Source organism: Meriones unguiculatus, chromosome 12, assembly GCF_030254825.1.
Source record: "Meriones unguiculatus strain TT.TT164.6M chromosome 12, Bangor_MerUng_6.1, whole genome shotgun sequence".
NCBI classification, from domain to species: Eukaryota; Metazoa; Chordata; class Mammalia; order Rodentia; family Muridae; genus Meriones; species Meriones unguiculatus.
In genome coordinates, this window is record NC_083360.1 from 30,900,985 (window position 1) to 31,022,070 (window position 121,086).

Consider the following 121,086-nt stretch of genomic DNA (forward strand, 5'->3'; position numbering starts at 1 on the left):
AATATTGATTCCGGGTAATTTTAGCCGTCATCTGCCATCCTGACGGGATTGTCAGGCCTCAGCCAGGCCGGCCTCATTTGAAATCGTTAAACCGCCGCGCGGCTCACAGCGGATCTTAATGTTTCCTTTTTCTCCCCTTCAATATGTTTCAGCAACAGAGAAGGAAATAAATAGAGAAGTGGAGGGCGGGGAGGGGGGGAGGACGGCGGGGAGAGCGGCGGCCTGCGCCCCCGGGGAGCGCGCTGCGAACGCGCTGGCCCCTGCCCTCCTGCCGGCCTTTCCCGGGGTTCTCCCGGCTTAGCCCCCCTGCGCCCCGGGGCGAAGGCCGGGGGTCCCCAGAGACAGACACCCCATCCAGCCCAGGCGCGCTCGCGCCCGGGGACGCAGCGCAAAGCCAGGTCGGGCTGCGTGGGCACGCGGCGCCGGGGCACTGGCATGCTCTCTGCACGGTCCGGTGTACGGACAGGCGCCCGGCTCTGCACCTCCAGCCTCCGGCCGCTTCCTCCTGCTCCCCCCACCCCATTCCCGGGCCTTTGGAGCGCTGACCCGGGACGTTGCAGTTCCGCGCCGTGTCGGCAGGGGGCGGGCGGGGGCCGCGGGCGAAGCGGCGGCTGGCGGCGAGTCACCGGGGCAGGGACCCTCCGCCGGGCAGCCCTCCCTAGGGAGGCGCACCGCCGGGGTCTGCACCTCACGTCACGCCCTCCCCCTGGTGTCTGGCGGCAACCCTGAAACACACGTCCCCATCGGAGGACACTCCCCGCCACACTCCGCACTCCTTCCCCAGAACACGTTCACCCTGAGACACTCCCCGCCCCCCATCCTCTCACCCCTGTGGGTACAGTCTCCTGACACCCGGACCTTCCCTTACTCTGACAACACAGCCCCTTCCCAAGACGCCCTCTTACCCAGAAAACTTGCCCCTTATCTGCAGCCCCTCCCACCCTAAGGATGCCTCTCTCCCCAGGACACCCCCATCGGGAGGATACCCCCTACCCTGACAATACAGCCCCCCCCCCAATCTCGAGGACATGCCCTTTCTCTTCCCCTTGAATCTCAAAAACCCCTCTTCCTGGCTTTCTGTACTGTCCAATAGTTTCTCAACTTTCTAATTATGATTCATGTGCATAGTAATAATTTAATGATCAGGGGCTGCGCTAGAGGCATTAACCTCAATTAAGCTCGTTGTTTAGTGACCAGCTCCTCTCCACAAGCTCTCTTGACCTGCAGGGGCCCTGCAGGCACTTAGGCATGTGTGTGTATATGCCAGCTGGAACACTGTTGAGCACCTTCTGTGTACTTAACCTGGGCTCCCTCCCTTCACCCTCTGGCCCCTCTTTAATGTTGGGGTACAGTCTCTAGATGTCCTCCTCTGTGTTCTTCCTCCCTACCTCCAGAGGGCCTCTCTGTTTTCTCCGCTGTCCCAGCTTTCCAGACTCCCCAGTCCAACTCAGGCCAGCCCCCCTTTACGATGGAGCAGAGAACGTCCTGCCTCCATCCCAGCCTTCTCTAAAGCCAGCGGAAATGACATGACATATTCTCCCTGATAATGGGGGCACCGGAGGCTCCCTCACGACAAAGGTTGTGCCAGTCTTACTTATCCCTGACCCCAGACCTACCCTATCACAGGAAAGCTGGGGGGGGGGGGTGTCTGAACAAATGATAGACGGAAGAAAGCCCTCCTGTGGGCACCACCTGAGCCCCACGGACTGTAAGGGTGTTCTGTGGCCCATGACCACTGGATAGGACAGAAGTGGACAAATCAGTTGATGAACACATGGAATGGAGACGGAAAAGCCAGGATCTACGCTGGGTTGGATGCTGACAGGCCACATGCCACCGACTCCAGGTGGCTGGGCCTCCAGCAGCTAAGTTTCTGCTGTGGGGCTGCTGTGTGAGAAACGGAGAGCTCCGAGGCTCTCTGGAAGCATTCACTTCCTGCTGAAGACAGTGATGGCTGCCATACTGCTAGATTCTTGGGACTGAGGCCTTGAGAAGGGTTTAACTCTATACCCTCATCCAACACCCAAGCTGGAGGGCTAGCCAATCTCAGGAGCATGCCTTCACCTGAGCAGAAGCTCCAAGCCCAGAGACTCCTGTGGCTGGAGTCCCCACAGGTCTTATGGCTAAGCTCAGCTTCAAGAGCACAGGACAGACGGTCTCCAGGAGGCCATGGTGCAGTGTGGAGGTAAAGGGGGGGGAATTATGGGCAAATTAGCCAACCTCCCGCATTTGAGCATACTTCAAAGCTTTCCTGGTTACACAGAGCTAGGGATAAGGGACAAGAACCATTATCATAATTGCACAACACAGCCTGTTAGAACTGTGGCATTGGAAGGACGACCATTCCACGCCTGTGCAGGCTGATTTCCAGGTGTCTGTCTCCCCCATCCTTCCGGTTGCCTCTGGGAAGGCTGAAGCAAGACTTCAGATGACCGTCATTCCCAAGATAGGAAAAATCCAAAAACAAGTATAGGAAACCCTGAAAGGATGTTTCTCTGTAAAGTTCTGTGTATTCTGATTGGACTCTGAAGTGACTCACGCCAGCTTCCCTGCCTCTGGAGGAAGAGGGTTCCCCAGTTCTCTCTGGAAGCAGCATCCCTGCCAACCAATGGCACTGACAACAGCCAAGATGGGCATGCACTGCCATGCATGGATCTAGGCAGGCACCACCTACAGCCAGAGATCAGGGAGTAGGGTTACCAGTGCCAGACTACTCCGAGGATACGGCAAAGGGCAGAGCCAAGAGTCATGCAGGGGGCATTTTCTTCCCACAAGAGCCAGGCAGGTTATTATGGGGGCAGAGCAGTGTGCCCTTGCCTAGCTCTGACCTACCTTTCCTTGTTTGTGCAAACATGTGTTTGCACTTTGCATCCCACCTCGATCTTGATGAGAGACACTGGACCAAGTCATGCACAGTGTTTCAAGAGCCCAGCCTGACCAGAGCCGCATGTGAACAGATAAAGGCCCCTGGATGTGTCAGGGCAAGACGGGGAAAGACAAAAGGGCAGATGATGGTGCCAGTCTCACTGGGAAGAAACTGGTGAGGTCCCAGGTATGATGCTTTTGGACAGCTAGCTAAGGGTGCTTCCAGTAGTTGGTATCAGATACAGAAAGTACCTTGGGGTATGGGGCTCCGATGTATGGCCATGTACGATGACCAAGAGAGTCCCATAGGCAGGCTTCTTAGTTCAGGATTAATTCTCAGACACGTCAATCTCAGTGAGCTTTTAAAAGGGGAAAGCTGTGACAGTTCACACTTCTTAAGAAGGGTGGAAAATAAATGGAGGGGGCCAGGTTTGGGCCATACTGTAAGAAGTGAGCAAGGGGGCATGAAGCTGAACACCTTTAATCCCAGGCAGAGGCAGATGGATCTCTGAGTTCAAGGCCAACCTAGCCTTCAAAGCAAGTTCCAGGACGTCCAGGGCTGCGAAGCAAGATCCTCTCTCAAATAAACAAAACAAACCGCCTGAAGCACAGTACCAAGGCATTCCCAGTTCCCCCACTCAAGAAGGGTCTTCTGAGCTCATGTTATATATAACGTGGCTTGACCATCCCTCAAAGGACAGTTGGTGTGCATCAGACAGGACTCACACTTACAACATCGAGAAGTCTGCAGCTTGTGTTCTCTCAGGAGCCGTCTGGGTGAGCTCTGTCCTGGACATCCTGCTAAAACCGTTTAAGGAAGTCAGTGGCTCTACTGGACAGAAAGTCTAGATAGAGTAGAAGATGGTGATAACCCCCAGGGACAGCTCCTGTAAGAACCTAAGGGAGGCCCATCTGAGAGAAAATGAGTGGACAGATTGGTCCCCACTCTGGTCATTTCCAGACTGGTAATCAGCAGGTTGCACCACATGGTGAGAAGTGATGGTTAAGAAAGGCACACGGAATCCTCTGACCCCTTGTCATCATCATTTTCTGCTTTGCCAAGGCCATCTTCCCTCTGGCATTGAGAAACTGATAACCTGTGACTTTTCCCTTTAAACACTGGACAGGAGTACCAGTGGATGGCTTTGAGCACATCACTGAATCTCTTTGGCCTCAGTTTACCCCACCTTGTCTTGCGGCTATTAAATCCTTCTAGGTCAGAAGTCCAACTAGCAACGTTCAAGAGAGGGAGCCAGCTGGCCACTGCCTGAGCAGCCTGCTCTCCATGAACAGTACTCATCATTCCTGAAACCCCTGAGACACTCCTGGTGTTATATTTGTTGATTTGGGTTTCAAATTTAAAAGAACTTTACTTTCTCACCTCCAAGCTATCTCTTGCTAGGAGCCAGGCGCTACTACACACATATATATAATATTATATAATATTATACATATATATTATATATAATATATATTATATATATATATCATGCCTTTTTTGACCTGCCTTTCTTGATCTCCACTACACACACACACACACACACACACACACACACACACACACACACGAATCTCATACCTTTCGAACAGGAGGATGTAAAGCCAGCAGCCACCCTTCTTGCAAAGCTCCCTAGCCCTTTGGTGTGAGGTGAATGGGTGGGATCTCATCTGGGTGTGTGAAGTACTGGGGTCCAGATACCACATTGCACCCACAAGGACTGCGGGCAAGCTCTGAGATGAGCAGACTTGTAATGGGCAGTGAAGGCAGTGCATGAATGGCCAGCAAAAAGTGATGGCCGGATCCAGTTACTGAACCTGACTCTGAGGAGGTCTCTAGGAAGCTGAGGTCAGCTAGGCGCGGACGACATGGGGCTGGGGGAGCGGGAGGAGGAGAGGGTCGCTGTCCGCGGTGCTGACTCGGCGACGGCGGAACGGGCGCTGTCCGCGGTGCTGACCTGGCGGCGGATCTCCCCGCCGCGCTGGCTGCTGTCCGCGGTCCTGACCTCCAGCCTATTGGCTGGGCTGTGCGTGCAGCGGGGACAGAGGTTCCTCCTCTCTGGTCTCTGGGGGTGGAGAAGGCAGCAGCCTGAGCGCCTTCTCTATTCTGGGTTTCTGAATATTCTGTGTCTATTCTTGAGGGGACGGAAGACCCAAAGGGAGAGACGTTTTAAGGAAAACGAATGAGCAGGCTTGCTCGTTCATTTCGCAGACTGGTGAGCAGCAGGGTGTAGCACGTACTGGTATGGGTGCAGGTCAAGAAAGGCACATGGGAGCCCCGTCCCCTTGTCCGCCTAATTTACTGCGACGCATCCTTCCATGGGCAGGCAGGCCAGTCAGAGGCTGCAGGACGCCAGCAGCCCCAGTCCCCACAGGGTGAACCAGACGACCGACTGAAGTTCCTGAGGGCTGCCAGAAAGGTTTTGGGAGTCCTGGCCACTGGGCAGCGTGGGGGCCGGAGGTTTCACGGTGCACGAGGCAAACAGTAGCCAAAGTAGAAGCTGTCTGCGCAAGTGCCCAGCCGTAGAGACCCTGAACGCTAGCACCCTTACACCCTGCACCCTTAGGGCCCCCCGAAGCAGAAAGAAGGCTGCCCCACCACCCACAGTTCCTTTATACCGAGTAAGCGGCTGTTACTAGACCTTGATCTTGGATCTATGAGGGGACGCAAACGGGATCTTGGAAATCACCACACACTGGAGAGGTGTCATTAGCCCAAGGTGAGTTAATGATAGAGATTGATGGTTCCTCCTCTTGTCTCCCAGAATTTTAAAATTCGGGGGGGGGGTTGCAGACGTCAGGCCACCCCTCCTTTTCCTGGCCCACCTCTCAGACCCCTTGTCACCAGTCCCCCTTTGCTGCATTTGTCCCTGCCTTGATGCCCCAGTCCAACATGACGCGTCGCCCTGACTGACCTCCCATGGTTGAGCCCGGCAGGAAAGGGGATGTTTCCTATCCACGGAGCAGGCAGGGCCGTCTCCACTCTAGGCTTTCACCTGTCAGTGCCCACCTGGGGCCCCACAAGTGAAGCTGGTGAGTTGGAGATAACCTGAGCTGGCAGATGGGCAGAGATTGCACAAATGAGGGTCTAATTGACAATCAATTGTGATTAGGAGCTAAAGGACGTCCTTACCGCCCGAGACAGTTTGAGTTGAGGCTGGAAGAGGGCTGTTGTTTGGAGATCTGGGGGTGGGGGCATCAGGCATCCCTGTTTTGGTTGTTCCTTGGAGACAGGATGGGAACAGTGGAAAAAGCTGCCTCCATCTCCTCTTTGAGCTAGGTCCCCCCAGCACTGCCCCAGACCGAAGGAAGAGGAGAGGAGGTGCCCCACTCATCTCCGGAGCACCCTCGGGCCCACCCTCCTCCTCCGAGTTGGCTTGGGTGCTCACTACTCTGCCTGCTACGGACCCCGTCAGGCTACTGAGGGGCAAGAAGAGACGGGCAGTAAGGGAAGGGAACTCAGGCACCTGCACACTTTTGGACAGCCAATGCGCCTTCTCTGCATTACACTCCGCTCTGACCGACCCCACCCATCGGCAGGGAGGGCATTTGGCAGTGCCGAGTGGGTGAATTTGGGGGGAAAAAAACAGGAAAAAGCCCCCAATCAACACACAGTTGTACATTCTCCATGTATGTGTTATACCATCTTATTTTATATCCTATTAACACATATAATATAATGTTCGCTGTGTCTTAGCCGCCATCTATGCCTACATGTGAAGGAGTGCCACTAGGCTTGCATTTGCTTCTTCTGGAGGAAAGCCGTGCAGAGAAGGCTGACCTGGTCGTTGTATTTCCTCACAGGCAGGTGTCTAGAGTGTGGCACGACGCCAGCGCTCACCCACCCAGTCAGGTGGCCGCTGTTTCACCTCTCTGGTGGCCTGTGCTGGTGGCACACGCTGGTGGGAGAGCGCGTGTGCTTTCGGGGACGGCACACAACCTCCACTGTCCGAGCCGGCCCTGCCCTCCCCTCTCCTAACGAGGCTCCCCTCTGCACCCGGAGGATGGGGACCTGGCATCGGGCCTGGGGGCGTCTTCACCAAAGGACTTAAAAGAGACAGGAGGGGGAAGGGGGGCGGCCAGGGGAGGGGTGTCCCGCCCTCCCCGCGAACCACCTTCTGACTGTCTGGGCGCTCATGAATGAATTCCTGCTTGTGTGCTGGACGCTTCTGAATGAGTGTGAGTGTGAACGAGAACGGGGCGTGTGCATCTCTATTCAAACTCAGCTGAGAAGAGGGAGGGAGCAGAAAGACCAAGGTGGGGGCGGGAAGAAGATAATTACCTCGCTGCGATGAGAGATTACCCACCCTCCTTCCCCAGAGGTGATTTATAATTTAAAGATAAAGAATAATCAAGTCCTGGCAAGGAAGGACACAGTGTTGTGGGTCTGATTAGAATCTCCGGATGGACCAGCACGCGGGGGGGGGGGGGAGGTTGGGGGAGGCGGCGGGGAGGAAAGTGAGTGGAGGGGAGCCCTGCCCCCCCCTCCGGCCTTCCGTCCCAGCCTCCCAGGGGCTCAGCATGTCCGAGCTCGGCCCAAATTACAGGCGATCCGCCCCACATTATTTCCCCTAACTTTTAATTTCTGCTTCCGAAGGATCATTGCCCGCGGTAATTGCCAAGGACCGTCCTTGTGCAGAGCAGGCTCCCGGGACCGCAGTGGGAGGAGGAGGGCAGGCCCGCGGGAGCACCAGTCTGCGCGCACACACGCGCGCGCGCACACACACACACATGCACACACACACGCACACACGCTGGGCGCCAGCTCCGCGGCCGGGTCCCACCTGGGTCCATCGGAGGCCGCTCAGCTCCCCGGCCTGAGCGAGGGCAGGAGGCCCATTGGCGACCGCCCCGGCCCTCACCCTCCGGAGCGGGGCTCGACCTTCCGAGGTCGCGGAGGGCGTCCTGCAAACGGCCGGCGTGCGGGCGGACCCCCGGGGCCTCGGCCGGCCGCTCCGCTCGGCCAGGGCTGGGGAAGGGGCGGCCTCCGGGCTGTGGACACACGCATCCCCCCTCTCCGCGGAAGGGCCTCGCTCTCCGCGCAGGCCGCCGCTCCCCGGGCGCTTTGCCGGCCGCCCCTGGGGGGGGGGGGAGGCGGGGGCCCGGGCAGCCCCTGCCGAGCGTCCCCGCCGCCGCCGGCCCCGCCCCTCGCGGGGACTTCGCGGCGAGGTCCCTCCATTTGCTCGAGCCGAGGGGGCGGGAGGCAGGGCCGGCGCGGCTGGAGGGGCCGAGCGCCCGAGCGGGGAGATCGGGACGCCGAGAGCCCGGGCAGCGCCCCGCTCTCTCCCCCCCATCCCGGCGGCGGGGGGCGCGGAGCCCCGGGGGCCACTGCGGCACCCCGCGGCCGCCACCGGCCCGGCCCGCGAGCCCGCAACTATTTCAAAGCCCCGCTGTCTCCTCCCCCTCGGCGGAGGAGGCGGGCGCGCAGAGCCCAAGCCCTGCCGAGGCGCGGCGGCCGGGGGCTGACCGCGACCGCCTCCAGCGGGCAGGACCGTGCGCCCCGGGGTCTCCCCGCCGCCCCCACCCCATCACCACCACCACCACCACCCCCGTCCCGGCGGCCGGGACGTCCGTCTGTCCGTCCGTCCTCGGAGGCTCGGCCCGGGAGTCCCCCCCCGCCCCGCCCGGGCCCCGTCCGCAGCCAATTAGGCGTGCGCGCTAACGAGGGGCGCCGAGCCCCGCGGCCGCCCCGGGCGCACGTGGGGGCGCCTCGGAGGGGCCATAAATGCGGGCGGAGCGGCGGGGCTGAGGCTGCCTCGGCGGGCCGCGGCCATGGGCGCCCAGTAGGCGGCGGGGCCCGAGGCCGGCATGAGCTGCGGCGGCCCCGCGGCTCCCGGGGACGTCCCCGCGCCGCCCGGGCCCGCCGCGGCCCGGGACGCCATGGACGGCCGCGCCGAGCCGCCCGCCTTCCCCCGGGCCGGGGTCCCCCCGCTGGCGGCCGGAGACACGGCGCCCGCCGTGCCCGAGGGGGCCGGGCCGGCCCGGGCCGCCGCGCCCCCGCGCCCCACCTCCTTCTCCGTGCTGGACATCCTGGACCCCAACAAGTTCAACAGCAGAAGACGCCGCTGCGTGCTGCTCGGCCCCGCGGGGCCCGCCCCGTGCGCCCCGGCCCCGTGCGCCCCGCCGCCTGCCGCCCCCGGACGCTCGCCGCGCCCCGAGCCCGAGCGCCGAGCCCTCGCCGCGGCCCCGGGAGCCGCGGACGCCGAGTCCACGGGTGAGTGGGGGGCTGGGGGGAGAGGTGGGCTCTGGGGGTGGGGGGCGAGGGCACCGGCCGCCCCGGGGTCCCGCGGCCCGCGCGGCCCGGCCCGGCGCGCGGAGAGTTCGCAGGGCGCGGGCGCCTCCTCCCGAGCCGGGTCCGGGGCCCACGCCGCCCAGGCCTCGTCCGCCCGCCCGCCCGCCCGGGCCCGGCCCTGCGGGGTGGCTGGGGCCCGAGGCCGGAACGCGCCAGGCGGCCCCGGGGCCTCCCCCGCCCCTGCGGCGGCCTCCCTGGCCCTCCCCCCCACCCCCGGACAAATCGGACTAATTGTGACAAAACGCTGGTTATCTCTGGAAAAACAATTAAATCCCTTCGATTCCAGTTCCGGGGAAATGTGCTTAGCGGCGGCGGCGGCCGGTAATGGGGCGGCCCGCGCCCCCCCGCCGGTCGATATCCCATTACGCCGCGTGCATATCTCTTTCAAGCACCTTGCAAACTCCCCCCGAACATCTAAATTATAGGGTCAAAATTCGGATAATTACTCGATTAAAACCTATTACACTTATTAGGGGCCGCCATTGATCGCGAATTGCCTTCGACCGGCTCCTGATTGCTTTTTCGTGTCCCTCCCCCGTCCCCCACCCCACCCCACCCCGCTAACTTCCCGGCCCCGAGGAGGCCGGCTCGCTCGGGGAGGCCGGGCCCGGGGCTCCTGCGCGGACCTTCCGTTCCTGGAGGACGGAGAGCGGCCCGCGGGCTGCGCTCGGTCCCCGCCGAGGAGATGCTCGCTGGAGCCGGGCGGGGAGCGAGCGGGCACTGGGCAGCGATGGAGCGGGCACTGGGCAGCGATGGAGCGGGCACTGGGCACTGGCCAGGGCAGCCGGGCAGGGAGGGAGCGGGCATGGGCACTGGCCAGGGCAGCCGGGCAGGGGCTCCGGAGGGAATAGCCGGCCAGCCGAGGCCGAGAGTTAAGGATGGGACACCCTCACCCGCGGCCCCCGTGCGGTCCGGGTCACCCTCACCCACGGCCTCCGTGCGGTCCGGGTCACCCTCACCCACGGCCTCCGTGCGGTCCGGGTCTCTGGACCCGAGAGAGCGAATTCATGCCCCGAGGGCCGAGCCCCGGGCCGGGGAGCCCCGAGGCGGCCTCTGGCATTTGGAGGCCACCTGTGGGCGAGGGGCACAGCGGCCCCGGGTTCCCGCGGAGGGGGCAGCCAGCCTCCCGCGGGCCGGGACCAACGCGGCGGCCTCCCCCGGAGACTGCGGGGCTGTGTCACTGCGGACGGGTTCGCGATGCCCTTTCCAGCCCCCAAACCCCGCCAGCTCGGCACGGGCCCCCGAGAGAGGCAGGGAAGCCAGCCTTTCGGGGCCCGAGGCCTGAGGGAGGGACGGCCCCAGGGCGACGGCTTTGGGTCCCCAAAAAAAGTGCTCCCCTCGCGGCCGGCCCACCCACCCGGCCTCGGGCCCCTCCGGCTGGGCAGCCCCGCGGCCGCCGTCTCTGATCTGCGCCGGGGCAGATTAAATGGACTTTTAACTAGTTTGTACATTAGGCAAAATGAGTTTAATTAAGTTTGTATCTGGCCCGTGGATCGATCGGGGCTCCTGCTCCGCTGTCCGCCTAGAGGGCCGGCCTGGAGGAGGAGGATGGTGGGGAGGAGGAGGAGGAGGAGGGGAGGCCGGGCCGAGCGGGGCGCCCCCGGGAGCGGGGCCGGCCGTGACCCCGCTGTCTTCTCCGCCGCCCGCAGGTGCCGGGGACCCCTGCCGGGCCGAGGCCGAGGCCGACGGCTCCAGCGGCGGCGGCGCTCGCAGCCCGGCCGCGGAGAGCGACGACGAGGCGGCGGGGGACGACGACGAGGACGACGAGGCCGAGGCCGAGGCGCGGGCCGCTCCGGGCGCCGAGGAGGCCCGGGGAGGCGGCGGCGGCCCCGGGGCCCGCGGGTCGGGCTGCCCCGGAGCGGCCGAGGCGGCGGCGCCGGGGCCCCGCGGGAGCTCGCCGGGCCCGGCCGCCGGGGGAGCCGGGGGAGCCCCGCAGGCCGGCGCCGCGGCCCCCAAGCCCAAGCGCAAGCGCACGGGCTCCGACTCCAAGTCCGGGAAGCCGCGGCGGGCGCGGACCGCCTTCACCTACGAGCAGCTCGTGGCGCTGGAGAACAAGTTCAAGGCCACCCGCTACCTGTCGGTGTGCGAGCGCCTGAACCTGGCGCTGTCGCTCAGCCTCACCGAGACGCAGGTCAAGATCTGGTTCCAGAACCGCCGGACCAAGTGGAAGAAGCAGAACCCGGGCGCCGACACGAGCGCGCCGAGCGGCGGCGGCGGGGGCCCCGGGCCGGGAGCGGGGCCCGGCGCGGGGCTGCCCGGCGGCCTCAGCCCGCTCAGCCCGTCGCCGCCCATGGGCGCCCCGCTCGCCCTGCACGGCCCGGCGGGGTACCCGGCGCACAGCCCCGGGGGCCTGGTGTGCGCCGCGCAGCTGCCCTTCCTGTCCAGCCCCGCCGTCCTGTCGCCCTTCGTGCTGGGCTCGCAGACGTACGGCGCACCCGCCTTCTACGCGCCGCACCTCTGAGCCCCGGGCCGGGGACCCGCGGCGGGGCCGGCGACCCCCTCCTGAGGCCGCAGGCGCCGGTCCTGGCCAGCGGCGGCCCCCACCAGGAGAGACGTTACTAAACGCGCGGGGGGTCCCCGGGGCCCCGAGCACTTTGCAGAACTCTCAATAAACCGCAGGAAGCCACGCGGCCCGACTCCAGGCTCTGGCGCCGCGGGAGGCCCAGCCCGCCTCCCCGTCCGCGCGGCCGCACCCCCCCCCCCCCCCGAGCGGGCACGGCGGGGCCGCCTCCCCGTCGGTCCTCCCTCTGGTGACCGGCACGCAGGCACCCTTCTCGCTTGGTCCGGCCCGGCTCCGCGTCCCCTTCCCGCTCTCTCCGAAGCGAGGCCCTCCCCCCTCTCCTGGCAGCCCGGCGCCGCTGCGCTCCAAACGGGGCGGTTGCTCGGCGCCTTGCACACCCCATCCAGACTCCCCTCGCCCCCGCGCCGCCCCAGGCAGGCGACTTGTGCAGAGGAAGAACATCCTGCCGGCGTCCCGGAGGAGGAAGCTGGGCTCGGGGCTTGAGGTTGACCACCTGCCAGACAGGCTAACAGCCGGACTGGAAGGCCAGTGGCCTCTCCCGGTGTCACCCTTCTGGGACGGCTGTGTCCGGTCCCTACGCACAAGGAGCCCCAAGGATGGGCTGTGTGGCCGCACACACGCCAAAGCAAAGCAAGCAGACACCGAACCACCCACGGCTCCACGGCAGTACGTCCTAGCTCTGGAAGGTTTTGCAGACCCAGGAAGGGTGGCGACCGGGGACAGGAAAGGGATCGGCGCGGAGGGGTTGGGGTGGGGTTCCTCCAGTCTTTTCCAGGGCCCCTGACTGTGCTCCGCTTTGGGGCTTGGCTTCCCTGTCAGGCATCCTCAGTTTTCCTCAACACAGTGAGCGCTTCGCCGCCGGGTCTCGACTGCGGTCAGCTAAGCTACCTTTGGGAGTCAGGTTGAGAATGAGCTGCCGTGGCTGGCGCTGGTGGAGAGTGCTCAGAATTGGCTTCGTGGTCACCACAGGTCAAAAAACAGGTGCGAGCAGCCCGCAGCGCATCTGGCAGTTGGCAGAGGCAGAGGTCTTCCCCTTAAAAGCTATCCCCTGAGGCCCGGTGCCCCCAGTTTCCCTCACTCAGCAGCAGGGACCTGGTGCCGACCCCAGCCAGCCCTCCCCTCTTTCTGCTTCCCCATCTCCTGGGCCTAGAATTTCCTGTCCTGACCAGACGTTCGTCTGCCCCTAGGTGGGCAACAGGTCCAGCCGTCTAGCTCAGCTGGACTTCACACACACAGTCCTGGTGGTCAGGGAGGGAGAGCCCTGCGTGACTTGGGGATAAATGGAACTGTGAGAGGTGGTGGATTGGGGACATTCCTGGCCGTGCTGCTGGGCTGCTAAGAGGCAGGTAGCTGACAGGGAGGTCCTAAAAGGCGCCTGGAAGATTCCAGAAGACTCTTGGAGTCAAGTCAAATCACTGCAGCCTTGGCTTGTCCAGGGGCTGGCCAGCTGGAAGCCACAGCCTCCCTAAGTAGGAGCGACCCTGCCAGGGGCCTGCCCCATCCAGCCCACCTCCAGGACGCGTGGGGATCTTTCCCTCAAATGCCAACACATGCAAGTGTAGCCCACACAGCAAGACGCCATGGAGCAGCAGTGGCGGTGGCTTGGTGTAGTGGCCTCTCTGTAAGCTTCCCTGTGCACAAGAGGGGAAGCAGCTGCCAGCTGACCCTGGAAAAAGACCCAAGGCTGCCTTCCTGCCCTGTTTTCTTATGCCACCTTGCTGGGCTGAGCTGGGAATGCTGAGGCAGCCCAGAACTCTAGAGTTCTCACGGGGAGATGACAAGGTAAAGCAGGTAGCAGTACTCCCCAGGAGCCTAGCTTCTCTGCTACATGATCATGGGTTTTCGCTGGACAGTACTCTTCAGCATCCAAGGTGGGGGGCGGGAGTGAGATCAGCTCATCTGCCGCGGCTCAGTCCCAGATAGGGCTCTGACGTGAACCCCAAGCTTTGGGACTGGGTAGAGAATGCAGGTCAGGGACTACGAGCAGCGAGCCCATCACACACACCTCCCTTCCATCTCCGGGTCTACAGGGTTCACTGCCAGCTCCTCACTGGCCTATGGCCACAGCAGAGGCTACTTCCCAGCATTCCCTGGGCTCCTGTAATCTTTCTTGCTGGACTATTAACTGTGTATACAGCCTGTGATAGAATGTTGTGTGACAAGACATTTCTTAGGATGCAACACACATGTCTGCTCACCCGGCATAGAGATTTCATGACAGAGCAAAGTCCAGCTTGGTGATCCAGGGAGGTTGTGTGTGCATGTGTGTTTTAAGACAAGGTTTCTCTGTGTAGCCCTGGCTGTCCTGGAACTCACTCTGTAGACCAGGCTCGCCTCAAACTCAGAGACCTGAGTGTTCTGCCTCCCGAGTGCTGGGACTAAAGAAGTGTGCCACCATCGCCCAGCAAGCCAGAAACTTTTATTGGGGTTACTTACAGGAGTATGGGTGAAGGGTTGTTTACAGGAGCAGCACAGAGGCCTACCCCAGAATGGATGGCAGCCCTCCAAAAACTGGGGACCAGGAGCCTGCAGACAGCTCAACAGCCTGAAGAGTGTCCTTCCCAGGGGTCTTCAGGTGGTCCTAAACCTCTTCCAGGAAGCTTGGCTGCTTTAGGCTTCTTCCAAGCAGCTGGGCTGGTCTCAATTTGCAGCTCCAGCTTTTCTGAGGAGCTGGTCTCACCTTTTATTCTTTACTCTGGTAGGGAGGGGCTTAGTGAATCTGGTCCATTTCAGGAACTTCCTGAAGCTATTTTGAGTTGTTTACCTTCCTGTTTAAATAGCTTCCCGAAGAATGGGAATGTTTCAATCTCCGAGGAAACTTTTACACAGCGTAAAATGACGTTTTGACGTTTTGTCTACGGCAGAAGACTAGGTCTAGGGGGTAGGAGGCTGCTGAGTGCAGGGTTTAGGAGGAGCCAGCTAGGCTTGCCCGGTTCTGGCCTCGAAGGTTGCTTTCTCAACATACACTTTGCATCTGGTGAGTTTTGGGGTGCATATTCTACTGTTTCTGGGGAGCTGTCCACTTAGGTCTACAACTCTGCTTTGGGCAGGTTTGTGGAACACATCAGTGTCTTGTTATTAGCCTGGGCCTTGGGTGACCCATTAGACAGGAGGCCCCTAATCTCTGGTCTCGCTGACCCCGAACACACCCCTTTGGTGTCGGTGGTTGAGACGCTGTCTGCACCCCACGGCAGGGAGTCCCCTGCCTCCTACCGCAGATCTTGCACCCAGAATGTGTCCATGTAGTTTCTTCTTGCGTTAGACCGGGCCGAACCATATAGCCCAAGGTATTCTCAAACCCAAAGCGACATTCCGCTTCAGCCATGAAAGTGCTAGGATTACAGGTGAGTCCTGTGCCGCCCAGCTGCCTGTCTTCTGCGTGTGGTAGTTTCTGATGACAGAGGCTGGTCAGTAAGAGGGTGAGCATGAAGGCAAAGCCAAACAGGACAGGCACCCTAGAACAGGAAGGGGCCTTCACCTACGCCCAGGCTCCCTTCCCCTAACCTCTTCTGCAGGGACCACTGAGCCCACACACCGAGGAAGATCCCAGCGAGGACACATGGACACACATGCACACACACACAACCTCACACCACCAGTCCTGCCTTGTGCTCTGCGGCCCTGTGGGCATGGGTTAAGACTGGATGTGTGAGCCTGTGATAGAAAACTACAGTAAAGAGTTTGAAAGGAGACTTTATTTCTCCTGAGAGAATTCTGGCCGGTGGCAGCCTTGGGCAGATGACGTCCTCAAAGAGCCCTGTGAAGCTCAGCCCTACCTGGCTCTGGCCCTGTGCAGCTCACAAACCCGGGTGAGGCCCAGCCACCACATACTTATTTGGGCAACAAACAGCAAGGAAGGAATAATAAAACTTCATTATAAAAATCTGGCAGTGGTGGAGTAGGCCTTTAGCAGAGACAGGAGGATCCCTGTGAGTTCAAGGCCAGCCTGGTCTACAGAGAGAGTTTGAGAGAAAGTTCTGGGACAGCAAAACCCTGGGAAGGTGGCACAGGACATGACATTTTCCCAGAAACCCAGGCAACACAACTGCTTTTGTCTCATTGGCTAGCGCTTAGCCATGTGTTCACTGAGGGAGGCTGGGAAATGGGGTCTTTCCCAGGGAGCCAGGTCTGATAGTGAAAGAGGTGGGTTTTGTGGGGCCACAGACCTGCACCTCAAGCCTGGCTGCTTTGGCCTTCCTCTTCCTGCTTGCATGGCTCCTCTGTCTTGTTTACTGTCTGTACTCGCTGTCCATACCAGTTACTTGTCCTTTGTCCCCTCTCTCCTTATGTGCTGTCCCTGTTTGTGTTCTTCAAAGCCCCAAGGATCTTTGCCTTCTCTCTAAGAGAAGCTGCGGCCTCATCCAGACCCCACTCAAGGTGTCCCCTAGGGCCAGTGGCCTTCACTGTCCTTCTCAGGGGTCTACCTTGTGCCAAACCCCTAAACCCAGAAATGTCTAGGACCCAGCACCTCCTCCAACCTGGAGCCCAGCTCTGCCTGTCACCAAGCTGACCCTGACAACGGCTTCCTGTGGCCTGGTGGCACCCCTTCATGTCTTCCTTGGTGTCTGAGTGCCTCCTGTCCCTGGTGGGTCATTTCCTGCTGGCTGTGACCAGGGCCTATGGAAAGCTCCTCAGGACTCCATTCTGGGTCACCTTGGGTCAAGTGGATCAGAGGGACCCTCCCTAGCGCCAAGAGCAAGGATAACATTTGAGGATAGGGGATCTGGACTCTGCACACAGCATGGGGCAGAGGAAGTGACAGCAGAGAGGTGGGGCACAGAGAGGGCAGCCAGGGAGACATACCCATGAGAGAGAGGAACAGCCAGGGAGGGAAGGGATCAAGAATGAGGCCTGCCCTGCCAACACAAGCCTCACAGAGTCTCACAGAGGCCCCTACCCTACAGGATCCTGTCACCTTCCCACAGGTGCAAACCTGGCACGTTTGTACCCTGCAGACACAGGAAAGTCCTTCACAGCAGCTGCCTTCAGCACAGCACTGGTTGCACTGATCGGTTTGTTCCCGTCCAGGGAAACGGATCACATCCTGGAATAAAGACTAGTTCTGGTGCTGAGGCTCAGGCTCAGGCCCTGGGTTCAAGCTCCAACACTGCTTAAACAGAATATAGTAGTAGGATATAGTGTCTGTAACCCCAGGGCTCATGAGGTGAAGGCAGGAGGATTAAAATTCAAGGTCATCCTTGACTGTGTGGTAGGTTGAGGCCAGCCTGGGATACATGAGATTCGGCCTCAAAAACAAACCAAAACTGACTGAGTGTTGCTTCTCAGAATGGGCTGCTGGACACTGTCTAAACTCTGGGCCCACAGCGAGGAGCGAGCTGGGTAGGGCACCAGGAGGTGACTCATGGCAAGTCTCGCAAGTCGGTACTCCTTTTTCCTTTTATAGACAGTACAGTGGCTGGATCCCAGCTCCCCCAGGCTGTGAGGTAGCATGGGAAGATGAAGTCTGCGTGCTTGCCTGCCATTCCACAACCCGGAAAGAGATAAGATCCTAATGGTGTCATGTGGCCTCCTCAGGGCCCAGTATGACTTCTGACAGAAACATGCCAAACTCTGTTTACAACTTACTACTTAGTTTTCAAATTATTTCTGATAGTTTTGTATCAGAAATTATTTTTGTAACAGTGTCTATCTTGCTGACCCTGTGGCCTCACTAGTTGGGTTTGGACCAGCCTCAGCACCTTCAGGCCTACACTCTATTAGTGGCCCTGGGACTGATCCTAGAACAAGGCCCAGAGCTCAGTCTGGCCTTTGAGGCCTGGATCCCATCAACCCTACTCACAACTCTAATGGACTTTGTCTATGAAGCCAGCATCTGGCTCCCTTAACCCTTCCCAAAAGCCTGCTAGTCCTGCCTCTTCCCCTCTCTGCATTCCATCGCCAGGACCCACAGGCTAGAGTTGAATCCCAAGGGCCAGCAGCTGCCTGTCTTCCAGCTCTGAGCCTTGCCTTCCCCTCCTGACTGAGGGGCCTGAACCGCAGCAATTATAGTGAGAGTGGGTGTTGGGTATTGGGGAAGCCTGTGGACAGGGCCCAGGTGGGCGGAACTGCATAGACCCTTTCTCCCCCTTCCCATTGCAGTCCCATCCCGCCAGTCACATTGGCAGACCTTTCTCAGTCAGTGAGATGCACTGAAAAACAGAATGCAAAAGTTACCAGGCTAGCCACACCTTACAGACGCTCTGTCCTTTGACCCCATCCCTGATGGTGCAGCTCCACCGCAAGACGGAAATGTATGAGAGGTCTTTGACCCGCAGTTGCATCACAAAGCTGCACATATCTCACCATGTAGACAGCTCAAGTGTCAGACCAGAACCACTACAACTGGGAGATTAACACACAGTGTGGGTGCTCTTTCAGAGCTGAGAAAATGGGTGTAGGGAACACTAGCCAGCTACCTGAATTGTAAAAATGCTATTTCCTAGTTCATCGTTTTTTAGGTCAGTGATTTAAAGGTGAATATGGGTGCACAAAAGTCATAGAAGAATAAAGGTATAACCACGCAAACCCTCAGGCTCAGTAATAGAAGAACAAAGGTCTAACCACGCAAACCCTCGGGCTCGGCAGCTCCAATGCGGATCGGGGTGCACCTACATGGAGAAATGCGCAAGGACCAAGTGCAGGACAGAGATGGGAACAGCCTTACCGTCCTGTGAAGGGCAGCACATCCATCATCACAGCAGTGTCCCGCAGGGAGATCCTTCTAGAAGGGAGAGTGAGGACCACTGTGCGCAGCAGTGACCAACAGAAGCACTCTTCAAAGCCTGGGAAGTTAACAGAAGGTGTCTGATTTCCCCCCACCAGATGTTTACAGAGGCATGGCTGAATGCAGTTCAGCGGCAGAACACACACTCCGTATGTGCAAACCTTGAGCTCAATCCCCAGCATTGCGCACACAAATACAACCAACTGTGTCTAGTAGCACATAGCTGTGATCCTAGAATTCAAGAGGCTGTGACAGGATGCCCTGAAGCCCCAGGTCAGCCTGGGGTAGGTGTACCAAGACCCCGTCTCAAAAACCAAAACCCAGAAAACAAAAGTAAGCCTCCAGCCCAATTCTGCCTGACTTCCGTGAATGCTTGGTCCTCTTTGGCTTTGATGCGCCTACCACCTTCTTCATTAGGTCCCTAAACTTAAGCAGAGTGGCGGGAAAGGTAGTCCCGCTTCTGCTTAGTAGCTGAAAATCTCCAGCATGTTACTCAGCACACAGCTGCCTAAACAAGACACACTTTCCGAGGAGCTAGTTGTCAATCACAGTGCTGTTCTAAGGGAGAAACACTAGAAATTAAGTGTTACATGCCAGCATCAAGGGAAGCCTCCACGCTAAGTTGTGACTCTAGAAACTATGGTGCCAAGCGCTTGGCTGGGGTTCTGAACTCCAGGATCCTGTGGAGGCAGAAGCTATTTTGTTTACAACCAAAAGAGAGGTTGTAAGGAATTAAATACTTACCAAAAACAGAAAGGCAGAAAACAGTAGGTAAAGCCCACACTTAGCAGCAGCACCGGTGAATGTAAACAGATTAAAAACTCCACTTGGGCTGCAAAAATGAGGGGAAATATTAAAACACTGTCAAAGCCTACACTGCAGACGGGAAACAGTTACGCAGACACAATGAAGTTCCTTGGGAAAAGGTGGGGAAAGGTGAAAAAGGATACACCACATAAGCAGTCATCCAGGGAGACCTCAGTGGCTCCATTGTGGCCAGAGAAGGGAGACTTGGGACCAAAGACAAGGGGCCATCCCTTAGGAAGAAATGGCAAATATGCAAGAAAAGAGCTTAACACGGGCCCCAAAAACATGAAACTAAGACTAACAGAATGACAGATACAACAGAGGGACGGCTTCATCCCACTCCAGCGGGCAGAGAGGAAGGGCTGGCAAGCACACCAGATAGAAGTTTACACATCACAGAGCCTCCCCAGCAGCAACAGGACAAACTGAAGAGTGGCTGGTTCCCTGGCACAGGTCAATGTGCTTAGGATGACTTGAAGTCATATAAAGTACATTCTTCATTAAGAAGTCACCAACATAGGGAATGCCACGTGTTTATAGATATTAAACAACCCTAATCAGCTGAAAAAATAATAACTGAAAAACTAGAAAGTTCTTTGAAATTCAAAAGTTCTGGGTTTGGTGACAGATGCCTGGAATCCCAGTACTTGAGCGTTGGAGGCAGGAGGCGCAGGGGTTTGAGGCCAGCCTGGGTGATAGAAGACCCTGTCTCAAAACAAAACACTTGAAAGACAGAAATATAACATGAAAAAACTTCGAAGATAGATGTAAACAATGTTTAAATCGAAAGTTGGGACTATAAATACCTCTACTAAAAAAATTTCAAATCAGTAAGCTAAGTGTTTTTAACTTAGGAAGTAGGAAGAGATGATCAAATCCAAAGCCACCCAAAAGAAAGTCAGAGCGGAAATCTGTAAAATAAAGAAATGAAAAGGTAACATGGAATAGTTAACCCAGCTAAAGCACCGTAGTTTAAAACGCTAGCCAGGCAGTGGTGGCACATGCCTTTATTCCCAGCACCTGGGGGAGAAGCAGGCAGCTCTATGAGGCCAGCCTGCTCTACAGATCAAGTTCCAGGACAGCTAGAGTTACAAAGAGAAACCTTGTCTTGAAAAACCAAAAGAACACAAAACAAAACTACAAGTGACCGAGACAAAATGGACAAAGTCCTAGAAAGAGACACTATGAAATTAGACTAATCAGAAATGGAAGAATTAGAGATTGGAATTAATAAAGACACAGCCAGGAGAGATACTGAATAAGCAATAAAAATGTTCTGCAAAGAAAAGTCTAAAACCAGGTGGCTTTACTGATGTTTAAACACCCAGTGGTTAAATAATACCAATTCTCCACTAATGGTCCTAAGATATGAGAGAGAAAGGAACACATTTCAACTTAATCTATAAGGCCAGAGGCATCCTGATCCCAAAGCCGGAACAGGACAACCCAGGAAAACTGGAGAGCAGATATAAAATATTGGCAAAGGGATGAGCATATAAAAAGGATTGACATCATGAACAAAGGCAGTTTATGCCACGAATGCAAGGTTAGTTCAACATGTGGCCAACATATAGTCATCTGAAGAATCACATGATCATCTCAATAAGTGACACAGGAAAGGCACTCAGCAGTGGAGGAAAAGCATTTTTACAAAACTGAACCTTTTAAGACAAAACAACAACAATACGAACAAAATGGACACATAAGGACTAAAATTGTACAGCTCTCACAAAGCCCAGAGGGGTCGTCCATGTCTGTAATCTCAGCACTTGGGACACGAAGCGAAGTAGAGCTCTGTTTCAGACCCCTCAAAACTATACGGTGAGAACAACAAAAAGAAAACATGACAAAAAAACACAACAAAACAACTTTCAATAGCAACAACTAAAGTGTACCTGTGGCTGGAAATTAAGCAATGGTTTATTTGAAATGACACCAAAACGACACAACAAAAGAAAAAAAAAATGACTTCATTAAAATTAAAAAGAAAAAACCATGATAAAGGGCATCTACAAAAATCTACAGCTGGTATCACACTCAGTGTGTATGTGGGAATAAGGCGGAGATTTCAGCTTTCCTCATGTCTATTCAGCATTCAACCCTGGAATGGCGGTGCTAACCACGGTAATTACGCATGAAGGCAGGGGACTGAGAGAAACAAACTCTGTATCTGGGAAGCAGAAAGGGAACACCTCTGCTTGAGGATTCCAGGATTGTGCCCAGAAAATTCTAATCCAGAAACGCAGCCAGCTATTAACTAACAGACAAGTTTCACAAAGTGGCAGGATACAAGATCAAAATAAAAAAATTAACTGTATTTCTATATGTTAGCAATAAATAATGTAAACATGGAGCTCTGAGAACAGTCACATTTATAAAAGCATTAAAGCACTTTGGGGTTTATTTTTTTAAGTAAGTGACCTATAAAAAACTGTAAAACAGTTGGGAACAGGTGATGCACACCTGTAATCCCTGGCAGAGGCAGACGGACCTCTGTGAGTTCAAGGCCAGCCTGGACAGCCAAGGCTAAACACAGAAACCCTGTCTCGAAAAGCCAAACCAAACCAAACAAAAACAAAAACAAAAAATAAAACAAAACAAAAAAACAAAAAGAAGAAATCCCAAAGCCTGTAAAACACTAAAGATAAATGATAGCTCAATTAAATGGAATGTTATCAGAAGTTCATGAATCCTAAACTGCTGTCAGGTTCCTCCTACCTTGCTGGAGTTCCTGTCTTCCCTTTGATGATGAACTATGATATGGACTTGTAAGCCAAACAAACCCTTTCCTTCCCAAGTTCCTTTGGTCATGCTTGTTTTATCACTGTTACGGTAACCCTACTAAGACCAAGTATTACAATGCTTAGCAACCAAAAGATGACTCAAAGGGAAAGGATAATCTTTTCACGAAGGTGCAAGGAGCCCAAATGCGAACAGTGAAGCTGGCCCTACCTCACAGCACACACAAAACCTGATTCAAAAGGGATCAAAACTTTACATGTAAGAGCAAAAGCTATGCAACTCTCGGAAGAAAGCTGGGTGTAGGGGTGCACGCCCTTAATCACAGCACTTGGGAGGCAAGAGGCAGGCAGATCTCTGTTGGTTGGAGGTCAGACTGCTCTGTATGGTGAGTTCCAGGACAGTCAGGGATATGTAGCGACACACAACAAAAACAAAATTCTCAGAAGAAAACCTATTAGTAAATCTTTGTGACTTGAAATTGAGCTATATGTGTTTATGTATATAATTAATATATTAGAAATTATAACAACAGTACAAGCAACAAAAATAATATATAAATAAACTTTATTAAATAAATTAAACTCTTTGGGGTTAGTGCAATGGTTCAGCGGCTAAAGGCACTTGCTGTTAAGTGTTCTGTAGCTTAATGTTTGCTTGAGTATCAATCCTCTACCAGATGTACATCTGGCAAAGGTTCTATCCCATTCTGTGGGCTTACTTTTCTATTCCTTTGCTGTACAGAAGCTTTGTGGTTTTATAAAGTTGTATTTGTAGATTGTTGGCCTAATTCCTGAGCAAACAGAGTCCTATCCAGAAAGTCTTCCTACACCTCTGTGCTGTAGGACAGTGCCTCTGTTTTCTCCTGGCAGTTCCAGCATTTCAGGTTTCATATAGAAGTCTTTGATCCATTTAGAGTTATTTCTTGTGCAAGGTGATAGGTATGGGTCTAATTTCATTCTGGTACATGTAGACATCCAGTTTTCCCAGCCCCATTTGTTGAATATGCTGTTTTTTTTTCCCCCTCTGGTGTGTATTTTTGGTATCTTTGTCAAATATTAGATGACTTTAGCTATGTGCACTCATATTTTAGTCTATTTTGTTCCATGGATCCACATGTCTCCTTCTGTGCTAGTAACAAGACTATTTTCATTGCTGTATCTCTGTAAAATACCTTGAAATTTGGGATTTCTTCTCCTGCCCCCCCTCCCCTTTTTATCTATCATGATGACAGCTGTGGGCTTATCATATATAGCTTTTCTTATGACCACGATTTATTATTATTGTATTATAACTCTATTACAGAGCTGGTTGGTGGTGGTGCACACCTTTAATTCTAGCACTTGGAAGACAGAAGTGAGTTCAAGGTCAGCCTGGTCTACAGAGTGAGTTCCAGGACGGCCAGGGCTACACAGAGAAACCCAGTCTCAAAAACCAAAACAACAACAAAAACAAAATACCAAAAAGCCTTTATTACAAAAAACTTACAAAAACATCACACAGTGAAAGGAACCAGACCCAAAGTTTATCCATCTCAGTGAACAGCTTCACACTGGATTTTACACTTTTACACTTTGACTATCAGACATTTTTAAGCGCTAAACAAAAAGTGCTAAAACTACAAAACCTTTATATCCTCTTTCATGACTCAAGTGTTGATTATCTACATTCAGTCCTTACTTGGGTGAACTTCTTGATATTTGCTTGCATTCAGTTTGCAGTATTTTATTAAGGATTTTTACATCCACGCTCATTAGGGATATTGGCCTATAGTTTTGTTGTTGTTGGGCAAATGTTCCGCTGTTTTTCTTTCTTTCTTTTTCTAATTCAGTAGACTAGGAGAAGGGAATGGGGGGGGGGAGGGACGGTGGGACTGGGAGGGGGCTACAACCAGGATATGCAATGAATAAATTGTTAAAAAAAAGATTGGCTGTAGGTCTTTGAAAGTCTGCTGGAATTTTCCTGTGAATCCATCTGGGCTTTTGCTTAATCTTGGTGGTTTGGATGAGTACAAAATATCCATCCATTTTTTTTTAATTAAAAAAATTATGCGTGAGTGTTTTACTTTCACTTATGTGCACCACGTGCGTGCTTTCTCTTCTTTCAGTGTTTCTAACTTGATGGAGAACAGGTTGTTTAAAGTATTCCTTTACAGTACTCTGAGTTTCACTGGTGTCTGTTGTGATGTTTCCCTGTTCAACACTAATTCTATTAATTTGAATCATGTCTTTGGGTTTTTTGTTTTTGGTTAGCTGGGCCAAGGGTCTGCTGACAGCTTGTCAAAGAACAAGCTCTTAAGATTCATTGATTCTTTTTATCATTTTCTTTTGATTTCATTAATTTATGATGTTTTTACTATTTGTTCCTACTAGGTTTGGGTTTGGTTTGCTGTTTTTTGAAATCATTGAATCACATCACTATCATTTATTTCTGCCTCTTCTGATTTTTTAAATAGGTACTAGGAGCTATGTTAGTTAGTACCTCTTAGGTCCATTTAATGTACCCAGAGGTTTTGTTGTATTATGTTTTCAATTTTATTTAACTTCAGGATTAAAACTTTTTCTTGATTATTTTTGATCTTTTCATTATTTAGTAATGTGTTATTTAATCTGCATCAATGTATATATTAGGGATTTGTTTGCCATTGACTTGAAGCTTTACTGTATTGTGGTTAGATAAGATACACTGAATTATTTCAATTTTCCTGAACTTGGTATGTTTTGTGTCAAATTATGTGATCCACTTTATTATTTCTATTTTCTGAGACAGGTTTCTGGCTATCCTTGACTATCCTTGAACTCACTCTGCAGACCAGGCTGGCCTCAAACTCAGAGATCTGCTTGCCTGTCTCCTGGGTTGGAGCTAAAGCTGTGTGCCACCTTGGCCTGGTCAATGTGATCTATTTCATAGACACATCCATGGCCTGCTGAGTAGAATGTATGTTCTTTGGTGTTTGAGTCAAACATTCTGTACATATTTCTTAGGTTCATTTTATGTATGGTATCACTTAATTCTGATTCTTCTATTTTATTTTTTTGTCCACATGACCTGTCTACTGAAGAAAGTGGGATACTGAAATCAGCCCCTAATACTGATTTGGAGTAATCTGTGTTTTTAATTCAATGGTATGTTTCTTATGAAATTTGGTGTGCCAGAATTTGGTGCATACAGAACTGTAATGTATTTTTGTTCAATTGTTCTCTTGATTAGAATGAAGTGTCCTTCTTTATCTCTTCTGATTAATTTTAGTCTGAAATCTATTTTGTCAGATTTTAAAACAGCAATACTGACTAGGCAAAGTGGCAAATGTCTTTAATTCCACCACTTAAAAGGCAGAAGCAGGAAGATCTCTGTGAGTTCAAGGCCCATCTGGTTTACAGCAGCCAGGACTACATAGTGAGACACTGTCTTAAAAAATAAAAAGGTAGTGACACTTCTTGCTTCCTGATTCCATTTGCCATAGATAAAGGAGAAAGAAAAAATTTCCATGATATAAACAAACAAAAAAAATTCATATCCATCAAACCAGCCCTAAAGAGAATATTGAAAGCAGTATTTTGTTTTTGGACTGGAAAGTAAAAAGCATAGTCAAAAGATTACAGAAATAAAACGAATGAAGCTGTAATTATGGAAACACAGAATAAGATAAAAAATACAAAAAGCAAAACAGCAACCAACATACACCTTTAGATATAATTTTAAATTTTAATGGCCTCAGCTCCCTAATTAAGAGGCATTGGTTAATTGAATGGATTAAGAACTCAGCTTTGGGAGCTGGAGAGTTGGCTCAGAGGTTAAAAGCACTGGCTGCTCTTCCAGAGGTCCTGAGTTCAATTCCCAGCAACTACATGGTGACTCAAAGTCATCTATAGAGAGATCTGGTGCCCTCTTCTGGTGTGCAGGTGTACATGCAGACAGAACATTGTAGACATAATAAATAAATCTTTTTTTAAAAAGCTTAAAAAAAAAAAAAAAGAACTCAGCTTTGGGCTGAAGAGATGACTCAGAGAGATTAAGAGCACTGTCTACTCTTTCAGAGGTCTGAATTCAATTCCCAGCAACCACATGGTGGCTCACAACCATCTATAATGAGATCTGGTGCCCTCTTCTGGCCTGTAGGCATATATGTAGGCAGAATAAATAAGTATATCTTAAAAATCAAAACAAAACAAAAAGCTCAGCTTCAAGCTGGTCATGGTGGCACACATCTTTAATCCCAGCATTCAGGGAAGTGAGTCTAGGACAGCGAAGGCTACACAGAGAAAGCCTGACTAGAAAACAGAGAACTCATCTTCAAAGATCAGGGCCACCTTAAAGGGAAAGGATAGAAAAAATGTCTTCTCAGCACCCACCATTCAACAGTTTGCAGTTCATCACAAAGTAGGGTTACTGTATGAATCAGGGATTAACAGAAACACTTATCTACACGAAAACTCAAGCACAGGTATTCATGGCGGCTCCATGGTGGGAACAGCCCAAATGTCAATAACGAAACAAGGAAGCAGGCCATGCAGAGCACGCCTGTAATCTCAGCCCTGGGAGGCAGAGGCAGGCAGATCTCTGTGAGTTTGAGGTCAGCCTGGTCTACAGAGTGAGTTACAGGACAGCCAGGGCTACACAGAGAGACCCTGATTCACAAAAGAAGACAAAAAGGGCAATAGACAAAATATGACTCCATCCACTCTGATTTTTTTTGTGTGTATTTATGTGTGGTGTGCATGTGTGTCTACTGTGGGCACATGCCTATTGGTGTGTGTGCGCGCAGGCGCCAGCAGAGGCCGGAGGTTGTAGCTGGGTGTCTCCCTTGATCGCTCTCCACTTTATTGACTGAGCCTCCTGCTGAATCCACAACACGCTGATGTCGGCTAGTCTCCTTACCCAGCCTGCTCCAGGGATCCTGGCTCCCCTCACACAGGCCAGGATTACAGGCAGGCTGCCACAGGCACCTGGTTTCTATATGGACGCTGGGGATCCCGACTCAGTCCTCGTGACTGTACGGAAAGTGCTTTCTCCACTGAGCTATCTCCCCAGTCCTCTATTGTGATTTTTATGTGCAATGAATAGGAGTGAAGTATTGGTATGTATCACAACATGGAAGAACTTGAAAACAAAGGCCACACACTCAGCCAGGAGTGGTGGATCATGCCTTTATGCCTTTCATCTCAGTACTCAAGAGGCAGAGGCAGGAGGATCTCTGCGAGCCTGATACCAACCTGGTCTACATAGTGAGCTTCAGGACAGCCAGAGCTACATAAAGACATCACGTCTCAACAAAACAAAAAGCCACAGACCCAATTATTCTAGAAAACACAAATCCAGAATCGAACTGGGCTTAGGGGTGGGTGGGCAGGCATTTGTCTTAGGGTATAAAGTTCTGGGAACAGATAGTGACATTGGTTATACATCTGTGCATGTGCTAGGAAGGCTAGTCAGGGCTCAACAGAGCCATTCCAGAATTCTATGCCAGGACTTATACATCTGTATTAAACAGCATTTGCATGAAAAGGTGGGTTTCTCAAGGTATCATAAAGTACATAGGCCTACTGGGGACAGACTCACTGCCCAAGACCTTACCTGCAACCAGATGGGATGCCTGACCTACCCCTGACGCCAATGCAGGTAGGTTATCCTGACAGACTTCCCCCAGAAACACATTACACTTACGCAAGTCTGGCTGGCCTGGAACTTACTACATGGACTAGGTTAGCTTTAACTTGTTGATCCTCCTGCCTGGGCTGCCTGGGCTGCAGGTGGGCATCACCTCATCTAGCTTTTGTTGTTTTTTCAAGCAGTCTTGCCTGTAATCCATGCTGGCCTAGAACTCAATCCTGTAATGTCTTCCAACTGCTGGCTTGTAGGTGTGGTGCCATAAGCACGGTTACACTTGTTGGGAATCAACGCCTGGCCTTACCACTAAGCTATATTCTTTAGCAGTGCTTTAATGAATCACTTTCCATTGTTACATACATACATAAAAACAAGTTGATTTTACCCAGCCCAAAGCCTGTTCTCCTATCCTAGTTAGCTGGTGAAAGGAAAAGAGCTGATGGCCAAGGGAACCACAGCCCATTTAGCCCACACCCTTTTAATTCAGCGCATAGTTAAATTGGTTTGCAAACTTCTCGTGTTTCTTCTGGTCCATCTGATTCATGGCAGCCACTACTCTCTGCACCGCTGCCCTATGGAGAAAGCAAAGTAAGATATGACTGAGGACTGACAGGACTCTGGGATCCTGGGTTGGTTGCCGCCCCTGGACCTCACAGAGGCTTCCAGTGCATAACTTTTGTAAGGTGCAGCTTAGACAAAGTAAGGCTCACCAGCTTGAGCTGTAAGCCACTGTGGTCCCTGGCTGTGTCCCCCAGCCCTGAAGGGAGGTGCAGGAGCCCACACTAGCTAATCCCAGGTCACACTCCAGTGTGAAGGCACAACTGAACAGGGCTGCAGGTCCAGACATGGGGCGTCATCAGGCAGGGTTGTGGGAGAAAGCAGAAGGCCTGTGTGGCCCAGCATCCACCCATCCAAGGCTGACCAGGGAGCTTACTGACCAGCACTGGTGTGAAGCATCTAGACCCAGCAGTGCCTGACCCCACGCCTATCTTCTGTGGAGTTACTCCTGTAGACAGCATGGCCCTAACCCAGGGCACAGCAAAGCCAGCACCTGACCTTTTAGGACCATTTTGCTGCAACCAGCTTGACTTACAGAGAGGTGGCTCTGGGCTTCTAGGAAGAATGCTCAGAGTACAGAGCTGCAGCTCTGATCCTAACCAACTTTTGGAGGGCACTGTGATGGTTAATCTTGGTGACCACCCTGGCTATTACAGTCGCCAACAGCTCCTGGCAACTGTGGCTCTCCCCCAACATATCCTAGAGCAAAGCCTGAGGCCTTGGGCCAGTGAATAGCTCTTACTTGGCAAAGACTTTCTTCTCCAGGCGGGCCCGAGAGGTGTTGGCACGTTCTCGAAGGTCGGTGAGGTTGGGGTGTTTCTTCTTTCTTCCTTTGCCCTTCTTGCTATACTTGGATGAACCGAGGTCTACCCCTGTGGCTGCCTCCACGTCCTTCATAAACTCAGGGTCCTGCCAATCTGAACAAAACTTGAAGGTTTCAAAAGGTGCCTGGCATCAGCTAGGGGTGACCCTTGTGGGTTTCTTCCTGATGGAGGGCCGAAGCCTGCCTGCCACATGCCCTGATAACATAGTCTGAGAGGGTCTGTGCAGACTCACATGGCTGCATTGGGGATGAGATTCATACTAGAGACCTCTTTCCTTATTCCCACTTATCCCTCCTCCAGTCACTTAGTGCCCTAGGATCCCAAGGGTCCTCACAACTTGAACAGGCTGGAAGGATGCAGGTAGGCCCAGCTCCACCAGCCACTACTCCCGGCATTCCTGACCACTCAGATGAACAGTCCATGCACTCATAGTGTCTACAAGCTACTTCCCAGCCTGCAGGCTGGACTATGGCCAACCAGGCCAACTGTGGTGCTTTCAGACACATATCTACTACCTAATGGGCATGTGAGGCAAGGGTATCCAGAGTTGAGGTACATGGCAGGCTAGAGAGGGGTTCTCTGGTTTACAGGAAATGTGGTCATAGGCTTCTAAGTGCAAAGCACTGGGAGTCAGAGGCTGGGATGCTGAGTTACCTCCGCAGTCTCTGTTGGCTCACATTCACAGGCTGTCCTAAGCTCTGTTAGACGTGACACTGGTCCAGCCTGCCTTGGGAAAGTCAGCCTAGTGAAGCAGGTAAAGCAGTAAAGCTAACACTTGTAGGCCTGGGTGAGCTTTGCAGGCAGAAGGACACTCCTTACTACAAGGACACCCAAATGCCAGAGGTCCCATGAGCTTGGCCAGAGTGGATATGGAACAGTGTCTGGAAACAGGGTGGCAGCAAAGCCAGACTGTGAGAGTGGCACGTCCGCTGAGGGAGAAGCAAGCACGCCAGACAGACAGATGGCGTGGCCTCTCCAAGCTGATTTTTTGAAGTGAAGGAACTCAGGACTGCACGATTCAGATACAGGGACGATTAATCCAAGATTAAGGAAAACTGTCTAAACAGTTTATCTCCCAGTAATAAGAAGGCGTCACAGTTTAGGAACCTGGTGAATAGAGCAATTGTTTAAACACAACGAAAAAATGCCGGCATCCAGTGGAGATGGAATGAGCACCTCAGGAAAATGAAGGAGCAATTTAAAAGCCTTTGAAGAAAATCAATAGACGCTGGGGCTGTGCGGCCTTCCTGGGCGCTGAAGGGCCCTGGAGCACCGTGTGCATTGTCACTGAGGTTAGCACCAGGGAAAAGAAAATTGCCCCGTGTGCGAGGGAGGCGGGATCAATACTGCAGTTAGTAAAGAGATGCTATTTCACATCTGACTGGCCAGCACCGGGCTTGGCCCGTGGCCTGATACCTGTTTGTTAACAAGCCACCGAGGGCTGGAAAACTAGATACTCTTCAGGGTTGACACAAAAATAGGCACTTAATTTGCTCCTGAGTGTGAGCCACCAGGGAAGGTTTCTCCTGCAGATGAACAGGCCTGGCTCTCCCCTCCGCTTATACAACCCAGACATGTCTCTGTGCACAGGATGAAACAGGCATTTGTGTCTTAGACCATAGGGCAAGAAGCCATGATGCGGCCTGTAGACATGTCCCCTGTACAGAAGGGCCCTCCATGGGCGGACCACAGCCTCTTAGCTTGGTTTAAACTAGTCTGGGTCTGACCACCCATGTAGATAGAGAGATGAGCTGGAGCAGATCAAGGTGGTCAGAGCCAGCAGAGCAGACCACCTAGACTCTAGTTGCAAGAACTAGAGTGGATGATATCAGGAGAGACAGACGGCTGCGAGTCCTTCATCTGCTCAGAAAACAGCAATAAGAAGCAGAACCGGGGACTGTAGCACAGCGGCTGAGTGCTTATCTAGCACATGAAAGACTCTGGGTTCAATCCCGCTGTGCTGTATGGAGTCAGGAGTACCCACTTTCCTGATGTGAGCCTTGACGATAAATACCTCACGAGCTCTGTGTATCCAACCTTACCCATGGAGCCCCCAGCCTGCTTCTCAGTTGCAAGTGGGACCACAAGTTTCAGGGCTGTGCCTGCAGCCCCTCTCCTGCTCCCACACACCTACCTGGATGTGCCTGCTGCTGCTGCAGCTGCCGCCTTTGTTCTCGGGCTCTGTCTTCTGGGTTGAGAGGCTGCCCCTTGTCATCTCTGGGGATGATCTTCCCATGGAACGGGCACTAAACAGCAAGCACAAAGCATCTGATGGCCAGGAATAGCACAGACAGCTCTAGAGGAGGGTGCGCAGCCAAACCCTGTACACATGTGCCCTCCGCAAGGAGGGGGAGATCTGGGGAAAGACAGCAGCAGGCGTTTGTCTGTCCAAAGCAACTTCTTTCTTCTGTTCTGCTACTTTCTGCATGCATGTACTCCCCACCTTTAAGACTCGGCCCACACGGGCTCTGGCTGCAGAGCCGTGGTCAGAAGTCAATGTCAGGGCCCAGGGCAGACAACCCTAAACATGACTGTCTGATGGCCAGTGGCTAAACAATTATGACACTGCTTATAAGCCCTCTTCCATAGGGCTCCTCAGGGCTCACAAGTATCCCTGGTCTAGAATGGAGGCAAAGAGGGCCAACACTTCCCCAGGCCACTACTTGTGGCCCGCCTCTCCTGGGTAGGCACAGCTTCATGCCCATGGCCTTGCCTACTGGTCTTACCTTTAGCCGATCCTGGCGCTCGCAGAGGCTGCCATTAGGCCTCAGGGCCCGGCACTTGTGCTGCACAGGCTCAAACTTCCCTGAAAAGGTAATGTGTCGGCTACGGAGCATCTCAGAAACATGGGCACTATCCACCTCCTCCTCCATCTCGCTGGGTTTCCAGAAGCGGTGTTGAGAGTCAGATCTGCAAGGTGCACCAGAGACCCTCAAAGTGGCTACTCTGGACCAGAAGAGGGGGCTGGCCCAATCCCAACACTCCGGAGTTACCCCTCAGCCCCGGGGAAGCACTGGCCCCTGACAGCCTTCCTGAACTAGAGAACATGATCACTCCAGTTGGGTTCAAATCCTGATATTCACGAACCAGCCAAAGATGGCAGGTATAACCACTAGCCTGAGGTTTAAATTCCCCTTGCAAAGCAGGGCAGCAGCTCCAGGACCCTAAGCTCCAAGGCCCTCTGACCATGGCTTTGAGAGTAACATGAGTCCATGTCAAAGGTCTCTTTGCCATTGAGAGGGTGAATATAGGCTCTGACATTGCCTCTGACCAATGCCTCCAAGGAAGAAGCATGGATAAATTCATACCCAGTCTTCATGCAGTGCTAAGGGGGCCAAAGGATGGAGCTTTTGCTCTCTGGCTATCATTAAACCTTATATTCTCTTCTTTTTATTTTTTTCTTGGCAGTGCTAGGGATTGAACTTAGGGCCTCACGCACACTAGGCAAGCATCAGGCCACTGAACTACAGGCTCAGTCCATCACCATGTCTTATTAAAGCCACTTTTCTCTTCACACCACAGAATGGGGGCAGGCTCTGCCACTCCGCACTCCCTCCATCGACATTCAGCAGTGTTTCTCAGGCCCTGCACATGGATGCCAGCTGCCCCAAGAGCTGGCATTCTATGGCTTGTTCAGAGATTGTGGGGCAAATGGCAGGCAGAAGAAGACTGATCTGGCCTGTAGCTGGGGCAACAGCTCCAACTGACCAGGAAACTGATGGCACCAGAAACACAGGTGGGTCATGACTTGAACTCGGGGAGTTCCTCACAGCAAACCTAACTATGCCGACATTTAACACCATGAGGCCGCACAGCAGTCAGGATCCTCACAGCAGCCAGGGTTCTCACAGCAGCCAGGGTTCTCACAGCAGCCAGGATTCTCACAGCAGCCAGGAAACAGGATTCTCACCTGAAGACCTGGCTCCTTTTCTTAGGCTTCCAGAGGTCTCAACTTCTGCCATGTAAGCTTAGCACCCAGGCAGCCAGCCTGAGGCCACACATCATTGGCTTTACTGATCTTAGACTCACAGCTCTAGCTTTTCAGCACAGTGCCAGCCGAAGTAGCCTGGGCCTTCCAGCCACCCCTGATTCCCTCCCCCTTCTAGGTGAGTTTTCACATGGACTCCTAGATATGTCTTGCTCCCCTGACCTTCCCCTAGCTATCTGCAGCCTGGGTTCTGCTGGGGTGGTCCCACTCCGAAGGTTCTTGGAAAACAAGAGTCCAGCTTCTGACTCAGTTAACACTGTGCCCATCAGCCTATAGCACCTTGAGGAGCCACAACTGTGAGGAGGCTCTCACAACTGAACTTACCCCTTTAGCTATTCCTTCACACTGAGTAATGGATGACCTTCATAGGTACCTCCTGGAGAAGTAATAGTCAGACTCCAGTCCCAGTGTTCTACAGCCAGAAAACAGATACCTAAGGCCAGGCCACACTGAGCCCTGGGAACCAGATACCTTAGACTCACTTAAGGATCTTTCCAGCTGTTAGGTGCTCCTCGCCCCAGTAACACAGGTCCACTCCGAAGGGTACAATGGGTGCTCGGGCCCGCTCTGCTTGCTTCTGGGCTTCCTCTGGCCCTAAAAGTACCCTGAAAACAGACCAGCACATGTGGGCTATCCATTCCTTGGGTGGCCACTTGCCTTTCCCTCCCATACTCTAGGCAGCCCAGAGGCCTGGGGTTAGCATGGGCCTGAGCTTTCAGAGTGGCTCCTGACCCTGGTGAGCACTGGCTCTGATCTGTGATGTAACCTGTTCGGAGTCACCTGACATTTTCTTCAAGAATGTGGCCTGGATGCAGGCCCTCCAGAGGCTGCTACAGGCCCAGCTGCACACCATGCCCACACCAGCAGGTGCTACTTGGCTAGGGCTACACCCCAGGCCATCTCTCAAGGTAGGGTTCTTGGGTTCAACCTGGTCAGGCCAGCAGTGATCCAGACAGGGGGTAGCAGTACTAGGCATTGGGACATCTGAAGTCACCTGGAAGATGATGAGGTGGATGGCAAGGAGTCCTGGAACCGCAACAGCTGGGCAGCTGCTGAGGTGGGGTCTGATGCCTCCTCTTCCCTTCTCATCCTTGTCCTCTCCTGTAGGCTACACACAGCTGTACCCTTCATCAGAGTCTTTGGTGGGGCCTTTGGCTCCAGCCCTGAAATGAAACATGTCCATTTCAAAGATCACTCTATAACCCAGGGAAAATTAGGGGAGCACCATCTGGTCAGGCCTCAGATGCACCCACACATGACAACACTCACTTCTCCAAGAGCAGAGGGATGCCTGTCAACTTCTACTATAGGGGCCACACTCTTATATAGGGGACACAGGGCAAGGACCCAGGAAGCCCTAGCCTACAGGGACTGTCACCAGGAGCCTATTTAGAGCTGTCCAAGGCGCAGACTGACAACATTGCCCCCTTTGCCCACAGTGTCCCACAGTGAGAGGATGGACATCCACGTGCAAAACCTGCTATGCCAAAGAGAGGCTACCTACAGTGTGAACACAAGTTCCCTTCCCCCTGACAGGGACCTCCCTTTACTGAGCAGCCTTTGTATAAGGGTGACATATGATTCAAGCTGAGACTCAGTGGTATGTCTACCCTGTGCTATCCTAAAAAACAAACAAAAAAACACCCACCACGGCTGGGCTGTTCCCAACTTCTGCCCAAAACTTTAAAAGCACAGGGGTGGCTAGGCCTGAGTCCTGTGGCTGCAGCACCTTTTCTGTGGCTGGAGGGCAGATGTGAAGCCTCTGACTACAGGATGCCACACTAGTACACCCGTCCTACCTACTCCAGCTAGAGGAGGTTATGATGTTGACACTTGACACCAAGATTTCTATAGGATTTGGCAGATGACACCATCCTCAGCCCAGAATTCAGTCTCATATCTCCAATGGCAGAATCCTGCACTCTGTTCCCTTCCTGCTCACTCTTGGCTCTGGCTCTTAGCAGGCTGCATGTAGGGCCAATTCTGACCCTTGCTGGCCCCAGAGCATAATCTAATCTGGGACTCCAAAGGCAGTTGCTACCCCATTTCTCACATTTACTAGGAGCAACCTCAGCTGGACACCAGCCCTGACAGTGACACCTGCGCTCACAGCAAAGCTCCGACTTCTGAGTACCAGGCCACCAAAGACAGAGAACAGATGGGCACCATTTCTTGTTCTAGGCAGACTCCACAGCTGAGACACCACAAGAAGGAAACGTTACCCAGGAGGACTGCGGACAGCAGAGCGCCATTCCGGCAGTCAGAAGAGAGACAGCTACTAAAGGCACCTTCTACCACAGATGAGGAACAGGGGGCTGGAGAGATGGCTTAGCACGTAAGAGCACTGGCTATTCTTTCAAGGACCCAGGTTCAGTTCCCAGCATCTCATGGTAGCTTACGACTGCCTGATTCCAATCCCAGGGGATATGATATCTTCTTCTGGCCTCCTTGGGCACTAGGCACACACGTGGTGCACAAACATACAAGCTGGCAAAACACCCATACACATCAAATCAAAGTTAAAGAAGAAAAGATGAGGATCAGGAAACTCTGCAGAGGAATAATTACGTGCTGGGAGCCTGCAGGGCGGAGGGACCAATGGTAGTACACACGAGCAGACTTGCACAGCTTAGTGATGTTAAGGGCAGATGGACAGGTACTGGGGTCCTTGTTTCTGGAATTCCAGAGGAAAGAATATATCTGGAATGTCGAAGTGTTGGAGAAATGAGACAGTGTCCCTGAAATTAAGGGACTTGCTGCCTTCCAGAGAGGTGAAGGAGCAACCATGGTTGAAAGAGGACATTAGAGAACATTAACAATAGTAAAGAAGGGTGGAGGACTGACAATCCCACTGGAAGTTGTACTGTCAGCCACAGCAGCAAGTTCGGGGCCTTGAAATGTCATCTTGAAGGGTATAGGGAAGGGCTGGGGCGGTAGTGATGTGGCAGAGCAGTTACCTAGCGTGAGGAAGGCTCTGTGTCCTGTCCTCAGTACCACAAAAGAAAAAAGGGAAAGGAGGTGTGTAGGAAGAAACAAGTTTACAGTTGAACACCCAGCTGAGCTGTAGTGCCCAGCACAGGTACAGGAGGGGAGTGCTGTGGACACAAGACCTTCTACCCCTTGCAGACTCTTTAAGAAAATCCTTAGCATAAGCGATCCATCAGAAAAAGGAAAAACTAAATCCTAAGCACAGGACAAGATAATGAATAAATGACTTTTGACATCAGAACTTTTGACTCAGTGGGTACCAAGGTGGCCCAATGCCATGCAGGTGGGATAAGAAGGTCCTTAATCGGGGCTGGAGAGATGGCTCAGTGGTTAAGAGCACTGTCTGCTCTTCCAAAGGTCATGAGTTCAATTCCCAGCAACCACATGGTGGCTCACAACCATCTATAATGTGAACTGATTCCCTCTTCTGGCAGGTGTAAATGCAGATAGAACACTCATATACATAAAATCAATAAATCTTTAAAAAATTTATTAAAAAAAAACCTATTAGGGGCTGGAGAGATGACTCAGTGGTTAAGAGTACTGCCTGCTCATCCAAAGGACCCAGGTTCAATTCCCAACACCACATGGCAGCTCACAACTGTCTGTAACTGCAGTTCTGATACCTTCACACCAATGCACAAAGAATAAAATGAAGAAGGTCCTTAATCATCTGTCTTCTACAGAGGACAGTAGAGAAACCATAAAAAAAAAAATAGTGAATGAGGGTTGGCTAAAGGCTGGGCTGGTGGCAGGAAGCATACTTATCATGTGTGAGACCCTGAGTTCTGTCCGTAGAACCACAAAATGGAAGCAGTGAATGATAAAATTGGATAAAATTGGAGACAGCTATCAGAAGGTTATATAAAGATACGTTTTTTTTTTTTTTGTTTTTTTGTTTTTTTGTTTTTTTTTTTTTTAGCAGGAGAAAAAGCCAAAAAGTAACAGTAGCAGCAAAGCAAGAAAAAGTATGGTACTCAGTTCTGAACAGACTGAGGACCATTTGCCAAATGAACTAACTAATAAATCTATGAGCAGACAGACTGGGCAAGTCAAATATGTTTAGCTAATAAATAATTATTGAGAGGGTAAAATAAAAAAGTTAATAAACAATCAAAGGACGGCTGAGAAATGCCAGGAAAGTAGGTTTTAAGTTTAAAAATATTATAAAGCAAAGAGTACGTGAAGGTGTGATAAATGACTATGGACCCGTACCTTACAGTCTAAATGCAAACTGGACCTCACTTGTCACCAGAACTTGGGGCACTCAGTAGGAGCATCTTAAGGTCAAGGCCAGTCTGGGTTAAATAGCAAGGCCCAAAATCAAGAAAAAAAAAATCATTCAGAAATGCTAAACTATGTGCTGGGGTGGGTTTGTTGGAGGGACGACTCCCCTTTTCTGAGGGGTCAAGGAAGGGGGGATAGGGAATGAGGGAGGGGCAAAGGGAGGAACTGAGAGAAAAGGAGGGAGAGGGAGGGCTAAGATTGTGATGTAAAGAAAATAACTAAATAAAAAAAATATATAAAAAAGAAATGCTAAGTTTGTGCATTATTTTCTAGACTCAAGGTCAGTGAGTGTTTTAAGCATGTGATATAGTTATGTGATTCTAGTACCCAGAAGGCCTGGAGTAGGAGGATTTCAAGTTGAAGGCAGGTTGAACTCAGTGCAAGATTACTGTTTCCAAAAGAAAACAAAACAAAGTCTATGCAACAAAAAGAGACAACCACTGAGGAAGGCCAACACACTCTACCTAAGGCCTCTGGGAAGGTAAAGTGTACAAGCTCTGAAAGGCCACAGCACTAAGCCACCAGGGGTTCGGATTCATCATGGGATTGAGGTAGCAGAGTTAAGTCTGACATGGCACAGAAATGACCAGCTTCCTGGGGCCCTGAAGGAAACATCAGTTGTCTCTGCTCTGGGTCACCCTATGCACAGGGAAGGACTCCTATCTCTTGGATTCTGGCTGGGCAGCAGAGGGCTTGGGTAGGGCCACTCTGAGAGGGTAGTGGAGTCACAGACAGCCATCTCCAGGCTCTGGAGCTCTGTGATCCTAAGATTTGGGCACACTGGGTATTAGAAGATACCAGGCAGCCCCCTCTTTGCTCCAGCTGTAGAAACAGTGTCCCATGCCAGGCAGTGATGGCACATACCTTTAGTCCCAGCATTCAGGAAGCAGAGCAAGGTGGATCTCTGTGAGTGCAAGGCCAGCCTGGTGTACAAAATGAGTTCCAGGACAGCCAGAGCTACACAGTAAAACATTGTCTTGAAACAAACAAACAAACAAACAAACCTGAAAAACAGTGTCCCAGGTTTGGGTGGCAAACACGTGACACCAGTGTTTCCCACCACAATGTCACTGGCAGTATGGAAGCCAGCAGTTAGCCCAGCCCTGCACACATGCACACACAGCAGAGAGGCAAGGTTGGTAAGTGAACAATGTGACATTTAGATAGATACAATCGCAGCCAAAAGATCAATATGAGAATTCCTAAGAGTTACAAGAATGAAATATATTTTTCATTGATTTGTTGTTTTAAACCATTAAGAAGATGGGTAAGCGTGTTAGAGCAGGGTAAACACTCAGGGCACTCAACACACCACTGTTTTCACACTGTCGTAGAAAATCAATCTCACTGACATATTTTCAAAGTTAAAACCCAAAAAGCAGAGCATACTCCTCAGGCCAGAGGGTGTGTGGCCCTGAGGAGTGAGACATCACCCTGCTGACCACCACGGCCCGCTGCAGTGCAGGGTCTGGCTCCAGGAGTCCATTGGCCAAAATTTACTCCCATAGTTGCTTTTAGAAAGAATCATAAAAATGTCCAAAGCTCCTTTTTTTGTTTAAATTGGCCAAGTGGCACCTATTTGCCTGAAGCACTAAAGCAGACAGTGCGGGAGAGATGGATCGATAGGAGGAAATGGAGAGGCTGGGGCTCCGCACAAAGTTAGGCTGCCGTGCGCTGACATTATTGATTTTACCTAGTTCAGCTGGCCTTGTAATTAAAATGTAAATTTGAGAAAGAGATTATGTCCTGACAGAAATGGTAGGATTAAGGGGAAGATAAAAGCCCCTCAGTGAAAATTCAGAGAAAGAAATGAGAAAGAAAAAAGCGCCTGATTTCCTCAGCCATGTGGATTTAGACTGAATCTAACACTTCAGATTCGCCTGTGTTTAATTGGAAAAACAGTGATGGACTATAAACTAGTATTATGAACTGAGCTTATTGCACACGTCTGTCTGTCCAGACACTCCAGCTTAGGCTGGAGTTAGTTCCTGGGACTCCCAAGGGACTCTCCATTTGGTATAATGATGAAGGCTTCCTACCTCCCATCCATGCCACAGGTCCTGCTGCCATGGGCCAGTGCCCTTCTTGCCCTACCCCTCTTGTGAATGCTCCAGGAATTCTAGCTGTGTGATGTGTCCCTGGCCTCAAGGGCCCACAACCCCTCCTTGGTTCCTGTGGCCCTGAATGGTGGCACTGAATGTCAGATCGTATGTACTTAGTGTGGCTGCTGTAGGTCTACCTGTACAGCCTGCCCAGTTCTGCCTTGTTTTCCACTTGATGCCATTTTGAAGACACAAAACAACAACTGGCTCAGAACACATCAGCCATCACTGCCTTCCAGGTTTAAAACAGGTCTAGAGCCTTTCCAAGTAAGGTATAAAATTACAGACAATAAAGCAAGCCACCAGGGTCTCTGCTCTGTTAGGCTGAGATGAAGCCCCGTACCAGCTTTGTGTACATGGAAGGCTCTGAAGAAAAGATAGTTACACACAGGCTGCTGGGCACTGGATGCGGGAGCTTTGGACAGTGTAGTTATTGCTGCTGTGTAACAAATAGCCCAACACTCAGTAGTGGAACCAGGAGTATTCTGTTGAGAATCACGGATATGTCTACATTAGGAACACCTAGCAGGCAGCAGAGCTCTGTTGTGGGGCCTGAGCCAGGCCTGGATGACCATGAGACGATGTGGGGCTGTAACTGCCAAACCAGAGCCACTTGTGACTCCCTAGGTGGCCTCACAGCAGGTTGCTCATAGCTGTATCCAAGCAAGTGTCCCAGCAAGTGGTGATGGGAGATACTTCAAAGTGTTTCTGACTTGGCCTCCTTTGCTGGACTCAAATGGCCAACAGTCACAGGCCATCCAGGCATAGGCAGAACATAGGACCATTTCCCATCAGGACTAAAGGATTTGCTCTATCCCTGTCTAAGGTCCACTGGTGACTAGAAAGGGCTTCACTGTGTGTGCCTATCTTCCAGAGCTGACACTGAGTAAGCTTCTGTGAACATGGGCTGCTGTTCTCATTGGCACTGTCACTAGCCATTCCCAAGCCACAGGCCAAAGCTATCCTTGCCTATGATGTTTTGTTCTTTGAGGACAATCCTCAGTGTTGGCTTGTCACTGCTGGCCCTGCTACAAATGACATGGAGCCACTCAAAACCTATGTGAAGTCAGACTGACCATATCTGCTGGAAGGATATAGAACATCAGAACAGCATACAGAGGCCCAAGCTAAAATATTCTGGTGCAACCATGAGCCCTGAATCAGTGCTGGCTCCCAGGCTCTCCTAAAGACTCCAAAAGCCAGAGTCCGATAAAGGAAAATGTGGCTTCCAAGGAGGGCAGAAGGACATCAAGGCAGATAAGACATAGGTAAGACAAGGTACATAGATAGGTAGGTTCTACTGACACCGCCTGGACCATGATAAATGTCCCTGCCTCACCTGACCTCACTACCCACTGTTCGAGACTGGTGGCCTCAGATATAGCCACTGCCATACCAGCATCTTGATAGATGAGGGGCTCATCCAGCTGAAGATGAAAGACACAGGGGCAAAGACCATCCTGGGCACAGGAGGATGGCCATGTCAGCCCATGGTATGCCTAAAACACTTCCTGTTGCCTCAGGTGTTAGATGTGGCACTCAGCTATGACCACTTTGGGTGAGGGTTTAGCCATGAGGTATCTCCCACCAGGTAGAAAGGTAAGCTGGGAGATGGTAAGAATCCATCTCAGGTACAGATGGATGCGTGAAGAACATGTCGGTGGAGGTTTGGGAGGTCATGGAGTGTGTATGCTGAAGAGCCCATGACAGCATTGTGAGGCAGAGGCCTGGAGAAGCGGTATACACAACTCAGCAACAGGCGGCCCCAAACCAGCATTTGAGGCTAGCAGATAAGAGGACATCTCTCCGAGGCAGGGAGCTCTTCATGGAGCATTGCAGCACTGGGACTTGTGCAGAGTGGGCCAGACCAGGCCACTGTGCTCAGGCAAGGGTCACCAATAAGCCCTGAGTGTAGGAGGTTCTTCCTGACAGTCACACTCACTGGCCCCAAGCACCCAGCCTGCTCAAGAGATATTGCTAGGCAAAGGGTTAGGGAGTAGAGAGGGACGATTCTGCCTGGGCCAACTTGGCATGGCATCCCTAGTGGGTCGTGTCATCTGAATTCTCTTAACAAATTCAAATTCCACCCCACGGATGCCAGTTCAAACCCACTTGTGTACTTCCCACAGAAGCCAGAAGACTTGTTTTTATTTGCATCACTTGGAATAAGTGATGCCACACCTGAGGCTGTGACCTGGATCCTGGGTCCCCTTTAAGTCTACACTTGCTTTCTCTGGAGGGCACAAGCCAAGGGTACAGTGTGTGCCTCTGAGAGTTTTCTTGGAAGAGAGGAAAATCCTAGACGGGACATGTCTGTCTGTCACAGTGGTGCTCTGTGACCTCAAAGCAGGGTGCTTTTATTATGGTATCTGCCTCCCCTCCACCCTGATGCCAGCCCTATGTGGGCAAAGGCATCCCCATAAGACTGCATCCCTGCCCCACAACAAGACCATTATATGACCCAGAAGACCCTGTGTGGTAGATGCTTGGCATGTGCTGGCCACAGGGGGGCTCAGGGCACAAAAGAAACACCCCACAATTTAAACAAAACATTACTGATGCACCAGTTGTAGGAGGGAAGCTGACCACTGAGCTCCCTGGGGTGATGCCACAACCCTGAGGCATTCTCCATAGTGGAGACCTGTCTCCCAGTTCCTTGATGCCCAATCCTACCCCTCGTGGGCCCAAAGCTCACCATATTCAGCCCGTAAGTGGTCAGGGATTCGAGGCTCATAACCCTCTTTCTCTGGGACCTCCACAAAGTCCTGATCTTCATCCTCGCTGTCCTCCGGTGCTTCCATCTGTGGAAACATTCCCAAACACAAAGTCACCAGATCTACCCAACAGCAGCTGCCCATGGGCTGCGTGTGGGTGCTGCTTCTTATAGGCCATCTCTCCACTTCAGGACTTCAGCTACAGACGTGGATAGTCTTTAATTACAATGCCTCTAAGACTGTTCTTGCTCTTAAATCACAGTGCCCTTGCTTAGCTCAAACCTGGAGCCATTCCCTAAGCACCCCCTCTTGTGCCTGCTGCAGTGGGCATCACCAAGCACCTGCACAGCTGGCTCATCCTCGTTAAGCAGGCAGCAGAGTCTGAACTAATGCTGCTGCCATCCCACCTACAGATCTGCCATGCCCAAGTAAGGGTCACAGGTCATAACATTTGCTGTGCCTCAGACCCACGTTCCTCCAGTCTCACTGCAGAAACATCCTCTGATTAGGTTCCTCCCACTCTACTTCCCACTGATCTCTTCCAAAGCCTTCCATGCCCAGCCTAAGAAGCCAGCAACCCAGCCTTCCTGAGATCTGTTTCACATCAGGGAACCAGGCTCAGCTCACCAAGGCAAGGAGGTCCATGCCCCTAGAGCAGTGGTACCCCTTAGATTGCGGTGGCTCCTTGAGTTGTGATGCCCCTGGAATTTTGCCGATACCCCGATCAGCAAAATCCTGCTGTCGCCCTGCCAGCTTTCAACGCCCTTATAGCTTCCAAAGCTCCAGGGCAACTGGCTAAGCACGGTGCTGCATACCTTTAATCTCAGCGCTTGTCTGTGCATGAAATGAAGGGGTAGGTGTAAGGGCTGAGATAAAGAGAAGATTGAATTACGGTAACATTCCATAGAGCCCTAGCTGACCAGCAGGAGCTCTGTACTGTGTATCCATCAATGTCGGAGAGTGGACTGGATTCTTGTGAGGTAGAGGCAGGTGCATCTCTGTGAGTTCAAGGAGGCCAGATTGGTGTACACAGCAAGTTCCTGGACAGCTTCATATTAGAGATAATATTCAAAAAGCCGAAAAAGAAATAAAAGCTCCAGGGCAGAGCTGAGACAAGGAAGGTCCCTGTCAAGTGAATGCTAACTAGTGGGAGCCTTATAGGGTTATAAGAAAAACTCTGAAAAACCTAAACGTTAATTTTTAAAACCATCCCCAACATCAACACTTTGAATTCGCAGATGCCCCTGGTGGTTCTGACTACGTCCCAAAGGGAGAAAGGGCACCTAAGGAGTAGCTTCTATTTTCAGGACAGGGGCCACTGTGCCTCTGAAGCTAAGCCAGGCGAATGCTAGTCACCATGGAGGAGGGATCTACAGTGCATCCCTACTTATGCCCTAGCTCAGCGTCCTGCCCACCCAGGTAGAGCTGGCTCCACCATCGGGCTGCTGGAGCCATCAGCAGCCACATCTGGCCATGCCTGCTGGCCCCATGCCCCAGCCTGGGAGACTCCTGCCCGAGAGAGCATAATCAGATGCAAATGCACTTTGTTTTGGTGCAGTCCACAGTCGTGCATCTGGGAAGCACAGGAGACATTAATCATCGGAAACTGTAATTTTTGTTATCAGTCTAACACTGATCAAAAGGGAAGCCTGTCTCCACCGCTGACCTGTGAAACGTCCCAATTATACTCTTTGGAAATGACAGGGGCACTTAACTCCCGAGCTGAGCAAATGACGACGATCAATCACGTTTGAATAACAATGAGCCACGGACCTGAAAATTATTTTTGTATAGAATCTACCCAGGAATTTATGAAAGGTGGAAAGCAGCCCAAGGTTTTAGGGCATTACGGGCTCAGCTAGTGCAGTGCGTATCAAACACTAAACAGAATTTATGTGTTTTAATTTTCTAAAAGGTAGATGTGGGCTGGGTGCTACAATGCATAACATATAGTGCCAGGTTTTAAATATGGGGGTCATTTTCATAAAATATTATGCTTATTGCTCACACCCTTGAATTTTGCTGGGGACTTTTTATCAAAATTTCATTTCCTAAAAAATATTCAACTGCTTAGGTAACTATTAGAATTTTATCTTCTTCCTCCCCAGCTAAAACCGTTTATATTTTAGATTAAATGTGAAGCACTGGGTTCTTCCTTGTTCTTAAATTAGCACTGATAAGGCCTCTTCTGGCTGGCTGTGCATGCCTCCAAAATGACCCAGCCTCTCTCTGGGGCCACAGAGAGATCCACCAGCCATTCCTATACTTTACTGTGCAGCTATCTGGAATTTAGAGAGGTCACTGTTAATACCCGAGCAAAGCTAAAGTGAACTTTTGATTCACATTTGGTAAATATCAATATTGCAAATCCTTGGTGCTGAGTTCCCAAGGACAGCTGACAGATGAGCCATACCGGAGGGACAGGAAATTACTCTCGTGTGGAAAAGCTCTGAGCCCTAGTTGTGGGGACACTCCTGTGACCTGTTCAGGAGTCTGACCACAAATAGTATGGTCACAAGGGGCATTTCCCTGAAAAGGTAACACAGCCCAGAAGGGAGAAGGCCTTCATGGGTCTTGAACCTCTCAGTTGGCCAGCCTCCACTCACCTATCTTAGAATCTAATCAAGAGGTCATGAGCATCGTGGTGGTAATCTGCCTTTAAGGTCACAGGAGAGGTTAGGAGGAGGCCAGCATCCAAAGGGGCTCACATAAAGTAGCTGGGAAGGAGATTGCACCTGGGAAAAAGGCATCAGGACTGGTAATGTCTTCAAAGTCAGGCCAGGCTTCTGAAATGTTCTCAAGAACAGTTTACATTTGTCCCACATGAGGGCCAAGTTTTCTACTATGGTGAAACAACACAGAACAAATCGTGTGAAACCTAGGGGGAGGAACAACCCTTAATGAGATCTGCACATGGGGCCACACACCAGCAAAGGCTGAATATCTCCCTCAGACCTTTTCTGACAGCTGAAATCCTGGGGTGCCTTTGAAAGCTAGGGTAGGTGGTCTGGAAACCTCTGAACCAATCAGAAGAGGTCTCCTAAGATGGCTCCAAGTGTGAGCTCCACATCCCTACAGAGAGCCCACCCACCCGCCCACAGGACAGACAAGCTTTTACCCACCACTGTTGCTGTGGTAGGGGTACTGCTGGTTTTATACAAATTGATTCTCATCCACAGTTAAAAGGATTTAGAAAAATGAGTCGTCATGATCATAATTAAACAAGCAATAAAACGGCTAAAATATACAACGCAATCAGTTTACAGAAGTGGGGTAGTGAGTGCTAATTATTTGCAAAGGAATGGGAAGAGCATCTCGACATACAGAAAACCCATGGCCGCCAAGCCCACAGCCTAGAGATACAGCTGGGACCATTAAATAAATTTTGTACGATCTAATTAACTTGGTGCGCAATCTCAATTACTTTTCACCCAAGAAATCACTTTTGTTCAGTTTTATGTGTGTCTATTTCCCTTTTAAAAAAAAAATGATGTAAGGCCTCGTCAGACAAGTGAGTTCCAAACTGCATTTGTCTTTCAGCGGCTTGATGGCTATGCATTTAAAAACCCATTCTATCTTATAAACTAAAAATTAAACGTGCTCAGCTGTGATGGCCGTCATTGCATCTGCTATTTATATGCTAATGCCCTCCCTGGAAGGCCGTGCAAATTGCCCGGCCAGGCCAATATCTCATGTGCATCTTGGCTGCCAGGGACGCACCTTCAGAGGACAGAGGGCGTTGTGGTGCTGACCACGTGATAACACATAAGAGGCACCTGGTGGACAGAAGGGCCAGCACTGAGTCAAACCTGCCCAGATTCCAGCAGGGCGCCACAGCATACACTCAAGACTCAAAATTACGCCAGAGCAAAACTTCATTTTCTGGAATGGCTGTCTCTATAAAGACCAGATTCACAAAAAAAGATCTCACAACGGCACTGCAGGACACAAAGGGGCAGGCATTCTCCTCCTCCTCTTTCCCTTGATCCAAATCAGTGCAGAACAGTCCACAAAAACCTGCCCTTGAGAATCCAGCATGACCAATAACCCCAGTGCCAGGGAGCTTCCTAGAACTGGGACCCAAGAGCTGAGTCTAGCCTGCTCTACAAAGTATGAGGCAAGAAACCTTGGTCACATGTGCCTAGAAGTCCATTTCCAGAGCAAGGCTAAGGCTAGAAAGCTTGGCTGTATCCAAACAAGCAGCTAAGCCAGGTCAGTAAGGGAGTCACATGCTGTAAATCAAACTGAGGGCTGGTAGCCTTGGTAGACACAGGCCAGGTGCTCTGGCTTTCTAGTGCTCTTAATGGGTATCCTCAAAGCAGCCAGTTTGGGGAACCCATATATACATGCTCCCAATGACAAGGCTGTGTGAGTGGTGCAGAGGCAGGGAGAGTTATCATGAATGAGGTTATGTGAACTCCACACATTAACATCCAATGAAGTGTGAAATCACTAATCATTCTTCCTAGGAGTGTGCAGAGAAAGCCAACCATGCAGGGGAGAAGTGCGTTCTCACCTGCCTGGGCCCACAAATAACAGTCTCTTTCCAGGATTGAAACAGTCCCTTGGCTGCCATCTCGGGTGAGAGCAGGTGGCCAGCCTCTGGGAACATGAGGCCATCCTATGCTGTGTGGCCTGTCCCAAAGATGCCATATGAGGCAGCCTTTCCACTGGACACCAAGGACTTTAGAAGGGGCTGTGACTCAAACAGGTTCCTCAGGACTGCTTTCTCGTCTGTAAAATGGAGGAAATAATCTGATAGGGATCCTCTTGGCACTAAAGAGATAACATATGAGAATGTGTTGAGAGCCAGCTCATTCTGGAAAGAAAAATGACTGGGCCAGACACTGGAGCCAGGGAAAACTGAGACCAGATTCATGCAGCAGGCCTGAGAGAGTACAGGCTGGGGCAGGGGCTGCTGAGTGGTTCTCTCCCTCCTTGTGAGCTGACCTCCTGAGACTTATGCTCAAACCCCTCCCCACTCTGTTGGGTGCGTGCCTGGCCTTCAGCGTGATGGAGGGAGCACGGCACTGAGAAGGCTGTTTACGGGCCCTGCTGCTGCACAAGGTCCCACAGGCTGATTTAGTTTCCCTGCTTTCCCCGGTGTGCCTGACGGTTCAACATTTCATTCCCTGAGTTTTCTGCCTTTGTCCTTTTCACCTACAAGAAGCAAATCCTGCACAGCCTAGGAAGCTTTCTTACCATTCAGCAGGAAAGGAGCTGGGACTGGGTGAGCTCCCAATATAGCACCCATAGGCCTAGTAATGAGACTGATCTGAAAGGCAGGCTGGCTAGCACCCAACACAGAAAACAAGCAAAGCTGTACAGCATGTACCAAACAGATTGATTTCCATTGCTGTGAGAGGGCAAGGATGAGCCCATGGATCCAACAGGATGGCTGCCACACGGCCCATGAGAATAGCTTGCGCAAAGATGGATTTATAACTCACATGAACAAGTAGACCAACAGTCCAGGAAGAAAAGAACAGCTGCTGACAAGTTAGACATACTGATGTCTGAAATCACCGCTCTGAACACTACTTGGTGGGAATTCGTATTTTGTTAATTACACAATACAAACTAACCATGATCAGCGCTACATAATGAAAAGGCAGGCAATTTAAAAGTTTTCAAAGGATTTTTATCAGTTTAAATAATGAGGTTGCCATGGATTATTACAGCTCTTCTGTAACAGAGCAGGTGGAAACTAACTCTACGAAATGGCCCTCCACATTGATTGGGTCAAGATTTATCCCCAGCCTGCCTCCAAACTGAGCTGAAGTGCGCACACTCTGTAAAGCGAATGCTTAGACATGTTTAAACTGGTTTAGGGATTTTCTAAGACAGACCATCTATGCCGAAAGGAAAGCAATATTGCACAGAAACCAATGGCAATGTTTCAATGGAACTAGGGCTGGATTCCACAGATGCCTGAGGGAAAGGGGTCAACCAACACCGCCCGATTCTATGCAGCCTTCCAAAGACAGCCTGCACCTGCCCAAGGTCTGAGCTGCTGTTTATGACTGGAGCACTGTATTTGTTTCAATCTCACACATTTGTTAGAAGTTCTAAAATGTTTAAATCATGCATTATTGAATTAGTGTTCCTTGCTCAGCCTGTTCTACATGAGGAGTTAACGATGCCAATCCCGTGCTAAATGGGGAAACACTAGGAAATGATTTAAACCGTCCGTAAATTTTATTTGGAAATTAGTGAACACCTCATCATGATTTCTAATTAAAACAGCTCTAATTAACATAGACATTCATTAGCCCTCTTCCTGCCCCTCCCCCGCAAGACACTGTGGCGCAGCAGCCTTGCAAGGAGCTGCCCACCAGCTGCAGGAAGGGCGGGCGATGTGCAGATAGGCAGTCGCTGTATCTATTCTGGGAAGCTCTGCTCACCTGAGCCTGGGCGCTGCCACTCACAGTCCGGGAGCCGCCAATCACTTCATCTACCGGCAGCGACTCACTCGCTCTCCAGCTGCGGCAAGCAAAATCTCCAAGGACTTCAGAGCAGTGCCTTTCGTTAAAATCAGTTTGAAGAGACAGGTCCAGGAAGTGTCCATTCAACTGACAGCAGAACGGAGCAAGAACTGCCTTCCCACTGAAGGTAGGGCATTGTGGGGCCTGGGCAGCCCTGCATACCTACAGGATAGCCTGGGCTAGTGTGCTGACTTGTGTAACCAGAGGAGCCAGAGGACACCCCACCCCCATAACACCCTAAAGGGCCTGCCCACAGCAGGTCTTGCAGGCACACGTGAAAATAGCCACGCTTCAGCTGTAAGGGCTACTATGTACCTGCTGAGATGCACAAAGACACATGCACTAATCTGGGGAAGACCATCCTAGTAGCCACTGGGTGCAACAACAGAGAGTGGAAACAGTGCAGGCCCTGGGCATCACATCAACCCGAGACTGCCCACCGTGTACCACAGAAAGATTGTACTCACAGTGTTACAGTACTGGGTCTCAGACCCCTGTGTCCGTGTCCCATCAGAGTTAGAAAACGGGCTATGAAACTGCCCTCAGTCCTGGCAGGCAAAGTACTGACATAGCCATGCTATGACCAATCCTACTATGGGCCCAATGCTGCCTTATGGTTAAGGCAGATCCACAACAGGAAGCCAGGACTGCAGCTGGTGTAGAACAGCTATCAGGAGTCAGGGCAAGCCATTTAAGTCTTTTTTGGTGTAATACTAGGGACTGAACTTCCTGCCTCAAAGCTGCTAGTCTGCATTGGTGGTGGTGGCGCAAGCCTTTGATCTCAACACTCAGGAGACAGAGGCAGGCAGACCTCGGTGACTTTGGGCCAGCCTGGTCTACAGAGTGAGTTCCAGGACAGCCAAGGCTACACAGAGAAATCCTGTCTCAAAAAATGGTCTGGAGAGATGGCTCAGAGGTTAAGAGCACTGTCTGCTCTTCCAGAGGTCCTGAGTTCAATTCCCAGCACCCATATGGTGGTTCCCAACCATCTATAATGGGATCTGGTGCCCTCTTTTGCATCCAGGCACACACGCAAGGGAACACTGTGTACATAATAAATGAATCTTAAAAAACAAAACAAAACATGCTAGGCTCTACCACTAAGCTACGTCCCCAAGCCTCTTTGTATTTTGAAACAAGGACTCACTAAGTTACCTAGGCAGCCACTGAAATCACTCTAACCCAGGCCAGTCTTGAAGTAATGAGCCTCTTGCCTTAGCCTTTCAAGTTAATTCTTTACCATCAGGCCCAGCTTCCACTCAGCTGCCTTGAGTGCATGGTTATTACCATACAGGCAATAGAGCCATGGGTACATAGCTAAACTAAATGCAGAGCTCTGACCCAGGGGGTTGCATGCCCTCACCACCACCCAAAGGCCTCACGAGTGGCCTGTAGGCCAGAAGAAGACTCCCAGTCTCTGTCAGCAGCTAGCCATTCAGCAGTCAGAACACAGAGGTAAGACATGAGGTTATGGGAACAGCATCCAACAACACCCAGCTTTACGCACCTTACAAAGCTGCAGAACAAGAACAGCCAGGCACTAAGACACTCGGGGTTTGGAGTCCTGCCAATCCCACTGCTGTCATTCCCAGTTAGGAAGGGCAGGCTGGTAATACCTAGGCCTGGAAAAGCCCGTCTCTGCTGCCAACGAGCATTCAAAGCCCTGTGGCCACTCCCTGGGACACTAGCTTTCCAAGGATGTCCTCACACTTCCAAAGCCCACCAGCAAGGTGATATCCACAGAATGTAGGAACTGGATTGGCAGAGTTTTCCAGAGATGGATTGGGGTACACCTTTCTAGCCAGGCACAGTGGCATGTGCCTTTAATTCCAGAACTCGGTACAAGGATAGCCTAGTCTACAAAGTAAGTCCAACCAGGGCTACACTGAGAAATCCTGTCTCAAAAACAAGAACAAAATTACAACTCTTTCTGACTACTGCAGTGTGGGCCAGAGCTGTCACTTTCCTCTGGGCTAGAGAAGTGTTCTCCACTATAAACATACTTTGCTCAAAATTCAGAGCTAACTTAGATGAGTGACACAACAAGATGCAACTCTCATAACATGTTAATGACACATACCAAACACTGCTAGACAGTGTCAATGGTAGCACCTTAGTCCTGCGAGGGCCATGAACTCAAGGGTTTGCTGACTGAAGAAGCAAGGCTGCCCTCTGCTGGCCCACATCACACATAGCCTCTGCAAAGCTGGGGCCATCAAGGAGCTGCCAAGAGTCAGGAGCTCCCTCCTGTGTCCTCCAGCTCCAGCACTTCCTGTACTGCACCTTCACTGTACCTGCCAGCTGCCACAGAGTGCTCACCAGCAGGGTCTCTAAGTGCTAGATGGGGGATGCTCTTGGTTTTAGGCTGGAGCAGTGGATGGCTTCAAATTTGACTTTTTTCTCAGTAAAGACCTTTGTTTCCACCTCAAAGCTACTTTCCAAAACATAAAATTTACAAGTCAGACTGCCCAGGTCAGCTGTCCCACTAACCTTTACGAAAATGCTTCTCAACCTTCCTAATTCCTCATGTTGTGGTGACCCCCAATCATAACATTATTTCATTGTTACTTCATGACTGTAATTTTGCAACTGTTATGAATCATCATGTAAATATCTGGTATGCAGGATATCTGACATGTGGCCTCTGTGAAGGGGTCGTTTGACTCCCAGAATGGTCATGACCCACAAGTTGAAAACTACTACTCTAAGGCTAGGTTCAGGGATGAGGCTCAGGGTCCAGGTTTGGGATTTGGGTTCAAGACAGGATTCCATGGGAAAATGGCAGCTCTGGTGCCTGCTGTCTCTGTTTGGAAACCAGCAGAGAGAAGCCAATGAGATAGATATCTCAGCAAGAAATGGCACTTGCCAACGGCTTAAGTCTTGTCTCTGGACCTACATGGCGCAAGGAAAGAACTGACTCCCGCAAGTTCTGACACTGACACACACACACACACACACACACACACACACACACAAACAAATGCAAAAACCTGAATTAAAACCAGCTGAGAGAAACAAAGGATGACCTCAGTTGGGAACTGTGAAGAGAAATGGATGACAGAGAATGGACTGTGACAGTAGTGTGTCTTTCTATCAAACTCTCAAGGCCCATATCCCCTAAGTACAGTCATCTCCCTCAGCTCTGTGGTCACCAATGCAGAAACCCAGGTCCATGCAGCCCCAGGCACAGGAGCTCCATTCTTACTCCAAGGGCATTGCCTCCTCCAGCCATAGCAATATGCTCTGCCTCCTGCCAGCTCCAGTGTACCTGGCATAGATGACCTCTGTGGCTCCTAGGGCACTACAGGACTGCATCCTTGCCCACTACCAGACACCCAGAACACACGCCCCCCCCCCCCCTCTGTCCTGCCTGGGACTCCCATCTCTCCAGTCCCATCCAAGGGACCCAGGCATCCCTGCTCTATCTCAAAACCAGATCCTCACTCAGGGAGATCAGTAACTTGTTCAGCTTTCTGAATCCCAGAAATACCTTGTTTTTGCTCACCAACAAGCTTTTAACAGACAGGTGGTCTTCAGGTCTTCATCCCAAGGGCACAGTGCCCATGCTCACCTCTGACTGCACCAGACCATTCTGTAGGTTTCATTCTGTCTGACCTGCCCAGAAAGCATTCCCTCTTTGCTAGCACTCCACGAAAGTCCCCACCTACTTAATACTAAGTTAGGGCAGGGCCTGATTCTTTGGATTCTCTGAAGTGCTCTTGACACATGTAAGTATCCTTGGCTATAACAGAGGATGAACAAACCCCAAGAGCAGGAATGTAGCCACCATGGCATGAGTGACCTCACAGGAAGGTTTGCTGAGGGACAGGTCAGAACCAAAAGCCAAGAAGAGCAGATGGGTCCTCTCTTACGGGAGGCTGATCTGCAACTTCCACCACAACAGCTTAGTAAGTAAAAGCCAGAATTTCCTGACTCTGGAAAGGGGTCTATTCAAATGGCTTAGTGCAGATTCCTGGGACCTTTCAGCCTCAGCTCTGTGAACTCACCCTGCTCCTTTGTCCTCTGTCAGACTCAACGTTCAGTTCCTCATACTTCTTTAGAGCAAGTTCCAATTCCGTTTTCAGGTCAATGGCCTTTTTTAAGTCTCCAGTGTAGGTGCCTGCACGGGTAAACCGCTGTAAAACAAAGGATGACTCACAAAGGTCTCAGACAGTCCCCAGAGAGCCCCATGCCCAGCCCTTTCTTGTAGGAAGGGACAAAGTGCTAGGGGGAGAGAGAATGCTCATTCCCACCCAGGTCAGTGTTCTTGCTTTCCACATCCTTGCTTTGCCTGGGCTTTCAGTCGAAGTTCACTGCTGAAGGCCAGATACCCTGCCTCACCTGGACCCAGGAGCACACAGTTGGTAGAAACTTGTTCTGGATGAGTTTGAGCGAGTCTCGGGCAGCTTGGAAGACAGCAAGGTTGTCTTCATTCTCCTGAACCTTCAGACCATCTAAAACCAGGCAAAATAAGTCTCAGAGGAATGCTGAGGCTGGCTATGTAGCGGAGACCATTAAACCCACTGCAAATATGACTCAGCTGGTCCCAGACACGGGCCAACCCTGGGAGAAAAACAGTCTAGAAAAAATCTGGGAGTGTCAACCATTCTGGATCCATGAAAACATGGCTTCCCACCCAGAGGGCTAGACTGCTCAGAGTCATCTTCTCCTGGTTCTTCTCTCAGGACTGTCCCCACCTCTTGGTCCCAGGGTCTCAGTGACCCCCGCCATTCTGCTTTTCCTTGACAGCCCCTTTGTTTCCTTCACAGCCCCAGCTAGGCAGGACCTCCAGAAAGGCCCTCAACTAGCACCTGCATGCTTACAAGGCAAGGTGCAGCCCTCATAGATATTAACTTGAAGCTGTAGATCCTGAAGAGCCCCAATCCCTTCCAACCATATCCTACATACCACACAGGCACCTGTGAGGCTACCTGGTCCAACAAAGGTAGATGGATGAACAAGAAAGTTCATCAGGACCCCAAGACTGGAATACCAGGGCCAAGCACAACACTATCACATCCCTGTCATTGTAAACACAGCAAAAAAATCAAGTATTTATCACATTTTCCTTCTAGGAAGGTGCTGCTGGTAGACCTTCAGGTGAATGCCCATACAGCCTGCAGGGACTCTGTACCCTGTTCATTGCCTCATTAGGAGAGGACTATAATGGCAGAGAATCCCATGTAGCTGGTTCACATTGATGGACGTTTGGCATGATGGCAGAAGCCCAGAACAGAGTTACACAGGAAAGACTAACCACTAACCCTCTACCCCTCATAGCCCCAAGGAGCTGCTGTTCTCAAGTCTAGATTCTACCATGTGATAAGCTGGTGCCAGTAAAGGAGCTATAGACATGGCTAGTTCAGCACACGGAGGCACTGCGCAGCACCAGCAGCCAGTTACCTGATTGGAATTCCACGTCCAGTGTGTACTTGTGGGAACCCAGCCCATGGCTCCGCAGGAACTCCTCTGGGTCGCTGTGTTCATCCTCATCCCTGGAGGGGTCTTGCATGGCTGTTTGGGCTAGCGCCTTCAGACCAACAGCAGGTCCAACATGGTATGCAGAGGTATCCAAGTCCTTGCTGCAGCATGGCTGCTCTTCATCTTGGGGTCCAGGGAGACCAGACTCATGAGGAGTTGCCAGGTCCAGGCTCAAGGTGCAAGGAGCTTGACCCTCTATTGTGCCAGCTACCTCACCAAAGAATTTATCCTCTGGGTTTGGGCCAAAATCCAAGGGCACCAGCAACCTAAAGCAGTTCTCCACTTCTGTCAGGCAGCATCCAATCTCATCAGACATTTCTGCAGACATTGAGATAGCTGCTTACTCTGTCATCTTGAGCCAAAGAGCCAACACTGCTCCCCAGGCTCATGATGCCTCATGCCCTGGCACATGAATTACAACACTTTCAACTATTTAATAAACTATTTAGTGCAACAGCTCAGTCTTTGAAGTGTATCTCTGAAGATGGTTGTGTGGCAGCTCATAGGAGCCTACGTGACCACTACCAAAGGCCATCCTTCCATTCCGGATGTTGGTCCCAAAGAGGCCACCCTCCCTGCCAGGGCAGGACATGCCATCATCACCACACTCTTTACAGGGTGGACCTTCCTGGAGCTCTTTAAGCCATCCACAGCACAGCTGCCTGCTTGACGCCTTCCCAAAGGGCTGGGCTTTCAAGGCTGACAACCAGGGCAGGTGTATAAGGAGGCTCTGGACACAGAAGCAAAACAAGGCCTGTATCTGAAAACAGAGCAGCTGACCCATCTCCCAAGGACTGGCTCCCAGGAAGGGAACTAGCAAGAACAGATGTTGGACACAAGAAGAATGGCAAGATGGCCTCCAGCTAGAGCCCAAGTACAGACCTTCCTGAATTCACACCGACCTCTAGCCTCTCTGCTCAGGGAGTCTTAAGCCAAATCACTAAGTCACCAGGAGACACAAGAGCTACAAGAAACTTGTCAAGGTTCAACCCCACCCTCAACCATTCTTGCCCTGCAAGCCTGCCTGTGTGGGTCTCAGACTAGACTGAAGAACAGCACAAGGCCACAGGGGCCGACTTCAAGGGCTCAGCCTAGAAACTTACCTTCCATTTCCCTCTTAGCCCGCTCAGCACTTTCCCTGTGGATTCTGTCCAAGTGTTTTTGCTTCTCTTCTTCTCGCTTCCTTTCTGCCACAGTCCTAACATTTATATCCCGAAAATCCACCTGAGAAATTAAGAAGGAAGTTTAGCATTGCCTACAGCAAACACAAACTCAAAGTAAAAAAAGACACATTGCCATCAGTACAAGGCCAGGATCTCAGGGATCACTAGTCTACAGCACTTCAAACAAGGCTGCCTCATCTTGCCACATCTTCCACTAGATAGAAGAGAGAAGACATCAGTGCCCAGTACAACACCGTTCAGAAGCGGCATGCTCCTCTCACTGCAGGCTGGGATCGCCAGCTAGACCCAGAGACTAAACAGCACACAAACTCCAGAGAGTAGGAGACCACACAGGGACCACAGCCATGCAGGAAGGCCCAGCCATTTGCTTGTGCTGCTGACAGGGACATGGCAGAATCTAGGCAGCGGCAGAGGGCTGGAAGACAGAACAGCCCCTGGTGTCTCACTCAGCACAGCACTAGTCAGAGCCCACGGCAAGAACTAAGCAGGGCTTACTGGCAAGAACAGGGCATGACCCAGGAAGGGGAGGCCATCGCAAAGCAGAGGGCATCTAGGACTATGATCCACAGGCTCAGCTACACCCCCAGGCAGGTGCCAGGTGCAGCTTTCTTCCTCAAGGCTGTTCTGACCTGTAGAGAGCAACGTCCATTCTACTGCATGCTGAGCCAGCTGCTCTGCCTACCCAGCCTGTGCAATCTGCCAAACACTCAATGAAGAGAGCCCTCTCAGTCCTTGGCTAGCCTGCCTCACTCATCCCAGGGAAGCAGACTGCAGTGTCCAAGACCCACTTACCTTTTTGGTGTGTTTTAGGAAGTGGTAGCCCAAGGCTAGCTTCTTATAAGCCTCCCCAAACTTCTCATTCCAGCCTTCCACAGCCTGCATGGCTGCCTGCTTCAGCCTCTGGGCTGCCTCCCGTGGGGGTGGCAGGGGACAGTCATTATCTGTGCCCAGTGTGAGCTCTAGGAACTCCTGGAAGTCAGAAACAAGCAGCACTCTGAACTGATGAGACCTGGTGAACAGCTCATCCACGATCTGGAAGGCCGAGAGGCGGATCTCAGCATGGTCCTGGGTCAGCTGTGTCATCAGCAGGCGGTGGGCGTGGCTCAGCTGCTCCTCTGAAGACCTGGGAACACAAGCCAGTCTAACCAAATGCTCGCTCGATTTGTGTGTGAGGACACTACATTACAAGCGGCAGGGACTGTGCTTAGCATCCAGCCTTCATTCTTCCCTCCTACAGCTAAGGGGACATACCACCTAGTAAGCATCAAATGTGACCCACTCCTGGCCTTTTTCTGTACTGCCCATGAGCCAAGCACATTTTCTACATTTTCAAACAGCTAAAGCAGCTGTTGCTGTGGCACAGTGGTAATGTGTCCGACTAGCATGTGTGAGGTCATCAGCTGGATCTCCAGCGCTGCAGAGATGAGTTCATGGTTGACACACACAAAAGAATGCTTTCTGACATATACACATTACACTAAGAATCGAGTGTGAGGAGCTGGAGAGAGGCTCTGTGGTCAAAAGCCCTCGCTGCTCTTCTAGAGGACTAGGTTTGATTACTAGCACCCACATGGCAGCTCCTAACCATCCCTACCTCTGATTCCAGAAGATCCGACACACTTGTTAGGCCTCTCTGAGCAGTAGGATAAACGTGGTGCACAAACATACATCCATGCACATAAAATAATTTTTAAAAAGCAAATGCCAATGAGTTTCGTTGAAACACAGCTACCCCTGGATGGTCGCCAGCTATTTTGACAGTTGGCATCCAGTGTGCACAGACCTTTCATAGGATAGCAATAAGACAGAACAGGGCAGAGTGAGGGTCAGAAGGCCTCATACAGAACTTTACAAGATTAGCATATAAAAAGACGAGTCAAGAAGACTGTAACCCCAGCTAAGATCAACGGAATCATGCTAGTGCTACTGTCCCAGGAATAGAGGCACTCCAGAATGTTGGAGAGTAACCAACGATTCATTCTAATACTAAACTATACAACCCTGGGTGGAAAGTTAATATATTAATGAGTCATGTGGTACATGAAATTATATCTAGAAGTATATATAAGAGAGCACACACAGAAAGCTCGTGCTACGTAAATAAGCTCCCTTAGAAGTATATCCTTCCTTCCCTTTCTCTTTAAAAAAGATGTACTACTAGTGTATGTGTGGGTGAGTGCAGGCACACACATGCCAGGGCATGCATGTGGAAGTCAGAAGGCAGCTTTCAGGAGTGAGCTCTCTCATTTAACTCTGGCTGTCAAGCTTGGAAGGTAAGGGCCTTTACCCACTGAGCCACTCCCATGGCAGCTGCTTGAAGACCCCAGTCACAGGGTAATCTGGCAGAGGTCAGAAGTTAGCCCTTCAGGAATCAAGGCATGCTGTAAAAGTCACACATTAGGGGCTTGGTGTGGTGGCACATACCTTTACTCTCTACACTCAGTGAGTCTGGGGCCAGCCTGGCGTACACAATGAGTTTCAACCTAGCCAAGGCTACATTCATCAAGGCTGAATAATAAAAAAATAAAAGTCACACACCATCACATCCTGCGGCAACTCCCTAGTAAGGACATACAACTTTAAAGGAGCCCATTAAGCCATGCCCACACATAACTTAGCAATCACTTTTCTGTCTCGTCTTCTTACTTGACCTGAGGCTTAGGTGATGGCAGACATAGGGTAGAGAGGGTGCTGGCTGGATGCTCAGAGACTCAGTTATGCAAGCATCTGTCTAGTTGGCTCTGGGCAGTGGCAATGGTGCAGTGGCTCCAGCTTGGAACATATCTGTCCCTAGCTCTGGTGAATGCTGCTCCTCCTGGCGCTTTCCTGCACCGTGAAAGCTCGCTCCTCTCTCTCCAGTCTTATCCTTCACAGAACTACTCACTAGCTGCTCTGGACTTCTATATTGCTTCCCTGTGCTCCCCACATTCTAACCCCCCCCTTTGCCTTTGTCCTCCTTGTTCACTTACAGTAGACAATCTATCTCTACAGCCACTCATTTAGCTTCCCAGATATTTTATACTCCCTTATACATGAGGTCCAAAGTCAAAGAGAAAAACTGCCTTTCCACTTTTATCCCGGATAACAACCTGGAAAAACCCAGAGCTACCCATGCAGGCAAGCCTCTGATTAACCTAGCTGCCTGGGACTTTTTAGAAGCTCTCAAGAGAAGCTTTTTCCCACTGAGGTAGAAAGAAATGTGCTTGTAGGAGGGACCTGAATTCCATTCCAAGGCAAGTTAATGCAGGACAAGGTCCCCAAGGAGACAACCCTGGCTGGTTCCAACTCTAGCTGAGAGTAAGAAACATAGGAAAGATGGGGATTCAATCTCATAATTGGGGTCCTGACACCTCAGCAGGGACCTACAGATGTAGACTGGTGATAGAAAGCCTCCTTGCAGAGATGAAAATTTAAGAAACCTGTTAATTATGACAAGACCAGAGAAGTTGTTCCATGTTTTATTTACTTTTCTGTTGATGTGGTGAGCCACCATGACAACTTCCAGAACAAAGAGTTTATTTTGGGCTTAGAGTGTCAGAGTTAGAGTTAGGGTTTAGAGTCCACAATGGTGGAGTGTTAGCTGGGAGCTCACATCTTAAAGCTCAGACAAGAGGCGGAGAGAGCACTGCAGATGGCAGGAGGCTTTTGGAGCCTCACAGCCTGCCTGGGCAACACACCTCCTCTCACAAGAAACACCTATTAAGGTGCCTCAGAAAACTAACATGGTTGGGAAATGGTAATTTTATTTCCAATACTGGTTTGTTCTCTTCCTGTCCTGATTGTTAGGTTTGTTTGTTTGTTTGTTTTCTGGTCACTTGACACAACCTAGAGTTATCTGGAAAAAAAAAAAACAAACACAAACTTGGATAAGACAATATCTCCATCCAACTGCTTGTAGGCAAGTCTTGGAGGCCCTTCCTTCCTTCCTTCCTTCCTTCCTTCCTTCCTTCCTTCCTTCCTTCCTTCCTCCTTCCTTCCTACCTCCTTCCTTTCTTCCTTTTTTTAAGACAGGGTTTCTCTGTGTAGTCTTGGCTGTCCTGGACTCACTTTATAGACCAGGACCAGGCTGGCCTAGAACTCACATCGATATGCCTGGCTCTGCTTCCCTGAGTGCTGGGATTACGGGTGTGACCATGGCACCCGCTTCACTTATGTTCTTGATAGATATTGATGTGGGAGGGCCCAGCCCACTGAGGGTTCCCATCACTGGGCAGGTAGTCCTGAGCTGTTTAAGAAAGCAGGCTTAGGAAGCCATGGGGAGTAAGCAAGTAAGCACCATTCCTAAATGGCTTTTCTTTCTAGTTCCTCCCCTGATTTCCCTCAGTGGGGAATGTGACCTGAGAATTTGAAGATAAAATAAAGCCTTTCCCCTGCAAATTGCTTCTGGTCATGGTGTTTTTATGACAGCAACAGAAAAAGAACTAAAGCACAACGTAAGCAATAATAATTAAAAGATCCCAGATCCCTTACTAAATAAACTTATGAATAGCCAGGGTTGATGGGAATGCTCAAAAGCCAAATGAGCTATTGTTTTCAGTCCCAACCTTTGCAATTGTTAAAAATATAATCCAATAACAAGCATATCACTGGAGGTCCTCAACTTAAAGTTAGAAGCCTTGTTACATCCATAGATTACTTCTGCAATGTAGATATCCAGGGTATTTGCAAGCTGTACCAGCCACAGCAATACTCAGATATGAGCCTGTTAAAGATATAAATCTCAGGTGGAATATGAGGTCCAAAGGCCTTGTACAAAGCTTACCTAATTAGAATAAAAAAAAAAAAGTGGGCAAACAGGAAGACGGGAGTCCTCTCAGCTAGGACCAAACAAAAGTGACTGGCACCACTAGTACTGGTACTCCAGAGTGTCTTGGGAGTAATGTATGGTTCAATAAAATACTAAAAATGTACACCCCAGAGGGGATTTAAGATGCTAACGAGGCATTGTCTTAGTTACTCTTCTAGTGCTGTGATAAGACACCACAATGCAAGCAACATATAGAAGAGAGTTTATTGGGGCTTGTGGTTTCAGAGGGTGAGCCCATGAACATCATGGCGGGAAGCACAGCAGCAGACAGGCAGACATAGTGCTGGAACAGTAGCTGAGAGCTCACATCTTGAAACAACACGAAGCAGAAAGCTAACTAGGAATGGAGTGGGCTTTTAAAACTTCAAAGCCTAACCAGAGTGACATACCTCCTCAAGGCCACACCCCCTAATCCTTCCCAAACTATTTCACTACCTGGGGCCAAGTACTCAAAACTGTGAGCCAGTCTCATTCAAACCACCCTGGACATTGAATGCACGAGGTAGTAATGTAGAAATACAATATACAGAGCAAGAAAAGCTCACAGTAAGATACTGAAGAGCCCAACTCTTTATGTAGCAGAGACATTTAAGATGTTAAATCTTTTCCCTGCTCTAGCCAGCTTCCTTCCTTGGAAGGGTATTCAATCTTAATGTATTTTCTTGCTTTATTTGCTACCACACACACATCTCTGTTCTGAAACACAAAAACCTTCCAGGGGTGTCCTCTGAACCCCAGTGACAACAGGACAGGCCCAGGTGTACAGCCCCACCCTCCTCTACAGGAAATGGAGTGAATGCTCTCAAAGTCCTCTAGGCAGCTTCTCTTCCCCTCCACAGCACCCTTTGTAAATCAAAGTTACAGGTTTTTCTGGGGTGTGCAGCTAAACCAGGTCTGGACCAGAGTTTTTATGGAAATGCAGACATTCTGCCACTTCATAAAGAACCACTTAAATTCTCTCCTTTTGTAAACAAAGGATCACTAATGACCAAGGCAATGAAGGAATTTTGCTTCCTAACTAAATATGACCTGCCTCAAGCAGCAAGGCAGGGACCATCACGGTGCTGTCTTTGGAGGGATTAATAAGGGTGAGAATAAGTATCTTAGAGGCAGGGAGCACACTGATGGGGCATGCCTATGATCCTAAACTCGGTAAGTGGAAGCAGGAAGATCAGAAATGCACAGCCAGCCTTAGCTACACAGTAAGAGGTCAACCTGGGCTACACGAGTCTCATACAGAACAAAAATGAAAGAGAGAGTGGAGGTTGAGGTAGCTAAAAGGCAGTTTGCCTAGCACGGTTGAGGCTCCTGAACTCATCCCTAGAGCCGGAGGGTGTGGGGGGGAACCAGGACCACTCACTCACCCACTCACGAACTCCTTACTCCAACAGTGAAGATGATACACTTTTATTGACATAGCGATTGCTTTCTACCATACACGAATGGTCAGAGGCAGCAAGCTCAGCGTCTGCACTGCATTCTGGACCCATGTGCCCTGGGATTACAGCGCCAGAACTCTTTCGGGGGTTCTTTGGAGTTTCTGAAACAAATTCTCACTATGTTGCCCACCTTGGCCTGGTCCTCATGATCCCCCTGCCTCCACCTCCCAACAGGCAAGCGCCGCCATGCCCAGGTAATCAGGTAATTCCTTTCCAGGTGGTGAGGGCAGGAGGTGGCAGAGGTGTACAAGCGGACGGAGGGCTCGACTTCAAAGGGACCCCACCATCTCCACGGTGTGGGTGCTCAGTTATTATGGTACCTAAATACATACTTGCAAATTTTCTTCAGTTCCTTCATTTTCTGAGCATTCAGTTGGGATTCTCCTGAAGTTGTGAGCTCTTCTATCAACTGTGAAAGTTTCTGATCCATATCTAGAAACAAGGGCCGCGGAGACGCCGGGTTAACCTCAAGTACTTCACAGTCTCGGTTTTATCAACAAAGTTTCCTGGGGGACCTCCAAGGACTGGGGACTATGGCAAGGGCCTTAAGACCCATCAAGACCTTCGATGGTAATTAGCTTAGATTTTGAAGAGGGAGAGTAACCCCGGCGATCTACAGTCAGCTGTGTGGGAGACGCCGTCGCCGGTTCGGAGGAAGTGTCACTAAATTACACTCAAGCCGGCCGCACAGGAAACTCGCTCTCTGCAAGCGACAGCCCCTCGACCACCGCAGCGGCGACCGATCCGACCCCGCGGGCCGAGAACCTGACCGACCGCGACCGTCGGTGCACCGCACTTGCAGCTACAGCCGCCTCGGGAGACTCGGCACCGGGGTCCCGCCGCCGATGTCATACGGAGCGCCGGATGCGGCAGCCTGTCCCGCCCACCCTTTCCGGTGTAGGCAGAGCTCTGTCACGGGTCCCGAAGAGCAGCAAGCGCCCGCTCACCAGGCCCCGCGGCGCAGGAGCGGAAGTCACGGCGAGGCACCCGCCCTCGCCCAGTTCCTGTCAGACTAGCGCCCCCCCCCACGCCCGTCATTTGCCCGGGTGGTTCCACGGCGCAGGCGCGAAGACGCGGCTACGCGGTGACGCAGTGCGCCTCCAGGGGGCGGGGTAGCGCTAAGAGAGCGACCCGCGAGAAAAAGGAGGCGGGAGGGCTCGGCAAGTTCTTAAAGGGGAGGTGCCTTTGGGTCAGGCGTCTGAAGCCGGGGTGCAGGAAGAGGTTTGGATCTGGGCATCAGTTCCTTGGCCACCAGGAGGCTCGCGGCCCGTGTACAGCCCCTGTACATCGGAGAAAGCTCCGAAGAGAGTCTGGGAGCAAGTCTGGTTGGGAGGGGCCGGGCCGCCTCCCTAGCCGTGTCAGCTGTCCACCCGGAGGCCGGCCACCGTGGGAGGCTGCCCTAGGTAGTGGTGGTCACTCTAACTGGATATTTTAAAGTGTCAGCTCCGTCTCAGCGTAGAATGATTTTAAAGGATATGGCGGCTCACGGCTAGAGCCGCTTGCTTCCTTCTCGGCGAGTTCACCGTGTCCAGGTCTCGGGCCCTGGCCCACCGCAGACTGCTTCAGCCTACCCGGGTCTAGATTACACAGATCCCGGCCTCTGTCACCTTAGCTCTCTCACAACTCGCTCTGCTGGCTGGAGTCAGCCTTTCCTCGGTCAGCTCCTGCTTCACCCAGCAAGAGAGGCATACACCGGTCTTCCCTGTGTACCTTATGTTGGGCCTCGGTTTTCCACATTCAGCAAGTTTGAGTGTCCTGCAGTTCGGTTTTGCTTTTCTGGACTAGACTGCCTAGCACCGCCCCCCCTCCCCCACCTACCCACCCTTCTCCTAATCTAGGCCAGTGACCAGAGACAACTGGACTTTTTTTCTCACTCGGATTCACATGTGAAGATCGTGCAGCCCAACTTCTGAATTTGTACAGGATGCGAGCTCTACCCACAACTTCATGGCCACTGCCAGGTCCCAGGCCCTGCACTCTTTGAGGTCACGATTGTGGCCTGCTGTTTCTCATTTCATATGCACACACAAAGATAAGCCACGGAATTGCCCCTTCCTCCCTCAAAAAAAAAAAAAAAAAGTGAAAGCGAACGAAATGTGTTTGTGATATTTTTATTACATTTATTTATTGGGGAGCTAGAAGGTGGGCCCTCATGCGATCAGGGCATCTCGAGAGCTAGTGTGGATTCTGCCACTCAGACTGAAGTTACCAGGCTTAGCAGCAAGTGCCTTGACCAGCTGAGTCATCTCAGTAGCTCTAGAATGTCCTTTAAAGAATTGGAAAAAAAAAAACAAAACAAAACGGCTCTGTGAAGACAGACTTGTATATATGTGCAGCAAGGCATCCTTCAAAAGCTGAGCTTGCTACAAACAGGAGCAAGCAGTCACATGCCAGCAAGTCTCAGGGACTCCCTTCTGTGAAGAAATGGTATCAGATGCAGATTCTGGGCAACTAAAGAATGTAAATGATAAAGCTGATGAAATTATTTTAATTTTCTTTCTTCAGGAAAAATTATGACAAGTTATCCAAGTGATATAGAGGGGAAAGATGGTAGTATGTGTGCCAAGAGTTGTACTCTTACATAAATTGGTATACTACTTGAAGGTACATTTTTATGGTAATCACATAGTATATAATGGCATTTTAGTTGATGACAGACCAAATACAATACCTAATGGCATAGCAGACTTTGGTTTAAGTATATTCTATGAACATGTAACACTGTAACTGCCTAATGATCCGTTTCTCAGAGCATACCACTACCATCTAGAGAACCCCTAAAGTAACAAAATGAATTAGACGCAGCAGGGCTGGGAGCGTGGCTTACTGATAGAGCATTTACCTAGCGTGTATGAGGCTCTAGATTTGAGCCTATGTAAAAATGTAGACATCGGGTATGGAAAGAAAGGAAGGAGGAGGATTCCACGATGGGTTAGCCTGAAGAAACCACATGGGGACGGGAGGAAGGACTCCAATATGGCATGAAGAGGACCAGATGAAGAATAAAAGCAAGTATTTATTTTATAAGATTATGGATGGAAGATAGGATGGTTAAGGAGGATGGAGTTGGATGGGGGCTGGGAGATGGATGGTGAGGATATTCAGACAGCATAGATAGGAATATCTGACCGGCCCAAGGTAAATAAGGCAATTATAAAATCTTTAAAAAGAAAAGTGAACATCACTCTTAAGACTAGAAAGATAAAATGGGCTTAATTTAAAATAAATAAAATGGATACAGATGAAATGGAAAAGATAACAAAGATCAAAAGATACAAATAGGAAAAAAGTAGCAGGTAACAGACATAAATCTAATAGTAAAAGTTACATGTCAAAGGCAGGCCTGGAGGCACATGCCTTTAATTCTCCAGGAGGAAGGGGCAGGTGGCTCTTTTTAATTTCAAGGCCAGCCTGGTCTACATAGTGAGTTCCAGGACAGCTAGAGCTATTGAAGGAGACCCTGTCTCAACAACAGAACAATGAAATCTGTATGATGGGGCTTCCCTAGCACTGAGATTTTCTTTCAATAAGCTCTTTGTTCTCAGGACTATCTGACACAACCTTCATCTGAAGTTTTAAATGCTTCTTTTGCTGTTCTTTCAGATGCTTTGTCAAACTTGAAAGACACTGCAGGCTACCTAATGAGGCCTTTATACAAAGGGTGGACAGGATCTTTGAAGTTTCACTGCCTTCCACTCAAAGCAAGTGAGATTGGTCTTGGGACTATGCAGACACTAAACAAGCCAGCAAATCATTATCATCATCATAGACAGATTGAAGGCACCATTCCATCTATCGCTCCATGATCCATCTAGCCTCTTCAACCACACTTTCATGTTCAAAAGGCCTGGGGGAGAGGGATGGCTGGAGAGGGGACTCAGCAGTTAAGCACACTTGCTTCTCTTGCAGAGAACCTGGGTTCAATCTGAACCCAACACCTGGGCAGATATTCCTATCTACACTGTCTGAATATCCTCACCATCCGCCTCCCAGCCCCCATCCAACGCCATCCTCCTTAACCATCCTATCTTCCATCCATAATCTTAGAAACACTTGCTTTTATTCTTCACCTGGGCCTCTTCATGCACTATTGGAGTCCTTCCTCCCGTCCCCATGTGGTTTCTTCTTCAGCCTAACCCAGCGTGGCATCCTCCTTCTTCCTTTCTTTCCATCCCTGATGTCCACATTTTTGTAGATGAATTGTGGCTCTCACCTGTAACTCCAGTTCCAAGGGATCTGATTCTCTTTTCTGGCCTCTGTGGCCACTGTATGCCTGTGCTACACATACAGCTGTATATACATTTATAGGCAAACACTCATATACATAATTTAAAAAAAGTCTTGAGATGACACAGCTTTATAGGCTCCAATTTACCCAAACATCCCTCAAGTAAAATTCTCCAATGGTTGTGTGCATGGTGTATTCCAGCAGTACATCCCTGTTTGTTTGTTTTTTTTAATTAATATCTATTCATGCATTTTGTTACATGCAAGTGCGTTCACCATGCATGTGCCTGGTACCCTAGGTTAAAAGGCATTGAATTTGCTGGGACTGGCATCACAGATGGTTATATATGGGTGCTGGGAACCAAACCTGGGCTTGGCAAAAACAGGTGCTTTCAAACACTGAGCCATCTCTTCAGCCCCCAATCCCAAATATTTCTATAGGGTAGAAATACACACAGTATTTCTACTGTGTGTATTTCTACTGTGAGTAATGGGGTGGAGGGATTACTCACCCATAGAGTAAGCTTAGCCTCTTTTGTTAGCACTGCTCTTCTTCCTCCATGTCCATCTGCTGCTGACCCTTGTTCCTATTGCTTTTGGGAGTTATCATAAACTGAAAGTACAATTGGCCCCAGTCTTCACTAAAGCCCAATGTTGTGCTCATTTCTAAACCTTATTTGCAGTATTTGTGCCTCTACCTTCCTTCCACTAACCCTTTAACCCTAGGTAAGGGAGAGGTTTGTGGGGAGAGAGGACACAGACCCCTTTACTTCTCCTAGCTGTTTAGGGTCAATGGGTTCTTCCGGGGCTGTAAAAATCTCTCAACAGCAAATGCAGCAAGCAGTCTCCTCCAAACTCCTGCGTTGAAATGTTTCTCTCCATCTGTCCAGGCCACCACACTCTCTGTCTTTGGACTCTCCAAACTGCCACCATTTCTTTCTGGGTTTTCCTATTTATCTCCCTCAGAGTCCTAGATCACTCCTTTCTATGTGCTGCAAGAGGCAGGCTGTTACTAGCTGGCAAAGACCACGCCTGGCAGGAGGCAATTATCAGCTGTAGACAAACTACAGCCCAACTAAAATTCTACACTTGGGATTAAAACAAAAACATATTTACATAATATAAGTTTTTAAAGGAACCAAAACTTCCATTACAGCCCAAGTTTTGCTTATTAGAAGGGACCAACAAACATGAATTCAATGCGGGGCCTCTGACCACTCTGCAAAATCCTCAGCTGCAGGAAACATTGACCACCATGCTAAGGGTGCATCTGAGATTTCAATCTCAGGAGAGCTCCTTCCTCCACAGTAGTGGGAATACACCTCAAGAGTGGATGCCCCAAGTTATCCTTTAACCTCCATGAGTGCACACACACCTACATACATCTGAAACCGACGGTCTGAATGAGAACAGCCCCACATGCTCAAGTTTGAATGCTTGGTTCCCACTTGGTGGAACTGTTCAGCAAGGATTAAGAGGCATGGCTTTCAGGGAAGGTGTCACTGGTTCTCTCTCTGCCTGATGGTTGTTACCTCAAAATGTGACCTCTCAGGTACTGCTACAGCACACCTGTCTGCTGCCATGATGCTCACGGACTCTACCGCCCTAGATCAGTGAGCCCTCAAATGAAATGCTTTCTTCTAAACATTGCCCCAGCCAGCATTTTATCGTGGCAATGAAAAAGTAACCAAGACTAAAACCTTCCAAGTCAGTATCTTAACTTTGTCTTACCTCTCTCCTGCCATATCAGAAGCTTGCATAGAAAATGTCACCTGCATGTCTCCTTTCCCATGTGTCATTCCTCCCTCATGCAGGCAGTTTTCCTCAAGGCAAACAGCTCAACTTCAACTGGATGCCTTTGTCACCCAAAACAGAAATCCTGCAACTGCCACTAAAGAACAGGGGCATGCCAACTTACACCACGGACAGTCAAGGCACCAGCAGACCAGAGAAAGCGTTCCCTTTAAGTCTAGCTTGATAAGGCAATGAGTTCATCTGGATTGCTTACAGGAACATAGACTTGATGGCAGATACAGTACCAAGAAGTTCCCCCATGTACTTTTTGTCGTTGTTCTGTTTTACAAGACAGGTTTCTCTGTGTAGCCCTGGCTATCTTGGAACTCTGTAGATCTGTGTGCCTGTCTCCGGAGCACTGAGATTAAAGGTGCGCACCACCCGAGCCTGGCCCCGGGAGCGGGAAGCTACAGCACTCTCACTCCCTTACTTGTTCACCCTGTATAATCTTGGTGGTGGGAGAAGCCTCCTGAACCTTCCCTAGCCCCAAGAAAGCATTAATATGCTTAGTCACCTGACGGTCACGTGCAGGTGATTGCAGCTACTGTGCCTTGAGATGGTAAGTCATACTCAACCCGAAGGACAGCTATGCTGCAAGGTGGCACAGCAAAGTTCTGAGATCATTCAGGTGTCACGGGTACAAGAGGAAGGCCCCACACAGGCTCCAGAAAGTATAGTGCTGTCAAGTGGTGCTAGGTCAGAGTCCCCGAAATAGACCATGAGGTGGCTCCAGAGAGCTGGAAGGCAGAGGGTACCACAGGCAAAGTCCTCCCTGACCAGCTGAAACTGGGGAACGTGTACCTGGCTCCACTGGAAGAACTGGGTGATGGGGCCAGTGCAGCTGTCAGAGGAAGAGTCCGACCGCAGAGTCAGAGAAGGGCGGAGAATGACCCAAGTGGGCGTGGTACAGAGATCACTAAGAAACCTGCTTCTGGAGTCTACATCCTGAACCCTTGCCCCAGCAGCGGCTCCTAAGATCCCAAGAACAGCTATCAAGATCCTCCAGCAAACCCGCAACGTTCCAGCTCCAGATGGGAGCTGGCTAGCCCAGCAGGAGCCAACTGTTACCTAGGACTGTTGTAGTTCTTTATGTCCTCATTCCTCAGAAAAGCCCCTTGGAGGTTATCAGGCTGCTGTATACACTAGACCAAGTCAGGTATGCTGAGTCCCCTTCATTGTAGCGACAGGACAAACCCAGGTCCCATCCAGGGGCTGCATGGCCTACTGGTCGGCAGGGTGAGCAGGAGAGACCTGAGGCCTTAGAAACACCTCACACGAAAAGTGAGAAATAGAAAGCTATTTTATTAACACGCTTTACATTTACAGTTCATTAGCTAATCAACATCAACATGCAAAAATAAGCGCTAGATACAAACCTCTACAATATGGTTTTGTGTCAATTACAATGGTTCATTTGTTTTGAAAACCCGTCAGTACTTATTTTAGCTGAACTATCAGTTTCTGTAATGAAAAGCATTTACACTCTAGACTACGGAACCACCTGGCAAGGCCTCTGCAGAAACTCAGTCCAGTGGCTTTCCCGTGAATACATTCTCAAAGCAGGAGATAAGGCGGTGCTGGAAGGTGAGCTACTGAGCCTGTGCACAGGCCACAGCCCCAGACACCCTGGCCACGTGGGCAGAGCCTCCTCAAGCAGCAGGCCCAGGCGTGTGCGGTGCATGGTGCTTTGGCAGCAGCTAGACGGTGAAGTCAGGAAAGGCCTCGGCACCACGTTACAAGTCACTGCAGCCAACCTGGTTTGGCCAGCACCTTGCCCAGGCTGTGGCCAACAGGAGTTGGCAAGGACCAGCCTGCTCCTCAAGCTCCCCTGAGTCCCATCACTAGCAAAAGAAAGGAAACAGAGAAACACTGGGAAATAACCGACGAACCGATTCCTACTTCTGAGATGCTCTGGATTTCCTTGTTCAGTCACACCGTAGAGAAAGTTTCCTCTGAGAGGTTCAAGAACTTGCAGAGGCATCAGTCGACTTATGTTACAAAATCCTACCAATCAAACGCTGTTCTTAAGCACAGACTTATTAAACCTCACTTCCTCTTTTTCTAAGAGTGTTTGTCGTTGCTCACTGATCTTTGGTCGCAAGAAACAAATGCCGAGGCAGGCTGGGGTCTGGGGCAGGGGTCAGGGCAGGGGGGATGGTTCCCACCCACCACAGCCTCTGGCCGAGGGCGTGCACGTGGCAACGCGGGGCCTACATGATGTATACTTTCTCAGCTTGGGAGAAGTGGAAGACTTCTTTGGTTCTTGGGCAAACAACTTTATCATCTTGACGAATAGAAAGCAGAGACTGGAAAACAAGACCAGAGATAAGCATTAAAATGAGAAAATCCCACACAAAGTAAAGATCTGAATTAAGGGCATTCCACAAAATAAGCTATCATAAAATAAATCATCTAATATTATTTCAAAAAATTTCGACTTAAGTGTATGAGTGTTTTGCCTGCATGTTATGTACATATATGTGCCTGATGCCTGTGAAAGTCAGAAGAGGATGTCAGTTCCCAAAGAACTGGAGTTACTCAGGGCTGGTGCTCTGCAAGAGTGACAAATGCTCTTAACTGAGCCACCATTTCTTTAGTCCCAAGCCATCTCATCTTACAAGTCACTTCTAGAAGGCATGCCTGTCAAAGAAGCCTGAGGTTGTTCAAATGTAGCATGACCCCGTGCCCCTTTACTCTTAGACAGCTCCCCTGCCCTGCCCAGCCCTGCCTATAGCCCTGATCATCCAGGCCCCTCACATTGTAGCCGTAGACATAGCCATTAGGCAGCATCATGGGTGGGTTGTTCTCATTCATCACGTCACCAGAGATCTTGCAGACCAGGCGGGAGTTGGCACAGTGAGCCATGGGCAGCGGCTGTGCCAGTTTGTTCAGAGAGCGGCTGCATACAGGGCAGTCGGGGCTCTTGGAGCTGCCATCCTCCTTGTAGCACTGTCTGTATACAGGATTAAGGAAAGGCTATACCAACATGATCAGCAATAAGGCAGGTACGCTGTGACTATTAGTATCTAGACACAGGGCATCCTGATGGCCATAGGGACACCATGCAGAAAACAAACAGGGCTAAGAGCAAGGTAAAGAGTGCTATGCCGTTTAATAATACTGGCACAGAGACCTGAGATAAGCCACCCAGTGGGACAACAGCACCCTTGCTGGCACCCTTCCCTACTCAAATTTCTAGGTAGAGCAGGCAAAAGTGTGAAACAGGGATGTTCTGCTGTACGGTCAGAAGACAGCAGGTAAGGACATGCTTATTCTGCAGTGTCCACTAGATGGTGACAAAGATGGACCTTGAGCCTCAGCTTGGATCGCAGACCAAACAAGTCCCAGCTGTGATACCAGAACAGTCACTACCGGTAGGGCAGCCAGGGGCTGGCTACATGTAGCAATCAGGCCAGACACAAGGGGCAGGTTCAGCCAGAGAGGTAAGGTTTAGCCACACAATGGATACAGGTCAACCCGACAAGGGAGAGTCACCCAGTGAGACAGAGGGGTCAGGCCCACAGGAGATGAGGTCAGTCTGAGGTCCAACTGCCAGAAGCACACAGGGATGGGAATGAAACATATGAGGGGGATCAACCACACAAGGGACACGAGCAGCCACACCAAAGATACAATACTACCGTAAGGAGGAGTGTCATCACAAGAAGGAAAAGGTCAGCCATGCAGGGCAAGTCGTACAAGGGATGGGTCAGTCATCTTCAGGGTAGAGCATGCCAAATAAAAACAAGGAGGGATCAGCCTTTCTTGTCTTTCCTGAGGAGGGAGGCTGCCTCCTTGTCAGAGCCATGGCTATTACGAGTTAAGCTGAGAAGACAAACGAGCTAGACAGTTAGAGCTCAAGTCTCAAGGACTATAGAAGCCAGCATCAGGTGCATGGCAACACTTGAAATGGAAAAGCCATGGAGGGCCTTGGGAGGACTCACAGACCAAGGAAAGACTAAGTTGCTGGGTCCCAGGCCCTCCCAACCTTCACCCCAGAGGGTAAGCTAGAGCAAGGAGGATACGGTGTCTTTATTGCCGAGAGCCCCGCCTGCAGGGTGAGGGTAAAGACGGAGCTGTTTCCCAGCTGGTGCAGTCGGTAGTTGTCATATCGGAACTGCTGGATCAGCATTCGCCACCGGGCTGGGTCCAGGAGGTCCTGAAAGACAATGCAGAGGTGTCGGGACCCTCCCCTGGGAGTTCTTGGCAGGCCCAGCCAGTAGGGATGCCCCAGCAGCCATTACAAGACACCTGCTGGCCAAATGCTCCAGAATGATTCCTGCTGTGTACCCTGTGGTCTTGCAACAATGAAACAGAGCTGCCGAGAATTACAGCTGAAAGAGAGGTCACTCCAGAGAAGAAATGCTAGACAGATGGTAACATATGACCTCAGCTCAGAGCTATCCCTGGTTAATGTGGCCTTAGACAGAGATAAAGAATGCACATGTACAAGAGCAAAAGAGGCAGGGCCTTAGCATCACTAGGGAAACAACACACTTCACCTCCACCTCTTTACTTTAAAAATAAATAAATACATATTTTCTTTTTTTTAACCTTATGTGCACTGGTGTTTCACCTGCATGTGTGTCTGTGTGAGGGTGTGAGATCCCCAGAACTGGAGTTACAGACAGTTATGAGCTGTCATGTGGGTGCTGGGAATTGAACCCGGGTCCTTTGAAAGAGCAGACAGTGCTCTTACCCACTGAACCATCTCTCCAGCCCACCTCCATCTCTTTATAAACACACTCTTCAGTATGATTTCCATAGAAGCAGTCTATAGAGGACTCTGCCCAGTCTGGAGGGCACATCAGCCTTCAGGACCCTTCTTCTCCTGAGGTCAGACCACCGCCACCTTCCTCTGAAGGCAGTCTCTTCTCTGCCTTCATCACCAGTGCCCTGGTTCTTCCCTCCTTACTTTACAAAAGCCATCCTTTCAGTTCTCCTTTTGAGCGCTTTGTGCCCTCAACTGCCTGTCTGCCCCTAAGACAAGGATTTCTGCTGTGATCCTGGTCTCTTTCAGGTCACCAATTATCTGTCACTGTCACAGCTATGTTACCCTGTTACCCTGCTGACCTAGACCCCAGAGCAGGCTTCTTCCTGTGCTCACTGATGGGACAGCAGGGTGTGTCTTACCCTTGCCTGTACTACAGGCCTTGCATCTGAGAGATGGTTATCTTCTAACTCGACTCCTTAGGCCCAAACCAAACCTCCTCCAATGTAGTAAAGAGAAATTTAAGACACTAGTTTAAACTATAAATTTAGACATTCCTGACACTCTCTGGCCTGATGGCATTTCAATACAAGATGTCCTACACTTCAAAGTTGTACAGGTTTACTAGGGTTCGGAGCAAATCTAGCAGCTTTAATAAAGGTACTAAGTGGCTCTACTCTGGCATGTTGGAACTGTGGATGAGGCTGCAGGGCATACACAAAAGCCTTTCACAGACCAGTCTCAGGGCTCAGGCAACAATGTGTGTAATGCTATGAGCAAAGCCTGTACCTAATGCCTTCTGAGGTCCTGGCTTGGTGAGGCTTTACTAAGCAAGGGTAAAAGCATCGGCTGCTCACTCAGGAACAGATACCCCAAAGTGGGGCTAAGGTTTGTACAAAGCAATGGGGCATGCCCACATCCTCTCCCAGAACCTCTCCTACCACAGGCCAGAGAATGGGGGTGGGGTGGGGTGGGGCTGAAAGCAATAGACCTGCAGCAGGGAAAGAGACCAGCAGCAACCAAAGCAGGGCAAGATCACCACCATGACCTCTAGTGCCAAAACTCTGGCCTTACACAAAAAGGAAGTAGACCAGGGCAGGTAAAGCAGAAGACACGCTGCTAACGTGACAGAAAGACTACAGGAAGAGACCACCCAGGAGGGATGGCAGGGCATGGAGACCCAGAGCCTTCCAGGCTGAAGCATGCTGACCTCTGCCCAAACTGCTCACCAGGTAGACGGGAATAAAGCCAGAGAAGCACAGCTGGGTGGAACAAGCTACGAGGTTTGAAGTGACAGCAGATGGGCACTCAGAAGCTGGCCAGCACCCTGTCTAGCCCAATCCACAAGACCCCTGACTCCAGGGACCAGCAGGAACCAAGATAACAGGTACATAAACATTACCTTGTATGGGGAGATGTGAGTGTCTGGTGGGAAGGCCAGCATGCCCATGACCTGGCGGACCTCATCCAGCTGGCTCCCTTCAGCCTGACTGAAGTGCTTTCTTGCATGTCTGAAAAACAACATTTTGGCACACTTAGGTCTGTATTCCCAACTTCTCATTAATAATTACTTACACAATTCAGAGGGCAGAAGACAACTTGTCAGAGTTAGATCCTTTTCTTCCACCATGCAGGTCCCAGAGGTTAAACTCAGGTTGCCAGGCTTGGAGGCAAGTGCCTTTACCTGCTGAGCCAACTCTTTATAAGGCCTGAATCTCCAATTTTAAGAATCTGGACTTCAGAATCTGGCACAAAGGAATCCCATCCCAGAAGATGTGCTGGGTGGGGCTTGAGGGGTCAAGGTATCAGGAAATGGGTTCAGCCAGGGCTAGAAGAGTTACTGCCTGAGTCCTCGAGTGGTTTCAATTGCCATGAGTGCTTACCTTACCCTCCAGGCCAGAGGCTTCTACTCCTGCATATTCAACTGAAAGCTGTTCAGAGCAACTCAAGGCCAGAGATGGACTGCAAAGGTTGTCTAGCTCATCGTGTACAAGCAAACACACTGTGTTCTTTCACACATGATACACACGACTAGCTCCTGACCAGGGCCTGTCTTTCCCGGAAGGGCTGGGCATCCAGGAGGAGGAACATAGAACTCTCTGCTGGCCACTAGCCATGAAGACCTTAGGTTTTATATCTTCCCACAGGCCTCATCCCCTGTCACAACCTCTATTCCCCCAGTCCCTCTTATGGAACCAGCCTACCTAAGCAGCGGCCACTGACACAGCAGAACCCGCAGAACCAAGTCTCCATGTAGTTCAGCCCTGTGTTGGCTAAGTCAGGAAAAAAGAGCTACAAGGTCCTGGGAAGCTGAGGCAGCCTTGAGGTGAGTAATGGGTATGTATGCTGAATAAAGCTGGTAGACGATGTCACCAAGCAGATGAGTAGCAAGATGACCACAAAGCTAGTAAAGTGGGAGGCTGCAGTGAGAATCCTGGAATTTTGGTTTCTTTAAAAACACAGAATTATTATAAGAATATGTTTTCATTTAATACCAGATGTGGGGATATGGGGCTCTGCTTTGCAGCAGCTGTGATTTGCCTCATGCTCTAGCAGAGGCATGGTTTTCCAGCTGCTAATAGTTTCTGCGATTATGTGCTGTTTGGAATTCTGGGAATTTTTCAGAGGATATATAAACTAAAAGAGCCCCAAATACGTAGGTTGGTTGTGGTTTGTTAGTAGAAAGAAGAAACAAGTAGAAAGAAATTAGGTTCAGAGATCTCTCTCTCTCTCCCCTCTATCCCTCTAGTAATAGGAATGAAATACTAAAGGGTGGGAAAAGAACCTACAAAGTAGCAAAGACAAGCTAGGTAAGGTATGTTCAGGTTAGGACACAACCAGCTGATTTACATAGCTTCCCAACTCAACAGAAACAGAAGAGACTAGTATCAGGCCTAGGACTCTGACATCCTAAGCCAAGGGTAAAAGAGGTCCACAACCAGCTCTAGCATGCCCTATCCTCACCCTCCCATGTTCCTAGGAAATAGCAGTCTTGGGTTCACAAAAAGCTAAGCCATGGCTGGGCCTCACCTAGGCTTCTCTGGTGGGACATGTCACTACTGAGTCTCAGCACCACAGACAGGCACCATCTGGACAGACTCCTTCAGTGCCTACGCTGGAAGATGCCACCAGCTCAGCACGTGTCCAGGGAGCAGTAGGTTTTCACTGGCCTGCCACATGACCCTGACCACAATGCTCTTTTCTGCTCACACTCTAGGACTAACTTGGGCAGGGGCCTTGGCAAAGCTGGAATTGGAGAACCCCAACTACAGAAGTCACTGCCCCAGCTTTGGCATATACTGACCAGACACCAGATGACACTAGGAAGGCTTCACAAGCTGACTAAAGGCAAGTGGTTGAGGGGAAGGAGTGGAAACTGGTGCATGGTACTCTGTGACGCTCCAGCCAAACAAGGGTGAGCAGGTATGCTGGCTGCCCTTTCCACTTAGGTTTGACTGCTAGAGACCCACTAGGGACCTTCCAGCAAGTGGGCACATGGGCAGCCAGCCACTGCTTCCTGTATCCTTAGGGCAAAAACAGACCTCTGAAGCTCAGATATGCCTGCAGAAAGCCTCAGGCGTTCTTTCTAAAGTAAGCATGCTCTCAGATGGCCATGAAGAAAACATCAGACCAAGAAACCTTGAACTGACCAGTTCAGTTTCCCTTGGAGCATACTTGTTACTTAAAGCTGATAACTATTTCCCAAGTGGAAAAGAAGGGACCCAGAGCCCTGCTGGGATCCCACCTAGCTCACTTGACAGCTATGAGAGCCTGGACTGCCACTGCCTGAGGAGCAGGGGCCTCAGTCTCTGGCTTGGGAACACAGAAATGTAGTGTGCATGTAGGATCGAGGCCATCTGACTGGAAGCACACCAACATGTGTGTTTCCCTCTCCAGAACTCCAAATATGAGGATGGGGAAAGGGCAGTGGCAGCTGAATGTCCTGCTACATGTGGCGCATCCTACCTCACGGCATCCAAGCGCTTGTTCTGCCGGACAAGTTCAATGAACTCCTGAATCCTGAGGCTGAACTCCAAGCAACTCTGAGGACAAAGACAGACAGAGTTAGAAGGTGCCACCTGTCCGCAGTGCCAGGCCTAGGAGCCTGGCACAGGTCCCACAAATTCGGCCAGAAAGCTCAGGGCCTCTCCATGGCGCTGGGAAGCAGTGCTGTGTTCAGAGCCTCTACTCTGACAGAGAAGCAGCAGCCCTCTTCCAGCAGGGCCAAAGCACTATGCAGGTGCACTATGCAGATGAGCCCAGGCCCCTGCGACAGCCATGTGGCACCTGTATGAGCAGCAGACTGGGACGGTCATCAGCTCCCAGAGAACATGGCGTAAGGTAAGTGAATGTATGAGGAAACCCTGCCAACTCCCAGAGGCAGAGGGTCTTTCAGGTCCCCTACAGTCAAGGTGCTATAGTCTGTGAATGCTATAAAGTGCTTTTCCTCTAAACATGCTTCCTCTAGCTGGGCATGGTGGTGCGCCCGTTTAACCACAGCTCCCAGGAGGCAGGGGCAGGCAAATCCTGTGAGTTCAGGGCCAGCCTGATCTACACAGTAGTTCCAGGACAGTCAGGGCTATGTAAAAAGGTCTTGCCTCAATCTCCCTACCACCTCCACCATAGGGCTTCAACTCAGCACATTTCTGGTCTGTCCTGTAACTGGCCAAGCTGGTGACGGCTCTGGAAACTTTCCACAAGCTGTTTACCAATACTCTGATATCTGGTGGAAGAAGTCAGTGCCCCACGTGGGTGTGAGGTAGGCTAGAAAGTGGTACCTCAAAGACAGGGAACACTCAGGCAACGACATAAATATGGAAGGCTGACATCAAAGAGAACTCTTAAAAATTGTGATAAAGATGAAGTGTAGCAGGTCTGCAGAGATGGCTCAGTGGTTAAGAGCACTGTCTGCTCTACCAAAGGCCCCGGGTTCAACTCTCAGCACCCACATGGAAGCTCACAACTGTCTGTAACTCCAGTTCAAGGTGGTCAGACACCGTTACACCAATGTTTGTAAAATAAAAAAATTAAAAAAAAATGAAGTGTAGCTCTCCGCAATTGATGGCTTCTGGTAGGGGTGCAGGTGGGAAAGGACTCAGCTTTCTTTAAGGGGCTGGCCAGCAGGAGTTGGTCAATGCTCTGTGACTACATAGGCAACACAAAATGGACTTCTTTTTTGGGAGGGGGGAGGTCACAACAGTGGGGATGTGGACTCAGGAGAACTGGAAAGTGAGTGTAATAGGGTTCATGATGTGAAACTCCAAAAATTAATAAAGGCATTATGTTAAGGCTGAAAAGATGACCAGGAATGTTCCAGGCAGAAACAGAGACAGAAGAAAGGCCCTGGGAAGGAAGGAAGGAACAACTCTAGGCTACCTAGAGTAGTGAGCCCACAATCTAAGGTCCAGGCCGGTGAGATCAGAGAAGATCCCACCATTCATGGGCGGGTCCACGAATGGCAGACACTCCAAGATTTGCAGTTGTGAGGGAGATCTGAGCTCAGCACTGCAGTGACTCTTGGGGACAGTGCCAGGCATGCTGGTAAATGCAGTCTACACGGAAGCACCAAGCTAACCCTGAAATCAGTGCTACACTCCATTGTAGACAGAGGTTCCTGTGCCTAGAAGACTGTAACAATTCACACATAAAGCTCCTTTCTGGGCAAGTAATAACCTAAAGATCCCAGGTATGAGGCAGTGGATATAAACAAATACCTAGGAGCCTGAGGCAAGACCTCAGTAAATCTGAGGTTAGCCTAGGCAATGTCCACCCAAAACATAAAATATTTTCTGCTGGAAAGAGGAATGAGAACATGAAAAACTAGTCTAAGACTACTTATCAGGTCACTGATTGCAGACTCCCTATTACAACGGCAAAAACAGACTTTACATAGCAAGTAAATCATTTGCAAACATGTAAGGCTTAAATTCACAGGGGCTGGAGAGATGGTTCAGAGGTTAATAACATCTACCAAACCATGTAGCAGGATGGCTGGCCACCCTGATCACTCTGCAGTAGCTGGAGCTTCCAAGTTAACTACTCTGTGTGATTCTAGACTCAAGGCCTTCAGGATGCTTTTTCAGGGTCCTGGCAAGTTTAGGGTCCAAAGCTAAATTACAGATCTTAACTTGATGCCCTGTTATACAGTATTTCCAATTTAGTGAAGCTGGGTCTGAGATGCTTCTCTTCCCATTCAACTAGTGTCTGATCTGTGGGGCCCTCAGTGCAGTGTGGCTCCTCCACTACTCTCCTCATTGGAGAGGAGAGCATGCGTGCAATGTCCACACTCCAATGTGATGGGCAAGCCTGTCACTAGGCACCTTCACAAAGTGAAGTTCTCATCACTGGAGAACTAACAGTCGCTTCTGCCTTACTTTGTAGACACTGAAGCAATGTTCACGCTATCAGCATTCATTCAGCACCTCAACTCCTCAAGCTTTGCCTACCCAGAGTGTCTATCCTGGGCACACATGGAACACCTACAGTAAATTCAGGAAGCTTGTAGACAGGCTGCCTGGAGAGGTCAAAGCTTGGGAGATGGCCTCATGGAAGAGATAAAAATGTCCAGTGTTCCTTCTCTGGGAGGGAGTGAGGGTGGAACTCATTGGCCAGACTGATAAACAACAATTCCAGCTTTCCCGTTAGGAGTTCCATACCAAGATCCTTTCTTTAAGGGGGCACTGGAGGCTCTACTCTGTTGTCCTATCTTGTCTCGCACTCACTTGGCAGCCCTGAGTGGCAGAGTGTGATTCTTGGCCGGTGACTACAACAAGCTCAACCAGATTGGCTAAAGCAGCCTCAGTTTGGAAACAGAAACATGGCCCCTGTGCTGGCGGCAGGGCTGTTAATGAAGGCTAACACATTTCTGCTACAAAGCAGAAAGCAAGTTTAAGCCCCGTGGTCCAGGCTTTACTTTCAGGGAACACTTCAAAAGCACAAAGGGTATACTCAGTGGACATCAGAGCCCAGAATTCTGACTGCCTGGGGAGCCCCCAGGCTGCTTCTCCTCTAAGTGCAGTGGGTGTGAATGCTGAACCTGTAATGGGACCAAACCAACAACACACTTCAGGGGGAAGCACCATCACCCAAATACCCCGAACCCCACCCACCCCAAACCCAACAACTCTACCTCACAAGCCAAAACCAACCCAAAGTCTGCAAGCAGGTGAGGCCATGGTGGTCCTGGGCAGGGAGCACAGGGTCCACCCCACCCTGGCCCCTCCTCCAAAAGAGACTCACCGTCCCCAGCAGCAGCCCGGCCCAGGAAGCCCACACACCTTCATCTTCCGAAGTCGAGACTTGTTATCATGGCACCAGGCAAGGCAGGTGGCTGTCTCACGCCTCTCCAAGGACTCCTCCACTTCTTTGGCTGTCAGGAACATCTCGATATTCACAAGGTCCTTAGAGGAAGGGGCAGCTCAGGTCACAACATGCCTGTGGCCTACAAGCAGGGGCAACTGGTTTCTACCCTCTCCACTCCAGCCTCCCACTCAGAGTTTAGGCTTTCCCCTAGTGCACCCCCGCCTCTAGTCCAGCCTGTTGAGGGCACTGCACATAGGGAACAAAAATGGTCCACGAGGACTGGGACACTTACATGTGTCAAATGCCTACTGGTTAGGGGATGCAGACCCATCCTGCTGCAATCAAGAAGGGCCAACAAGAACCATAAGCACCACACACACTTGGACTGGCTCCCAGCATGGGGTACAGGCCCACTCTGGTTAATCTTGTCACTTGGTGAGATTTTAGAATCACCATGGAAATTAATGTCTGGGCATATCTGTAAGGGATTACCTAGATTAGGTAAACTGAGGTGGGAAAATTCATTTTAAAATGTGGGTTATACCATTCCAAGAGCTGGGGATCTCGAGATCAAAAATAGAGAAAGCAAGCTGCACACAAGTAACTGTCTCTATTATTTCCTGACCATGAATACACATCAACAGCGGCCTCCTGCTTCTGCAGCCATGTCCTCTCTGGAACTCTGTGACAAATTTAACCTTCCTTCACTAAGCTAATTTTGTCAGGCATTTTGTTGCAGCAACAACAAAAGTAAATAACACCCCCGCCAATTCCCCAACACAATATACAACTACTGTCAAGCCCTCAGCATAGGGTACAATGGCCCCACACCTCCATCTTCAAGTTTTGATTGTCTATTCTGAACACATTTGGAAGTGAGTGTGTGAACGTGTGTGAGACAGAGAGTGTGTGTGAGATACAACACTCTTCCCAGTGCCTGTGCTCTTTGAAAGGGTGAACGATAGATCGTCTGCTGAGCTCTGGAGGGTTCACACAGGTTAGGGCCTCTCTACATCTATGGGTCCAGCAAGATTAGCAAGAATGAGTGGCTAGGGCTATGAGATGTACACACATTACAAGAAAAGCAAGAAAGCTACCTAAAGTAAATGTCTGTAATTTTTTTTTTTAATCGCACTGATTTCAATATTAACGGTAGAAGCACGGCGATCAGGGAACAACTTGCAGGAGTCACTTCCTTCTTTCCATCATGTGGTTCACAGGGTCAAAAATCAGTTAGGTTTTGGCAATAAGTGTCTTTACCTGCTGAACCATCTCACCAGCCAGAAAACATAATTTCAAAAGCCAAGTTTCATTCCTATCTGAGATGTGCTCCAATAAAAACACATTAATAAAAAAAAGCTTTTCAACTAAGAAAGAGAATACCAGCACAAAACAACTGCTAATTCCTAGCTGAGCTATGTGCACAGTATGCTCTGGCCAGGACCCACAGGGACCTGCTGTTCCTCCTGCCAAGCCCCTTGACAAGGTCCTCATTAGCATCACATCTCAAGCACCGGGTACTACACCTGCAAGACAATGGCCAGGGGAGGGAAGGGAGCTGACATTATGGGAAGCTCCTTTCCAGAGCACGGATGGCGGAGCATGCAGAGCCTGCTGCTGAACATGGTCTAGACATAGCCTCTAAATAAAAGAAATCTTGATAAAAGACTCCTATTTCTCCTATTTTAAGATAAACAATTTTAATAAGCAGACGAGAGCTAAGACCAATGCAGTTAAAACCAATGGCTGGCATGATGTGCCTAGCTCAGCTGGATAAAGATGCTACCAAGCCTGACAACCTGGGTTCAAGCTCCATGACTCACATGACAAGAGAAAACTGACATGGCACATGACCCCCATGATAAATTTAATAAAAATGAAAAAACAATGGCTTACAAGAAAACTATCAAGAAAAAAGTGGGGTAAGCCTGGGTTCAGTGATGCACTCTGTGGTGGCCAGGTACAGGCTGGGTATTTAGTGTCTGGTGGCAGACCATAACTAGTGGTCCCTGGCCAGGGGCAGAAAGGCAGCAATACCTCTCCCTGGCTATGTGGTCATGTCAGTAACTCACTCCAGGGAGCTCCTGTCATGAACACTGACCTTCTGACCTCCTCAGGCACGAGGCTAACAAGTTCAAGTGCAAATATAAGTTCAAGCCGGCCAAAAGCAAGCTGCTCTTCGCTGTGCTCTTCGCTGACTGCAGAGGCACCACAGTGGGTGGGATCAGAGGGAATGCCAAGCATTCAGGGGACCAAGAGTTCGAGGAGCCCACCTCAATGCCACTCTGGCGAGCCAGCTTCACGGCCGTGTTGTAGTAGCCGCAGCGCAGCAGGTGCTCCACCATCATGCGGTCCATGCGCTTCCGCTTCCACATGCTGGCTGCCGCGGGCTGGTCACTGCTATGCTCCTTGAGGTGCTCGATCCTGCGTTTGCAGAGCTTGGCACTCTCGTCCTCAGCCTGGATGGACTCCACTGCCTAAGTCACAGCAGACACACTTGAGATGCTTGTCCCACGACCCTACCACCAGCCACGAAAACATACATACGTGCTTTCCTCTGAACGCTCTCAAAAGACAAGCAACAAAAAGCAAAAGCTGGGGATGTTGTTGGACTGTACGAAGAAATAAAAAAGAAATCTGGTTCTACATTTGTTTGGGGTGAATTTGAATGAGACAGTGATTACTGAGAAATGCACGGACCCACCACTTCGCGCGTGACGTCCTATCTCCCTCAAAAAGGTCTACCATGCATGTATATCTTATTTTGGTTTAAGCTATACTGTCAGTTGCTTAAAGTCTGAAATTTGCTGTACTTTCTTTGTCTTATTATTTACTACAAAGTGACCATTCATTCATTTTGAGATAAGGTCCAACTATGTAACCCTAGCTGGCCTGGAACTTGCTATCTAAACCAAGCTGTCCTTAAACTCACCAAAATCCTCTGGCTCTGCCTCCTGAATGCTAGGATTAAAAGCACGTGTCACCATACTTAGACTGGCTTTTAAATCACACATGCGCACACACACACACACGCTCACACACACACGAGGAGCCAGGTTTGATGTCCCTGGAGTAACCTTTCATAGCCACGGAGCTAACAGTTACATCAGGGTACCACAGGCAGGCCCCTGCTGGCTCTTCCCTCAAGCCTCACCATCACTTTCAGTCACTGCTACCAGGACGGCTGCTAGGCTACAGTTGGTAGTGGGCTTTTTCCTTGGCTACTGTTAGGGTTGATCTCGGTGTGAGGCCTTCAGTCTCACTGTGTAACACACTAGGTAAGTTTATCTTTACCTGTGCTGTATAGGTCTATGAGCCAATGACTTCAGTAGCCACGTCATTCACCCTGTCCTGTGTCTCCCTCTTCTTGTCAGAAGTCCATCATCTCTAATGTACTTGCCTTCTAGACAATCTCTTTGGAGCCACTTTCCGGAAAGTCCTGGTAGTCAACCATTGAGCAACATCACCAGCCTGGCTATTACTTGTTTGTGACAGATTCTCACTATGTGGCCCCCGCTAGCCTGGCGCTTGGTATGTAACCAGGCCAGCCTCAAACTCAGATGGACTGTCTGTTACTTCTTCCCAAGTGCTGGATTAATGGTGTGTGACACCAGTGTTCAGCCTGGTTACTGTTTTTTTTTTTGTTGTTGTTGTTTGTTTTTGTTTTTTTTTGGGGGGGTGGGGGTGGGGTTGAGACAGGGTTTCTCTGCGTAACCTTGGCTGTCCTGGACTCACTTTGTAGATCAGGCTGGCCTTGAACTCACAGCTATCTGCTGCCTCTGCCTCCCTGAGTTCTGGGATTACAGGCATGCAACAGCATGCCCTGCTCTTCCCTACAGGTTTGCAATTTGTTTTCTGGCCACTTTCCAGTTGGTAGTGGGCTTTGTGTACCCCAGTTTTGTGTTCTGGGGTAATTTCCTGGGCGCCAGAGTCATCTGTCATATGACCTCGATGCTCAGACAATGCTCCAGGATGCTGCAGCCCTCCGGCCTCTTCCTCTATCTGACCCCATCTGTGCTGGGACTGGTGAGTCCCTTCTGCTGCCTGAGCTCTCTAGCCCTCTGGGAAGATGTTTTAAAGGACAGTCAAGTCTTTAAAGGGTCATCCTCAGTGGCTAGGTCATTCCGACAGTCCCAGCAAGTTCTGGGGTGGACAACAGTCTCTGCAAGCCCTAGCTTCCCGACAGGTCAGCTTCTGACACTTTTAGTTCTCTTTCTGGCAGCATGAGGCCTGAACATCCTGCCCACAGGATGCTGCCTATGTCTCAATCTCCAGTCGGGGTCCACTCCCAGGAGGACAAACCTTCCTCTTGAGGACACTCAGCTTCTCCACCACACCATCCAGTAGGCTGACCACAGAGTCCACAGCTGGGCAACCACTCAGTGTCTTCTCAAGCTCAGCTACCACCATGGTGACGTGGCTGGTCTCCCGATCAATGTTTTTCTGAGCAGCTCGGAAGCGTTTATTCAGTGTCTCATAGGGCACCTAGACAAGAAAAGGCAGAGAGAACCTCAACCCTGACCTTCAATGCACAGTGCAGCCCACATGGGCCTCTTTCACATCTGGCACAGGCAGCCTAAGACTCTCAGCTCTCAAAGAACACCTCACAGCACCCTGGGCCCACAAAGTATGATGATGAGAAGTGGCCCAGAGCTTGGGAGCGAGACCAATGCTAAGACACATGCTGCCCTAACAGTGCCAAGCCACAATCTTTTCACCAAAACAAACAAACAAGTGCATATGAAAAAAATAACGCGTCTAGAAAAAAACATGGTTAACAAGTGACCCGAAAGGAGATAAGGAAAAGGGACTTTAGCCAGTAGGGAACTGGAGGTGAGGACCACACTGGGCCAGGCAGTCAGGATGAGTTCATGAAGGGTTAATGTGAAGCCATCATTTTTCATGTGCAATTACAAACACACATTAACGTTTCTCTTCCATGAAAAAATATTTTATCCCACTTGTAAAAAACAAAGAAAAACCTATTTCCCATGGAAAAATTAGAAAGTAAGGAATACATAAAGAATTGTCAAGATGGGCATGGTGGCACACTCCTGTAATCCCAGCATTCGTGGAGGCAGAGGTAGGCGGATCTCTGTGAGTTAGAGGATAGCCTGCTCTACAAATGAGTCCAGGACAGGCAAGGCTACACAGAGAAACTCTGTCTCAAAAAATACAAACCAAACAAACAAAAAAACCTGTCAAGTCACTGCGATTTTACCCTTCCAGAAAATCGCTGTCACTCTTCTCTCTCATTCCTGGCCCCTGAACATGAGCACAATGTGAAGCTGTGCCTGAGCACTGTACCCCGCCTCTGTGGCAGGCTAAGCTACAGCCACCCTCACATTGCTACTGTTAAGCACTGCCAGCATCAACTGCTGTTATAGCAAACTCCTCTGCAATGTTTTTTAAGACAAGGTTTCTTCATACTGCCCTGACAGTCCCGAAGCTCTATAGTCCAAGCTGTCTGGAAAACTCAGAGATCCATCAGCTTCTGCCTCCACAGTGCTGGGATTAAAGTGCTGGGATCAATACCCAGCTCAAGCTCACCTGTAACCACCACTCAGCAACATGGGCAGACTCAAGAGGGCGGCTCTGTAGCCCTCAACATGAAGCAGGCACAGACTGTACCAGCCAGCCTCTGAGTTCATGGTGAGGCCTGATGAAGGTAGGAATGTAGACAGAGACCTAGACCTGGTTCACCTTGAATCCTAGGTTTCTCCAGACGTAAAAAGTAACAATAACAGAAAACAAAATCCAAGGTCGAGCATGTTGAAGGGCTGTGTGAACAAAGCCACCACAGAGCGTTACCAGTGACTATGACGACCATTTGGAATCTAAGGTAAGGCTGTAAAACACAGGCCTTCAGTGCACGTAGGTCACACAACCCACAGCACAGATGTCACTGAGCTAATGGGATGGATGGTATAGACCTGAAAGGCAGTGTGACAGCACCTAACACTATCAGGTAGGTGTCCTCACGGGGTTCTGCACTGACTGAATGTGTGAGTCTACCTCAGAATAGCCCCAGCTGTCAACTTCTTTTGGCCAGGCTTGTCAGACACCCCACCCCCACCCCCACCTCTACTTCCTTCTCTAGCCTACCTTCCCCTTCCGAAGGTCCCAGCATGATGGATTGACCTGTGCCTCCTAGGTCTTAGGGCAGATGCCGGAGCTCATCTAAAACTAGGGAATGGGTAAAGCAGGTCTGTATATCCTTAGGGACTCTCATAACATGTCATGGTATAGCCAACAAATCAGGAAAGAGTTTCCCAAACCAACTTCTTCCCTGTACCCACCCAGGGCAGATGCTCTCCCTCTGGGCTGTGATTCCAAATCGAAAGTGCCAACAGCTCCTTCCAAAAGCCTCTGGAGAATGAACAAGCAGAATTTCAAAACACTAAAGATGTTGACCCAAGCTAAATCGCCACTCACAAATGAGGGCAGGATGAGGACATTTCCAGATATGCATGGTTGAAAAGTTCAGCAAGCACAAGCCTCCTCTGGAAGTAAAACTGCTCAGACAGTGCTCAGCGAGGTGAAACAGAAAGTCTCTGAGGGAAGCAGACACCGGACATGGTACTAAGGAAGAAACCAAGGAAAGACCCCTAACAAAGATGGTAACTAACATGCCTACATGGTTAATGGACCTTAAGGAAAACTGGGAAATGAGGCAAAATACTAAATACATACTCTTCACAAAAAAGAAACAAATGCGACAACAGCAAGGATGTATCCAGAGTAGCAGAAAACAACCAACAGCATAAAAGGCAACATAAGTCATGTGACTGACACAGAGGTACACACACCTGTGTTCCTCAAACTTGGAAGTAGAAGCAGAATTCCAGGGCCAACCTAGTTGATACAGAGCAAATTCCAGGCACACTTCAGATACATAGAAAGTTCTCATCTCAAAAACAAAACATCCCCCAAACTCAGAAAAAAAAAAAAAAAAAAAAAAAAAAGCAAATGTCTCTAATAATGCTATGCAGGATATAAAGGATGGGATGTATATGGAGAGATGGCTCATTCTATTCCAGAACCCAAACCAAGCAGCTCAGAACAGCTTGTACTCCAGCTCTAGGAGGCCTAACGCCCTCTTCTGGTCTCAAAGGATACTACATTCACAAAGCGCACACAAAGAATTAAAAAGAAAAGCTGGGCAGGATGGCGCAGGCCTATAATTCCAGTACCCAGAAAAGCAGAGGCCCTCAGATTCTGCGAGTTTGAGGCCAGCCTAGTCTACAAAGCAAGCCCAGGACAGCCAAGGCTACACAGAGAAATGCTGCCTCAAAACACAGCCCCCCAAAAACGGCGTGGGTGGGTTTTTAGCTTAGTGGTAGTGCTTGTAGCGTAAAGCCCTGGGGATGGTCCTCAGCTCTGAAGGAAAACAAAACAACTGACAAAAAGATTAAAAAAAAAAAGAAGGAATTAAAAAGAAAACAAATTAAAAACAAACTGTAAAAGATGCTCATTATCATAGTTAGTGAAGAAATGTAAATAAAAGCCACATGAAGCATCACCTTATAACTGTTACAACGGCTTTTATCAAGTCAAAATACAGCCAGGCACATGCTTTTAATCCCAGCAGGCAGAAGGGCAGAAGCTGAGTTCAGTTCAAGGCCAGTGTGTGTGGTCTACACGGGAAGTTCCAGACACAGATTTTGTTGTTGTCTTAAAGCAACAACAACAAAATCACACCAAAATCACAAAATGTATCAGCAAAGTGTCTAGCTGGTGAGGATGGACTGGTGCTGCTATTGGGGATTACCATGAACAGACAACCACATCTGCTAGCAGGCCCACATCTAGGTGTGCATCTAAAGAGCAGGATCTCTAAGATGTTTACTGCAACATCCCCATCTGGGCGCTCATCGGCAAACGAATGAAGAAAATGCAGCATATACACACTAATTCAGCTTTACAATGCAAAATCCTGCCATACGCCATAATAGGAATGAATCCTGAGGGCATGCTCTATAAAATGAGCTGACCACACAATGACCAACTGTTTCAGTCTACTGAAGAGGAGTCTTAAAAAAAAAACCAAGCTATGGCACACCCCTGTAATCCCAGCACTCAGGAATCCAAGCTTTGACTGCATAAAGACATCCCATCTCAATACCACCATCACCCCAAACCAAACTGCAACAACAACAACAAAAAAAACCTATTGATCTTTGTGATTCCCCTTAGCAAGGTGCTGGTCTGAGATTAGATATAGATCAAATAGCCCCCCCACCCCTAAGAGAAATGGTAGTCATTACAACAGTATCAGGACTAGAAACTTGTCTGAAAGCAGAGAAAACCAAACCATGCCTCATACACCTACAAGACCACCCTAAAACAGATCACATATCCAAACATAAATGCAGACACTTCTGAGGAAACAAGACACTGTCGTGACCTTAGGAGGACACAAGCTTTGTAAGTGACACTAACCACACAAACTACGAAAGAAAACTCATCAACTCTCTTTACCAAACCCAAACTTCTGCCCTGCAGACAACCACCTAAGGAATGAGAACAGATGCCAGACTGGAAGGAAGCCACTAGAAATGCACACATCTAGCATGACCGCATCCAGAGAGAACATGGAATGCCTACAAAAAATTTAAAGTGAGGACAGCAACCACCCAGTGTCAACACAGGTCAGAGCTCGGCAGACATGCCATCCAAAATGACACATGGAAGACCTACAATGCGGCTTGTCACCAGGAAAATAGTTATTCTTAGACAGCACCTTGATCTGGCCATGTCCCAGACTTCTGGCCAAAAACTCTTGAGTGTCTGTGAGCATCTGTCTGGATGAGACAGTGACCCAGTCCTCAGGAAAGCCTCTTCGGCACTGTCCAAACAGCTGAAGAACTGAACAGAACACACATCCGCATCCAGGTGGGATGCTGCCGCTGTCAGTGTTCTGCCTTTGGATCCAGATGGCAGCAATGGCTTCTCTTAGGTCTCAGATGCTTTGGATTAGAACCCTACTGTGGATTTTCTTTGCGCTGAGAATGAACCACTTGGTATCTTGGGATTTCCCTTCCACAAGGCAATTCCCTATTTTTAATATTTCCATAAACACATTCTATCAAGTCTGTTTCTCTGGAGAACTCTGGTTCAAAGAACAATTCAAGATAAACTGATGAAGATGACCAAAAGTTGACCCCTGTAGGCTTTTGAATAATTGTCTGGAAAGCTGGAAAGTTTCTTGTGGAAAGAAATGCAGTAATCCCACCCAGATGATGCAGTAATGCCATCCCTTGAGGAAGGAAGAGACACTGCCCATTCAATGCTCATCAATAGGGATGAGAGCAAAGAAGCCAACTAGACCATCAATCAAAGGAATAAACTACAGTTATGTGAAGGAGCGGAGACTAGGCTCACACCTGTGCTCCTCTGGGACACTCCTCTCACAGATTACCTTACATGGACAGCAGGATCCTCCCCCAACCCAGCTGCACCTGGCAATGTGTGAGGCATGCTTTTGCCTCAACTGGGTGTGGCTGTGAGCTAGTTTCTGTACGGGGTTGGGGTGAAATCCTATCAACCCACCCAAAGGGAAGAATGAAGGAAAAAGAAAAATTAAAGACACAGGAAACAGAACAAAATAGACAGGACAGCAAGGCCATGGCATCACCATTATTATAAACCCAGACAGAAAAAAAGGAACTTCAGAACAAGTGCCTACTTGCTCTTTTTTTTGAGACAGGGTTTCATGTAGCCCAAGCTGCTCTTAAATTCATAATCTTTGTGCCTCAGCACCATAAGTGCTAGAATTATAGGTATATGCTAATCCCAACTGACAGAACCACCACTTTCTTTTTATAGACAACTCTGAAAAACAGAAGTAAAAGAGTAGCTCAGCGGGCACCATGTTCTGAGCCGCCGTCACACACTAAACTGCAGATTTGACACCCAGTATCATAAAGAAGTCAATAAATAAAAGCAGCCTGAGGCTCACACCATTTCACATTTCCTGGTTGTCATAATAAAAACTTAAATGAGGCCTGGCCTACAAAGCGAATCCAGGACGGCCAAGGCTACACAAAGAAACCCTGTCTAGAAAACAACAAAACAAACAAAGCAAAACCCAAACAAACAGAAAAGTGAAATGAGGCCTGGCGCGGCACTATGTGATTGTCATCCTGGCTACTCACAGCACTCGGGCAGGAAGACCATAAATCTGGGGCTACCCTGGGCTACACAGCAAGGCTCTGTCTGCAGATCAGACAGATCTACATATCCTCACATGATCATATCCCCACCCCCACCCCTTTCCCAAGACAAGGTTTCTCTTTGTAGCTCTGGATGCCCTGGAACTCAGAGATCCGCCTGTCTCTGCCTCCGAGTGCTGGGAGTAAAGGCGTGCGCCACCACCTGGTGGGAAGGTGAGATCTGTTCTTAATATATTTTAACTCAATGTAACTCAGATATTCTAATGTAGACATACAATCACATTGTTTTTCCCCTTTTTGTACTAAATCTTTAAAAGCATATTCCTCTTAACTCAGAGCATGTAACATTCCCAGCGCTCCCCAGCTCTGCCCGCTCAGAGCTGCCCTGACAGGGGTGGCACTCAGACGTGATGGAGAGCTCCTCAGAATCTGGGACTCACGTCACTGATGCCCTAGGGCCCAGGTGGAGCTGATGTGCTGTGAGCCCCAGACCATGCATTGCTTCTTGACCCAGTCACGCTACAGACCTAGCCTGAGAACAACTGCTCACACGTGCAGAGCTGTGTATCTCAGCCAATCAACAGAGCCACCCAGGCTGTGCCTTTTTCAGCTGCCAGTCAAGCTAACCCTTACAAAAGAGGGGGTGGGGGGAGTGTTATACAATTCACAAACTCTAAGCCCCCTTTAAAAAGTACCACTTAAGAGGTTTTAGGGTAATTGTAAGGTTGTGAAACCATTACCATCATCTGCTTGGAGAGTGTTTTCATAATCATGCCATGGCCCTCCTTCAAGACACAGGAACCCAGCTATGACTCCATCTCCAGTCTTGAAATTTCACACAAATGAAACCACAGGTTATAGGGACTTTTGCCTAACCTTTTCGCTTTAATGTTGTTTTTGACACTGACCCATGCTCTTTCTGGATGAGTAGTCCTGTGTGTATAACTCAGTTTATACACACAAATTGAGACCACATGTACTTTGGGACCATTTTGTGTAAGGTTGTCAAAATTTCTGTACCTTGTATGGACAGCAACTACCTAATAAAGGCCTAAAGTGTTTCTGTTTTTCATTTCCATCAACAGCACCTGAGTGTTTATGGTTTCGCCACATCATTCCCCTGCAGTCACCATGTCTCATTGGCTTTGGTTTGCATGTCCTTGATGACGAAAGATAGCGAGCACCTGCCTGTGTGCTTACTGACTGTGTATATTTCCTGTAGAAAGCCTTTGGATTGTTCTGGGTTTTAGAATGCATGTAGGTGCACACATACCACTGTAAAAAGGACTTTTATTTGCCTGTTTCAATTGTTGTCTCAGAGGCTTTAATTTAAAGCCTTTTTTTCTGCTAACCTAGGACTAGTCCTGGAAGGTTATAGCCTCCATACAATCTAACCTAGGTCTGGAATAGTTTCAGCTTTGAGATTTACTACTTAATAAACTCACCCTTTTCTTGTTCTTACTGAGCTCTGGGCTGGCTGGTTCAATTCAGCTCTTGCTCAAACTCCTCTCTCAGCTGACTGATTCAATCTCGCTTTTCTCTCTTGGCCCCTGCCTGAACTGCTCTGCTTGGCCTCCAACTAACTCCAGCAATCTGCTCTAATCTCTTGGCTCCTTCTCATTCTCTGGTTCATTCGATCTTCACTGGAGTTCTCTCTCTGCAACCTGACTATTACCGTCTCCGGTAAGCCTGGCTCCTCTTTCCTCACTTCGTGTTGCTCCCTTAAGTAGCTTCCCTGTCCTCTCTGTTCTCATGAGAGTTGGGCATATACTACTCTGTCTAATCACTTTTTCTGCCACTCAATTAGACATTACTTTTGAACATAGGCGCTTCCTTCTACAAACTAACTTTACCTTCACTGTTTGGGATTAAAGGCGTGTGCCACCAACTCTGGACCTAAGCTTTTCTTTACTTGATACTTGCTCTGTACCAGGCTGGCCTTGAACTCATATCTGCTTGCCTCTATTTCCTGGATTAAAGGTGCATTTGTATTCCAGCCGAATCACCCAGACCTAGAAGGTTTTGGATATGGTCTCTTGCCAGAGCAGCCATGTTCTGAATTAAAATTCCTCTATATCATGTGTACAGGGCAGAGGCGGACGTTAATAGTGCCTTCTTAATCACTATTTATCAAGCAGGATCTCTGCCCAATTCAGAGTTTATCTACATAGCCAGCTGCCTTATAAAACCCTGCCTCAGCCTTCCAACTGCTAGAATTACAGTCTACAGGCAAGCTATCACGTCATGGCTTTATGTGGTTGTTGGGGCTATAAACCCAGGTCCTCAAGCTTGCATGGTGAGAACTTTGCTTTTCTCCACTGTTTGCTCATTTAAAAATTTAAATTATTACTCAACAATAAGACTTCTTCATAGACTCTAAATAGGAGCTCTTATCAGATAGGTGATTTACAAATGTTTCTTCCTATTTTGTGAGTAGCTGTCTCGGTCATCTCAAGAAACTTACACAAATAATCTTTACTACATAGTTAAAAAGGCTGCAAGTCTCAGAGCAAGGTGCTGACAGAGCTGAGTCTGGCAAAGACCCCCTTGCTGATTATGACCTCACATTTTCTTTTGGTATGCATGCAGAGAAAGGCGGCTCTGTGGGTAAAAGGACTTGTTCTCGGGCCTGACTGTCTGAGCTCAATGCCTGGAGCCAATATTACAGGAAGAAAACGAACTCAAGCAAGCTCTTCTGATCTCTACTCATGCATGCTCACACATGTGCACACAAAATAAATAAATGCAAACAAAAACCCACTTAATCCAGGCTGGGATCAGTGCACACAAGGGCGCAGTGCTTGGCTGGCATGCATGAAGCCCTGTGCCCCATCCCAGCACGGGGAAGACCAAGCATGGTGGCACATGCTGTAATCCCAGCGCTCAGAAGGCAGACCAGGAGAATGGAAGTGCAAGGTCAGCTGATAGTAGAAAACGGTAAACAGGGAAATGCTACAGACAGAAAGGTTTAAGGAGAGACAGGGACCAGAAGGGGAAGGGGAGGGCTAACCAAAGCTGGGGGAGGGTTGACCAAAACTAACAGTTTATTAAAAAGTCACATGAAAACCTATTTTATAAGCTAACTAAACACTGTAACTTTAAAAAAAGTTTGAATGTAGTCACTCTGCAAGGGTGAATAATACTTTCCCCAAAGCCATAGATTACGTGAAAATCCCAGTGCCAGGTGTGGGAGGCCTCCCCTCAGTTGTTAGACAGGGAAGTCCCAGAGGTCCCTAAAACAATAGTCTCATGGCTGCCAATCAAAATTGGATAGTAAGATCCCATTGCTGAAAATAACACAAACTTTGGTGTCAGGACACAGAAAATCAAGACGGAACTGAGCTGGAAGCATCCTCGTCCTTCTGGATAGCTTTCATAGTGCTGGAAGGTGCTACACAGGCTGCTTACGAGAGGAAAACTAGTCAGCTGTGGGACCTGCGTGCTCCGCTACCAACCTTCCAGGAAAGAGCTGCCCACGGCTGCGGCAGTGCTGTGTTACAAGGGTAAATAACCATTTTCTGATTGAAGTTTACACTCACTCCACAGGAGAAATTCACGTCTGGTACTGTAAACCTGGTCAGAGGTTTCTGGCTGGCTCCCTCATGGGAATCCTTCTATAGTTGTTTTGCTAAATGGTCATGCTGTCAAACTGCCCTCTAAGCATTTATAACTACAGATTAGCTAGAGATTTATAGTATTTATAGCTATAGATTATAACTATAGATCAGTGCTGTTCTCAGCCTGGTCAGAGAAGCTTTTCTTTACAGCTAGCAACAGTTAATGGGAAGACTTAGAACTGATCACAGTCCCAAGAGTACATGACTGTTGTGGGCTGTGTCCTAAATGGACATCTATCGCTCCCTCCAAAACTCAAGGAACACTGAAGAGGGAGCAGAAAGGATGTAACAGCAACAGGGTAGCGAGGAGTGCTGTGAACAATGCTGTCTTCCGGACAGACATGGTTGTTGGACTTAGGAACTCACAGCAGCTGTAGTGACCTGCACAAGATGGGGCGCTTCAACATTCCATCATGGATTGGGAAGGGGCTCATGAGGCCCTACCACTCCATGAGGAGCTGCTGGCAGCTGGAGGTTTCTGGAAAAGTGGGCATCATTTTCTTCAGTGGTATGGCCACTGTTGCCTATACTTCAGTAGATAATTCTCACCCACGCTCACACAAGCAATTCTAAATTAAACTCTCTGGTTCACAAAAATAAAACCAAAAAACAAAAAAACAAATAAATAAATAAGTAGAGGACATGTTGGAAAGAAGATAGATTTAAAGCTGGGCAGTGGTGGCTCATGCCTTTAATCCCAGCACTAGGGAGGCAAAGGCAGGTGGATCTCTGTGAGTTTGAGGCCAACACGGTCTACAGAGCGAGTTCCAGCACAGCCAGGGCTACACAGAGAAACCCTGTCTCAAAAAACAAGAAGGAGGAGGAGTAGGAGAAGGAGGAAGGAAGAAGAAGGAAGAAAAGAAAGAAGAAGAAAAGATAGATAGATAGATAGATAGATAGAGATAGATAGATAGATAGATAGATTGCTTGATTTGGACTGGAAAGATGGCTCAGAGTTCCAATTCCCAACACCACATAGTGGCATACAGCCATCCATAGTGAGACCTGGTGCCCTCTTCTGGTGTGCAGGCACACATGCAGGCAGAACACTGTATACATAATAAATGTTTTTTAAAAAGAAGATAGATTTAGTAGGAGTAGAGGGATAAGAGGCTAGTGGGTAAAAAGTTAACAAATATATTACACACATGTATAAATACATCAAAGAATAATTTTAAGAATTGCAAATGGAGGGCTGGAGATGACTCAATGGTTACTCGCACTTGCTGCTCCTGTAGAAGACATGGGTTTGGTGGCCAGCATCTACGTGATGGTTCCAAATGTCTGTATCCAGTTGTACTGGATCCCTCACTTTCTTCTGGACTCCAGACACGAGGCACAGATGTGGCACTTACATACATAGAGGTAAAACATTCATGCACACATAGAATTTTTAAAATATTTAAAAATTGCAAACTGGCTGGGCAGTGCTGGCACACACGTTTAATCCTGGTACTCAGGAGGTAGAGGCAGGCAGATCTCTGTGAGTTCAAGGCCAGCCTCATCTACAAACAGAGTCCAGGACAGTCAAGGCTACACAGAGAAATCCTGTCTAAAAAAAAAAAAAAAAATTAAATAAATATTGCAAATGAAACAAGAGGTTAAAGTACAACTTAAAAGAGATGTTTAAAGTAAAAATACAAAACAAAAACAAACACAAAAAGTCAGCCTTAACAACAGAAGACCCTGTCTTAAAGAAAACAAACAAAAAACAACACTACACCTCCGGAACTGAGCCTTTAGCGTGTATTTTTAGGTGATGGAGATGGGACTCACGCAGAAACCAGTCTTCATTTGCACAGATTCCCATCAGGCAGTCTTTCATTTGGGCCTCGTGCGCAGATGTTGAGACACTACTGACTAACGAAAGGTCATAGTTATTTTATATTGTTCTAGATTTCTAGAAGCTTTGTAATTTTAAATCTTTCATTTAGTTATTTTCAGTTTTTGTGTATAATGCAATATAGGGGCCCAACTTCATTTTGTACGTGAAAACACTACTCTTGCCTTATCATCTGAAACACTTGCTAAGAGTTAATCACTCTCAACATCTGGGTTCAATGCTGGGTGTAGTGCAACAGTACAATGCTCGGCTTCCACCTGTGAGGTGTTGGGTTCGATCCTCGGCATTGCAAAAGAAAAGAAATGCCCACCGTCAATTTTGGTAGATGCCTATTCGTTTGCCAATATCATGCAGTCTTACACCTCCATAACGAGTTTTGAAATCCAAAACTCCAAGTTCTGTAACAGCTCTTTATAGTGTCGTCTTGGCCTGTCTGTCCTGACTTAACACTGTAGATTTACAAGCAACTTGCCAATTTCTGCAAAAAAAAAAGAAGAAGCCAGCTGATGCAGCTCACAATGACCCTGCACATTAGCTCAGGGAGGGAGTAAAGCTAGCCTAACAATCCTGTCTTAGTCCTACATGTTGTCTTCTTTTTATGCTTTAGTAAATTTTTTTTTTCAATTTCCTTTTAGGCTGTTCACTTCTGGGGTACAGAAATGCAACTTACTTTATAAACTGCTTTTGTATTCTGCAACACTGATGAACTAACTTATTAAGTCTTAACTTATTAAGTCTAATGCTTGTGCATTAGGCTCCCAGGATCATGTCATCTACAAATAATTGTACTTCTTCAGGACTATAGAGGAGTCACTAGCTTTGAGGTCAAGATGAACACTAGGATACCTGCAGGCAGGTTGCTGTGGATGGACATACGGTCAAAGGGTCTGAGCAGTGCTATAAGGTTGCCCAATGACCCTGACTACAGTATGGCCATGGCAAGGTGGGCAAAAGCAAAGATGAGGCTACTCTAGAAATTAAACAAGACAAGCTCAGAAAGAATGTAACACTTTGCTCACTGGTTAACTAGAAGGCAGCCATTATTTGCACATCTTTTAATTGTGAGGGACGGAAATGGGTGGGGATCGGGAACAGGTAACTTATTTCCAGTCACTAGAACAAGGCAGTGAGTATAGGCAGGCAGGTCACAGACAGACACAAGCCATGAGCATAGCCCATGCCATATGGCACAAGAGTAGGGGTTTAAGGTGAAAAGAGAAATACACGAAACAACAATTGGGTGCAATGGACCCTCCAAGTGAGCTGTCAGGGCCCTCAGAGGTGGGAGGAACTGCTGGGCCAGTGCAGAATTCACACAGATGGCTGACTCTAGGCTGGAATTTATCAGGAAGAATGCTGGACATCTATGGGCAGGATGCTGGTGTTGCAACTCCAGGGTACAAGTAGGTGAGAGGATTGATGCAAAAGAAAACAAAGGAGTGATGTGTCTGCCTAGAGAAGCATCTAGAATTCAACAAGTGAACAAAAGTGACGCAAAGTTTTAAGGAATTTTCCAACCAGAGAGCAGAGAAAGTCATTTGGTGATAGCTGTTTATCATGACTCTGTGCCAGGTATTCTTGGATGTGCTAGGATATAGCAGTGACCAAACATATTCTAAAGAAGATGTCTAACAGAAAGGGGGGGGGAGCCATAAACGTAGATAATTCTGTTAAACTGTGGTTAACATTATAAAGAAACCAAAACAGGCAAGGGAGTGGGGAACTGGAGAGATGGCTCAAGGGTTAAAAGCACTTGATGCCCCAGAGGACCTGAGCTTTGGGTCCCAGTATCCAGGCCAGGCATGGAGTTGGAAAGTACAACTCCAGCCTCAGAGGATGGTATCTCTGGTGTTCCCAGGGAACCTGCACTCACATGCAGACACACGCACCTAACATAATTAAAGACAAACCTTAAAGATGATGAAAGAAACATCATCCCTTGGAAAGCATTGCAATAAGAAGCAAACACTGGGCCGCCGCTATGGCTCTAAGGCCTACCACCTTTAGAAGTCGACCTGTGGCCAATGTGGCTACCCTGCCAAGTGCAAGAGAAAGTATAATTGGAGTGCAGGTGTTCATGCAGGCAGAGCATTCATATACATAAACAGATCTTAAAAAGAAAGAGAAAAAGGAAAGCTGAGGTCCAGGTGTGGTGGTACAGGCCTTTAATCCAAAGAAATGAAGGTAAAGTTAGTTGGTAGAAGGAAGCACCAATGTTTGAAAGGTGATACCAAACTGAGTGATAGAAAAGGTGATGAATCAGAGAAAGATTTGACAGGCTAGACTATGCCCAACTCTCATGAGGAGAGAAGAAAGGGAAGCTACTTAAGGGGCAATGAGAGAGCAAGCAGGCAGTTCTACCAGGAAAGTAATAGAGACAGGTTGCAAAGAGGGAACTCAGGTGAAGACCGAAGGAGCTCAGAGAATGAGAAGGAGCCAGATTATAACAGATTGCTGGAGTCAGTCTGAGGCCAAGCAGAGCAATTCAAAGGCTAAGAGGGAGGCCAGATTGAATAAATCAGCTGGGAGAAGAGTTTGAGCCAGAACAGCAGCTGAGCTGAACCAGCCAGCCCAGAGCTGAGTAAGAACAAGCAAGGGTGAGCTTATTAAGCAGTAGGCGAGGTTAGAAGGCCTAGCAGATTAGCAGATGGAGGCAGTAAGCCAGGAAAGAAAGGCACCTTTTACAACCCGTCTCCCAGCAGTTTATATTAACCAAGGACTTCAAAGATGAAGGGAGCAAGAGACTTACAGATTTAACCCCATGTGTGTTTAGAGGGAGGGGAGACAAGCTAGCTGTTGTAGCCTGCCATGAACAAGTCAGAAAAAAAACACTGTCTTCAACTGGGATGGTAAGGAGTTGATCTGAGGCTTCAAAGCCAGGATCTACTGTTCATTTCGCAAGTGATACTCTTGACCACCTCCCAGACAACCAAAGAAACACTCTGGGTTACTACTACATTAGTGAGAACTGGAGAAGCCTAGCGGGAGGCAGAAGCCTGAGATATAGCACTAAGGCCACCTCTCAGGGTTAAGTGGAGACGCCGAAGATGAAGCAAAAAGATTCAAGATTGGGGAGAAGCAGTAAAGGTGCCTGAAGATTGCCCAGAAAGAAATGGAGAAAGGTGTGGCAGAGTGGTAGGAAAGAGGAAGGGGGAGAAGGTAGAGACAGCAGCATTGACTGCTGTCTACATGCTGACAGACCAGCCCAGCAAGGGGGGCAGGTGAATAGGAAAGCAGGAAGGAACACAAGCAGATGCCCTAAAGATTTAGAGTGTGTCATGTGGGACCGACAACTGTCATGACCGGCATGGGCACAGGCAGAGGACACACGGGTAGGAAAGAGTGTCTAAAAAGACAGCAGGTACAGGCTAGGCCTGGTGGTGCATGCCTTTAATCCCACCACTTGGGAGGCAGAAGTAGGTGAATCTACTGAGTTCAAAGCCATCCTGGTCTACATAACAAGTTGCAGGACAGCCAGGGCTACAGTGACCCTGTCTCAAAACAAACAAACAGGACAGGAGGGACACTAACCTGGGATAAAAGAGGGTACTAGGTAGCACCAAGAGTTTCACAGTCAGAAAGTAAAGCCAAGCCTAAGTCTTGAGAAATCAGTATTGTCTCCATTCAACCATATTCTGACAAATAGTTACTGGTTGTTAAAACAGTGAATAATTCTTTTCAAATTCTCAAGGAATGGTTCCTATGTCTAAAGACTCTCCAACTACCACTGGCAGAGCCTGAACTCTGTGACACTGAGCCCTAGGTGACTAGTGGCAGTCATGGGATTTCCACAAATGGATGCATACACTGACTATATATGCTGGTCAACCTCCTTTCTTCTAGACCTGCAGGCCTCACACTATTTCCTAGGTCATTCCCAGCCCTATCATCCTGCTCGTCCATGCGCCTCAGGGGCAGTGTCAGCCAAGACTTCACACAGTTCACACGGCTTTACAGCACCAGCTATTATTTCCATTATCTCTAGCTGAGGCTGTCAGTCATAGGAGCCCAGTCTCCTTCCACTATCCAACTTCACTTTGGCTTTATTAGTATCTTTTTAAAAAAAATTATTTATGTCTGTACGTGTGTGAGTGTCACGGAGTGTATGCAGAGGTCACACTACAACTTTTGGGAATCGGGTTTTTTTCTACCACAAGGGTTCCAGGGATCAAAATCAGGTCATAGGTCTGACAGCACATGCCTTTACCTGCTGAGCCATGTCACCTGTCCTGGTTATCTGGAACAGATCTATACACCAAATGCCCACTGGTTAACTGCTTTCTAGGGTAGGGTTTGATTTCTAGAGGACATGCACAAGTGCTTTTCATAACACCTGAGGGTCCTCACAGGGCCTACCAGGAAATTCATCAACAGCTGCTTTCACCGGAAGGGTCAAGGCCTTGGCTCTAAGGTCTGGGGTGCACAGTGGCAGTGCAGCTTCCTGGATATGTCCTGCTCAAGTCCCTTGTCACTCTGTGCCTCAACTTAGCAGTTCCTCTAACCACAGAGACCTAGTACTTTATTTTTCTAACTCAAAATCTGCTTAAGACAACTGAAGTTTAAAAAACAAAAAACAAAAAACAAAAAACAAAAAAAAAAAACACCAAAAAACCAGCAGCTATCAAGGAATTCAAACATGCACTTTGTAATCTCGGCAGATATCCACCTTTCAGAAAGACAGAGGTACACACGTGTGAAACTGATTCGTTCACTCAAATGTCCAACCAATGAAAGACAAGGTGACTGAGAGATGGGAGGATATGAGCTTCAGGGCACAGCTTCTAAAGAACCATTCAGGTGGCCCACCAATGGGTGGCAGGTCCTAAAAGGAAAAGAAAGGAGGCTGCTTCTCACTACAACAGTGTGTTGAAAGCGGGCAGGGTTTGGAAAGGAGTAGGGTACAGTCTACTAAGTCTACCCAAGATGGCAGAGTGGACCAGGAATCCTCAGCACCATGCAGCCTGCCCACCAACAACCGCAGGCTCAAATCTGTACATCAAAAGATCCAGCCCACTGTAGGATTCAGCTCTGGCCACCCCCAGCACAGGGTGTGCCTGTCTCAAGTCAAACTTTTATGGTTGTCATGCTCTCATACTTAATGATCCTCCCAGGGTCTACGGCTCCTGACACTGGACTGGACAGCTGCCACCTGATTTAGGAGGTAGGCACACACCGCAGCACAAGACAAGGCTACCGTTATCTGAAGGAGGAAATGGAGAAGAAAGATGAATGGAGTGATCTCTGCAGTAGACTAATCTGAAGAAGAAAAATTTCCTTTTGGACTTAAAAATAAAAAAGCTTAAAAAATAATTCAAATAAGGAATCTAAGTGCAAGGTGTTGGGCCATGAATCCCAGTTTCCCCTTGCTTCAGAGATCTACCACTTTCAGTGTGGTTCCAGACAGACTCCAGCAGTCAGAATATCACATGTCTCATGATCACATTCCCAGAGCTTTTGAAGAGCATGCTCGGTCCAGAGGGCCTCGTGCTGGTGACTTTGTACCCAGGGGCAACCTGGCAATGTCTGAGGTATTCTGTGGATACTCCTGATGGGCAGAGGCTAGAAATACTACTGGGATAATGAAGATGAAATGTTCCAAGTCCCATAAAGAAGCCTGTGCTTCTTTATAGGCCACCACTATGGAGGAAATACAGGAAGAGAAAAGAGCCATGCTCAGAGTCAAGGGATGCCAGCAACAGGCCCTCACAGGAAAATGAAGACAAAGAAGTGCCTGCCAGTGCCTGAGACTGCAAAACAGAAATTCTGGTGCAGTGCTTAAGTCCAACTGCCAGTTCCCAAGCCTGCACAGCTGAGGCCTTACTTGGCAGGTGAAGAATCTGTCAATAACCAAAATATATAAATTATGACATTTTCAATGAGTAAGTAAAAGAAAAAAAAAATTAATGGTCTTCGCAGTATACTCCAGATCCCACCGCTTTTCAGGAGCCTCCAGCCACCAGGGGTGGGAGGGCCCCAACCTACACCACCCCTGCATCTGGACCTTCCTAAGGACTGTCCACAGTCACACCTCTCTTGCTGTTCTGACTGAGTCTGCGTCAGCAAACAATTCTGAGCCAAAGCTATGGCGCTTCCCAGTACCCAGCATTAATTACTCTTGAAATGTTACAGGAAATGGAGCTAGGTATGTAGCTCAGATGGCAGAATCCTTGTCAATCATGCAGAAAGTCCTGGATTTGATATCCATCACTGCATAAAGTGAGTGTGGTACACATGCCTGAGGTCCCAGCACAGGAGATGGAGGATTAGAAATTCAAGGTCATCTTTAGCCATCCAGTGAGTTGCAGGCTAGCCAAGGCTACATGAGACCCTGTCTCAAAAAACCAAACAACAATAACTTATAAGAAAAACATTAATAAAGCAAAGACACTGTCAACAAAACAGAAACCATAAGGCTAGGATCTGAAGGACCTGGAGGGAAGTTCTACTTTTTCCTGGAGGGAGAAGCATTTCTACTCATGAAAACTTTGCTTACTGTCATTCTTTAAAAAAGAAAAAGAGAACAAAAGAAAGAAAGGAAAGAAAGGGCAATCCTGTTTAAATGACACCACAACCTCTTGTACCTGCATGAGGATCCAAATCATTTTAATCAGAAGCTGTGCAATAGCTTTGGAATGCAAAGTGCATTCACGGTCACGAGAAGACGGAAGACTGGAGGAACCCTTTCCTGACCATCCATTTCACTGCCTAATGCCTTCAGTAAGCCAGGGAGGGAGCTCTAGAAACCTTCCCTGTCAGTGGGTTCCAAATTCATCAGCCGGACCAAAAAACCATATTCTCCCATAGCAAAAGGCCTGGAGGTCCCGACGAGGCCAAGTCAGTGATTACAGGTCAGCCAATAGCAGTTCCCAGGGACAGACTACTGTGGGCCGCAGGCTTTCCATCTGTCAATCAACAGAAATCCAACTATGCCAGAAAACTAGAGACCGGGTAAGAGTCACCCATAACCCAACACTCAGGAGGAAGTAGAAAGAGAATTCAGAGTTCATGGCCAACAGGAAGCCTGTCTCAAAAAACAAAACAAAACAAACAAACAAAAAAAACAAGGCCTGAGGGTGTAGCTCAGCAGCAGCCCATCAGCCTAGCATGGCACAAGATGTCACAAGTACCTCCCCTCCAATAACCCTGTTTTTAAGGTGTTTCAAGGAGACTGGTGATGCCAGCATCATTTGCTCCCTTCCTTGGTCAAATAAAGCACGGGACACAAAACAGAATCCAATATGGCTGCTCACCTACTGCTGAAGAGGAGCAGCTGGGCCTTGCTTCTGCCCCTTGTGATGACAAACTATATCAGATCAGTCCGATGTCACCGGGACAATGACAAGAGATAGATACCTTCCAAGGAATGCCAAAACTTCCATGTGCAATATGCCATTAATCATTTCCACCTAGGGGAAAACCACTGCTCCCTAGGGCTTACTTACACCTGAGGAGGGCCCGGCAGCAGTGAGGTGCCTCCCATCCACAAGCTGGGCCTCCCTAAGCACAGACAGCAGTCTAGCTTAGAACCTGTACTCTTCAACCTTGGCTCAACTATCCACCCACCACCAAGCCACACAGCAACCGCTCAGTCACCACAGGGATGGAGGAGGTGCCAAGCGCTTCAGAAGAAAAGCTGCCCAGCCCTCAAGAAAGGAATGTAGAACCCCAAGGCCCAGCTGGCCTTCCTTGGAACGACCGGATTTGTTCTCTGAAGGATTTCTTCCCCGGTACTTCACCGCAGTCCATCCGGCACCATCAAACCCTCTTGTAGCTGAAGAACCAGTCTCCTAACAGGGATGAACGTTTGTCCTAAAGGATCGCTCCGGTGCAGCGACCACCCAAGGTCACGCCCCGGAAACGAAGGGCAGGAGCTGCGCTGGAGTTATGGGGACGCCCAGCGAGGCAGGGTGCCACCGGGTTGCCAGTACTCCCCAGTGGCCCCCTAATTAGCACCAGAGGCATGCCCGCCACGCCCCAGGCCGAGCTTCCGGAAGGACGCCAGGTGCCGTCGCGATACACGCCGGCGCCCTGGGACCCCAATTCTCTAGTGTCCGCCGCTTGGACCGTGGCCTCGCTGCCCGCACCCGAACGGCCCGCAGCCTCTAGGCTCTAAGGGCTGGGCGGAGGGCGGGGCTCAGGCTCCGCCGTCCGGGCCTCGGAGGACTTCGGTCCCTGCTGACCCACGACACCTAGACCCCCGTACGCCGGGAGTCCCCCTGGGTACCACACCGAGAGAAGCCGGGCCATGCCCACCGCCCTGGAGAGCCGCAGCCCCACCGCCCCCGACCCCGCCCCCGGCCGTGCAGCCCCTCCAAGAAGCGGCTCCGGCCACGATCCGGCCCCTGCGCCCCCACGACCCCTCCGAAGGTGCAGTGGCGGCCCTAGCAGCGCCCACCACGCACCTTGAGGGTCGGGTACTCCTGCACCTTCAGGGTCATAGACAGCTGGGCCGCCGACTCCTGCACCGCCATCTTGGGCCGGCCGAGCGGAGGAGGCGGGTACGCGGCACGCCGGATAGTGACGTGCTACGCGCGGGAGGAGGCGGAGCGGCTGTGCGTCTGCACCAATCCTGTCGCCGGGTCGCCCGAGCGGAAGACGTCCCGGACCAATCACCTTCCACGGGCTCCACCAATCGCCAACAGCTCTAAGAGCGGCTTCCTCATTGAATTGTCCGCCGGCGTAGGCCACCGATGCGGGGTGAGAGTAGAGCCGAGACGCCATATGCATCCTTGGGCTTGGGACTGTTGGGTGGCTCGCTTGGGATCGCTCGCTTCCCGCCCCCACTCCCACCCCCCGAGGTCGCTTCGCGAAGTGGTCACAGGCCCGCCTCAGCGCTCGGCGACCGTCATCTCCTGTTGGTCACTTAGGGGTGCGGTTTTTGCCATCGGGGAACTGCTTTCCTTCGTCTCCATGTTCACAGATTAGCCACGCTGGAGTCCTGGCACGGGCTTCCTAATGAAAGATAAAGGTGAATGTTTACAGTAGAGTAGGACAGAGGCCATTGAGCAGCTGGCCTTTCCTGTCGGTAATACCATAAGAACGCGTGGAAACTGCTTTTGCTAAAAAGCGACGACTGCTTGATTTGGATCCAAAAGGCACCAGTACCTACACCCGTAGTCAAGTTGGATTCCTAGAGCAATGGTACTGATCAATTAACATCTTCCTAACAAGGAACTGAAACCATGCAACATTGACCTTCCAGGGCCCCCAGCTGAGGGCGGTTATCCGTGGTGTAGGCTGCATCCTAAAGCACAAGTAACGACCTGGGAATCAGCTTGTCCCCCCAAGACAATAAGGACTTCTTTGAACCACCCCTCAGAACTTAAATAACGACCACCCAGACCACACCTTGATTAAGATTGCTTACTTGTACCCCTGCTCTAGTTCTTCCTCGGTTTTAGACAAAAGTTGGCAGTTGGAAGCCGTACAATAGAGTGGGGGTCACTGAATCCCTTTATCTGTACCGAATGTGGCTGGGTTTTTTGTTGTTGTTGTTGTTTTGTTTTGATGAATTGAAACTACCTCATATTTACTTGATTTCTGCAGTAGCCAGAAGAGAGCATTAGATCCCCTGGAACTGGAGTTAGAGATTATTGTGAGCTGAGCACGTGGGTGCTGAGAACTGAACACAGGTCCTCTACAAGACCAGCAAGTGCGCTTAACCCAAGCACCATCTCTTCATCCCCCACACCTGCTTTTAAATTTTAAAATGAAATTGGGTTTCATTCACTAGGAAATGTCTTCAGAACACAATTCTTTGTTTTGTTTTTGTTCTTTTGAGACAGTCTCTCTAGTTCTGGCTATCTTGGCACTCACTATGTCGACCAGGCTGGCCTCAAACTCAACAGAGATCATCCTGCTTTAGAGAGTCTCTGTGTCCCTTCTCAGCTGGTACCACCTCCCCTTCAAGTTCCACACCTCCCTCCCCCCTGTTAATCTTTATTCTTAGAATTAGTCTTATCTGGCAGCCTGAGATAATGGAGAAATCAGTGACAACAAAGGCACAGCAGTGCCCAGCCCTCCAGCCCATTTTTGCACAGTGATATTACATGCTCTCTTCTGTAGCCATCCTGGCTGACTCTTCTATAGTCACATTTATGCTCAATGCTGTGATATTTGATGTACCCATCAGAGGCCAATTTTGTGGCTTTATGGATTCCAATCTAACCCAAAGAGAAAAACATAGAATTCTTCTCTAACATCATCTTCAGGATGATGTGTCTAGGGTTGTAGGAATGAATTCTTATTCTGTTGATTCAAAGAATAAAAAGGCAGGAAAAGCAAAGCCGCAGCACCCAACTGAGTTTTGTTGAAAGCAGAAGCACACACACAAATACACAGCAAAACACCAAAAGATAAGACTCTCCACAGTAGAGAGGGAACCAAAAGAGGGCGCCAGAGTCTGCTCAGATGGTAGGGGGATTTTATATTTGGGGATAGAGGGGTGAGTCCCCTTTGGCTGGTTTGGGATCTGGGAGGAGATTGTGGGCTATTGGTTCCCACCACAGGAGCCCTCCAGTGGGGGATTTGAAAATCTCACCCAGTAGATGCTTCTGTGGGAGTTAGGGGAAAGCCCATCAAATCTTTGGCTTAAAGAGGAAGAACTAGGAAGTCAGCCATCTTAGGAAGTCAGCCATCTTAAAAATTTAAGTGAAAAGTACACTGATCTACTTACAGTCTCTTTTCTTTGTCTTTCAGCAGGGATCTGTCTGATTCCTATTTGCTCCTTGCCAAACCAAGCAATCATGTTTTAGTGCCCTTGAACTTAGCCAGCAGTGTTCACCAACAGTAAAGAAACAGTTTGTGCGCTGAAGCTGTAGACCTTACACAATTTGATTGGATCCTTCACTCTAGAGCATTTTGGTTCTCAACCTTTCTAACGCTGCAACGCTTTAATACAGTTCCTCATGTTGTGCTGACCCCCAGCCATAAAATTATTTTGTTGCTACTTCATAACTGTAATTTTGCTACTGCAATGAATCATAAGATAAATATCTGATATGCAAGATATCTCTGATAGGCAACCCCCAAAGGGGTCACAACCCACACGTTGAGAAAGAATGCTCTAGTGTTTCTTGTATTTGAAGATAAAACTGCATTGGAACTAATTTTTTTTTTCTGGGTGACAAAATGATTGAGGGAAAAAAATTAAAGGAAAGAAAGATTTAGTTTGGCTCGTGGTGTGCAGAAGCTTCAGTTTATTGCCACCCAGTGCCTCTGCTTCTGGGCCTCTGTGTGGTATGAACATCCTGTCAGGGAACATGTGGAGAAACTAGTGTCTCCTCGTGGCTGTCTAACAGCTCAAAGAGTGAGAAATAAGATGGTAGAATGTAATACATTCCAAAGACTCGAGAAAGCTGAACCGTTTATTTTTCGATTCTGTGGAAATGGTGGACACCAACTTAGAGAAAAGGCAAAAGTGGCTGATGCCCTAATTTGACAGGAGATAGTGTGTTTTTGTTATTTTGTTTTTGTGTAGCTCTGGCTGTCCTGGACTCGCTTTGTAGACTAGACTGGCCTCAAACTCACAGAGATCCTTCTGCCTCTGCCTCCCTGAGTGCTGAGATTACAGTTATGTGCCACCATGCCAGGCTGAAATGTGGTTTTCAAAGTCCTGATTGTGGAGGCCTCCTGCCCTCTGTTTCCCATTGGCTGGTACTCCATTGCCTAACATAGCCCGCTCCCCAAGACCCCACCCTACTGATTCAGGACATAAGGCCTTCTGTAATGAATATCCTGGAGCTTGAGTTGCTCTCCTATTATGATTCTGGGATCTGTCACACAGGAGTCTGCCTGTGACTTTTCAACCCTAGGCTGGACTGAGAGCAGGGCCAGCTGCCAGCTAAGGGAGGGCCTGATGCCCCCAGCTTATCGATGACTCTTTGGTGAGCTTTAAGTCTACCCAATACTGAAAATGAACTCTAAAGAATTATTTCTTAAGGAAATAATTTCCAAGAGAGGAAAGGTCCAGAGACAAGGTATGTTCTTTAAAAGCACGTCCTCAGTGCCCCGCCCCCTCCTTTAACTAAACTCTACCTCCTAGTTACCCATCAGGACTAGTTTAATACCCTCAGCATCCAATCTTTTCTCAATAGTGCCGCTAGCTAGAACCAGATCTTCAGTATACGATCCTTTAAGGTGAGGTCGAGTACTTCGTATTCAGATCACAGAATGCTGTCTCTGGCTCCCAGAGAGGAAGACTTACATCCATTTCACAGTGCATTTGATCCATCTCCAGGAGTGACCAGATGGTCCCCACATTGCTTAAAAAGTCCAAGTCTGAAGTCTTCTGTAAGAGTCAAAGCAAACTCTTAGGTATGACCTCTTATGTAAAATCAAACCAGGTTGCATGCTTTCAACATACCATGGCACAAGGGAAACATTCCTGTTTTAGTCAGGTTGTTCATGTACAGGGGATTCCACTGGCCTACTCTCAGAGACCTAGCAGGTGCTCATGGCATCACCTGCTACTGCCAGGTACTCTGGACTGGTGCTGCAGGAAATAGGCCCACCAGCCACCCCAGTTCTCTTTCTGTTCTCTGCACCTGCTCCCTCCATCCGCGGCTCTGTGCCTGACCTCCCCTTGCCTGTTCTCTGGCTCTCTCTCTATTTCCTGCCTATGTGCCTGTCTACTTGTCCGCTTGTCTGCATCTATCCTTTCCCCAGGCCCCCACTCAGGGGTACACCTTGGTATGGGTCCACCAAAGGTACCCACCCTGCTGCATTTTTTTTTTTATCATAACAAGGGTGCTCTAGAGAAACAGAGCTAAAGGGATGGAGTGTGTGTGTGTGTGTGTGTCAGGTTTTATTAAATGAGCTTTAAAATAATATCAATAGTCAAATCACACCTGAGACGCAAAGACTCTGGTGCTTGGTCCTCGAGTCTGGGAGCCTCAGCAGATATAGTAGTCCCAGAATAGTTGTCCCTCACTAGAAACTGGTGCTCAGTAGTCTCTCAAGTTCACAAGGCAGGATGCCTCACGAGCCTTAATCTGATGGGAGCCCAATAAGTTTCTGGAGAGCCACTGGGCCCTAGTCTAGAATGAACACCTGGAGACACTGGTTCTCCTGTTAGTGAAGGAATCAGCAGCAGAGGCAACGGGTAAATCAGCCTGGCAGCAAGAAGGGGGAGTAAGCTTCCTTCTGAAATAGCCCCCTCCTCCCAGAAGGTACCACCCACATCAATAAAGGCAATTGGGTCAATTTTTTCAAATGAGGCTCCCTACTCAGGTGATTATAAATTGTGGAAAGTTGACATAATAATTCTCATCCCAAAGCAGAGGAATGGAGGGATAGGAAGGACAAGGCAGAAAGGCAGCTGCATGCTCCGTGTCTAACACCGAGAGCATGTGGAAGCCCGCTGGGTAGTCCTGCCGTGTGGATTGGTTGGCTGTAGCCACGTGGCCTCCATCAGCTGGCTTTGCTCGTTGCCGGAGGCTTTCTGGCAGATGCTCTCCACGCCTGGCGCCTTCAACATCCTGGGGATTCTATTGCTCACAATTTCATACAGCACTCTTGTTACGTTTCAAGCCCAGGACAAATGGCTGAGGGGCCTATTTAATATATCAAAGCAGACCTGGCTCCCAGGTTATCCCAGCATCCCTCAGTCCCTACCTGTTACAGGGTATGGCTGGCATGCCCCACCCCCTCCAGCCCAGGGACTGGCCTGTGCCCCCATCCACCACCCCCAGAGGATTTTCCCTATATAATCCATCCATTTTGGATGCCTGGCCCTTTTGTACTTTTACCCTCTTGGCTGCTGCACCTCATACCCTTCTCTCCCCTCTCCCTTCCCCTTCCTGTCTGGCCCTGTCTACTCTGGACTCTCCCCAGTGTCTCTGCTCTCTGGCTATATGCTCTCCCTTTTATGTACAATAAACATTTTTCCTAGCATACCTAGGATCAGTCATGTCCTTTCCTTTCATTCAACCCTGTCATGGGCTGCTTGTAAGACTCTGTCACATTTTGCCTGGTATCCCAGACCTTCCTTTGGTGTGATGTGTAAGCCTCCATAGCACTTTTACATTCTACATGCCTGCAAAACCAGCACCATATGAACACTGAGGTCTGCTATGAACGTGAACAGTAGCCATGCCTTCTTAGGTCATGGCTGCAGTGGCCTCTGGATGCCTGGTTGTCTCAATGTTGGTATGAATAGATGGCTCTGTTCAAGCCAGAAAATGTCTTTCAAATAAACTTCCCCTTTCCACCCTTAGGCTCTTGCTGGGAGGGGTCTGGTTAATTCCTGGGAAAGGCATCGTTCCCATTGTCCTAAGGTAAAGTTCTTCTCTTCTTTATAATGATCCTGTTCTTAGCCATTACTCTCCCCCCTCCCCTACCTCGATATAACTTTAAATGGGCCCAGTCAGGGGATGAGCTGTAGGGCACACAAGCCTTCTGGAAGCCCCTTCTGAAGGCAGGTTGGGAAGCCAGAGAAGAGGGGCAGCACAGACCAGTTATCCTGGGCACTTGCTGTCACGTGGTGCTTGGAATCTGCATACCCAGCAGGTTCTTGTTCATTTCAGAGTGCCTAGAACAGGCTCACTGCCAGTGCCCAAAGATGCAAAGATGATGGCATTGGGGTTCACAAAGAGAAAAGGCACCACTGTGTGGTTTTATGTTTTGTTCTTGAAGCAGTGTCTTGCTGTGTTGCCCAGGAGGGTTCAAATTTGTCATCCTCCTGGGAAAGACTTTATCGCAAGGTGGACTTAGAAGTATGAGCTGGCTTCTGTGCATATCTTTGCTTGGTTTCAAAGTGTTCCCGAGTAGATTCTGCAAAACCAATGTAATCACTTTGCTACTCAGCGTGAGCCCCAGTCCCTGCAGATTTCATCAGGATCTGACCTGACAACTCTAAACTTCGATGCCGCTGTGAGTCAGATGCCTCCTCTTACCCACCCAGCCCTGAAACGGATGACAGTGAGTTCACATCTTGGCGAGTGCAGAGCCAAAGTAAGCACAGCCAAGACATGAAAGAGTGGAGAAGGATCTGTATCACCGGCAGCAAAGGGGAGCAGTGCTTTCCTCAGCAGAGGAGGCATGGGGCTGTTTTTAGTGAGTTTATTCATACTAATGGGGTGGGGTGGACTATTCCTAAGCATACCCACTGAGCATGCTCAGTCAAGGAGCACATTCCTAATGGTCTGGAGAAGAGAAATGGGGAATGGATGTAAGCATACGTGCATAGAATTCTCAAAGAGTAAATAAAAAATATATTTCAAAAATGGAATGAAGAGCTAGAGTGATGGCTCAGTAGTTCAGAGATTCTGGCTGCTCTTCCAGAGGACTGAGGTTCCATTCCTAGCACCCTAATGGCAGCTCACAACCATCTGTAACTCTAGTCCCAGGGATCTGACACCCCCTTCTGGCATCCTCGGGCATGTACATGGTGTGCAGACATGCATTCTGGCAAAACACAAACATAAAAGCCTCAAAAATATATTTAACAAAACAACCAAAAAAGGAGTACACTCCTGAGCATTCTCTGTTTAAGATGATTTAAGAAAATATAGACTTGTTTAGCTCAAGACCATGCACCAATAGCTGGGCACAATGGTAGCAAATGCCTTTAGAGCAGGTACTCCAGAGGCAGAGGCAGACATCATCTCTGCAAACTTGTGATGACTAATATAAGTTTAAGCTACTGTGCTTAAGGTAGCTATAAAACTAGAAGCAGTGTATACGCCTTTAATTCCAGCACTTGGAAGGCACAGGCAGATCTTGGTGAGTTCAAGACCATCCTGGTCTCCAGCCAGGGCTACACAGAGAAACCCTGTCTCAAAAACTGAAAGAAAAAGAGAGTGAGAGATCTATAAAACTGGCTGGAGAGGTGGCTTAGTAGTTAAGAGCATTAGCTATTCTTCCAGAGTACTAGGGTTCAATTCCCGGCACCCACATGGCAGCTCACAGTTGTCCTTAGCTCTAGCTCCAGGGGATCTGAAACCATCACACAGACATGGAGGCAGGCAAAACATCGCTGCACAAAAAGTTAAAAATCAATTCTATTAAGAGAGATGGGGGAGAAAGCTTGGTGGTGATGGCTCACACTTTTAGTCCTAGTACTTGGGAGGCAAAAGACAGTCAGGGCTATACAGAAAAACCCTGTCTCAAAAACAAAACAAAAACCCCAAGAGATCTATAAAACAAAAATGTCTCTAACCTGTAAATTCCACTCATCCAAGGACAGATAACTTCCTGTAATGCTGGAAGCTGTTCATGTAATTGCCTGGTTTTGTACAATCTGAACAAAACTATTGTTCGTGTAAGATAACCAACTGCATGCTCTCACTTCTGTAAACAAGCTTGCTTGCCCCTGATTGCACAGAGACAGGATGTGTGCTCGATCACCCTTGACAGAAAGCCTATCAGGATGTGTGCTTGACCCTGACCGTAGGAAGGCAGGGAGTGTGTCACCTCATGAGGTTTTTGCCTTTATAAACCTCTGGCTAATATAATTTGGTGCTACGCTTTGGTGCCAGTATCCATATCGTTCCAGTTTTAGTCTATGTGCTGCCCGAGCGAACACATGGTGCCAGTGTCTGAAGGAAGCCTCTTTAAAATGTAGCGTGGTCAGACTGGTGAGTCTCTGAAGGATTTCAGACCCACAACAGACTCACAGCCAGCATGGTCCATATAGTGAATTCCTGGGCAGCTAAGGAGACAAGTGAAACCTTGTCTCAGAAATATCTTTGTTAGCCAGGTGGTGGTGGCTCATGCCTTTAATCCCAGCATGTGGAGGGCAGAGGTAGGTGGATCTCTGTGAGTTTGAGGCCAGCCTTGTCTACAAAGTGATTCCAGGACAGCCAGGGCTGTTACATAAAGAAACCCTGTCTCAAATAACAAAACAAAACAAAATTTTGTTAGCCAGGTGTGGTACCACATACCTGTAATCCCAGTACTCAGGGAGGCAGAAGCAGGTGGATCTCTGTGAGTTTGAGGCCATCCTGGTCTACAAATTGAGTCCAGGAGAGCCAGGGCTACAGAGAGAAGCCCTTTCTTGAAAAAACAAAAGCAAATAACACCCCCAAAAACACCAAACTAAAGAAAAATTTTGTTTTGGACAGTAATGCATCTGGGCATGCTCAGCTCATACCATAATGTTTTAGCTCAAAATAAAGGCATTGCAGAGGTACAGTAGTAGAGGAGTCTGCCTTGTTTAACAGCTAACAGGATTTTTTTTTCTCTTATTATTGTGTGTGGGAGGGTATGATGTGCAGGGTGAAGGAGCACGGCATGCATGTGGAGGTCAGAGGGTAACTTTTTGAACTTGGTTTTCTCCTTCCACCTTTATGTGGGCTCTGGGGATCGAACCAAGGTGGTCGGGTGTGTTTGGCAAGCAGCGAGTCGTTTTGCCAGCTTCGGACTGGCTTTGGAAGTTCTAAACTGAAGCTGCCTGTGTGATTATTTTGAGCCACACAGTCTTCTCGCTGGCAGTGAACACCTGCCAATTCTGTTTTAAAACTTAATTCTTGAATAAACCACACACTTCACATCAAACGGTAAGACTACAGAGCTGAGTGGTTTATTGGCAAGAAAATAACATGACTTGATTTTCCCTTGAAATTATTTAGTAATACAACCTATAATTAGTTTCTATGATTAGCTAGAGATTGAATCCGTCCAAACCACGTAATTGTTATTTTCACATCTGCTTATAAATGTCTCCTAGGAAATGGCTTCTGGTTGCCTCCAGGCTGGAGGTCCAGAGGCCCTTCCTAGAATAGCCATGCGCAGAGGTGGGGGGGCATGCACAGGGGATTCCACCAGGGGTGGGAGCTTAGATATGGACTTGCTTGATTGCACCTGAGATGGTGGCAAGTATCGGCCCTTAAAATTACAAGGCGAGGTAAAGACAAAGCTCAGTGTCACGGATTCAGAAAGACCCGTCTTCTGTTCAGTGTCCCTAGCAGAGGTCAGCCCAGCTAGCTCTGGTGACCAAGAAGAGCTACGGGGAGGTGCGCCCCATGGTGTGTTTCTGCAGCCCGACTACAGGTTAGTGGAAGGAATTCAGTGTTCTTCACTCTGAGCGTGGCTGTCCTTGGTTGCCTCAAAGAAGGTGCTAGAAGAGATGTTCCTTAATCAGCCTGGCAGAAGTGAAGATGTTCTAAAGAGAGACTCTAACACTACTGAATCAATGGTCCCCCAGAAACTGGAATTTCTCCAGGAATCTCAAGCTCGAGGAAGAGGAAACTGAATTACTTAACACTAACCAGGGGAGGAACTTGTTCCCAGAAAGATGTTTCACAGAGGACAAATTTATAGGACAAATTAATGATGAGTAAGTGATGGGCAGGACCACACTGGACCAGGCCTGCTTAGTTACACATAGCTATTGTCCTCTGTTTAAACCTCCACCTCATTCTAGGACCCTGAAGGTGGACTTGGAGGTCACTGACCTCTTGGTTATTCTGCTTGCCAGTGTGGCTGTATTGAATACATCTGCCTTCTCCTCTTCTCACAACTGTTTGCCTCTTTACTTGACTTTATGAAAATGGGTGGTTGGGCCTAGATTAATTGGGCTCTGGAGTCCAGACTTTGATCCTAAAGCCTCCAGTAAAACTCCCACCAGAAAGACCAAGTCCTCTCCAGAACCACAGAGGAGGCAGAAGTCGATGACAGTTGCCAGAAGAATTGCCCTTTGCTGGGCCTCAGGGAAAGTCACAGCTCTTAAGAACCGTGCTAGTTACAAAGCGAGAAATAACAAAATGTGGCATGTGGGATACTGAGAAGTGTGTGCTAGGATGTGACAAAGTGTCAGAGCATTTGCACAGCACAGGCAAGATCCTGGGTTCAGTCCTCAGCACCACTTAAAAACAGTGGAGGCTGGAGGATGTCTCAGTGGATACGAGTACTTGCTGTTCTTCTTGAGGACCGAACAGATCCCAGCACCCACATCAGGCACACACGCACACACACACATACACACAATTTTTTTTTTTTTTTCCTAAGGAAGGGCAGGTAGGAAACAGGTTTTCAATGTACCACCATGCCTGCTCTATTCAGTGCTGGGGATTGAACTCAGGGCCTTGTGCATGCTAGACAAGCACTCTATGAAACAAATCTTTAAGGAAAAACAAAAACAAAACAAAACAAAACAAGCCAGGCACAGTGGTGCATGCTCAGGCACTCAGGGAGGCAGACGCAAGATCTCTGTGAGTTTGAGGTCAGCTTGGTCTACAAAGCAAGTCCAGGACAGTCAAGGCTAAACAGGAAACCCTGTTTCAGAAAAACAAAACAAACAAAAAAAGCAAGAAGAAATAAGAGCAAAGACAAAACTAGAAATGATGTTAGAAAATTTAAAGATGATAGAATCCTATAGAAAATGTGGAATATGATTGTTTAAAAACTAATACACAGTCAGGCACTGTGGTTCATTTTTTTATATATTTAAAATAAAGAATTTATTTTATTTTATTTTAATCACAGGTCATTCACTTGTATCCCCCTTCTTCTTTCCCTCCCAATCCAACCCTCCCTCCCTCATCTCCTCCCTGCCCTCTTCCAAGTTTACTGATAGGGGAGGTCCTCCTCCCCTTCCATCTGACCCTAGCCTATCAGGTATCTTCAGGACTGGCTGCAATGTCCTTATCTGTGGCCTAGCAAGGCTGCTCCTCCCTCAGGGGGGAGGGGGAGATCAATGAGCCACTCACTGAGTGCATGTCAGAAATAATCCTTACTAATCCATACTAAGGAACCCACTTGGATACTTACTGAGCTACCAAGGGCTACATCAGAGCAGGGGTTATATCTTTGTTGGAGAAACAGTCTCATAGAAGACCCCTGTGCCCTGATATATTTGATCCTTGTGGAGCTCATGTCCCCTCTAGGTCATACTAACTCCCCCTTCTTTCATATGATTCCCTGCACTCTGCCAAAGGTTTGGTTGTTAGTCTTCTCATCTGCTTTGATACACTGCTAGGTAAAGTCTTTCAGATGCCCTCGTGGTTCATCTTGTAATCCCAACACTCTGGGAGGTAGAGGTACATGGATCTCTGTGAGTTAGAGGCTAGCCTGGTCTACAAAGTGAGTCCAAGACAGCCAGGACTACACAGAGAAACTTTGTCTTGAAAAAAGAAAGAAAGAAAGAAGAAAGAGAAAGAAGAAAGAAAGGAAAGAAAGAAAGAAGAAAGAAAGAAGACAAAACAAAATCTAAAGACAGTTCCACTATCTGAGTTGATTACAAACAACAAGATGTCATGAAAATGGAAAGTCAAAAATAACAAAGGGAACCTGCCACAAGCATGAAAGGAATGAATAGAATCAAGAGCTTTCTGTTGTAATCCAAGCCTCAGGAAAACCCCTGGGATTCATGTCCTTCACGGCTGCTCACTAGCACGACTGATGACCGAAGTGGGCAGTGAGCTCTGCAGGCTGCAACCAGGCTTTTCTGGAAGTTAGAGGAGAGGTAGAGTGGCATTGATCTGTGGCTGGCCAGAGTGGCAGTACCACCTGCTTCCTTTCGCTGCTTAAAGCACTGCGTTGAGCTGGCCAGAGTGTTGTATGCACCTGTGCCCCCAGAATAGTGCAGGCTGAGGCAGGAGGATTGCTTGAGTCTAGGAGGATGAACTCCATCCAGCTTGGACCAGTGGGCTGAGGAGGAGGTAGGAGTTAGGGACCCAACAGAGACCACACAAAGCTCTGAGCTAAGTCCACCAGAGAGCACACATAGCCACTTAAAGCTGAACAGAAAGTGTGTATTGCCAGCCAGCAGCTTGCCCAAATCACGCAGCCCCGTGATTCTGTGCTTTTAATGTACAAAAACCACATTCTGATTGGCACACTTCAGTTAGTAAGAACAGTTAGGGAGAAGCAAAACTGCAGAAGCCAAAAAGTAAGGTTAATACATTTAGGGACTTTCCTGGATCCTGGATCCTGGATCCTGGATCCTGGAACTTGTCTTTGATAGATTAAGTCTTTGTTACTGTTTTGAAAGGTGTTGGGGCCTATTGCTGGATTCTAAGGTGAGAATGGCACCTTTAACCTGGTGTCTGTTGTGCTAAGGTCTTGGGGCCTGTTACAACAGGAAGGTCTTGGAGTTGGGCCCTGGAGGCTTATAGTTAGTAAAGCCAATTCTCTTTCACTTGACAGAACAGGTTCACATCAGCTTTAAGCAAGACCAGAGATCAGTTGTTCCACAGAACCACCTAGTGCTAGCCCAGTGAGTCATCTTGGAGAAGTTGCAGGAACATCATTGATTTCTGGGTGATGTCTGCTAGCGAGACGGATGTCTGCTGAGATACAGACTAGGGGCAGAAGGCAAAGTCGAGAAACTTAAGGGGATCTTTAGTTGCTACTTCTAAGTCTGTCTCTCTGCCTAAGAAGACTAGAACACAGAACACACACCCAATGGGAGGGAGAGGAAGGGGTCCATTTGACCTGTGACAGATGTATTCAAGTCCCTGTCCATTTGCGCTACTGACCTAAATTCCTAGAGCAGACTACTCATTGGACCAGCCATAAACTCCTATATAGTGTGTGCCTCTGACCCAAAGGTTATGAGAACCGCATGGCTGCTTAACTGCTGTCTCTCTGCTTCTGTAAACAATGCTTGCTGTAGATGTCCAGAGCTGCCTTTCTGAGTATGTCACCGCTGCAGTTTTTGCCTCTCAAAACTCAAACAAATTGGAAGTTGGGGCTGCTTGCTCAACTTCCCCAACTTCCTGGGACAGTCCCTCAGGAGGAAATGTGACTTATTCAGGCATCTCTGGAGTTTTTCTCTTCAGGTATTCCATAACAGTCTTGACTCCCTAAAGGTTGCATGAATCCTTTAAACACTGACAAAAGAGATGAAAGTTTTAGATACGTTGGCATGGTCACTGTCTGTGATCTGCGCTGAAATCCTCACTGTAGAAAAAGCAGTCTGTAGACAGCTGCAGCAGATTCACGCCTTTGAGCCACAGCCAAACAAAGCCTGAAATGTTATCAAGCTACATAACAGAAGCATGAATATGCATTCGTAACAAGGCAGAAATTTCTTGGAAGGAAAGAGTACAAAGGGGAAGAAGAGCTTGAGGACCCCAAAAAAACGATGGTTATAAAAGAGAATATTTTTTCCTCTGTCCAGAGGGCTGGATCTGTATAGATTGGACAAATAGGTTTTCAGTACAACCAGAAGCAGTTTTAGAAAATAGCCAAAGGCAATTTAAAATTTGAAACTGTGACTATGATCGTATTACTATTACCAAGACTAGATTAGTAACATCTAAGAATTCTACTGAACTTTGAAGTCTTAACATCATATGTATCACCCTTAAATTTCATTTTTCACATACCTTAGATCACTTTCTTTACAACTTATATAAGCTTTAAACTTTTTTCTTTTGAAACATTTAATCATTCACCATGAGGCAGATATTTGGTGACTGGGAGCAGTCATTGAAAAGCAAGATCTTTTAGTCAGTAATGACAGCATGTAGCTTGAGTTTGCTTTTACACTGAAATCTGTCTGTGAGTCTCTCTTTCTCAGTAGAGACCCAGTAGGTCTAGGAAGGGCAGGGTCATTATTTTTACGTATGAAACTAATTCAGGCTAGCAGCTGATAGTCTCAACTTCAAAGCTTTTCCATTTAAGAGAGTTAGGTAATTTAAACTTTTTAAAAAGTTTTTGTTTGTTTGTTTGTTTGTTTGGTTGGTTGGTTGGGTTTTTTTTCGGGGGGGAGGGGGACAGGGTTGCTCTGTGTTATCCTCCACTGTCCTGGAACTCAGTCTGTAGCCTAGGCTGGCCTTGAACTCAAAGAGATCCAACTGCTTCTGCATCCCAGAGATTAATGCGGAGATTAAAGGCGTGTGCCATCACTGCCTGGCTTTTTAAAACTGTTTTAAAATTTGTACCATCAGTAAGTAATATGTCCATCTTGTACCAAAGTTATGTTAAAGCCAAAATGTTTTAAGGCGAATTCTTGTACCCGAAGTCATTGTAAACCTAAATGTTTTAAGGTAAAGCTACGAATGGACTGGCTGGCTGCTGCAGCCTAGGAGGGTCATCTGGCTGAGTTTGGCTTGCTGCTGCAAGACTGTCAAAGCTGGGTCCACCGTCAGTGCCATCACGGGGAGCTGAGAAGGATAAAACTGAGCAGGAAGTACAAACTGTACCTCTGTACCAGTTAAAATGGCAGAGACTGTAACATCCCCCCAGACCTTAGCTCAACTGGCTGTGCGAGAAGCACCATTCCGACCTTAGAGCCCAGCACACAGGTCCCAACGAATGCCAAAAAGGGAACAAAGACCTAATCCGTATGTCTTAGTTAGGGTTTCTGTTGTTGTAAAGAGATTCCATGACCACAGCAACTCTATAAAGGAAAACACGTAATTGGGGCTGTGTTACACTTGAGAGGTTTAATCCATTATCATTATGGCGGGAGACACGACGGCATGTAGGCAGACACAGTGTTGGAAAGCTGGCCGAGAGCTCCACATCTGGATTCACAAGCAACGGGAAGAGACAGTTACACTAGGTCAGGCTTGAACATCTGAGACCCCAACGCCCGCCCCCAGTGACACACTTCCTCCAGTAAGGTCACACCTCCCAAATAGTCTCAGTCCCTATGAGTCTATAAGGCCGTTTTCATTATAGTTTCAGGATCCAGAAAACTCCCTAAATGTACTAACCTTGATTTTTTGGCTGCTATAGTTTTGCTTCTCACTAACTGTTCTTACCAACTGAAGCATGTCCACTAGGATGTGGTTTTTGTGCACAAAAGGCAAAGAGTGGTAAGGCTTGGGCTGCATGATTTGGGCAAGTGACCCATGCATCTGCTAGCCAGCAATAAAGACTTTGTATTTGACTTTAAGAGTGTCCGTGTTTGCTCTCCACTGTTCTTACCTTGGGAGATTCCCAGAGGCTGAGATGCTGGGATTGCAGGGAACGGGTAGGATTCACAGCCCCTTTTGGGCTGACTACATGGGAGAATGGACAGTTCCTAGGGTGTGCGTACTCTGAGATGCTCCGAGGCCCCAAGAACTTCTCCCCCCTCTGCTCCTGTCAACCCAGAGATTCCCGATGCTTCTACTCTCGGTGAGACAGTTGTCCGGCTCTGTCCCTTCCAGAGGGGAGTCTGTTTCTGGGGGGCCTTCTGCATTGGACACCTAGGAAAGGACGGAAGCAGCCCTAATTACAGATGTCCATATGAGACATCACTGGGTCCTCTGGTTTTAGGCTGAGTGGTGGCGCTCCTGGTTGTCTTTACTGCCTGGAAAACTTCAGACCATCTGTGAAATTGACTGGTCCTCTTTTTTTAAGTCAGGTGGCCCAGTGGAATGTGGTACTGGAGAACCCTGGCCACCATGACCAGGTTCCCTATATTGACTAGTGACTTTCTGTAATAGAAATTTTGGTTTCTTTAAAAAACTCAGTTATGTTATGTAAAGATGTTTTTGTTTTAATCCCAAGTATAGGATTTTCATGTTAATCCGCAGATGTTAATTGTCTTGTATGGGGCGCGGCTTTTGCGAGCAGGTAACAGCCTACCTTGTGCCTAGCGTGGCATGGAGAGGGGTGTGGTCTAGGGCTCCGAGGATATAAACATGAGAGCCCAGAAGGAGAAGGTGTGGCATGTGGTGTTGGCGTGTGTCGTGTCGCCGTTTGTAGAGGGCAGAGAGATGGACAGTGTGGCGGTTTGGAGCAGACAGAGGGAGAGAAGTGCTCTGGGGTGCAGCAGCTTGGAAGAAACTGCTGGCTGCGTTTGCTGTTGATGGAGATTGGTATATCCCCCAAAGACCCCTCAACCCTAACCAGCTGGGAAAGTAAAGGGGTCTATACTCCTCTCCCCACTAACCTCTCTCCTACGTAGGGTCGGGAGGCTGGAAGGGAGGTAGAGGCCCAAACACCCCAAATAAAGTATAGTTTTAAAAATGAGCGCTACAACTCTCTCTGTTCTCTCGTTGGGGACCCACATCTTCTTGAGTCAGCCGGGTTTCCCAAAGAAATCCAAACCTTCACCTGTCCTCAGTGGCTGGAGAAAACTGACTTTCCACTTGCACATGGCCCTGGCCGTGGGAACGAGGGGACTCTCTTCTAACCTCTGCCCCCTCTCCCCTTCACACACATGAAGCTCTGGTTACGGGAGCGAGCTCTGGGAAGAATTTCTCTTGGTCAGAGGCAGCCCACATCCTCCCACTCAAGGAAGTGTCTCCAGTGGCCTCAAGACCCGAAGGTTTCCTTCCTCCCCTTCATGGTTTATGTCTCCTTTTCAACCAATGATCTGTGTAATTGGAAAATTCAGAACCCACAATTCTCCAAAAACCCTGCAGGCTCTCATTAGTCTCCTTGAGACTGTCTCTTACACACACCAGCTGACCTGGGATGACTGCCAACAGTTCCTGGCTGCACTCTTCGTGGCCAACAAGCACAACAGAATCTGGCCTGAGAATAGGAAAGCCACCTTGGGGCTGGCTCAGGGATTGCCACTGGACAATACAGCCCAGCTACAGTGGTTTCCTCCTGCCAGACTGGAATTCCGACACTGACCAAGGTAAGGAGGCTCTAGGCAGTTTTTGCCAGGCCCTTTTAGGAAGATTGAAGGTAGATGCTAGAAAACTTACCAATCTACCTAAGGTGAGCAAACATAATGTAAGAGCACCCCAAATTGCCCACTGGGTTCCTAGAGTGCCTTTGCAAGGATTACTGGACCCATAGACCCAGATGTGCCAGAAAACCAGAGAGCAACCTATATTTCTTTGTAATGCAGCCAGCCGTAGATACTAGAAAGAAACTTCAGAGGTGACACACACCTTTAACCCCAGCCTTTGGTAGGCAGAGGCAGGTGGATCTCTGAATTCGAGGCCAGCCTGGTCTGGCCTTACAGAGCAAGTTCCAGGACAGCCATTGCTACACAGAGAAACCCTGTCTTGAAAAACAAACAAACAGAACAAAGCAACAAAAGAAAGAAAGAAACTTCAGAAGTTAGAAGGGTTTGAGAGTATGAGCAGGTCTAGATATTGGAGATTGCTCAAAGGGTTTACAATAACTGTGACTTTGTAGCAGAAAAGCAGAACAAAAGATTGACCCGAAC

General features: G+C 49.2%; 3 protein-coding genes and 1 long non-coding RNA gene across 9 annotated transcripts; 1 reads left to right on the top strand and 3 right to left on the bottom strand.

Moving 5' to 3' along the window:
- Positions 1-8,533: 8,533 nt before the first annotated feature.
- On the top strand, positions 8,534-11,773 carry Nkx1-1 (NK1 homeobox 1). The gene is made up of 2 exons (XM_021652468.2): positions 8,534-9,076; positions 10,804-11,773. Exons 1-2 carry the CDS (start codon positions 8,671-8,673, stop codon positions 11,613-11,615), a joined length of 1,218 nt encoding a protein of 405 aa, XP_021508143.2. The 5' UTR covers positions 8,534-8,670; the 3' UTR covers positions 11,616-11,773.
- An 11,624-nt stretch (positions 11,774-23,397) lies between these two features.
- Uvssa (UV stimulated scaffold protein A) lies at positions 23,398-63,140 on the bottom strand. Of its 6 annotated transcripts, XM_060365513.1 has the most exons (15): positions 61,972-63,127; positions 61,742-61,841; positions 61,335-61,510; positions 55,956-56,286; positions 55,083-55,203; positions 53,902-54,297; positions 52,840-52,952; positions 52,506-52,634; positions 41,995-42,100; positions 33,917-34,085; positions 33,405-33,527; positions 31,661-31,844; positions 31,069-31,180; positions 28,853-29,027; positions 23,398-28,124 (listed from the first exon to the last, which is right to left on the bottom strand). In XM_060365513.1, the coding sequence occupies exons 3-15, from the start codon at positions 61,385-61,387 to the stop codon at positions 28,031-28,033; spliced, it is 2,106 nt and encodes a 701-aa protein (XP_060221496.1). In that variant the 5' UTR covers positions 61,388-61,510; positions 61,742-61,841; positions 61,972-63,127; the 3' UTR covers positions 23,398-28,030. The 6 variants fall into 6 exon arrangements, with proteins under 6 accessions (XP_060221496.1, XP_060221494.1, XP_060221492.1 ...); XM_060365511.1 differs by lacking the exon at positions 61,335-61,510 and having other exon boundaries at positions 63,120-63,140; XM_060365509.1 differs by lacking the exon at positions 61,335-61,510.
- A 5,572-nt stretch (positions 63,141-68,712) lies between these two features.
- Maea (macrophage erythroblast attacher, E3 ubiquitin ligase) lies at positions 68,713-103,633 on the bottom strand. Its single transcript, XM_021651747.2, has 9 exons — positions 103,481-103,633; positions 83,746-83,928; positions 81,717-81,920; positions 79,419-79,541; positions 76,108-76,184; positions 73,544-73,652; positions 71,456-71,589; positions 70,188-70,383; positions 68,713-69,736 (listed from the first exon to the last, which is right to left on the bottom strand). Exons 1-9 carry the CDS (start codon positions 103,547-103,549, stop codon positions 69,641-69,643), a joined length of 1,191 nt encoding a protein of 396 aa, XP_021507422.1. The 5' UTR covers positions 103,550-103,633; the 3' UTR covers positions 68,713-69,640.
- LOC132646802 (uncharacterized) lies at positions 83,938-103,317 on the bottom strand. The gene is made up of 3 exons (XR_009585069.1): positions 102,329-103,317; positions 85,743-85,812; positions 83,938-85,223 (listed from the first exon to the last, which is right to left on the bottom strand). It is a non-coding gene; the product is annotated as an uncharacterized LOC132646802 (long non-coding RNA).
- Positions 103,634-121,086: the final 17,453 nt, after the last annotated feature.

Bases quoted from the DNA above. Each gene is read 5' to 3' on its own strand.
- Nkx1-1 (XM_021652468.2), top strand. From the start codon at position 8,671: ATGAGCTGCGGCGGCCCCGCGGCTCCCGGGGACGTCCCCGCGCCGCCC. The intron at 9,077-10,803 runs GTGAGTGGGGGG...CGCCGCCCGCAG, and splicing joins CGCGGACGCCGAGTCCACGG to GTGCCGGGGACCCCTGCCGG.
- Uvssa (XM_060365511.1), bottom strand. From the start codon at position 61,839: ATGGATCAGAAACTTTCACAGTTGATAGAAGAGCTCACAACTTCAGGA. The intron at 54,298-55,082 runs GTAAGTTTCTAG...CAATGTCTGCAG, and splicing joins GGCTAAGAGGGAAATGGAAG to AAATGTCTGATGAGATTGGA. The intron at 29,028-31,068 runs GTAGGTGTGTGG...AGTTTTGTTCAG, and splicing joins GCAGCAGCAGGCACATCCAG to ATTGGCAGGACCCTGAGTTT.
- Maea (XM_021651747.2), bottom strand. From the start codon at position 103,549: ATGGCGGTGCAGGAGTCGGCGGCCCAGCTGTCTATGACCCTGAAGGTG. The intron at 71,590-73,543 runs GTAATGTTTATG...ATTGTCTTTCAG, and splicing joins CTCACATCTCCCCATACAAG to GACCTCCTGGACCCAGCCCG. The intron at 69,737-70,187 runs GTGAGGGGCCTG...CTTGTTTTCCAG, and splicing joins GCTATGTCTACGGCTACAAT to TCTCTGCTTTCTATTCGTCA.